The sequence below is a fragment of the Scyliorhinus torazame genome, chromosome 2 (assembly GCF_047496885.1).
Source record: "Scyliorhinus torazame isolate Kashiwa2021f chromosome 2, sScyTor2.1, whole genome shotgun sequence".
NCBI classification, from domain to species: domain Eukaryota; kingdom Metazoa; phylum Chordata; class Chondrichthyes; order Carcharhiniformes; family Scyliorhinidae; genus Scyliorhinus; species Scyliorhinus torazame.
Window position 1 is genome coordinate 308,091,421 of NC_092708.1, and position 144,179 is coordinate 308,235,599.

The following is a 144,179-nucleotide window of genomic DNA, read 5'->3' on the forward strand; positions in this document are numbered from 1 at the left end:
TTCAGCCAAGTCTAGAAATAGCTGCTCGTCAAACAACTAAATATATAAAACTTACACAGTTGTTATTTTTTGTTTAAACTCATAACTTACATCTTTCCTCTAGCTTATAGCAGTGACTTGACCAATCAGATGTCAGGCTGCCTGGTTTGGATTCTGGCAGTGCTTGGCGGTTGTCTGTCACTCACCATTTGCTGGTCATTCTCTATGGCGATGCCTGTACCACTCGGTGTCTACTTGTCGAGCGATCAGCATTCTCCACTCCTTTGGGCAGCATGGTAGCACAGTTGCTTCACAGTTCCAGGGTCCCAGGTTCGATTCCTGGCTTGGGTCACTGTCTGTGCGGAGTCTGCACATTCCCCCCGTGTTTGCGTGGGTTTCCTCCAGGTGCCCCGGTTTCCTCCCACAGTCCAAAGATGTGCAGGTGGATTGGCCATGCTAAGTTGCCTTTAGTGTCCAAAAAAGTCAGGTGGGGTTACTGGGTTACGGGGATAAAGTGATGATGTGGGCGTAGATAGGGTGATCTTTCCATGGGCCGGTGCAGACTCGATGGACCGAATGGCCTCCTTCTGCAAGGTAAATTCTATGATCTATATATAGTACCAAATATGGCTAAGAGATTGACTGTGAATTCAGCGGTATGTCTTGTGACTCATTCAAAAGAATCTATTTTCAAAACGCAGTGAACAATGGTCTAATCAAATAACCGTCCATCCAAAAATACTGTCAAAAAAAAGATTGATGAGCGTAATTCTGTTGATAATGTGTACATGAATCTCCAGAAGACTTTTAACAAAGTGCCACATAACAGACTTTTGGTCAAAGTTATAGCTCATGGAATAAAATGGACACTCGTGACATGGATGTAAAATTGACTGAGTGACAGGAAACAGAGTAGAAGTTAATTAATGCTTTACAGACTGGGGGAGGTGAGGCAATTCCCCTAGGGTCAGCTTTGGGGCCCATGGGCTTCCTGATATACAGGCTCCAATTCCAAAATTTAAGGGGGATACAATACTTGGAAGCAATAGGGGATAGTGTAGAACTTCAAGAGGACAGGTTCGTGCAATGCGTGGACACGTGGCAGACGAAATGTGATGCAGAGAATTGTGAAGTAATTCATTTTGACAGTAAGAATGTGGAGGGACATCATAAAATAAAACATACAATTCCAAACGGGGGAACGGAGAGATCTAGGGTATATGTGCATAAATCATTGAAGGTTCCAGGACAGGTTGAGAGAGCAGTTAAAACATTATACAGCATGCTAGTCTGTATTAATAGAGGCGTAGAGCATAAAAGAAAGAAGTTATATTAATGTTATATAGAACACTGATTTGGCCTCAACTGGAGTGTTGTGTACAGTTCCGGGAAACGCACATTAAGAAATATGTGATTGCATTAGAAAGACAACAGAAAAGATTCAAGAGAATAGTTCCAGGGATGAGGAACTTCAGTTATGATATTTAGATTTAGATTTATTGTCACGTGTACCGAGGTACAGTGAAAAGTATTGTTCTGCGTACAGTCCTGGCAGATCGTTCCATACATGAAAAAAAATAGGATATATGATAAATACACAAAGTAAATACATAGACATAGACATCGCGTGAAGTATACAAAGTATAGTTCTACAAGTGTAGAGAAGATGCATAGGTTATCATAGATTATCATAGAATTTACAGTGCAGAAGGAGGCCATTCGGCCCATCGAGTTTGCACCGGCTCTTGGAAAGAGCACCCTACCCAAGGTCAACACCGCCACCCTATCCCCATAACCCAGTAACCCCACCCAGCACTAAGGGCAATTTTGGACACTAAGGGCAATTTATCCTGGCCAATCCACCTAACCTTAGGGAGGTCTGTTTTTTTTAAATAGAATTTACAGACCATAAGCGAGTCATTCAGGAGTCTGGTGAGAGTGGGGAAGAAGCTGTTTTTGAATTTGTTGTTGTGTGTTCTCAGACTTTTGTATCTTCTGCCCAGTGGAAGAGGTTGGAAGAGACAATAGCCCGGATGTGAGGGGTCTTTGATTATGCTGCCTGCTTTTCCAAAGCAGCGAGAGGTGTAGGCAGAGTCAATGGATGGAAGGCAGGTTCGCAGGATGGACTGGGCTGTGTTCATGACTCTCTGTAGTTTGTTAAGGTCTTGGGCCAAGCAGTTGCCATACCAGGCTGTGATGCAGCCAGACAGGGTGTTTTCTGTGATGCATCTGTAAAAATTGGTAAGAGTCAAAGTGGACATGCCGAATTCCCTTAGTTTCCTGCGGCAGTATAGGTGCTTTTGTGCTTTCTTGGCTGCAATATTGGCATAGGTGGACCAGGTCAGATTGTTGGTGATGTGCATACCTCGGAATTTGAAGCTGTCAATCATCTCCACCTCGGCACCATTGATGCAGACAGGGGTGTGTACAACATTTCACTTCCTGAAGTCGATGGCCAGCTCCTTAGTTTTGCTGACATTGAGGGAGAGATTGGTGTCACTACACCATGCCACTAGATTCACTACCTCCCTCCTGTACTCTGACCTATTGTTGTTTGAGATCCGACCCACTACGGTGTCATCAGCAAACTTGTAGATGGAGTTGGAGCTGGATTTTGCCACACAGTCTTGTGTTATAAAGAGTACCCAAGGGCGCTAAATATGCAGCCTTGCAGGGCCCCGGTATTGAGGACTATCGTGGAGGAGGTGTCATTGTTTATCCTTACTGCTTGTGGTCTATAGGTCAGGATGTCGAGGATCCAGTTGCAGAGTGAGGAGCCAAGTCCAAGATTTTGGAGCTTGGCTGGGATTATGGTGTTGAAGGCAGAACTGTAATCAATGACTAGGAGTCTGATGTAGGAGTCCTTGTAGTTGAGATGCTCCAGAGATGTGTGAAGGGCCAGGGGGGTAGCGTCTGCTGTGGACCGGTTGTGGCGGTATTCAAATTGCAGTGGATCAAGGCATTCTGAAAGTATAGAGTTAATGTGTCTCATGACTAACCTCTCAATGCACTTCATAATGATAGATGTCAAGTCCACCGGGCAGTCATTGAGGCATGTTACCTGGCTCTTCTTTGGCACTAGTATCACAGTGGTCTTCTTGAAGCAGGTGGGAATCTCGGAATGGAGTAGGGAGAAGTTAAAGATGTCTGTGAACACACCGCCCAGTTGATCCGTGCAGAATTTGCGTGCACGACCAGGGACTCCGTCAGGACACATTGCTTTTCATGGTTTCACTTTCAGAAAGGCCGACCTGACTTCTGAGGTTGTGACGGCAGGTATGCGTCTGTCTGAGGCTGTTGAGTCAGTTAACAATGGTTTGTTAGCTTCTTCCTCAAAATGAGCATAGAATGCATTGAATTAATTGGGGAGGGATGTGATGTGGCTGGAGGTTCAACTCAGCTTTGCTTTGTAGCCCGTTATGTTGTTTAAGCCTTGCCACAACCAATGAGAGTCCATGTCGTAGTCTGTGACTCTAGCTTAGTCTGTATTGTCTCTTGGAATTCCTGATGGCTTTACAGAGGTTGTACCGAGAGTTCTTCTTATGTAGATGGATTGGAAAAGTTGGGACAGTTTCACTTTAAGAAGAGAAGTGTGTGAAGAGATTTGAAAGAGATGTGCCTGATATTGTGCTGCAGGCAGGTTCAATCAATGTGTTTGAGAGGGAATTAGATTGTTATCTAAAAAGAGGGATCATGCAGGGTTGAACGGAGAAGGTGGGGGAGTTCCTATAGAGAGCTGGAAAACATGGTGGCCTGAATGTCTTCCTTCTGTGCAGTAACATCTATGTGATTCTGTGAGCCACATATTTCACAGAATCATAGAATCGCTACAGTGCAGAAGGAGGCCATTTGACCCATTTGACCCATCAAGTCTGCACTGCACCTCCGAAAGAGCACGCTACCTAGACCCAAACCCCCGCCCTATCTTTGTAACCCTGCAACTGCACCTAAATTTTGGATACTTATGGGCAATTTAGCATGGCCAATCCACCTAACCTGCACATCTTTGGACTGTGGGAGGAAACCGGAGCACCAAGAGGAAGCCCACGCAGACACGGGAGAGTCCACACATTCATCCGATCATGGGTCCCTAGTGCTCTGAGGCAACAGTGCTAACTACAGTGCCACTGTGCTTCCCCGAATGGATTTAATGGATAACCTTTGTCCCCATGTATCCAGCCATCCAATTGAACTATTTCCAAAGTCCTGTGGCACCTGGCATGTTTGAAAATATAAATATCATGGTCATCCCCACACCCAGGGGTGGTGGGTGCAGTAGTTAGCACTGCTACCTCACGGCGCTGAGGTCCCAGATTCGATCCTGGACGCGGGTCATTGTCCATGTGGTGTTTGCACACTCTGCACGTGCCTGCGTGGGTCTCACCCCCACAACACAAAAGATGCGCAGCGTAGGTGAATTGGCCACGCTAATGTGCCCGTTTATTGGAAAAAAATCATAATTGAGTACTCTAAATTTTTGTTTTTTTAAATCACGGTCACCCCAGGATATTGGACAGACACATACAGGATCCCCAGAGAGCAACATATAAAAACTGCACATTAAAAGATTGAAATTGCTTCTGGTTGACAAATGCCACTGGCTGTTCTGTGGATATCCTGATGGACACACGCATGCAATCAATTTCCTCTTGCGCTTTAGGGAATTCTACAATGGCCCCAATGTTTCTTGATCTCTCGGCCTGGTTGCCGTTGTCAGTGATGGACATAATAATGTTGTTCAGTCTCCCGAACAATGCTTCAGTGACATGAAGTCTACAGCTAATTCTTGAAAGGATCAGGAGTAATCAGAATTCATTGCAACCATGACCTTCAGAGCCTCACACAACAGGATGACCACCCACACAAGTGGAGGTAATCTACCCTGTGTGCATGTCACAGATTAATGTGACCCATTCCCTGGAGACAGACAACTGCCTGAGACACTGACACTCAGATATGTGCAGATGATTTGAATCCTGACAGTATCCCCTTCCTTCAGGGCCAGCTCTTCTCCTTGGGCACAACTAGCTGCGGTCCAGCTCTGCATCCTTCTGGCTCTTCACCATCAGGTTGCTACTATCCATGGACAGTTGTCCTCTTCTTCCTCATCTTCCCCCTTTCATCCACGCTTGAGGAGCTTCCACAGGAGTGAACGATTCCCACGGCTCGTAATCTTTGAGACTTCTTGTTAGCCTGCCCTGTAACAGCCCCTCTTGCAAATAACCCCCCTCAAGCTGAACCCTCCTCTGAAGAATTGTGCACAAAGTGAACTCAGACCAATTCCCTCCGCCTCTCATTCACTTTTAGGTGCAGCCTCCAAATGTAAGACCATAAGACCATAAGACATAGGAGCGGAAGTAAGGCCATTCGGCCCATTGAGTCCACTCCACCATTCAATCATGGCTGATTTCAACTCCATTTACACTGTTATTCACTTCAGCCATTCAATCATGGCTGATTTCAACTCCATGTACACTGTTATTCATTTTAGCATTTCTGCTGTTGAGCTGGTCCTGCCATGATTCCCTCTCACTCGCTGTGGAGCCCATGTGACTTGCATAAAATTGCTGTCAACTGGTGAATTAATTGCCTCAAGTACTGTTAATTGGCCTTTATCGGAAGGCGGATTGTCTTCTGCCTTTGTGCCCTCTTCGCCTTCTGTTTTATTCCGAATGAGCACAATGATATCAGGATCCGGGCCCAACATCATAAGACATGATTTTCTCCTGTAGAGGAGGGACAACTGCCCGAATTGGCAAGCGTAAACTCTGCCAGTGATCTTTCCAACTCGACGCAGCAGATGACTTCAATCAGCTGTTGGCTGAGTGGTAGCACAATTGCCACTGAGTCAAAAGGTTGTAGGTTCGAGTTCCTTTCCTGATCTTGAAGAAATGATCTTGGCTGAATTGGCAATGCCTGACTGAGTTAGATTTGTTTCCTTTTGGATAAGATGTTAAACCATCTCAGGTGGATGTAAAAGATCCTGCGGCATTATTTGAGGAAGGGCAGACAGGTTCTCCCAGTGTGCTGGTGAAAACATATCCATCAGAGAGCTGAACTACAATAGTTTAACTGGTTGTTTATCTTATTGCTACTTGAGGAACTTTAGCAATACACAGCTTAGCTGCTGACTTTCCCGATAATGCAATGGTGACTGGATTTTAAAAAGTACTTAATCTACTGTAAAGCACCTTGAGTTACTTGGAGATCATGAAAGGTACAAGATAAATACAAGTTATTTTTCCTTTTAGCAAAGGTGCAAGCAGTGCTCACGAATTTCTAGAGCCTGAACAATGTAGTGAGGAGATACCGAGTTGCGGTGTGGGATTCTCATGAAAACCCAATTTAAACCTGAAAGGTTGGTGGGATAAATGACTGCTTCACTGAAATTGTATAAATGCAGATATGGAAAAGCTGCTACCGGAAGGAAAAAGTACAACAAACAAATAATCGTAGAATTTACAGTGCAGTAGGAGGCCATTAGGCCCATCGAGTCTGCACCGGCCCTTGGAAAGAGCACCCTGATGTGTTAAGTAAGTTGGTTCAACGTTGACTGCAACTGGATGCAGTGAAACTAGAAACAGACTTCTGACACAAGAGATGGTCCAACACTGTTTTATTGAACTTCCTGATTGCTGTACATAGTCTGCTGTGAGTTGACACTCTATCAATCCAACTGATAACCTCCTACTGGCTTGACCAGACTAACTCTCTACCTCATGGTGATTGTGCTCACTAGCTTGTGCACTCTTACTATCTCAGTCGCTGTGTCCTGTAGAGAGAGGGAGAGTCTTAATGCCCTGTGTGCTTTATAGTGGTGGTGTCCTGTCTGGTGATTGGTTGTTATGTGTTGTGTGTGTTCATTGGTTATCCTGTGTGTCAATCACTGCCTGTCTGCATCTCATTATATGCATGAGTGGATATTATGACACACCCAACCTAAGCCCACACCGCCACCCTATTAATGTACCCCAATAACCCCACCTTACATTTTTGGACACAAAGGGCAATTTAACATGGCCAATGCACCTAATCTTTGGACAGTGGGAGGAAACCGGAGCACCCGGAGGAAACACACGCAGACACAGGGCGAACGTGCAGACTCTGCACAGACAGTGACCCAGCAGGGAATCGAACCTGGGACCCTGGAGCTGTGAAGCAACTGTGCTAACCACTGTACTACCATGCCACTGGTCGCATGGAGCCATAAGCATTTCTGAAAATCCTGTAACTACAGCTGCAGACTATTTAAAATGCATTCCTGCTCTTTTTACAACCCATAGTGACCTGGACACCTACTTTATACGTGTGAGAATGTCAGCTAATACGGATGAGATGGAAATGATGGAAAGCAGTAGGACGAGAGGGTCCCATCAATAACGTTGGACCTTCGCTCATTTTTCTTTTTGATTTGCAGCCCTTTGATTTGTGTTGGTAAAACAGATGACCCTGATTGAACAATCTGGGCTGGACATTTCATTTTGTTATAAACGTTTTTAAATCTACTATTGTGAGTATTGAAGATGTGCAAATTGTACCATTTCTACCAATCATTCATACATCATGGTTCAGCGCTTTCTATTACGGAAATAGCTCAGAGATCTTTTGCAGGCACTGTTTATGAAAGGTGAAACGGAACAAAGGTATCGTACCCTGACCAACATAAAACAGATAGCATTTTGCTTTAATGACACAAGCTATTGCTGTGAATGAACAAAGCAATATGTTACCAGAACTTTGTAATAGTAAAAGGTCCTTTGGTAAAATGCAAGATACATTTGCTTGTATTACCATAAGGTTTGCAATGTCAGGGCATCTTAAAGTTCTCTGTAGCCAATCAGATGCCTTGGAAATGTAGTCACTGTTGTGATGTAGGAAAATTTACAACCAATTTGAACACAGCAAGGACCCATGAACAGCAACATGATAAATGACTGGATAATCTCTTTTAGTGATGTCGCAATGTTCACCAAGATACTGGGAACAAAGCCCTTTGTTCTTTGTTGATAAACATCATGGGTTCTTTTACATTTAACTGAGAATACACTCATCGAAAAAACAACTTATTGGACCTCAGCCATCATAAGAAATTAAGAAATAGGTGCAGGAGTAGGCAATTCAGCCCCTCGAGCTTGCTCCGCCATTCATTAAGATCAGGGCGGGATTCTCTGTTGGCTGATTTTGGAATCGGGAAATGCAATTGGGCGGAGATACGGTTCCGACGCCGAAACCACGGCGGGTGTCAATCTCACGCCAAAACGCAATTCTCCTCACCTCAACAGCGGAGTCAATGCATTCCAGAATGCATATACAGTAAACACCGTGAGCATGTCATTAGCGGGCCGACCCGGCATTCTCCGGAGCCTCCATGGTTCTCTGCTCCAGTGGACCAAATTCCCGATGGCGCGGTTCACTTGTGCTTTTAAAAATTGTGATACCGGTATCGTGGCTGATGAGGGATAGAGAGGAGTTAGGACAAGGAGAGGGATGACTGTGGGCTGCCAGACCAGACACTGGCCAGGCTGGCTGGGGTGGGGGTGAGCCCTGCCAGGGCCGGAGGGGTGGGGGTTTTTGCCACCTGCAAGGCAGCCATCTTGTTGCGCACCCCACTGACCACTCCCCTTGGCCCCTGGTTCTGCAGAGTGGCACTGGCTGTGTAGGTGCATTAGAGGGTGTGTAGTTTATTCCTGCAGTGCAGGCCGGTCCGGATGGTGTTGCTGGGGGCGTTACCGCCTCTGCCACATGCGCCCAGGCACGGGGTACAGGCTGGACTGTCTCTCCTCCACCGCGTCCAGGAGGGTCTTGAACCTCGCATCTGTGTACCTTGGTGACGTGTGTCTAGCTGCCATCTTGTTGGCTGGGGTGGTGTGTGTGGGGAGTGAAGTGTGCATATGTGGCTGCAGCTTCTCAGCCTCCTGAGTGTCAATCCTGAATCTGACAAATCCGGCACTGTTTCTCATTTGAATCCATTGTGTTCCATGTGGCGCCAGTGTTAGCCCCATGACAGTCGCTCATCGGTCCAGGTGTGGCACCAATTTTGCTGTCGTGGAAGTCCTGCCCCGTTGTCAACACACAGGAATAGAGAATCCAGTGGCATGGCTGATCTCCTCTTGGCCTCAACTCCACTTTCCTGCCCGTTCTCCATAGCCCTTCAACACGTTACTGTCGTGATATCTACATTAGCATATCATGGTGCAATCACACACACACACTGATGGACAGGTAGTTGGACCAACCAACACACACACATCGCAGCCAATCACCAGTGAGAGCACTCGCATTATAAAACAGGGAACACCACAGTTCCCGCTCATTCCACCAGGAGATAGCTCAGAGCACAGAGCTCACAGCGTGCCACTCAGACATACACCATGTGCTGAGTGCCTCACCAAGATAGTGAAAGGGCTGTGTCCACAGGTTAGCTGGTGAAGCACGAACATCAGCCAGCAGTTATTAGTTATAATAGTACAAGACAATAAAACAGAGTTGTACCATCTATAACCGTGTTGGTTCATTTGTGTATCGGAACACCCAACACGACAGTTACTAATTAAAAATCTGTCTATCCCCTCCTTCAATTTACACAATATCTCGGCATCCACCGCACTCTGGGGTAGCGAATTTCACAGATTCATGATCATTTGAGAGAAGTAACTTCTGTTTTAAATCTCCCCCTTATTCTAAAACTATGAGCTCTCGTTCTTGCTTACTCCACAAGAGGAAGCATCTGCTCAGTGTCTACTTTGCCAATACCTTTTATCATCTTATATACCTCAATTAGATCTCCTCTCATTCATCTAAACTCGAGAGCATGGGCCTAAACTTCTCAATCTCTCTTCAGAAGACAAACCCCTCATAGAACCATAGAATTCATACAGTACAGGCGGAGGCTATTCAGCCCATAGAGTCTGCACTGACCTATAGAATGACCCCACTCCCCTGCCCTGTTCCGATAACGCCTAAACCCCACCTAAACTACACGGCTGGGATTCTCTGACCCCGCGGCAGGTCGGAAAATCAGCGAGGGGATGGGTGGGTGCGAGAATTGGCCTGCCGCCAATTCTCAGGCGCCCGCAGGATTGCCGCCGCGCTGGTCGGGGGTCGTTGTAAGCAGCCCCTCTGTCGATTCTCCAGGCCTTGACGGGCTGAGTGCCTGCTGAGTTTGGTCAAGTCCCGCCGCCGTAGGGTACGTATGGTCCTACCCGGCAGCTCCTAGGAGTTCTGCCTGCGTAGGCCGTCTAGGTGGGGGGCAGGGAGGATCCGACCCCGGCTGGGGGCCTCCACGGTGGCTTGGCCCATGATCGGGGCCTAACCGATCGGCGGGCGGGCTAGTCAGTGGGGAGCCTATGTTCCTCCACGCTGGGCCCCTGCAGAGCTCCGCCATATTGCCCGGAGGCCGGCGTGGAGACAGGAATCATGCCGGCCATGGCACGCATGAGTGGTCTCACACTGGCTGTGGCGCGCTGGCTTTTGGGCGCCAGAGCAGCGGACACCACTCTGGCGCCCTACTAGCCACCTAGGAAGGTGTGAATACCTGACACTTGAGGCCCGTCGACGCCGGAGTGTCTCACGCTGCTTTACACGCTGGCGTCAGAACTTGACCGCGGGATTGGAGAATCCCGGTCCACATCTTTGGACGCCCAGGGGCATGTTAGCATGCACATCTGTGGACTGTGGGAGGAAAACGGAGCACGTGGTGGAAACCCACGCTGACACGGAGAGATCATGCAAACTCCACACAGACAGTCACCCAAGGCTGGAATTGAACCTGGGACCCTGGTACTGTGAGGCAGCAGTGCTAACCACAGTGCCACCCTTCTCTGGAATCAATCTAGTGAACTTCCTCTGAGCTGTCTCTAATGCAAATACATCCCTCCTCAAATAAAGGGACTAAAACTGTACTCAGTGCTCCAGATGCGGTCTTGCCTGGGAAAGGGAGTGGTGTAGTGTTATTCTCGCTGGACGAGTAATCCAAAGACCCAGGGTAATGCCCTGGGGACTTGGGTTGGAATCCCACCATGGTAGATGGTAAAATTTTAATTTAATAAAATAAAATCTGGAGTTAAAAGTCTAATGATGACCATGAAAACATTTTTGATTGTTGTAAAAAACCATCTGGTTCATTGATGTTCTTTGAGAAAGGTAATAAGTTATCCTTATCCTTATCTTTATCCTGGTCTGGCTTACATGTGACTCCAATTTCCCAACGACAGATCTATATTTTCCTACTTTCTGCCCCACTCACGTTTTGAATTCGGACGTTACATTAGCATTTTTCCAAACCACTGGAACCGTTCCTGCGTCCAGGAAATTTTGCCATGGGACCAACATTCACTTTAGCCACTCTCTTCCCTTTTATATATTTACAGAAGATTTTGCTATCCTTTTTTATATTTTGCACTAGTTTTCTTTCCTGAATTTCCTTTGTTCTTTTTATTACTTCTATCATAACTATGTTGATCTTTAAAAGTTTCCCAATCTTCAAGCCTGCCACTGGCCTTTGCGATATCGTATGCCTTTTCTTTTGTTTTTTAAGTTATCTTTAACTTCCTTGCTTAGCCATGCATGTTTTTTCCCCTCTTACAACATTGCTTCCTCTCTGGGATATATTTTAGCTGGGAGGAAATGAATGTCTCCTTAAACAATTGCCACTGTTCATCAACTGTCCTACTGTTTAGTCTTCCTGCCCAGTTTAGTCTTCCTCATGCTGACATAATTACCTTTGTTTGACACCAGAATGCTAGTGTGTGGAACTTTACCCTCAAACTGAATTTGAAATATGTACTTCAATCAAGTCACCCCTCACTCTTCTAAACTCCAGTGGAATGAATGAACATATGAATAAATTAATGAACGCAGAGATTTTGGTCCTGAAATGGGGACACTACCACTGTGCTGACTACGACAGACTGAGCTATTGTCGCACATTTGTTTCACTTGAGCAATCTTTGTTTCTCAAATATATCCTTGTCTCACGAACAATGGATATGGAGGTGGGATTGAATCCTGAAACTAAAAGATTTTTAAAAACTACCTCCATTTTTAGCACACATCCAGAATACTGATTCCCGGAGATGACTGGAAAATCTAAATAACCTATTCCTATCTTGTTGTAAGTGGTCAAACACTGCCGAAAATATTAATTACAATGTTTTTTGCAGTCTTATTAAAATTATAACTCTATGATTTTATCTAATTCTGTCAATTGTGCCATATACTAGTTTAATTAAAGAGCAGGTGCAATGGTAGTGATGGGCTCTCATTCCTTTTGCTCATTTTGGTGTGAAGAGATTTTCTTTCAATTACAATGCGAGCCCATCACTAGCATTGCATCACTGCTCTTTAATTAAGCTAGTATGTTGCACAATTGGCAGGTTTAGATAAGATCATAGCTATTACCCTGCTCATCTTGGTTCTCGACTCAACTCATGTGCTGCTCATGCTTTTGTTCCCTCCAGTCTTGACAGTTCCACTCCTCTTCTGACTGGCATCCCACCTCTCTCCCTCTTTACATTTCAAAAGGGTGTGGAGGAGCAGAGTGATTGGGGGTGCTTTGTCAACCTTTGAAGGTGACAGAATGAGCGAGTGGTTCGCAAAGCATATGAGGTCTTGAACTTCTTAAATAGAGGCATTAAGTACATAAACAGGGAAGTAAACCTGACCCTTTCAAACGCTTTGTTTAGGCTCCGATTCCCAGGTCACCACACTTTACAGGATCATTGAGTGTTCTTGAATGGTTCCAGGAATGGGGGATTTTGGTTGGAATTTAATCAGACATATGGCATGGACAGAAGGGCGATTGTGGAAAAAGTCATGGAGAAATAGATAGCGACCACACTTGGTCCAACTACTGAGTTCCTGAATTATAATGGCAAGTTTGGAATCATCTATGAAAACAATATTATGGCCATGAACACAACAACTCCTTTCTGGGAATGAGGAATCCCCTCGATTGTTTCTCGGTTGGTCAAATCTGTTGTAAGGCACATCAGCGAGGTATGAATGCTTAATGAGGGGATCATGTGGTGGGGGACCAGAGAATAATATTTAAAATTTTACAATGCATTAAAATGAAGCTCTTGCCCTTTCTGGGCGTGAACCTCATGACATCGCCGGCGGGGGAATCAGGAAACATGGAGGCGGATTCTCCGTCCACTGATGCCGGAATTGCGAAACTTGATTTGGCTGAGAATCACGCGTGACAGAATGCCATGTTCCGGTGCCTCAATAGTGGCGTCAATGCATTCTACTTCGCACGTTCGGTAATCGCCATTGGCATAATCTTAACGTGCCTAATCCAGTATTCTCTGGGGCCTCCGCGATGCTCCGCCCGGAGGAATTACCGATGGTGAGGTTCACATGTGGTTTTAAAAATCGGGAAACAGGTGCCATGGCTGATGAGGGACAGAGAGGATGCAGAGGCGCGACCGTGGGCTGCTGGCCCTGCTGCTTGCTGGGCTGGCTGGGGGGGATGACGGGTGGGGGTGTGACCAGGGGATGGACCTTGGGATCGTGGTGACTGGCTGTATGGGCGCCCCCACCCCACCATCCCTGCACTCCAACCATTGGCCTCCATTCCACCACCACTGCACTCCATTCCCACCCTCCACCCCACCACACCACACCCGCACTTCACCCACCTCCTCTCCGCCGCACTGACTCCCCCACCCTAACTGGGCACCACCCGCTGGGGGCCTTCAAGCGCACCGCCCAAGGGCAACTCCCACAGGAGTCCCTAGAGGAGGATGCCGGATAGGGCCGCAGAGCATAATGCTGACATGGATAGAGCCAGCCACCTGTACCCCTTTTGGCAGGGACGTGTGCCTGTCAGCAGGGGCGGGCACGGGGGCCGTTGACCCCATGGTGCTGGGCACCGACAAGGCCAGGGGTGCGGTGCAGAGGGTAGAGTGTCAGGGGGAATTGCCGGCAGCTAGTGGTGGACATGGGGATGGGGAAGGAGGGAGGGGGCCGGAGGAGGGCCGAAGGGGGCATGGTCTGCAGTGCAGACTGGGGCCACCGTGTAGCCTGGTGGACCTGGTTGGACACAGGGGTGTGCACCATGCTAACATGTCTGCCTTTCACCCCGGCAGGCAATGGCTATCGGAAGCCAACCAGGAATGGTGGCCATCATCCTGGCCGCTGCAGCCCTGGGGATGGACTGAGGCTGCACGCGCAGGAGCTGCTCGAGGGGGACTCTGCAGCGGCGGAGCATTCCCCAGAGGAACAGGAGACAGCCAGTGAGGATGGAGAGCCAACACCCAAAGGCCAAGGAGGAGGTGAGAAAGAGGCACTGCATCAGGCCTCGTGTGTACAGGCAGCGCCAGACCTGCCAGAAAAGGCCTGCTGTCAAAGACTTTGGCTGAGCATGGGGATCGGACAGTATATCTGTAGGACTAAGGTGCACCTGACACCGCGGGGACATGGAGGTGGACACCCGGTCCCGGTGACTGTCAAGGTGACTGTCACCCTGAACATTTACAACATGGGGTCCTTAAATACGCCAAGTGGGGACCTGTCTGGGAGATCACAGATCACAGTGCGCAGATGCATCCGCCCCTTCACTGAGGCACTATATGTCCAATCGGCACAGTACATCAAATTAAATTTGGACCAAGACCACCAGGATGCCGGGGCAACTGGGTTCGCCGTCATCGCCGGGATCCCCTAGGTACAGGGAATGATTGACGGGATGCATGTCGCTCTACGAGCACTGGTTCCATGACGGGCCGGTCTTCACAAACTGAAAGGGGTTCCACTCGATGAATGTGCAGTTGGTCTGTGACCATGAGCTGCGCACCATGCACGTCTGCAACCGATACCCGGACACTGTGCATGATATCTTCATGCTGGCACACTTGATGGTACCTGACACATTTGTGATGCGCCCCCCGGCTGGGGGGTTGGCTCCTGGGTGACAGGGGTTATCCGTTGTGGTCATGGTTGATGACGCCTATCTGGATGCCACAGAGACCCGCTACAACGACACCCATGCAGTGACCAGGGGCATGACCGAGCGATGCTTCGGCCTCCTGAAGATGAGGTTCAGGTGCCTAGAACGCTCTGGAGGAGCCTTCCACATGACGCTGAGAGGGCTGCCACATTGTGGCAGCAGAGGGGCGACATGCTGGAGGAGGAGGATGAACACCGGGCCTTGTCCGATGAGGAGGATGCGGGGGAGGGCGAGGATGGGCTGGAAATGGGCCTGGGCTTGCACAGGATGCCGCAGAGGGGCATCCTGTGCAATGTGCGCCAGTGCTGGTGTGCACGGGACATTCCTAATCGCTTCCAGTTTCACCAACTAGGGGCCTTGGCCAGCGGCACCCCGTCCCAATCCCACAATCACCCCCCCCCCACTTCCCCCTGGCCGACCATCGCTCCTCATGATTACCCGATGTGCACCATATTGTTGCACCCTTGCAGCCTCCTTCATGATTCCTACCTGTCACTACGGGGTGGGGGCCCTGGGTTGGCAGTAACCTCAGGTATGGTCCATGGGATGAAGGATGATGATGACCAGCTCTAGGAAGATCTCTGGTGCTCCATTTCGTCTCACTTTCCACCGTCCACCTGGGTGATCCCTGGATGCGAGCCGGCCATTCCATCACATGGCCTCATTGAACCCTTGGGGTGGAGGAGGTGGGGACGGCGGTGGTGGTGGTGGTGGGGGGGGGGGCGCGTTATGCAGGGTGTTGAGGATGACGTGGAGAGGAATAGGGGGAAGGAGCGGGGTACAGGGGCGGTGACCGTTGGCTGAACTTGGGTCCCTGGCCTGAGTCCACCCCCAATGTTTGCCCATCTGCACCCCCCCCCCCCCCCCAAGTCCTCCCGCTGCAGCAAGCCCAGCTCAACCCATTCTTAGACCCTTCTGACGGAGTACCCAGGCAGGTTGCACTGTTGTGAATATGTGTAGATTGTGAAATGGTGAACATTTTTGTCCAGTTTTGTGCCCTAGCCTCTAACATCATGCTGTGTGCTGCACCTGTGCCAGCTTAAGTGGTGTCCACGTATCTGGCCATACAGGCCCTAAGGCTACATCTAGATGCATCCGCAGACGGTACATCAGGAGTGGAAGCAGTCTGCTGCGGATCCCACCCTGTGACATGGGTCACCTTTGGAGGACATCCTTTGGAACGATCGGGCCTGGATGGGCCCTGCAGTCACTCAGGTGTCCGAGGTGGTGTGGTGCCACCCTGTTCTGACTGTTACCCATCAGATGCACGAGGGACAGGAACGGCGGTGTCCGAGACGCAATGGTGACTGGCACCTCCCTTGGGGTGCCCGATGGCCTCCGGGCTACACTTGGAGATGGGGTATGACCGTACCTAACCCTTGAGGCTCCAGCACCACTTGGCATTGCCAGTCCTGGAGGCTCACTCCCGTCTCAACCAGGGTCTCAGTGCTCACGGCTATGGAGCACAGGGAGTGTGCCACTACTCTCTGGGTCTGGGCCACCTCCCTCTAGGACGGTGCCAAGTTACCCAGTGACTGTGCCACCTCCCTCTGACTGCCTCAGGTCAGCTAGTACCCGGGGAATGCTGCTGGTGCCCTCAGCCATGACACGCTATGACTGGGCCAATCTCTGGAGCACCTCTGCAATGTCCAGGTGACCCTGGTACTTGGCTGTCAGTGATCGGGCAGCCCTGTACTCTGCCTCAGCCACTACCCACACAGATTTCCCCAGGCCTTGGACATGCTGATTCATGGCCGATACCTTCAGCCCCAAGGCCTCTAACGCACACATCACCCGTGCGGTGTTGGTCTTGGTGGCACGCATGGTCAGCATCGCCTCCTGCCCCTGCATGCAGTTGGCCTTCTCCAACTGCACCTGCAGGCGCTGGATGGTCGCTGACACCCCCTCATGCATCTCCATTATCGATGGGATCGTGCTTTCCAGAAGCCAGAGACAAGTGCGGACAGCAGCTCGTCCCAGGGGTGGGGCCACCCTCCGATCGTCCTCCCCCTCGGGGGCTCATACCTCCACCTGATGTACCGCTGCACATGTATGGTGTGCACCAGGTAGTGCCCCAGGATCCTCCTCACGAATGTGCCCAACCGAAGTGAGTGTCTCTGGGATGGTGGAGGGTGGTGGTGACAGCTGTGACGGGAAGTCAGTGTTGTCCTTAGATTGGTGCTCCAGGGGGACTCGGGCTGTGGTTTGGGGGCTTTGTCGCTGTCTGTTGCCTCGTCGTTGCTGGTATCCACTTGGGGTTGGGGCAGCGGACACCAGAAGAGCCCGCCTCGTTGCCAGATGATCCTGCAAAACACTGGACATGACGCATGATTGGATTGTGCATTGGAATGGTGAGTGGTGGTGTGGTGGGGGGAGCGGGGAGAGTGGTGTGGTAATGTTGAGGGGAGGTGTTGGGATGCTGTGAGAGTGGTGAGGGGGCGATGTGGGGATGGTAATGTGGGGTGGTGAGGGGGTGAGGGTGGTGGCGGTGTGTGGGTGGTACTGGGGTGGTGAGGGGTTGAGGGTGGGGTGGGGTGTGGCTTATGTGGGGGCGGTGTGTGGGTGGTGTTGGGGTGGTGAGGAGGTGGTGTTGGGGTGGTGAGGGGGTGGTGTTGGGGTGGTGAGGGGGTCATGTGGAGGTGGTAATGGTTGGTGTTGGTGTGGTGTTGGGGTGGTGTGGAGGTGGTGAGGGGGATGGTGATCTGGGGTGGTGTGTGGATGGTGTTGGGGTGGTGTTGGGATGCTGAGGGGTTGGTGAGGGGGTGGTGTTATGGTGGTGATGGGGGTGGTGAGGGGTTGGTAAGGGGGTGGTGTTGGGATGGTGTGGAGGTGGTGAGGGGGATGGTGAGGGGTTGGGGATGGGGTGGTGTTGGGGTGATGTGGAGGCAGTGAGGGGGTGGTGTGGGGATGGTGATGTGGGGATGGTGAAGGGTTGGTGTGGTGATGGTGGTGAGGGGGTGGTGTTAGTGTGCTGTGTGATTGGGAAGGGTTGGTGTGGGGATAGTGTTGGGGTGGTGAGGGGGTGATGTTGGGGTGGTGTGGGAGTGGTGACTGGGTGTTGTGGTGGTGGTGTGGAGGTGGTGACGAGGTGGTGAGGGGTAGTGAGGGGGTTGAGCCACAAGTGCCATGGGAAACCGCAACTCAGTGGGCCTCACTTACACCCGATGCAAACCTCTGACTCAGTGACTGCGTCTCTTTCCAAGTCCACCAACCAGATCCAGTGCCCACTGTGCCGCTGCGGTGAGGTGCCGCAGATCTGGTGGTCCACCTCAGGTCTTCTATCTTTCTTGGCGGTTATGCACTGCCTTCTCCTGGGGCGGGGAGGGGGATTGGCGGAGACAGAATGTAGGCAGTCGGATATATGCAGCACAAGGGGTGGGCAGCCGGCCGCCTCCATGGCCAGGGCACCCGGCTATGATGGCCGGTATGGGTGCTGTCATGTGATGCAGGGTGGGGAGCGTGCACACTGTCAGGTTGGGTGGGGGTTTGCGGGTGTGTGAGATGGGGGTTAGTGCCAGGGGCACAGTGCTGCCTACTCGCCCTAGCTGTCCTGAGGAGGTTCTGCTGCTTTTTGCATTACTGCTGTCTAGTCCTGGCGGTGAGGCTCACGGCGCTCACGGTCTCTACCACCTGCGCCCAGGCCCGGTGTATGGCGGCAGGTGACAGGCTTCTTCCCACCCCGGAGTATGGGGTAACCCACCTCTTCTCCAAGGCGTCCAGAAGGGTCTCCAGATCGGCGTCTGCAAACCGGGGTGCCACTATCCGTACTGCCATCTTGTTGGCTGGGATGAGTCAGTGTGCAGAGTGAAATGCTGATATGTGGCTGCAGCTTGTCAGCCTCTCGAGTGTCGATCCCGACCCTGACGAATCGGACACCGTTTGTAATTGGAATCGCTGGTGCTCCACGTGGCACAATACTCACCCATTAATGGTTCCTGAATTGCTCCAAGACTGGCACCAAATATACAGTCGTAGGAGTCCACCAATTCAGTCCCACCGTCAGTACTTAGTACGGAGAATCCCGCCCCCGATCTCTCCAGAGGGAATCGCATTTCCAGATTTTCATGGGATTTCCGGCTGGTACAGGCACAAAAGCATCCCCTTTCCAGTGACACTTCCTGAATGGAAACTAATCAAATGTACTTCTGACAGGAGGTCTGGTGAAAGTGGCCCGTGTTCAACTTGGAACAAATATGACAGTGTTTTATTAAGACCATAAATGGAAACTTTTAAGTATTTTCATTATGCGTGTTGATGGTTTCTTATGGGCTGGTATTGTGGAATTAAGAAATGTGTTATTAACAAGATTAAAATGGAATTTAAGATTGCAATAAGGCTTCAGGCACTTCCACTTATTTTGGTTTAGACATTAGACAGAATATGTCTGAAGTGGTTTTGAGTCAGCAATCCTGACATAGATAGTGTTACTCCAATCCCAGTTAATGATATTAGGCATTGCAGGGCAGTCGCAAATTTTGCTTTGTCAGTTGGATTGGTTCTGCATTTAAGAAGACCGAATGAGAGTTCAGATCGATTGGAATTAAGTACGACAGTGAAGCATCCTAAAGTCAAAGATGTTTTTCAGGCAGGGGTAGCACAGTGGCAAAGTGTTGCCTCACGGTGCCGAGGACCGGGGTTCAATCCTGGTCCTGGGTCACTTTCCGTGTGGAATTTGCACATTTTCCCTGTGTCTGCGTGGGTCTCGCCCCCACAACCCAAAGATGTTCAGGGTGGGTGGATTGGCCACGAGAATTGGAATTTTTTTTTAAAAAGATGTTTTGAGAGCAAATAAAACATTTTTAAAAATTAAATATGGAGAAATGAGTACTTAAGTTTGCATCTTTCGGTGACCCAATGAAAATGAAATAAGCATTTTTAATAAAGCTTCACATGTTAATTTCCTGATGGGTTTCATGAGCCATGTTAAATTTTTGGTGGGCAAAAATGGAAAAGGTTGCCCTTTATCCGGCGAAGCACAGAAAATAAAAAGCGTTGTTCAATATCTGTGGAAACACTGGCTGGGATTCCCGTTGCGAGTGGCTGGGATACTCGTTGCGAGTCCACCCTTCTACCGCTGTGAATGAGGATGGAGAAATTTGATGCACCGTTCACCGCTGCTGGCTTTCTCTACTCCCGCCATGTGTCAATGGGATTTCCCATTGAAGCCACCCCAGGCCAGGAAATCCATGGGTGGGGATTTTCTGGTAATTCACGCTGGCGGGATCTTATGGTCCTGGTGATAGCACACCCCTGCTGCAGGATTCGAGCCGGCAAGGGGTGCGTTCACCAGTAAATCCCACCGCTGGCCACTAATGAGCTGCCGCCCTCTGCTGCAGGACATGCCGCAGAGGGGGAGGAAAATCCCGCCCTATTTGTCAAACATTTTAAGGGAAATTCGATGCAAGTGGTGTACGGAAAACATTTTGCCCACTGAATGTTAAATGGACAACGTACATTCTCTAAAAATTGCAAGTGAAAAATGGATTGACCTTGCCACTGTGTAACAAATTTCATTCTTCATATATAGAATATGGAAAATCTTTTCTTCCTTTTTCAATCTACTTTGAAATACGGTTTGAGAGCATTAATTGTCAAGTTTTATTTAAAGAAACTAAAGGAGTCTATTAATTGTATAAACTAAGGGTAAGGATAAGCAGGTGGAGGACATTGATTGTTTTTAGCACTAAATAGAAGCACTCATTGACAATGGGTGTGTAGGGGGTGAGTAGGGTTAGGAGTTATACACCTGTAATGGTCCACTTTGTGGAAGAAACTAATCCCTGCCATAACTAACTGGTTTTCAAAATTTTTATGTGGTTCCGATTCACACTTCCCTACCTTTCCAGCCCGACAACCATCCGAGACCTCTGCACTCCTCCAATGCTGGCCTCATGATCATCTCTGATCACCATTGGTGGCATGTTTTCAGCTACCTAAGTACTAATTGCTTTAAATCACTATTAAACCTCGCCACATCTCTCTCTCGCTATAGACTTTCCTTAAAACGTATCTCTTTGCTTTTCCCGGTGCCTCTTTGTGTAGCCTGGTGTCAAATGTTGTTGGATAATGATCTGATGTGTGGGTTTTATTATTTTAAAGGAACTATTAAAATGCAAGTTGTTGTTGTTGAAATCCTCAATGATAGAAACAAAGAAAATAGAAGCAGGAGGAGTCCATTCAGCCCTACAAGCCCACTCCACCATTCATTATGATCATGGCTGATCATCCAACTCAAAAGTCTAATCCTGCTTTCCCCCATATCCTTTGATTCCCTTCGCCATAAGTGCTGTATGTAACTGCTTCGTGAAAACAGGCATTGTTTTGGCCTCAACTCCTTCCTGTGGTAACAAATTCCACAGGCTCATCACTCTCTGGGTGAAGAGATTTCTCCTCATCTCAGTCATAAATGGTCCACCTGGCATCCTCAGACTGTGACCCTTGGTTTTGGACACACCCACCTGTGGTGATGTGCATCACTGTAAATACATGTAAGCTAGCCAGACACTAGAGGGAGCACCAGAAACACCACACAAACACACTCAACCAATAGATAAGTTAGATAGCAGGCGACCAATGGACATTCACGATACACAAGGAGGTGACACGACCACAGGGGGGCATTACACCAACCCATATATAAAGGACACCGCACACATGATCTGCCCTTTGGCCAGTGGAGACAGTCAGTAAGGAGAGGCACAGGGTTGATTCAATATTACACCCACCACCTGGAAAACAGCAGCTGGTTGGTCAGTCTGGGTAGCTATAATAGGATTAGCAGTAGTGTCGAACTCAAGTTATAAAAGTGTACATAGTCTAAATAAACATGTTGAAGTTATCTACACGTCTGAACCTTCCTTTGACAAATGCAACACAAGGAAGCCGCTTATGTTACAAAGGCAACATAACAAAACACCACCATCGGGAACATCCTTCCTGCATCTACCTTGTCGAATCTTGTTAGAATTTTATAGGTTTCTATGAGATCCCCCCTCATTCTAAAAACTGCAAAGTATCCAATCCTAACCGATTTAATCTCTCCTCATCCGTCAGCATCACCATCCCAGGAATCAGTCTGGTAAACCTTCGCTGCACTCCCTCTAGAGCAAAATTTTGGATTTGTTTGTTTATTGTCACCTGTACCGAGGTACAGTGAAAAGTATTTTTCTGCAAGCAGTAAATACATGATCATTAAGTACATGAAAATAAAATGAAATAAAATGAAAATACATTTTAGGGCAACACAAGGTACAAAATGTAAATACATAGACACCAGCATTGGGTGAAGCATATAAGAGTGTTTTTGAGTCTGTTCGTGTGTGTTCTCAGATTTTGTATCTCCCGCCCAATGAAAGCAGTTGGGAGAGTGAGAAAACTGGGTGGCAGGGATCTCTGATTACGTTTCCCACTTTCCCCAGGCAGCAGGAGCTGTAGATGGAGTTGATGGATGGGAGGCAGGTTCGTGTGATGGACCTGGCTGTGTTTTCGACTCTCTGAAGTTTCTTGCGGTCTTGGGCCGAACTGTTGCCATTCCAGGCTGTGATGCAGCCAGATAGTATGCTTTCTATGGTGCATCTGTAAAAGTTGGTAAGAATTAATGTGGACATGCTGAATTTCCTTAGTTTCCTGAGGAAGTATAGGTGCTGTTGTGCTTTCTTGGTGGTAGCGTCGACGTGGGTGGACCAGGACAGATTTTTGGTAATGTGCACCCCTAGGAATTTGAACCTGTTAACCATCTCCACCCAGGCCCCATTGATGCTGACAGGGGTGTGTACAGTACTTTGCTTCCTGAAGTTAATGACCAGCTCTTTAGTTTTGCTGGCATTGAGGGAGAGATTGTTGTCGTTGTACCACTCCACTAGGTTCTCTATTTCCCTCCTGTACTCTGACTCATTGTTATTCAAGATCTGGCCCACTATAGTTGTGTCATCAGAAAATTTGTAGATGGAATTGGAACCAAATTTTGCCACGCAGTCGTGTGTGTACAGGGAGTAGAGTAGGGGGCAAAGTACGCAGTCTTGCGGGGCCCCAGTATTGAGGACTATTGTGGAGGAGGTGTTGTTGTTTATTCTTACAGATTGTGGTCTGTGGGTCAGAAAGTTGAGGATCCAGTTGTAGAGTGAGGAGCCAAGTCGTAGGTTTCAGAGCTTTGATATGTGCTTGGCTGGGATTATGATGTTGAAGGCAGAGCTGTAGTCAATAAATAGGAGTCTGATGTTGGAGTCCTTTTTGTTGAGATGCTCTGGGGATGAGTGTAGGGCCAGGGAGATGGCGTCTGCTGTTGACCGGTTGCGGCAGTATGCGAATTGCAGTGATCAAGGCGTTCTGGGAGTATGGAGTTGATGCGATTCATGACCAACATCTCGAAGCACTTCATTACGACTGAAATCTGGGCCACCGGATGGTAGTCATTGAGGCAGGTTGCCTGGCTCTTCTTTGGCACTGGAATGTCTGTGGTCTTCTTGAAGCAGGTGGAGACCTCGGAGCGGAGTAGGGTGAGATTGAAGATGTCCCCGAGCACATCTGCCTGCTGGTCCGCGCAGGCTCTGAGTGCACGACCAGAGATCCCATCCGGACCCGTCGCCTTCCGTGGTATTTTAAAAAAATTTTAGAATACCCAATTCAATTTTTCCAATTAAGGGGCAATTTTGTGTGGCCAATCCACCTACCCTGCATATTTTTGGTTTTGGGGGCGAAACCCACACAAACGCGGGGAGAATGTGCAAACTCCACACAGACAGTGACCCAGAGACGAGATCGAATTTGGGACCTCGGCGCCGTGAGGCAGCTATGCTAACTACTGCGCCACCGTGCTGCCCCCCAGGTATGGGTGTGCTATGGGCTGCTGAGGCACTCGAAAGCGGATCGATGGTTTCCTGCTCGAACCGAGCATAGAATCCACAGTTCATCGGGGAGGGTTACGCTGCTGCTGGCGATACTGCTCAGCTCGCTTTTAGCCCATTATGTTGTTTAGGCCTTGCCACAACCACCGAGAGTCTATAACGATAGTCTGTGACTCTAGCTTGGTCTGATATTCTCTCTTGGCACCCGCATGGCTTTGCGGAGGATGTACCTGGATTTCTTGTGTAGGTCAGGGTCGCCTTACTTGAATGCCTCTGGCTTGCCCTTCAGTAGGGAGTCAATCTCGCGATTGAGCCATGGTTTCTGGTTGGGGAACGTACGTACTGCTTTCTTTGGTATGCAGTCATCCACACATTTGCTTATGAAGTCTGTGACGGTGGTGGCATACTCATTTAAGTTGGTCGCTGAGTTCTTAAATATGGACCAGTCCACTGTCTCCAAGCAGTCACATGGGAGCTCCGTCGGGGGATGGAACGGTAGGCGCCCTTGATTTTTGAGTAGCAGTGGTCAAGAGTGTTGACACCCCTGGTGGGACAGGAGATGTGCTGCTGGAATTTTGGCAGTACACTCTTGAGGTTGGCCTTGTTGAAGTCTCCGGCCACGATGAACAAGGCCTCCGGATGTTCTGTTTCGTTGTTGTTTATAACTGTACAGTTCGTCCAGGGCCTTCTTCACTTCTGCCTGGGGTGGGATGTAGACCGCTGTGATAATGGCTGAAGTGAACTCATGTGGAAGATAGTATGGACGGCACTTCACGGTCAGGCATTTCAGGTCCAGTGAGCAGTAGGTCGCCAGGGTCGGCCCATCCAAGCACCAGGAGGAGTTGATGAGGAGACAAACCCCTCCATCCTTCGCTTTGCCTGACGTCGTGGTGCGGTCCACCCGATGAATTTAGATTGATGAATTAAACATCCTTCCTCAGATAAGGAGATCAAAATGTCACACAATATTCCAGGTGTGGCTTCTTGCAATGAAGGCCAGCATTTAATTTGCCTTCTTTACCGCATGCTGCACCTGCATGCTTACTTTCATGCTCCTAGATGTACAAGGGCACCTCGGTCTCATTGGATATTTCCCTCTCCTAATTTATGGCCATTCAGGCAAGTCTGCCTTCTCGTCTTCGCTGCCAAAGTGAATACCTTTGCATTTTTTAGATCACAGCCGGAAACACAACCAAAGTTGTAAATAGCAGGAGAAAAGGACACGGTTCATTTGGAAGTTCTTCGGTCTGCTTCATAATGTTTCTACATTCGGTGACATGTGTAACATCATCATTCCAGAGCTATCCAAAAGAGAACTGAATATTGATGCAATGCATTTTTCCAACTGCACCGTTTCAGTCATCAAGCAGAAGCAATGATATAATAAGCATTTTTAATGTAGAATTAGATAAATCCAAGCAATCACTTATATTCACCCTGAGAAACGCTAATCAATTTTAAGCGCAACATTTCATTATATTATCTCAAAGGGTTAGTCACCAGACATAATGACAGACTAAATTAAAATTTCCTTTTAAATTGTTTTGCTGCTATTGGATTGCATTCATTCAGAGCCAGCAGATAATTACCAGCAAAATAATTCATAACATTTTTCATTTCCGCGATAATTCGGAAAAATGTAAGAAATATACTTCATGGTATACTGCACATCATTAATTCACAGACCACTATTGCACCCTTATCTTGGAAAGCTGAGCGGGGCAAAATTAAGAACGCTTAAAAAGATCCTTATTTTTATTTATAGGCACTGAATCATTTTTGACACGAACATGCATTGATTTTCTATTCTTTCTGTGGCACTGAGAGATTCCACCCTGCTGAATAAGTCTCATTGGAAGTTTTGATTGTTTCAATGATGAGAAAAGCAAAATCAACAAATCCACCAAGTAAAAAACAACCAAATATTAGTCTCCTTTTTTAGCATCAGGGATTTGACTTTCAATCTGGGATTGAAAACCCCAATACATGAATAATTTCAAGTCCTGACCCAGCTTATAACCTGTGTCACTCATACGCACAGGATGAGATTCTGTGACCTCCCTGCGACCTACTTCTTGGAGGCAGGGGGCGCCCGCTGTTGGCCGATGGCGGGATCTTCTGGTCCTGCCACTGTCAATGGGATTTTCTATTGAATCCACCCAATGCTGCTGGGAACCGATAGTGGAATTGAGCCGTTGATCGGACTGCATGGTAGCACAGTGGTTAGCACCGTTGCTTCACAGCTCCAGGGTCCCAGGTTCGATTCCCATCTTGGGTCACTGTCTCTGCGGAGTCAGCATGTTCTCCCCATGTGTGCGTGGGTTTCCTCCGGGTGCTCCGGTTTCCTCCCACAGTCCAAAGATGCGCAGATTAGGTGGATTGGCCATGATAAATTGCCATTAGTGAAAAAAGGTTAGGTGGGGTTACTGGGATAGGGTGTGGAGGCGTGGGCTTAAGTGAGGTGCTCTTTCCAAGGGTCAGTGCAGACTCGATGGGCTGAATGGCCTCCTTCTGCACTGTAGATTCTATGATTCTATGATTCTATGATTATATGACCGGAAGGTCCTGTCGGCGTGAACCACTGTCAATCTCGCCCAATGTGTTCAACTGTCGACGTCCCTGTCGTGTTGGGTGTTCCGATTCACAAACGAACCAACACGGTTGAAGATGGTACAACTCTGTTTTATTATTCTGTACAATAATAACTATTAACTTCTGGCTGTGGTTCATACTTCACCAGCTAACCTGTGGACCCAGCCGTAGCACTATCTTAGTGAGGCACTCAGCACATGGTGTATGCCTGAGTGGCACGCTGTGAGCTCTGTGCTCTGAGCTATCTCCTGGTGGAATCAGCGGGAACTGTGGTGTTCCCCGTTTTATAGTGTGTGTGCTCTCACTGGTGATTGGCTGTGATGTTGCGTGTGTGATGATTGGTCCGTTGATCTGTCCATCAGTGTGTGTGTGTGTTTGCAACATGATATGTTTATATGAATATCATGACATCCCTCCTTTTCACAAGAATATGTGCCTATATGGTAATAAATATTGGTGTGTACTGAGTGCAGCCGAATATGTGTGTGCAATATCTACAACATGTACATGAGGCTAAACTATATACATAGGAAGGCGTCAGGTACAACAGAGCAACGGGGTTGTACCACGAACAGAACAAGTGCAATCATCAAATATCGAAAGAGAACTCCTGGAACGACAAGAAAGAAACACGTTAACATTATTGCACAACAATTCAGTGAGTCCAATGTGCAAACAGGCTCATAAGTCCAGTCTATTAGGTGGACGACGAATTCGGGTTGACCGTTAGGGTGGCACAACATTCATCGCCCGGATGAATGCTGTGCACTGGCATCGGCTGGTGGGTCCTACTTGGGGACATCCGGTTCCTGTCTATTACCGCAACGCGGAAGGGTTCCCAGTCGTCGGTATCACCGGTCTGTATGTCGTCAGGGTATGACTCGGTGTATGGGGGCTGAATGGCCCGCACGTCCCTGTGAGGCTGGCGGAATTGCGGAGAGTTGGCAGGTTGAGCTGCTCGACAGCAGGCAGCGTAGTGGCCCATCCTGCCACAGTGGAGGCATTGTCGCGTTTTGGCTGGACATGTGCGGATCCACAGTTGCTGCACGTCATGACGTCATGGCGTTCATTGCGCCACCGCGCATGCGCAGTGCAGTCCTGCGTAGAGCATGCCTGCGCATCCCGTCTCTCTGCGTCGACATCCCCTCTTTTGGCGCATACAAGCGCGGGAGGCCTCGGAAAGCGCGCAAAATGGCCGCCCTCGTCCGGGCCACGGGCCGGGAGGAACTCGATCGCCTGGAATTGGGAGTAACGGCTGGTCACGTTTTTGTGGAGGATGCAGGTTTCGATGGCGGTGGCTCGGGTGAGGCGCTTTATTTTGAGGAGCTGCTGGCATAAGGTGTCCGAGGTGACCCCAAAAACTATCTGATCCCGCATCATGGAGTCGGAGGTGGCCTCATAGCTGCAGGACTGCGCGAGGATATGGAGGTGTGTCAAATAAGATTGAAAAGGCTCATCCTTACCCTGCAGGCGCTGCTGGAAGAGGTACCTCTCGAAGCTCTCATTCACTTCCACGCTGAAGTGTTCCTCAAGTTTTAGAAGGACCGTCTTGTACTTCGTCTTGTCCTCGCCTTCCGCGAATGCCAAGGTGTTGTAGATGTGGATGGCGTGTTGCCCCGCTGTGGAGAGCAGGAGGGCGATCTTCCTGGTGTCCGATGCATTCTCCCTGTCTGTGGCTTCTAGGAAGAGCTGGAAGCATTGTTTAAACAGCTTCCAGTTGACGCCGCGATTTCCAGCGATTTGGAGCGGCTGCGGTGGGATGATGGTGTCCATGGCGCAGGATGGCGGATCTCTGAAGAGGTGCAGGTAGGTCTCACAGTCGCTGGTGAGTTTCCAGGCCTGGTATCATGTCGCGTTGGGTGTTCCGATACACAAACGAACCAACACGGTTGTAGATGGTACAACTCTGTTTTATTATTCTGTACAATAATAACCATTAACTTCTGGCTGTAGTTCATACTTCACCAGCTAACCTGTGGACCCAGCCCTAGCACTATCTTAGTGAGGCACTCAGCATATGGTGTATGCCTGAGTGGCACGCTGTGAGCTCTGTGCTCTGAGGTATCTCCTGGTGGAATGAGCGGGAACTGTGGTGTTCCCTGTTTTATAGTGCGTGTGCTCTCACTGATGATTGGCTGTGATGTCGTGTGTGTGTTGGTTAGTCCATCTGCCTGTACATCAGTGTGTGTGTGTGATATGCACCATATGTTAATGTGGATATCATGACAGTCCCAATTGGGTTGACAGAAAGCTTGATGCCCAATTATTGGTACTGAGAATTTCCAGGAGACAAAAGCTGCCCCCTGAGCATGTCCATCAGAGAGAGACTAATGATGGTGCCTGACATTCCTTGCAGGAGAAGTCAGCATCTCAGAGGCCCTATAAACTCGATACGCACAAAAGTGGCCAAACGGACAACTGTAAGGTACTCTGCTCGTTCGGGATCAAAATCCTCCATGACAGAACATTTTCATCATTAAAATATTTACTGCACTGATCCTGAAAGATGTACACTAATGTATACCATACTGTTTGAATATGGCAATTTACAAATTGAAAACCACCCTCTGGCCCTCCCAAGTCTGTGAACAGACATCTCAATGAGCTTAATGGACTGTTAAATGAAGGCAAGTGGGTTCGCGTATTCTCCCCACACACCATCACCCCTGCCTTCACTATGAAAACTCCAGCTGGTCCCAGAGGCATCAGGTCACTAACCTGCCATGCAGGAGAATTTCAAAGCGCACTCTCTCCTGTTCTCATTCCCATGGGCAATGGAAGACCTTGGCATAGTACTTATAAGATGAAAATTCTTACTTTGCTGAAGATTATTCAGTCAGCGTATAATTCAACTGTCCTCACATTATTTTGATTGGGCAGATTGTAGGGCTGGGCAGATTGCGGAGCTGTTCATTTTCCTGTGCGACAAAATAATCAACAGAGGATTGGCAACCAGTTTCACATCCCACCCGATTTCCTTGTTTGTTGAAAGATGGGGTGTAAAAATGGCTTAACCTCCTGTAATTCTTGCTTACAGCAAGCAGCATTAGATAGGGACTGTGGTAGTATGTATTGGGGGTCATGTGGGACTGGAAGCCCTAATGTCATTGGCTGACAGATCCCGGGTCCTGGTTGGCCATTGACCTCAAGCTCCGCCCTGAAGGCGGAGTATAAGAAGCCGGTGTCTTCCCCCGCAGGCCAGTTTACTATCGAGCTGCTGGGGAACAGACACGCTTAATAAAGCCTCATCGACTTCACTATATTCGTCTCATGGAGTCTTTGTGCGCTACAATTTATTAAGCGTGCCTAAAAAGGACTATGGAGCTCAGGATCATTCCAGAATGCCTGAGGATCAGCCCCCACGCAGTGAATGCGGCAGCAGCCTTCAAACACTGGCAGACTTGCTTCGAGGCCTACATCAGAACGACCACCGGCCGAGTCTCAGACGAACAAAAACTGCAGGTCCTGCACTCGAGGGTGAGCACGGAGATTTTCACCCTCATTGAAGACACCGACGATTTCCAGACGGCGTTCACAGCACTCAGTGAGGGAGCTCCGCGCGGCCCAAGCGCTCGCGGTCCTAGCGCTCCCTTGACCCCCCAGCACACCATGTGCGACCCGCCGCCGCCGCCATTTTGGGTCCCGACCACCACGAGGGGAGGAGGGGCGCCGTTGTGCAACCCGCAGACGCTGCCATTTTGGGTCCCGACCACCACAAGGGGAGGAGGGGCGCCGCCATCTTGGACCGCCCCCGACCTGTACGACGCATGGGGGCGGCCATTTTGTCCACCCCCGCCGCCATCTTGTGACCCCCCAGCCACGTGCGATGTATGGGGGCGGCCATTTTGTCCATCCCCAACGCCATCTTGGACGGCAACAACGGACCCCACCCCACTGCCACAACCACGGCTCGCTTCGGTTATGCTCGATCAGGCTCGGACCCGGACACTCCAGACGACGACGACAACGGTCCTAATTAACGGCCACGAGACGCCATGCCTAGTCGACTCCGGGAGCACGGAAAGCTTTATACACCCCGACACGGTAAGACGCTGTTCCTTGACCACCTATCCCAGCGCACAAAAGATTTGCCTAGCTGCAGGATCCCACTCCGTACAGATCCAGGGATTCTGCATAGTTACCCTAACGGTGCAGGGGAGGGAGTTCAAAAACTACAAACTTAACGTCCTTCCCCAACTCTGTGCCCCCACCTTGCTGGGATTAGATTTCCAATGTAATCTACAGAGCCTCACGTTTAAATTTGGCGGCCCCATACCCCCACTCACTATCTGCGGCCTCGCTACCCTCAAGGTGCAACCCCCGTCCTTGTTTGCGAACCTCACCCCGGATTGCAAATCCATCGCCACTAGGAGCAGATGGTACAGCGCCCAGGACCGGACCTTCATTCGGTCCGAAGTCCAGCGGCTACTAAAGGAGGGCATAATCCAGGACAGCAATAGTCCCTGGAGAGCGCAGGTGGTAGTAGTGAAGACAGGGGAGAAACAAAGGATGGTCATTGACTATAGCCAGACCATCAACAGGTACACACAACTAGACGCGTACCCTATCCCCCGCATATCCGACATGGTCAATCGGATTGCCCAGTATAAAGTCTTCTCCACCGTGGACCTCAAGTCCGCCTACCATCAGCTCCCCATCCGCCCAAGTGACCGCAAGTACACAACCTTCGAGGCAGACGGGCGATTATACCATTTCCTACGGGTCCCTTTTGGCGTCACAAACGGGGTCTCGGTCTTCCAACGGGAGATGGACCGGATGGTTGATCAACATGGGTTACGGGCCACGTTCCCGTATCTCGACAATGTAACCATCTGCGGCCACGATCAGCAGGACCACGACGCCAACCTCCAAAAATTCCTCCAGACCGCCAAAGCCTTGAACCTCACGTACAACGAGGACAAGTGCGTTTTTAGCACCGACCGGCTAGCCATTCTGGGCTACATAGTACGCAATGGGATAATAGGCCCCGACCTCGAACGTATGCGCGCACTCATGGAATTTCCCCTCCCGCACTGCCCAAAAGCCCTGAAACGCTGCCTGGGGTTCTTTTCGTACTACGCCCAGTGGGTCCCCCAGTACGCAGACAAGGCCCGCCCCTAATACAGACCACGACCTTCCCTCTGTCGACAGAGGCTTGCCAGGCCTTCAGCCGCATCAAAGCAGACATCGCAAAGGCCACGATGCGCGTCATCGACGAGTCCCTCCCCTTCCAGGTCGAGAGCGACACCTCCGACGTAGCTCTAGCGGCCGCCCTTAACCAAGCGGGCAGACCCGTGGCCTTTTTCTCCCGAACCCTCCACGCCTCAGAAATCCGCCACTCCTCAGTGGAAAAGGAAGCCCAAGCCGTAGTGGAAGCTGTGCGACACTGGAGGCATTACATGGCCGGCAGGAGATTCACTCTCCTCACTGACCAACGGTCGGTAGCTTTCATGTTCGATAATGCACAGCGGGGCAAAATTAAAAATGACAAGATCTTAAGGTGGAGGATCGAGCTCTCCACCTTCAACTATGAGATCTTGTACCGGCCCGGAAAGCTGAACGAGCCGTCCGATGCCCTATCCCGCGGCACATGTGCCAACGCACAAATTGACTGCCTCCAAACCCTCCACGAGGACCTCTGCCACCCGGGGGTCACTCGGTTTTACCACTTCATCAAGTCCCGCAAACTCCCATACTCTTTAGAAGAGGTCCGTACAGTCACAAGGGACTGCCACATCTGCGCGGAATGCAAGCCGCATTTTTTCAGGCATGATGGAGCGCACCTGATTAAGGCTTCCCGCCCCTTTGAACGCCTCAGTCTCGATTTCAAAGGGCCCCTCCCCTCCACCGACCGCAACGCATATTTTCTTAATGTAGTGGACGAATACTCCCGCTTCCCTTTTGCCATTCCCTGCTCCGACATGACCGCGGCCACAGTCATTAAAGCCCTGAACAGCATCTTCACACTGTTCGGTTACCCCACATACGTCCACAGCGACAGGGGATCCTCTTTCATGAGTGACGAGCTGCGCCAGTTCCTGCTCAGCAAGGGCATAGCCTCAAGCAGGACGACCAGCTATAACCCCCGGGGGAACGGGCAAGTAGAAAGGGAGAACGGCACGGTCTGGAAGGCCGTCCTACTGGCCCTACGGTCCAGGGATCTCCCAGTTTCACGGTGGCAGGAGGTCCTCCCGGACGCTCTCCATTCCATCCGGTCGTTATTATGAACAAGCACTAATCAAACGCATCACGAGCGTCTCCTTGTCTTCCCTAGGAGGTCCTCCTCTGGAACGTCGCTGCCGACCTGGCTGGCGGCCCCAGGACCCATCCTGCTCCGAAAGCATGTGCGGGCACATAAGGCGGACCCGTTGGTCGAAAGGGTTCACCTCCTCCACGCAAACCCCCAGTACGCCTACGCGGAGTACCCCGACAGCCGACAGGACACGGTCTCCCTGCGGGATCTGGCGCCCGCCGGCACCACGCACACCCCCCCGACACCATCAACCCAACCGCCCCCCTTCCTCCCACCGCCGCACCCCGCGACCACCGCCTTCCCAGGAGGATCAGTCCCCCTCCACTTTGCACCGACAGCTGAAACCGTACGGCTCCTGGAAGCGACAACACTGGTACAAGCACCACCACCACCGTCGGGGCCGAGGCGATCGACACGGACGACCAGACCGCCCGACCGACTCGTGGCGTCGATGTAAAACAAAGATGGACTGTTCAAAGAACATTTTGTTTTTTTCCTATACCCTCTGTAAATAGTTGCAACAGGACGAAACTGTCCAATACTGTACTACCATGTGAATGTTCTATCCTCCCAGGACCAGCCCTGTAAACCCTTAGCACCATATGAAGCATCACCCCGCCGGGTTCATTTTTGACAAGGGGTGAATGTGTTAGTATGTATTGGGGGTCATGTGGGACTGGAAGCCCTAATGTCATTGGCTGACAGATCCCGGGTCCTGGTTGGCCATTGACCTCAAGCTCTGCCCTGAAGGCAGAGTATAAGAAGCCGGTGTCTTCCCCCGCAGGCCAGTTTACTATCGAGCTGCTGGGGAACAGACACGCTTAATAAAGCCTCATCGACTTCACTATATTCGTCTCATGGAGTCTTTGTGCGTTACAGGGACACTTGCTTTTTTTAGCTGGAGCAGTTCAAGCTTGCATTTTGCCAAGTTCAGACATAGTCTGCAGTCAATTAGCATTTAACACATTTGCGGGATTTGGGCACACTGGCATTTATTGCTCATCCCTAGTTCCACTTGATAAGGTGGTGGTGAGCTGTCTACTTGAACCGTTACAGCCCCTGAGGTGTGGCACACCTGCGCTCAGAAATCAGCAGCCTCGGGCCTCCAGCACGACAGTCTGCGCAGGCTCCAGCGCGGCACTGTTTTGTCCCCTTGTGACGCAGCAGCCACGGGAACACCCATTGAGGGCAGCATTAAAACTGCAGATTTATGTTGAAGACAACAAGCAATATGTTTCACAACTGTTTTGAAGTTACGTAGAAGTGTTTTTAACAGGTTTTTTTGCTTGGTCTTTTATACAGGCATTGCTGTTATTGGTTCTTTTAAAGTAATTTTTAATTTTATTTTTTATGATTAAAGATGATTATTTGTAAGTCAACATCGGTTTGTCTATTTATTTAAATCTGTGGAACTATTTAAATCTGTACTATATTATTATATAACTTGAGGTGTGGCATGCTTAAAAGTGTTCGCAGAATTTAATTTAGATTACAGTCATGAGGGCGGGGTTCTTCGGCCACACCCGCCCAGTGACCGGAAATTCTCGCCTGAGGCCAATGGACCTTTATAGTCCGCGTCTCACCTGTGGTGATCTTGCGGCGGGCAGGGTGGAAGAATCCAGCCTGAAGATTTTTAAAGTGCCCCAGGGCTTTTTGGTGTGACTGCCCTTGTAGCATCTGGGGTGGGATTCTCCGTTGGCTGATGCCGAAATCGCGGCCCCCTCAAAAACAGCGTCATTGCGACGCACGGCAAGTGTAGTTGCAACCGCATTCGCATCTCACACGCGGGCCCACCCGCGATGCTCCGGCTTCGATGCCCCGAGTTCCTGACGGCGTGGTCCACGTGTGCTCTCAACAGTCGTGAACCTGGCATGGCGGCTGCGGAGCGAGAGAAAGGGCGTAAGGACAGTGTCCAGCACCGCCATACTTTGCCGACATTCGTACCGCTGGCCGGGGGGTGGCGCTTCTGCCAGGGATGATGGGGAGCAGTGGGGGGTGGTCAGGAGGTGGGCTGTGGGGTCAGGTTGGACAGGGTCATGGTCCAGCACAATCATTGCCATCGTTTCGGCCGCGATCGGTGTGTGTGTGTGGGGGGGTATAGTCTATGCACGGTTGCAGTTTGTCAGCCCTGCACATGTCCATCACGGACCCGGCGATTCCCATACCATATTCCGTGTGTTCTGCTGGTGTTCCACGTGCACCGGTGCAAGCCCCTCACCGCCGGTAGCGGAATTGGTGCAGGTGTGGTGCCGATTTTTCTGATGTGGAACTCCACGGATCCTCTGTTAGCATTAGCACATAGATTCAGGAATGGAGAATCCAACCCTGATATTTTTTTGATTTGTGTTTATAGAACCATAGAATCATTGCAGTGCAGAAGACAGCCATTCGGTCCATCGAGTCTGCACCAATGCTCCAAAAGAGCACCCTACTCAAGGCCCCTGCCCCGCCCTTTTCCAGAAGCAGCACTTAACATTTGGACACTAAGGGCAATTTAGCATGGCCGATCCACCTAACCTGCACATTTTTGCACTATGGGAGGAAATCGAAGCACCCAGAGGAAACTCATGCAGGGACGGGGAGAATGTGCGAACTCCACACAGTCACCTGAGATCCGAATTGAACACGGGTCCGTGGTGTTGCTAAGCAGCAGTGCTAACCTGTGTGCCACCGTGTTACCCGTCTTAATATGTTTCTGCCTTGTTTACTTCAATTATCTTATTCATTTATAATTATCTCATAATAAAATGTTGTGCTTTGATGTTTCAGTAAGACACTTGTAAAAGCTTTTAAAGTTTAATGGAAAGCATTTATGAACAAAATAATTTTATAAATACCAAACTTTGAAACTCACTAAAGCTATCAGCTGAACAATGACATTTTGCATAATAACAACTTCAACTTTTACAAATTTCTTGCTATAAAATATATTTTCTCACTAAAACACAATGGTCAATAAAATATACTTTTCCACATACACACAACAGTTCTGCCTATTTGTGAAGGGGAGCGGAGGAGAGGGATGGGCAGGAAGGGGAGGAAGGGGAGAAGGTAGAGAGGGACGGAATGAGATGAGGAGGGAGAGAGGGTTTAGTCATATCCATTACTAACTTTCCAAGCTCAAAGTCCAAAAGCAGCAGCTGCTGAAGCATTTTGGGATGTCCTTTGACTGTACACTCTTAAGGGTGGGTAATTGATTCGCTTTCTTGGCAGGCAGAGATGATGCCTAACTCTTCGCTCATGATCTGTGCACCTACATCAAAGCCTCCCAAGTAGTTCAAGAATTTTAGGAAGCCAAGCTATAAGTGTGATGCCCCAACGGAGGTAAAGTATGTCCACTGATTTTTAATCTGCACTGGATTCTGCAATACCTGGCAAACAGATAGTTCACATTAGCTTACGGGAGGCTTGCATATGTCAACTAAGACATTAAACTTTGTTAAAACATTTGAACTAACCACTGAGGCTTGTGAAGAGGACTATTGAATCGGGGATACTCTTAAACAACACAACTTAAAATACATTGTAAAATTAAAATGTACTTTAACTCTGAATCACCAAGGACAAGCATGCTAAAATTAGTGAAGAAGTCAAAAGCACCAGTATCGAGACCATGATCATCCAAAACCATCTCCGCTGGGCTCCCCATATGTTTAGGATGTCAGAGGCAATGTCTGGTACTTGTGTGAACTGGTCTTGTGTACCTTAAAGTGGAATTCCAGCCGAGACCAGTACCGATCATTTCCAAAGTTTTACTGCTGTTTTCTTCTGTTTCTATAGTGACAGAAATGGCTGTAGGTGCCTCTAGAAATGGTCCCATGTAACTGTGTCATGAAACTTTAAGCAGACAGGTTGTTTTGCAAGTCAATGTTTCTGAATCACCTTCACCACCTGCTGATTCTATAACCGTTTATCTTTACTTCCGACAGGTTTAGCCGAGCAATTAAAAAGACCCTGCTTTCCCTCCTCAACCCTTGAATTTCATAAATGTTGTGGTTGTTTTTTCAAATGTGAATGATCACTGAGATTGTCAGCCCTTTCTAGAACCCATACAGCTACCGGATATTAGTTGGGCAGGCTTCTTTGCAAAAGGGGGCAGGGAGATATAGTGACGTATATGTGGGAGAAACAGGGGCTAGGGGGTTGGGAAGATATGGGGGTGAGAGAGATGGGGGGAAGAGAGACATGGGGGAGGAGAGAAAGATTCGAGGGAGGGAGGGAAAGAGACACTGGGTAGGGAAGGAGGTGGTGATTTGCATCTCCAGGACAATATACCAGGATTGGCTTCTTCTTGGTTGCTGCTTACTGCATACCATCCCTACCTGTTGTGAGAAAGTGGGTCCTTGAACCCAAAATCTATCAATCCGGCCTCATGGGGGGAACTTCCAGTGAAGAAAAAGCACAGGAACTCCAAAGTTTTAACTTTTCTCCATCATACCATTGTCAATTGTGTTTTATGCCTCTGAAATGATGCAACGATAACACACAGGATTCTTAATGTGCTGGAGGAGTTTAAACTAATGCTTTTAAAATGTCTGCTCTCATGCTTCCAGCTACTTGATGATAGTTTAATGTATTTTTCTCAGTAGTTGCATCTAGGTTTATCTAATCAAACGCAGGGAGAGTTGGGGAGGGCACGGTGAGGAAGGGTGGTGGCATTTAATTTGGCGAGGGGTGGGGTTCCTGTCACCTTCCCACCTCTGCTCAATTAAGTTTAATGCTGGGAAAATTCATGGATGACCTTCCTGCTTCAAAGCTAATTGAGGTCCTTAAGTGAGCAATTAGTGCCCGCTTAATTTCCTCAACCCACTGCCCCTGCTGATATTCTACCAGCACCAGGATGGTGAGTCATCACGAAGAGAACCCAAAAACCAAAACCTTGTCAGGTTTGCTTGAGGGCTTCCAAGAAGGCTTGGGAAGGTCCCTCGTTCATAGACAGTCAGCATCGGGACCCAACATCGAGAAGTTGGGGGCCAACCCCCTTCCCTTAATTTAATAGATTTTAATGTTTAATGTTTAATAATCGCTTATTGTCACAAGCAGGCTTCAATGAAGTTACTGTGAAAAGCCCTTAGTCGCCACACTCCGGCATGTGCTCGGAGAGGCTGGTACAGGAATTGAACCCTCGCTGCTGGTCTTGTTCTGCATTATGTCATGTGAGAGTACCTTTAAGAAAAGGTTGTTTATAAATGGGTGCGGATATAAATATCTGTAGTGAGAGTACTTTTAAGAAATGGGTGTTTACTACTGCAGTGATGTCAGAGAGTGGGTGGAGATGGGCTGTCTGTCAGCTTTTTACTTTTGTTTTAGGCTGTTTGCTGCAGGGTGTGTTTTAGTTTCGTTTTCAGTGTTGGAGCTGAAGCCAGACAGCGCAGGTGTACTGTTGATCTCTCTGCCATGAAAATACTATCTCTTGATCATTTGGTTAATTCAGAATTATAACTGTTTTCAGCTTGTGCTTCTGTTAAAGGTTATGTTTTTTGTAAGTCTTCTGGATGTTAAAAGGACAGCATAAGCATTACTTAGTGTTGTACTCTTTGGGGTTTGTATTTGAATTAATCGTTGCTAAGATGTTCATTGTTTGTTTTAAAAGGGTTAACTTGAGTTCATAGAATAAACATTGTTTTGCTTTAAAAATACTTTTCCATTTCTGCTGTACCACACCTGTAGAGTGGGCCGTGTGCTCCCCATATCACAATCTATTAAAAGTTGTGGATAAGGTGAACTCCATGATACACTTTGGGGTTCTCTAAACTCTGGCCCATAACAAATTGGGGGCTCAAGTGTGGTATTCTAGTTTAAGTAGGGAATGTGTTGTAGACAATGGCTCTTTCAGAGGCTCTGATGTTTTTGGGGGTGGAGACGGTCACACGCAGTACCTTACGGACAGGGACTAAAAGCAGACTGTTAGATTTGGTGAAAACATTGCAGTTAACATTACCTGATAAAATGCGGAAAGATGAGGTAATTATGGCGGTGGCTAAGCATTTAACGTTGCCTAAGATACAGTTTAACTCATTGGAAATGGCAAAAATTCAGTTATAAATTAAACAAATGGAACATGAGAAAGAATGAAAACAGCTTGAATATGAGAGAGAGGAAAAAGAAAGAGAGAGAGAGAGGAAAAAGAAAGAGAGAGAGAGGAAAAAGAATAGGAGCGAGAAGAAAGGAGAAAGAAAAGAATAGCCCTGACAGAACAAAAAGAAAGAGAAAGGTAGATTCAGATCAGGAAAATAGATAAAGAGAGAGAGTTTGAACTTCAGAAAATGGCCTTGAAACATGACAGTCAGTTAAAATTGGCAGACGTAATGGGAAATGTACAGTTGGATGATAGTGATGAGGATAGTGAGAAAGAGCGTTAATGTCGAACGCTTCGTGGGAATCTATTTAAATATGTCCAAGCCTTGCCAAGGTTTGGCGAGAAGGAGGTAGAAGCCTTTTTCATTTCATTTGAGAAGGTGGCTAAACAAATGAAATGGCCACAGGATATGTGGGTATTACTGATTCAAACAAAGCATGTAGGTAGAACTAATGAAGTGTTTGCATCACTACCGGAGGAGGTATCTGGGACATATGAGGAGGTGAAAAAATCCATCTTTGGTGCATATGAACAGGTGCCTGAAGCCTACAGACAAAGGTTCAGAAGTTTAAGGAAAGAATTTGGTCAAACATTCATGGAGTTTGAAAGGCTCAAACAGAGTAATTTTGATAGGTGGATAAGGGCCTTGAAGCTCTCAGAGAAATTATACTTTTGGAGGAGTATAAAAAATCAATTCCTGATGTAGTGAGAACTCATGTGGAAGAACAGAGGGTGAAAACTGCGAGATTAGCAGCAGAAATGGCAGATGATTATGAATTAGTTCATAAATCAAAGCTTAGTTACCGACATCAGTTTCAGCCGGTGAAGGATAGAAACTGGGGACATGAGAAATACTCATGTGGTAAAGGTAAAGGTGATCAGATGGGAGATAATAAGGAGAGTGTACCTCAGATTATAAAAGAAATCCAGGAGAGTGGAAAAGAAATGAAAAGTTTCAAATGTTTTCACTGTAATGAACTAGGCCATGTAAAGTCACAGTGTTGGTGGTTGAAAAAAAGCACTGGGAAGGCTAATGTGGTAAAACAGGATAAGACAGTGGGTTTTTTTAAAGTGGTAAAGGAAAGCGCAAGGGAAGCGAAGGAGGTGCAAAAGATTGTACAGCCTGATCAAGAGGTGATTGATGAGAAGGTGTCAGATCTCTTAAAAGAATTTACTGGTGTGGGTAAAGTTTACTCATGTGTACCAGGAGCAGCTGGTAAAGAAGTCACAATTTTAAGAGATACGGGAGCTAGTCAATCTTTAATGGTAAGAGAAGAGGACTTATGTAGTTTGGGAAGAATATTGCCAGAAAAGGTGGTAATATCTGGAATTCAGGGTGAGAGGAGTAGTGTTCAATTATATAAGGTAAGGTTGGAAAGTCCAGTGAAGAGTGGTGAAGTGGTAGTAGGAGTAATAGAGAAGCTACCTTGTCCAGGAATACAGTTTGTCTTATGTGATGATACAGCTGGATTGCAGGTCGGAATGATGCCTACTGTGGTGGATAAGCCAGTGGAGAATCAGACAACTGAAATGTTGAAGGACGAATATCCTGGGATTTTTTCGGATTGTGTAGTAACATGGTCGCAAAGTCATAGGTTAAGACAAGAGGAGAAATCAAAGAGTGAAGATGAAGTTGAAGTGCAATTATCACAATTATCAAAAAGAACAAGAACAGATGGAGGATGAGGCGGATATTTTTAGTTCAGGAAAATTGGCAGAGTTACAACAGAAAGATGTCGAACTAAAACGGGTGTATCAGAAAGCATACACGGAAGAGGAATATGAGTGTATACCAGAGTGTTATTACCGTAAAAGTGATGCCTTGATAAGAAAATGGAGACCTTTACATATGCAGGCGGATGAAAAGTGGGCAGAAGTTCATCAAATAGTATTGCCAGTCGGATATAGAAAGGAAGTGTTGCGAGTTGCACATGAGGTACCAGTGGGAGGTCATTTAGGAATAAGGAAAACTCAAGCTAAAATCCAGAAACATTTTTATTGGCCTGGACTACATAAAGATGTAGTTGAATTTTGTCAATCATGTCACACATGTCAAGTGATAGGGACACCTCAAGCAGTGATAAAACCAGCGCCCTTCATACCCATTCCAGCATTTGAGGAACCTTTTACAAGGGTACTAATTGATTGCGTAGGACCGCTTCCTAAAACAAAAATTGGGAATCAATATTTTTGATGATAATGGATAATGGATCATCTACTAGGTTTCCAGAGGCCATTCCAGTACGTAATATTACAGCTAAAAAGATTGTGGAGGAGTACTTAAATTCTTTATCGGACTACCCACAGAAATACAATTGGATCAAGGATCAAATTTTATCTCGAGATTATTCAAAGAAGTTAGGGATAGTTTCGGAATAAAACAACTTAAATCAACTGCGAACCATCCAGAATCGCAGGGAGCGTTAGAAAGGTGGCATCAGACATTAAAGATAATGTTGAGGGTTTATTGTCAAGATTATCCAGAGGACTGGGATAAATGAATTCCATTTGTAATGTTTGCAATTAGGGATGCACGTAATGAGTCAACCAAATTCAGTCCTTTTGAACTAATTTTTGGTCATGAGGTAAGAGGACCACTTAAATTGATTAAGGAAAAATTGGTGAGTGAGAAATCGGAAATTAGGTTCTTGGATTACGCGTCAAATTTTAGGGAACAATTAAATTGAGCAGGTGAATTGGCTAGACAACATTTAAAAGTTGCACAAAATGTGATGGAACGGCTAGCAGACAAAAAATCCAAAGTTCGTAGTTTTGCCAGTGGAGATAAAGTTTTACTATTGTTACCAGTGGTAGGTGAACCTTTAAAAGCAAGGTTTTGTGGACCTTATCAGATTGAAAGGAAACTAAGTGAGGTGAATTATGTGGTAAAAATGCCGGATAGAAGGAAAACTCATCGAGTGTGTCGAATGGTCACACGGGATGTGAAACCAACAGTTATTGAGGAGTTTTCAATACCCTCAAGATGACGGGATTTTATACGATTTCTTGGCATGAGTGGATTTGATGGAACATTTGTGCAAAGGTTTTGTCGCGTGATTGCTCCACTGATGGACTTGCTGAAGAAACATTGAAAATTTCAGTGGACAGCGGACTTTCAACAGGCATTTGATGGCCTGAAAGCTGTGACAACCAATGATCCTGTGTTGGTGAATTGCAAGGGACTCTGCGATCAGATTGAACTAAAGTATCTGACTTTAAAGAGAAATGCTAAGGTGTAGAGAAATGGACGGATTGTGCAGAGAGACCTTCTTGTTCAAAGACACTGTCAATCGAGAAGGATTCCAGTTGGAGGAAGAAGAACAAAAATGGACTATATTATTGCACCTATTTGCGTGTGTTGTTTTTTTTAAACAAAAAAGTATATTTACTGTGCGCATTTCTTAAATGATAGTGAAAAGGTGAAAAATGAAACCATCTTGAAGTTGATGGTTTCTTTTTTTTTCTTGGCGGAGGTGTCATGTGAGAGTACCTTTAAGAAATGGGTGTTTATAAATGGGTGTGTATATAAGTAGCTGAAGTGAGAGTACCTTTAAGAAATGGGTGTTTAGTACTGCAGTGATGTCAGAGAGTGTGTGGAGCTGGGCTGTCTGTCAGCTTTTTACTTTCGTTTTAGGCTGTTTGCTGCAGGGTGCGTTTTAGTTTCGTTTTCAGTGTTGGAGCTGAAGCCAGACAGAGCAGGTGTTCTGTTGATCTCTCTGCCATGAAAAGACTATCTCTTGATCATTTGGTGAATTCAGAATTATAAATGTTTTCAGTAGTGACTATAACCTGATGTGCTTCTGTTAAAGGTTATGTTTTCTGTAAGTCTTCTGGAAGTTAAAAGGACAATGTAAGCATTACTTAGTGTTATACTCTTTGGGGGTTGGTACTCTTAATGGTTGCTAAGTTGTTCATTGTTTGTTTTAAAAAGGTTAACTTAAGTTCATAGAATAAACATTGTTTTGCTTTAAAAAATACTTTTCCATTTCTGCTCTACCACACCTGTAGAGTGGGTCGTGTGCTCCCCATACCACAATCTATTAAAAGTTGTGGGTCATGTGAACTCCATGGTACACTTGGGGTTCTCTAAACCCTGGCCCATAATAATTACAAGCCAGCTGTTTGGCCCACTGTTTTAAACCAGCCCCTTGCCTCCAAATTCCCTCTCTCCCTTCCAGTGAACCTCTCCCCCTTTCCAGTGAACCCCTCCTCAAGTCTCCCATTCTGCCTTCACTTACTAGTGTCCTGGGTTCCTTGGCGATCATGAACTTCTGGTGGGGTGCATTACTGCCAGTAGCCACCGCTCCTGGTGGCGCTGTCAAGTACTGGAGAGTCGCCAGTCCCTGATTAGCCAGCAGCTCGTGGGAGCAGGATTTCCACCATTGGAGAAAACCCCACATTAACCAGTTAAATGCCTGATGTTTTTATTCCAGTGCTCCTTCACTTCCGGTGGTGATATGGGCTCTTACCACTTCTCCAGCCTGTGGGTATAACCCCATCACTAACATTAAATTCTGCCCATTAATTCTTGTTTCTCTGACCACAGCGGCTTCCAGAAGTGCTGAGTATTTCCAGTATTTTCTGTTTTTATATCAGCAGATTTCCAACACATGCAGTCCTTGGCCATATATGTATGAGGTTGGCTTAATTCTTCCAGTTGGAACATTGTTAAATCGACATGGGGATTTGTGAACCACCTAACATAATCTTAACTCCTGAACAGTCACTTACATCTTTATCTCAAGCCAGTAGGTAAAGAAACACTTACAACAGATGGGATTTTTTGCATGTGTTGAACCGCTTTTAACAACCCACAGACTTCTCAATCAATAACACCAGATTTTGCTTAAGGACAAATCTGTGATCGATATACAGATTCTGTTCCCCATGCGTTGGTGGGAGGAACATGATCAATGATGTGCAAAGTCTAACCAGGGTGAGGAACTGCACTGGTCACCATGAGTGGTGATCTCATAAATGGATTAGAAACAAAGATCAATTCTTCTGCCTGAATTTATTTTCTGCCCATTGAAATACAATGCAACAATTTGCGTTAACATTTATTGGGATTCCCCGTCAGCAGGATCCTCTGCTCCGCTGGCAGCACACCCATGCCCATGGGTTTTCCAATGGCGTGACGTGGCAACAATGGGAAACCCCATTGGCCAGTTGAGGAAACGGAGAATCCCACTGCCGGCAGGAGAGCGCGCGCCACTGGGAAACGGGACTGGCCAGATGGAGAATCCCATGTCTTTCGGCCTGCTCTACGAATGAACAATAAGTGTAAGACATCGGAAGTGATGAATCTGCTTGGCAGAGAAAGATTATGTATTATGGCAACACCCAAAGCACCATCGTGAAGAGTAAGCGATCAATTTGAATCCTATATACCTGCTGAAAACTGAGTTGGTGGTTATATACCCATTCAAATCCCCACTATTTTGGGCCATTTTGTGATATTAACTTGCAGTGTGTTTGTTGTGAATCTTGTACCCATTTAAGGCAAGGCAAAATCGATTGCTATTATTAGAATACAGCTTATGAGGTTTGAATGGGTTTTGAACAGGAGAAGCCACTGAAACGTTCCTGCTCGGCAGAAGCAGAACTGTAGCTTATGTAAAGACAGAAGATGCCTTTCTTTCTCAATTTTTTCCTCAGTGCAGCCAAAGGAAATAGCAGTGATTCTCTGGGATCCACAAGGAACGCTATGTCATCCCCTCCTTCCATCCCGTGAGGTCTTCCCAAAACCCGTCCCCTGCTACTTTGCTGGTACCTAGAAGGCAACCCTTGATCCGCCTGATCTTCCCCTCTCAAAGCTCATCCAGGATGTAGGTGTACCCAATGCTATCTTGGGCCAAACTTCCTGAAAGGCATCCTTTGAGCCTGCCTAAAATGTGTGGACACTTACTTGATTAATACGAATACGGATCCTCCCTCCACTTGTTCAAAGACCAAAATACCATTTTCAACAGCTCCACCGTGCCATTTTTCAATTTTGCAATGGGCCCATAAAATATGGGTAGGAGCAATCAGAAAGTGTACATTTACCAGTGTGATGGAAAGGGATCACCAGTTGTTGTCAGGAAATGACTGTTCTGCTCATTTTAACCACTAAAAATGGAAATTGGTATGGGCTGGACCAGCTTTTAGGGCTAAACAGATGCAAAGCATAACAATTTAGGGATAATTGTAGCCTGTGCCTAATCTGTGAAGGCATTGACTCTACTGTTAAATTTGTGAGGCCCAATTCGGAAGGATACCTGTTATGGACCAGGGTTTAGAGAATCCCAAAGTGTGTCATGGAGTTCACCTAACCTACAACTTTTAATAGACTGTGGTATGGGGAGCATACGGCCCACTCTACAGGCGTGGTGCTGCAGAAATCGAAAAGTACTTTTTAAAGCAAAACAATGTTTATTGTACGAATTCAAGTTCACCTTTTTAAAACATACAGTGAACATCTTAGCAATGATTAATTGAAATACAACCCCCAAACAATACAACACAAAGTCATCCTTAATAAATTCTCAAACAACATCCAGAAGACAAAAGACCCTTTTAACACAGAGATCAGGTTTAAATTCTCAAATGAGAGCAGTTATCCCTTTGAAATCATCCAAATGAACACTCTTTAGCTTGTAGAGAGATCCATGCACATCTGCTGGCTTTTACTGCAGCTCTTCTCTCTGAAAACAAAACTAAAAACCTCAATCTATAGCAGCTTGCTCAAAAACAAAAGTAAAACAGACAGACAGCCCAGCTCCACCCACTCTCTAACATCACTGCAGTAATAAACACCCATTTCTTAAAGGTACGTCCACTACAGTTATTCTATAAAAAATACCCATTTCTTGAAGGTACTCTCACATGACATACCAAAAACAGATATGAGGCTTCTTTAATATGCTAATAAGAAATCCTTGCTAAAATTATTCAGTGATTAATACGGCAGGCAATGGTGCGCAAAAACCAATGAAAGGTTTGCTTCTGAATTTTATTTTTGAAACCATTCCTGATGTGGAAATAGAGGAAGAGAAACGTCCTCCTGACTGCAGAGACAATCGCTATCACCTCTTACTCACCCTAGCCCACTCTAGTTCTTCCCCTTCCTGCCTCCCGACCTAGGAATTAAGCAAGGACTGCAAACGGTCTGAGTCAGTGATCGTGCTTGTTAGGACGATTGCTCTCCTTCGCCATCTACTGCAAATAGTTCTGTTACATGGACAACAGGAGGTGGACAACAGTTAGCACCTGGAAGCATTGGGAAGTTGCAGATGAGTGGCTGCTCCATTGGACGCCAAGTTATTGATAAGAGTGTGTGAGGGAGAGAGTGTGTGAGGGAGAGAGTTCAAGTTTTGAGAGAAAAAAATAGGAATATGAACTTTCATGATGCTTCTTCTGACCTCGCCATTTGTCATGCTGTATGAGATCTTCCTATCCATGACTACAAGTGCCACCTTATTTGTCTTGTTGCATCTTGATATGATTCTAAGGTGGGCGACACTCAGCATTGAAACACTGCAGATAGATGAAGGGAGTGATTCAATTTTGTTTTAGTCTAACAAAGGTACGATTGGTTGGTAGAAGAGTCACTCCAGTGCTATCCTTGACCAAGAGAATGAAACAGACTTTAATAAAGGGCAACTATTTAAATCTAAATCTGTACAGTTGGTAACAGGACAGTTCTGATGAAGCATTGTATCTTACTTGAAATGCCAACTTACTTTTTCTGAGGGATCAAATACATTTTCAGTCTTTATTCTGAATTCCAACATTTTTTGCTTTTTTCATCTCTAGTGTGTGGAATTCAGGAGTGGGATTCTCTGCCGGCGGGATTCTCCATTTTGCCGGCGCCCGGGGGTTTTCCGACGGCGGGGGGCTGCCCCAGAATGGGAAACCTCATTGACCAGCTGGCGTAACGGAGAATCCCGCCGGCGGGACGGGGCAGAAATGTGGCGTGGCGGGGCAGAGAATCCAGTCCCATATCTCCAAAGACTATGGGCGGGGTTCTCCGTTGGCTGATGTCAAAATCAGGAAACGTGATTGGATGGAGAATAGGTTCCGATGCCAAAATCGCGGTGGGCACCAATTTTTTTTTCATAGAATTTACAGTGCAGAAGGAGGCCATTCGGCCCATCGAGTCTGCACCGGCTCTTGGAAAGAGCACCCTACCCAAGGTCAACACCGCCATCCTATCCCCATAACCCAGTAACCCCATCCAACACTAAGGGCAATTTTGGACACTAAGGGCAATTTATCATGGCCAATCCACCTAACCTGCACATCTTTGGACTATGGGAGGAAACCGGAGCACCCGGAGGAAACCCACGCAGACACGGGGAGGATGTGCAGACTCCGCACAGACAGTGACCCAAGCCGGAATCGAACCTGGGACCCTGGAGCTGTGAAGCAATTGTGCTATCCACAAGGCTACCGTGCTGCCCCTGTCGAGATGATGGAGAATTGCGATTTGACACCAAATCGCAATTCTCCGTCATCTCGACAGCGGCATTAATGCGTTCAGAACGCATATACAGTAAACACTGGTTGCATATCAGCAGAGGGCGACCCGATATTGTCCGGAGACTCCATGATTCTCCGCCTCTGAGTTCCCGATGGTACGGCTCAGTTGTGCTTTTGAAAATCATGAAACCGGTGCCGTGGCTGCTGAGAGGGGGGGGTGGGGGCGGGGGGGGGGGGGGGGGGGGTGGAAAGTGCCCAACATCGCCATAGTTTGCTGACAGTTGGACTGCTGGCCTGGGGGGCTTCTGCCAGTGCTGGGGGGATTAGTGGGGGGTGGGGTGGCAAGGAGGTGGGCTGTGGGGTCGGGGTGAACTGGCATGGAACACTATTGTTGCAGCCAGAGCAGCAGCCATGTAGCTGAGTTATGTGCTGACAGCCTATTGTGAACTTAGGGCCACAGGCCATATGGGTGTCCCCTGATGCCATCCCAGCAGTTGTTCTCTGGCCTCAGCCGACCCATCAGCTGTATGGTCACACTCCAGTACAACCAGTGCCATCTTGTTGGCTGGGATAGATTGCGTGGGGAGTGAAGTGTCTCAGGCATGGACTCGACGAATCCCGCATCGATTTTCATTGGAATCGATTGTGTTCCACATGGCGCCGGTGCTGGACACTTCACAGTGGCTGAATCGGTCTCGGTTCGACAGCGGTTTTTCTGTCCCAAATTCTCCAATTCAGCCCCAGCGTCAACACTTAGTCTCAGGAACAGAGGGCTTGATTCTCCGTTTTGGAGACTAAGTCCCCACGCCAGTGTGAAAACGGTGGTCTTTTACGCCAGGACAACTGGTGTAAAATGGCCACCGATTCCCCGCTTCTCTGGGGGCTGGCAGGGAGGCAGCGTAGAGCTCGCAGCTCTAGCTGATGATACGGCCCTCCGCAGTTCCGGTTCCGAGGCCGCGAATGCGCACGGCGGCAGCAGGCAGCGGCCATGCCGTGCACCATGGCAGACTCAGCCTGCAGACCTGGACCGCTAAAGTAATGCCCCGCAGTCACGATGTGAGGATCCCGAACGGTTGGGACCATGACAGTCCCACGCCGTTGGGAACTCGGTCGGTTGGAGATAGAGCATCGCGGGTGGGCCTCAGGCAATGGCCTGAGGTGGGGGATAATCGGTGCGGCGTATTCCTAGAGTGAGCCGCTTTTCAGGGGGCGGAGAATTCAAAATCCAGCGCCGCTCCCGATTTTGGCGCCAAAACGATTTGCCACTCTATCGCCCAATGCGATTTTCGCGACGGGCAGTGGAGAATCCAGTCCAGAGAATCCAGCCCTATATGTTTTTGTTTTAACTGGGGGCAGAGAATGGGCGTTCGCGTGGGAATCGTCCATGGAGAATCGTGCACGCGGTCTACTTGGCCTGGGTAGGGGGCCATTGACAGAGGCCCCCCCTTTGGTTCACCGAGGGTAACTGGCCGAGTTTCCAATGGCAAGGTTCTAACCACGTTTCGGCTGTCGGGAACCTCATGTGGTGGCTGCGAACTCAGTCTGCGGCCGCCCTGGTTGGGGGGGGGGGGGGGGGGGGGGGGAAATCCTTCACCGGCGGAGGCCCTCATGGATGGCCAGGCAAGCAATCGGGCGGCACCAATCCGCGGGCGCACACGATCTCGGGGGGACCTACTTCTTCCATCTCGGTCCGCGGTGCGTGTCCGCCATGTTGCATGGGGCGGCCGCGACAGGCCACTACCGTGCGCATGCGCTGTCTCCCGACTGTCATAATATACATCAGTATATTATGGTGCAGACACACACACACACACACACTGATGGACATGCAGTGGGACCAATCAGCATACACAACACCGCAGCCAATCACCAGTGAGAGCACACGCACTATAAAGACAGGGGACAGGAGAGTTCCCGCTCATTCTAGTAGCAGCCAGCTCGGAGCACAGAGCTCACCGCCTGCAACACAGACATTCACCATGTGCTGAGTGCATCACCTGGTTAGGACTAGGAAAGGGTCAACAGTTAAAGCTGGTATTGCATTTACCCACAGTTCAAGTATGTTAATATAGTTAACCTTATAATAAAATAGAGTTGCACCACTTCCAGTGTTGGTGGCCTGTTTGTGATCCAGAACACCCAACACATCACCGACCAGAAGTGCGGGGCCCCGTATCCACAGCCAGAGCTGCGAGAAGCACTCAGGGGCCCTGCAATCCCCTTGCAGGTAGGAGAAAAGACATTTTGACGCTGGTGTGGGGACATAGCCCCATTTTGGGAGAATCTAGCCCATTGAATCATTTGGACACTTTCCTGAGATTTTCTAAAGTTCACTTTGGTCTGTGAGCATGATGTTTTCCCCAAGAAGTCATACAACCAGTAAGACAACTGATGAGAGAAGAGATGTTTTTTACTTGAGAGTTAAAATGAAAAACTGCTATTAGCAGGCTGTGGGCTCCTGCTATTTGACTGTAAACACCAGGCCTGGGAGAAGTTCTCTCTGAAAATGTTATTTGTGAAATCAGTGAGAATGTGTGTGTGCCTTGGAAGTAAACTGAGAAGGAAGACTGTTTCTCTCTCTTCCTTTCTCTCCCTCTGTAATGCTTGCAGTCCAGAATGGAATGTTGACCTTCAACCAGCAAATTTTCATCTCAGCATAACTCATCTGTATGGAAAGTTGGCAAAGCTATGACTATCCATTTTACAGTGTTCCCTGATGCCAACTTCTGCAGAGATTTTTTTTCATGTCCTTAGTTTTGTTTTTTGTCTGTGTGTGCGTGTTGGGATTTTTCAAAAAAGGGAGATAAATCATTACACTTCCAGAGTGCAGTTTTCAAATTGTTTTAAACAATAAGTTTTGTTTCATTATAAATTAATTATTCTGAGTTTATTGAAAAAAGACTGGTGAGTCTTTTTTATTCTGAGTGTTGATGTAGTGAAGGTAAGTAATTTTGGTGAGTGAATTAAACATTTACATGATTGCTGTGACATGCAGCATATTGGGGCTAGAGAATCTGCACACTCCTCCCATCACCGTCGTTTTACTAGTATTACAACATTCCATTGATTTCTAATTTAAGAATAATGGAGGAAACAAAAAATCCTCCATTTACATAGAACATACAGTGCAGAAGGAGGCCATCCGGCCCATCGAGTCTGAACCAACCCACTTAAGCCCTCACTTCCACCCTATCCCGTAACCCAATAACCCCTCCTAGCTTTTTTTGGTCACTCAGGGCAATTTATCATGGCCAATCCACCTAACCTGCACGTCTTTGGACTGTGGGAGGAAACCGGAGCACCCGGAGGAAACCCTCGCAGACACAGGGAGAACGTGCAGACTCCGCACAGACAGTGACCCAGCAGGGAATTGAACCTAGGACCCTGGTGCTGGGAAGCCACAGTGCTAATCACTTGTGCTGCCGTGCTGCCCATTTATTATCCATCAGCAAGTTGCCCGATTTTATTTAGTTTCAGAGTCACCCGCTGAGCAGCTTTAAAATGATGGTTTAAATCAGGACAGTGTATATTCATCACATATAACTCACATTTAGTTATTTTGTGCATCCAGATTGCAATCTTCAATCAAAAACAATAGAAGTTTGAAACAGATAAAACATACAACTCAAGAACAAAGTTTGTCCTGTATTCAGAATAGAGCCTCATTGCTTTCAACAGAAGAAAAAATAAGTGGTTCAGACAACTCTGAAGTAAATCAGAAAAATAAACTTCACGTGTTACAATTCTAATGATATTGCTTAATTTACAGTGATGATCAAGAACAGTTCTGAAAGCTAAAACCAACCGTTTTTAAATGGCTATTGATTGTATTGGGATTAGAATTTATGTGATGTTTCAAAGGAACCTTGCTTCATCTGTCCTTGATAAAAAGTGATGAAGTGATGTTACCTCAGTCTTCATTCTTTATCAAAGTCAATTGCCTTCTGTTCCCTTTATAAATTGTCCGTGGAGAAAAGAAGCAGTGTTACTGTAAAATAACGTGTGCATTAATAAAGGTCAAAAGCCAACATGCATTTTAAAGAAATAATGTAGCACATCTCACTTCAAAAAAAATTAATTTCGAATAAGCAATTATTTCTTTTCCAATTAAGGGGCAATTTAATGTGGCCAATCCACCTAACCTGCACATCTTTGGGTTGTGGGGGTGACACCCACGCAGACACAGGGAGAATGTGCAAACTCCACACGGACAGTGACCCAGGGATTCAAACGCAGGTCTTCACTCTTGAGGTATATTCAATGTGACAGTGGGGCTCACGATTAAAACAAATATCCATAAAGGTAAGAATATATATGTTTTTAGGATGCCTTACCAATACTTCTAAGTGTCATTTTGGGCAAGTTGGGTGGGGTGTTTCTCGTCGGCATTTCAGTAAGATTCACACCGCTATTCAACCACACCTCGGGCGCGATTTGACGGAAGTGTTTTGTCATTTCAGACATGTTTGGTTGGGAATTTCCCAACGCTGTGTCATTGAGTTCACCACCACTATAACCACACTTAGGGCGTGATTCTCCGGCCTCGTTTCGCTATTGGTCGAGCAGAACGAGGCCAGTGAATAGCTGGAGAGAACCGTGCCAGGCGCCAAACAGTTTGCGGTGCAATCTGCCCATTTCCGTAGGCGAAATCGGGATCTCTCCAAAGCATGGCGAGAAACCAATTATCACCACTTAAGCCCTATTTCCATAAAATTAACAGGAGCCACCAGCCTGGTTGAGGGGCTTTGTGTCTGTGAGGCCTTCAATCCATCTTTAAATATTGTGAAGACCCATAACGGGGTATCCTGCAGCCTGTCTGTCCCACCAAACACTACCAGGCAGAACCTTGCTGTGACTTCAATACTGAAAGTCAATTTCATGCCCTTTGACTATGACCAGCCTTTAGCTTCACAGCTGAAGGCTATTGCAAAAGAGAAATTAGTCTTGTTAGTTATGAGAGCACTTCACAGCTGCAGGTTGTGTTTGCTGCTTGCTAATGCTTATGGCTGCAAATGCCTGGAAGCTGCTGCTGCTGTTTCTTTCCTTTTCTGTAGTAAGAAAGAAGGAAAAAATTTTCTAAGATACCTGGGCCCTGAAACATCGGGTCAGAGGGATGTATGGATCCAGAAGGCAATCCGGCTTGAAGCAAGAAGACACCGTGGGAACTGTTGCGTGACATTGATCTGAACGGGCCACCTGATGATGTTGTTGAAGAAATGCTTTTGCAGATTGCTGATGCTTTTGTTGCTGGTGCGGTGAGTGCTGCATGTATCTGGCACATCACTGTGGGTTAAACACATTAGAAGTCAATGCTGTTCAACTGCACTTTGAGCGCCAGTGGAATATGTGGATGCCATCGGGCAACACAGTGGTGCAGTGGTTAGCATTGCTGCCTCACGGCGCCGAGGTCCCAGGTTTGATTCCGGCTCTGGGTCACTGTCCGTGTGGAGTTTGCACATTCTCCCCGTGTTTGCGTGGGTTTCGCCCCCACAACCCAAAAGATGTGCAGGTTAGGTGGATTGGCCATGCTAAATTGCCCCATAATTGGAAAAAAATGAATTGGGCACTCTAAATTTAAAAAAAAAAGAATATGTGGATGCCAGGATTTGGTTCCGGTGAAATTGGGCATGTGGGAGGGCCTGCACAGTTGCAGGTCCTGGAGGGAGAATGGCACTGATACGTGGAACTAGTCACACATTGATGGACAGATCATTTCTACGACAAAGTTCTGGGCATGACAACACATTCTCAGGCTTATCCTCCATTTGTGTTGAGGAACCTGCGAGAATGATACCTTTTTTGGGGAACATGAACTGATATAGCTTTTTATTGGTACCAATATGAAAACGGTGACATTTCCTTGCATTGAATGGTTAGTGTGAAATGTTGAATGTTATTGAGTTGATTTTCAAATCTTTATTACTGGTGACCATTTTATAAACAAAATGTTCTCAACTTTTAAGTGCCTCCTCCAGGGTGCCTGTGCCATGCCTCAGAGGATGATTAGTGCATTGCATTTCAAGGAAACTTTGAAGCCTGAACAGTGCGCCTGTGCGAGATCCAGTGTGGTGGTCTGCTGTGCCCTCCACAACCTGGCATAGCAGCAGGCCACATGCTGGAGGAGGAGAAGCCAGACCAGGAAGAGCTGGTGGAAGAGCCTGGGGAGGAGCTGAATGAGGGACCAGAGGATGGAGGACAGGCGGCGGCAAAGGCACCAACATGCCCAGAGGACCAACGGAGGCCTTCACCCTCACCAAATTTTCATAAGCAAGGCCATATCCGTCAACTCAACCCCCCTATTTCTCTATTTGCCGTGACGATATGCAGAAGCATTGATGTGAATAATAATGTATACAACCTCCAACCAGCAGGTGGAAGTGGAGAATTATCATGTGACTGTACTTCAAGGACTCTGGAGATAGTCGTGACAGTGGGTAATCATATTTGCAGTGGCTCTAGGGTAATTTAATATAGTTAGTAGTTTTTTGATATATTTCTCATAGTTATCTAATCCACGCATTAAAAAAAAAATAAACATTTAACTCGTCAAGAACTAGACATCATATTGTGCATGATTCCTACTGGCCAAGCCACCAGAACATAACATGGTACCAGGATTTAAGATCTAACAAGATACCAAGATTGGTTTTGAAAATCCGCACAGGCACAGATAGGTGAGAAGAAAAAAGAAAAAATGTTTCTACTAACCACGTAAAGTACTGGCAAATCTAACTCAACGTACTGCTAGCTTCGAAGTCCAGGATGGAAGGTCTGAAGGCACCACACCAGCTTTGATTCACTGTTAATGTGGATACGAATTGGCACATCTTTAAACAGCAATTCACACTCAACGTTGCAGCTCTAGGTCTGCAGGCACAGCCTGATGAACGGAGAATAGTGTTGCTGTTCAATATAGCAGGTCCACAGGCGATAGTAATTTTCAATACCTTTGTTTTTTAAAAATAAATTTAGAGTACCCAATTCAGTTTTCGAATTAAGGGGCAATTTAGCGTGGCCAATCCACCTACCCTGCACACCTTTGGGTTGTGGGGGCGAAACCTACGCAAACATGGGGAGAATGTGCAAATTCCACATGGACAGTGACCCAGAGCCGGGATCAAGCCTGTGACCTCAGTGCCGTGATGCAGCAGTGCTAACCACTGTGCCATACTGCTGTCCCAATACCTTCATTTTCGATAGCGAAGCGAATAGCAAAAAATTTGACGAAGTTGTGAAGCAATTTGATCGGCACTACAAAACAAAAAAAAAATGAAACGTTCAAGCGCTATATTTTTTGCACGCATACCCAGCAGGCAGGTGAATCATTTGATCGTCTGTTATCCGACTTGTAATTGAAGGCTCAGTCATGTAATTTTGTGAATTTGCAAGCGTCCATGATCAAATCGTGTTCGGGATTAGCAATTACAAGGTTCGGGAGAGAATATTGAGCAAGATCGAACTCCAGCTCGACAATGCCATTAAAATTTGCCATGCCCAGTAGGCTGTATAGGTCTGAACCCCCTACGGGACCGGAGGGGATGAGGCACTTCTTGGGGGGGCTGAATTTCCCAAAGGTGAACGGGGAGCTGGTAGAAGGGCTGGGGGCCCCGATCGGATTGAAAGAGATAGTGGAGGGTCTGAAGGCCATGCAGGCAGGTAAAGTCCCGGGGCCAGACGGGTACCCAGAGGAATTTTATAAAATGTTCTCGGGGATATTGGGGCCAGTGTTGTTGAGGATATTCAATGAGGCAAGGGAAAGAGGGGTGCTGCCCCCGACGATGTCACAGGCCACAATTTTGCTGATTCTGAAGCGGGACATGAACCCGGAGCTGTGTGGGTCCTACAGGCCGATATCCCTGTTGAATGCGGATGCCACACTGCTGGCCAAAATTTTGTCCTCCAGAATTGTGGATTGTGTTCCGGACGTTATTGGGGAGGACCAGACGGGGTTTGTTAAGGATAGGCAGTTGGTGGCCAATGTAAGAAGGTTATTAAATGTGATCATGATGCCCCCGGAAGGTAGGGAGGTGGAGGTAGTGATCGTAATGGATGTAGAAAAGGCTTTTGATCGGGTGGAATGCGATTATCTGTGGGAGGTACTGGGACGGTTCGGATTTGGGCCGGGCTTTATTGACTGGGTCAGACTCCTGTGGCAAGCGTACGGACGAATAGAACAACATCGGACTATTTTAGACTGCACCGGGGGACGAGACAGGGATGCCCCCTCTCCCCACTGTTGTTCACGCTAGCTATAGAACCGTTGGCAATTGTTCTGAGAGCCTCAAGGGGCTGGGTGGGGGGTGGGATGGGGGGGGGGGGGGGGAGCACAGTGTCTCGCTCTATGCAGACAGCCTGCTCCAGTATGTATCAGACCAAGAAGAGGGTATGGAAGAAATCATGAGGATTCCAGGGGAATTTGGCCGGTTTTCGGGGTATAAGCTAAATATGGGGAAAAGTGAGATGTTTGCGGTCCAGGCGAAGGGAGAGGAGAGGCGATTGGGGGAGCTGCCGTTTAGATTAGGAGGGGGTACCTCGGCATTCAGGTGGCGCAGGATTGGGACCGGCTGCATAAATTAGATCTGGCCCGGCTAGTAGACCAAATGAAGGACGATTTCCGGAGATGGGATGTGCTCCCGTTGTCATTAGCTGGGAGGGTGCAGGCGGTGAAGATGACGGTCCTCCTGCGATTCCTGTTCGTGTTTCAATGTCTCCTCATCTTTATTCCGCGGTCCTTTTTTAAACGGGTCAACAAAGTGATCTCTGGCTTTTTATTGGGCGGGCAACACCCCGCGGGTAAGGAAGGTAAACTTGATTGAGGTCGGCGAGAGGGCGGACTGGCGCTGCCAAATTTTAGTAACTATTACTGGGCGGCGAATATAGCCATGATCAGGAAGTGGGTGGTGGGGGAGGGGTCAGCATGGGAGCGTATGGAGGCGGCTTCATGCAAGGGCACCAGTTTGGGGGCATTGGTAACTGCGCCTCTGCCGTTCCCGCCGGCACAGTACTCCACCAGCCCCGTGGTGGGGGCGGCCCTGAGAGTCTGGGGGCAATGGAGGAGACATGTGGGAGCAGAGGGAGCATCGGTCTGGTCCCCAATCAGTAATAATCATCGGTTTGTCTCGGGAAGCATGGATGGGGGATCCAGATATGGCGGAGAGCAGGGATTGAGAGGATGGGGGGATATGTTTATAGAGGGGAGCTTTCTAAGTATGAGGGCGCTGGAGGAGAAGCTTGGGTTGGCGAGGAGAAATTAATTTAGGTATCTGCAGGTGCGGGACTTTCTACGTAAACAGGTGTCAACCTGCCCGCTCCTACCTCTAAGGGGGATTCAGGACAGGGTAGTTTCCAGAGGGTGGGTAGGAGAAGGAACATCTCAGACATTTACAAGGAACTTATGGGGTCAGAGGAGACGCAGACCGAGGAGCTGAAGCGCAAGTGGGAGGAGGAGAGATAGAGGATGGTCTGTGGGCGGACGCGTTGAGTAGAGTCAACGCGTCCGCAACATGTGCCAGGCTCAGCCTGATACAATTCAAGGTCGTTCACTGGGCTCACATGACAGTGGCCCGGATGAGCAGATTCTTTGGGGTGGAAGACAGGTGTGCAAAATGTGCGGGAGGACCGGCAAACCTTGTCCACATGTTGTGGGCATGTCCGAAGCTTAGGGGATTTTGGCAGGGGTTTGAAGATGTCATGTCCACGGTGTTAAAAACAAGGGTGGCGCTGAGTGCAGAGGTGGCGATTTTCAGGGTGTCGGAAGACCTGGGAATCCAGGAGAGAAAGAGGCAGACGTTCTGGCCTTTGCTTCCCTGGTAGCCCAGAGACGGATACTATTAGCTTGGAGGGACTCAAAGCCCCCGAAGTCGGAGACCTGGCTATCGGACGTGGCTAGCTTTCTCTGTTTGGAGAAAATCAAGTTCGCCTTGAGAGGGTCACTGTTAGGGCTCGCCCGGAGGTGGCAACCGTTGGTCGACTTCTTCGCAGAAAATTCATCGTCAGCAGAAGATGGGGGGGGGGGGGGGGGGTAGTTTAGTTTAGAGTAGGGGGTTAATAAAGGTGGGACCTGTAATGGAGGGAGACGGCTTTTGCACTATGTTTATAGTTTCATGTAGATTGTTTATAGTGTTGTTGTTATAATACCAAAAAATACCTCAATAAAATGTTTATTAAAAAAAAAAAATTGCCATGCCAGTGAGCTATCTGCGCAGCAGATTAGTACTCCAACCGAAAGCATTTTGGCTCGACGATTGGTGAGGCAGCCAATGCCATTCGTGTTGTAATACACCTTAAGGCAAAACCGTGTCTCAGCTGCGGTGGATATTTTAAGCGACCGATCGAAGCCTCCATTTATGCAAGCGATGCGGCAACAAGCAATTGCAAAAGCAGCATTCAGCATTTGGAAAAATCTGCTCCAAATGCAAAGACAAAAATCAATTTGCTGAACAATACTTTACCAATAAAAAAGCGGAGCTTCCAAAATCAAACAACATAATGGATGAGATTAATCTTGAAGACACCGGGCAAGATTCTCCGTTGTCTGACGTCAATTTCGTGATTGGCAATCGGGTGGAGAATCCCTTTTTACGACCGAATTAAGGGCGGCGCCTGTTTTCGGATGTTCGGCCCCTACAAAATGGTGTCATCGGGGAGTACGCTGCAAGCTGTTGGGACGGTCTCAGGATGTCACCTGAAGGCCTCCTGCCTTGCTCCGCCCAGATGGGCCAAGTTCACAACGACGCAGATCACTTGTGCTGACAGTTTGCGTCAACCTCGCGTGGCAGCTGCGGACTGTGTCCTGTGCCTCCACCGTCGGCAGGGGGTGGAGCCGTGCCGTTGGCCGGGGCAGCTTCGGTGATGGCTGGGGGACTGGTAAGGGGTGGTCTGGGGGTGGCGAGGGGGGGTCCAGGAGGGCACTAGCTGGCAGGTTGGGTCCTCGCGCAGCCTGCGCCATGTCGTACGGCGCGACCGCTGCAGGTCGCCACTGTGCGTATGCACGGCCACGGACCCGGCCATTCTGTTGCTGTTTTTGACGCAGGATCTGGGAGTTTTATCCAGCACCGCAGGTAGCCCCTCACAGGTCCTGGAATCAGTGAGGGTTCGGCGCTGATTTTGACGCAAAATCGGACAATCCAGCCCACATTCTCCATAGACATGGGGCTGGATTCTCCATTTCTGAGGCTAAGTGCCGGCACCAGCGGAGAATCTGTGGTGTTTTATGACGGGTAAATCGGCGTGAAACCCTCACCAATTCTGGTACCGCTGACGGGTTAGTACCGGTGCCGCGTGAAACACCTGTGGAACGCGCGTAAAACGGGCTGAGAATCACCGGGACCCGGGCCGCACATGCGCAGGGCTGACAATCTGCAGCCGCGCACACCGACACCCCCACACACACACCGGCCGCGCTGGAAAACATGGTGCCGGCCATGCTGGACCGCGTACCCACCCATCCTGATTCTACAGCCCAACTCCTGGCCACCCCCCACCTTGCAGAAGCCCCCCCCCCCCCCCCAGCCAGTGGCAAGGATCTCGGCGGAGTGTGGTGGTGCTGGACACTGTCTGCAGCCGGCACACCAGGCTCCACACGCTAGGACCACATGTGGCTTTCGCCATTGGGAACTTGGCCCATCAGAGGCGGAGCATCACGGGTGGGCCTGCTGGCGCTCCGGCGGGGTTGCAACTGCGTGTGGCGCACCTCCCGATGACACCGATTTGGAGGGGCGGAGAATCGCCAACCAGCATCAAACCGGTGCGTGCCCCAATTTCAGCATCGGGAGCCATTCTCCGCTCAACTGATGTTCTCAATTTCGGCGTTGGGCTACGGAGAATCCCACCCATGATTTCTATTGAAGACAAGAATAGTCAAGGCATGCAAGCAGAAAAAGCTTTCAAGCCAATTTGCAGTAACAGCAATGCGAATGAAAGTGTTCAAAAAGATAACTGGACAGTTCTTCTGATGATTAATTAAATACTAATTAATTTCAAATTCGACACGGGAACGAAGGCCAATCTTATCAATTTGTCAGATTTGAACAAAATGACAAATAAACCACAAGTTTTAAATATAGCAGCATTGCTGAAGGATTGCATCAGAAAAATAATTAATATTCTGGGAGCAGGTGAGCTTGATGTCAGCGTGAAGAACAAGATTCATACAGTGAAGTTTTCCATTGTAGAGGCAGAGTGTGAATCATTACTGGGAGTGGAAGCATGTGAAGCACCAAAGTTCGTTAAAAGAGTCTACGGTGCAGACTGTGCTGTTACCAGGCAAGTGCATCAGTGGATTCAATCCTGAAAGAATTTCCTGAAATATTTCATGACTTTGGCACTTCACCGTTCACTTATCGAATCCAGTTAAAAGAGAATACGCAACCAGTCACACACACACCAAGGCAAGTACCAGCTCCATTGAAGGAACAACTAAAAATGAGCTAGAGAGAATGACGACTTTGGGAGCGATGAAACAAATTGAATCATCAATGGATTGGGTGAACTCTATGGTCTGCGTTAAGAAAATAAATAATGACCTAAGAATCTGTATGGATCCCAAAGATCTCAATTTAAACATCAAAAGAGAGCATTATCCTATTCCGATGAGAGAAGAAATCACATGTGAGATGTTAGGAGCAACATGTTTTAGCAAACTAGATGCATCACAACTCAAGTTGGATAAGGAAAGCACAAAGTTGTGCACCTTTAAAACTCCATTCGGGCAATACTGTTTTCTCAGAATGCCATTTGGGATTATTTCAGCATCGGAAATTTTCCATAGGGCAATGGAACACATTGCAGAAGGAATTCCAGGCATCAGAGTATACGTTGACAATATTATCGTTTGGGGCTCAACAAGAGAAGAGCACGACGAAAGGCTTATCAAAGTGCTGAAGAGCATCAAAAAGAATGGCTTGAAGTTGAATAAAACCAAATGCCAGTTTGGTATCGACAATATCTCATTCTTGGGAGATCAACTTTCTGAAAAAGGTATACAACCTGATCAAGGAAATAAAAAGGCGATCTTGAACATGCCACATCCAACTGCCAAAAAAGGAGGCCTCAGGATGCTAGGTATGATGAATTTTGTTGGAAATGTATTCCTAATCTCGCAGAAAAAACTTCATGCTTGAGAGAAAACCATCAAGAAAGATACTACTTTCCAATGGTTTAACAGACATGAACAAGAATGACAAGCATTACAGGAAGCATTGACAACAGCTCCAGTGTTGACATTTTTTGACCCTACAAAGAAGACAAAAATATCGAGAGATGAATCGAAAGATGGGTTGGGAGTAGTGTTATTGCATCAAGCCAATGATTAAAATTGGCTTCCAATTGCCGATGATTCTAGGTCAATGTCTGCCGCAGAGCGCAGGTATGCTCAAATAGAAAAGAATGCTTGGGCTTAATAAATAGATGAACCAAATTCCATGACTATGTATATGACCTACCGACGTTCTTAATGGAAACTGATCACAGACCACTTGTGGCGATAGTAAAGAAATCTCTGAATGAGATGTCACCAAGGATACAACGTATGATGATGAAGTTACAAAGATACAATTTCAATCTCATCTACATACCCAGGCAAACATCTTGTAGGTGCTGATGCACTATGGACATGAGAAAGGTACACCAGATGCACGAGGATGTGCAAGTCCATGTGAATCTTGTAATAGCATCCCTTTGAATATCTGATGACAAGCCAAAACTAATCAGAGATGAAACAATCAAAGATGAAATCTTACAAAAGATACTGAAATATTTCAACAATGGATGGCCAAAGAGATCCTATTTCAAATATTATAACATGAGAGCAGAGCTAAGTGATGCCAATGGTTTTTTGCTTAGGCAAAATAGAATTGTAATACCGCAATCTTTACAGTCAATGATTCTAAAAAAGATTCTCAAGGGCACTTGGGCATAGAAAATTGTAAGTGAAGAGCAAGGGAAACAGTATATTGTCCAAGCATCAATCAAGGCCTTCAAGTCATGAAAGAAAACTGTGCAACTTGTCAGATGCTGAAAAAAGTATACACATTGTGAAGCAGCTACTCAGAAAAGCTATGGGCACCCAGGAAGATCCATATCTTGTGTTACTTAGTGAAAGAGGAGCATCACTAATTAATGGACATTCACCATCACATTTGTCGGTTTCTGAGAATAACGTTGCTATGCATTCCAAAGGAACCAAAGAATCCAAAACTTGTGAGGATACTCATTCATCTAAAAAGGAGGCAGAAGAGGTATTATGACAAATCCACAAGAAGGCTACAACCATTACTAAAAGATGACACAGTCAGAGCGGAAGATCCTGATGGAAACGGATGGTTGATGTGTGCTGAGGTACTGCAACAGTCAGATCCTCAGTCATATATAATCATCACCGATGGCGGGACAGTCTTAAGGAGAAACTGGAGAACTTTGCTGAAGATCCAGCAACCTTTTTTTATGCAATCACAAGATGATATTGTAAGCAATCCAAGGATAGTTGAACAAGAGACACCTCAGCATACAGAGCCATATCAAAGTGAAAATGCACAAAACAAAAAAAAAACAGCATAAATCATCTTTAACAACAAATGAAAATCAAGCAAATTCACAAGTTCAACCAATGCTTAGAAGGTCGACAAGACATAGAAGAAAGACATAGAAGAAAGCCGGACAGATTGAATTTGTGATCAACTGTAAACATGTGAATGATCAAAAGTATTATGCATATCATGTGTGTTGTATAGTAAACGAAAATTCATGTATGTAAATAGTTTACATTTCCAAAGGAAAGAGGATGTGATGATATGCATAATCAATCATGTAAATAGTAATGTATGCAATCTCCAACCAGCAGGTGGCAGTGGAGAACTACTACATGACTCTGAACTTCGAGGAGTCTGGAGATAGTCGTGATAGTGGACAGTCATATTTGCAGTAGCTCTAGGATAATTTATTATAGTTCGGAGTTTTTTGATACATTTCTCATAGTTATCTGTTTAATAATAAACATTAAACTAGTCAAGAACAAGATGTTCTATTGTACATAATTCCTACCTGCCAAGCACCAGAACGTAACACTTCCCCAGTCCTCCCTCTCCAAAATCCCCCTATTTCCCTCCTTCCCCTGCATTTCCTTCCTTCCACCAATTCCCCGCCCCATGTCCCTCCACCCCACTATTCCCTCCTTCCCCCATCCTCCTCCCCATTTCCCTCCTTGCCCCCCATTTCCCTCCTTCCCCCAATTCCCCCTCCCCCATTTTCTCCCTTCCCCCAACATCCCCATTTCCTCCCTTCCCCCTCCAATGAATCACATCCCTCCCCAATCCCCCCCCCCCCGCAATCACACCACCCCTCCCCGACCACCCTGTTGTACCCTCCAAAGGTATGTGTAACATCACTTCAGGGTGATGTGTTGGCACTGTCAGTGGGTCAACATGCAAGGCAGGAGAGTGATGATAACTCACAGAGAGGAACGATCTGGTGCTCCTCTGTTTCTGCAAAAGTCTGGCTCCTGTCTTTCTGCTTACAGAGCGCTCACACCCATCCTATGAGCAGGGTCTGCATTGGGGGCATTTCAGCTTGGACCACTGTGACGAAAGGTGGGTGGGCCTGTGGGAGGGAGTGGAGGATAACACAACTGGGGGTGCAACTGGGACATGATGTTGAGGCCCTCAGGCATAGTCATCACAGACTGAGACGTGCTTTGGCACAACCACTCAAGACGTGGGCGTCACGCTTTAGGTTTTCCACTGTGGTCGCCGTGTGGCACTGTTAGTGCCACACATTGTCGGCAACATCTCCTGAGACCAAAGCCTTTGGAAATCCTCGAATAATGTACCCGACGTCCAACCACCCCCCCCCCCCCCCCCCCCGAATGTAAAGACTTTGGCCTATCATCTGCATCTGGGAGAACCTTGACCAGAGGCTTGGCATCTGACTGGGACCCAGCTGATTCCTGGGATCCAGCAGAGCTCTGACTGTTGGCTCCCATGGATGTTGCTGCCTCCACCTGATGTGCATCAGCAACTGTGTGGTGGTCATCAGAATGTGCTCCAGAAGCCTAACCACTAATATTACCCACTGAGGTATGTGTCTCTGCACCGGTGAAAGCAGGGGGTGAGAGCTGTGATGCATCAATAGTAGTCACCTCGGACCTCTCCTCAAAGGTGGTCTCTTGGGTGGCAGCGGGGGGAACAATCCCGGATGACTCAGTCTCATCAGATGGAGATCCTGGAGTGAATGGACATATGAGCCGGGATCCTCCCCTAACCGGCGGGGCGGGCCGTACCGGTGGCGAGAAGTGGCATGAACCACTCCGGCGTCGGACCGCCGGAAGGTGCGGAATCCTCCGCACCTTCAGGGGCTAGGCCGGCTCCGGCGAGGTTGGCGCTGCGCCAACCGGTGGCAAAGGGCTTGACGCCGCACCAAGCAACGCTGAAGGGCCCCGCTGACTGGCGCGAGTTGGCACACACGTGGGAGCGCCAGCGTGTGCTGGCATGATCCCAGCGCAAGCGCAGGGGAGTTCTTCTCCGCGCCGGCCATGGTTGACGTTTACAGCGACCGGCAGGCAGGTAAAGAGTGCCCCCACGGCACAGACCCGCCCGCGGATCGGTGAGCCCCGATCGCGGGCCAGACCACCGTGGGGGCACCCCTCGGGCCAGATCCCCCCACATCTCCCGCGGAGGATTCCGCAGTCCGCCTGCAGAACCAGGTCCCGCTGGTAAGGACCTTGTTTGATTTACGCCGGCGGGCCTGGCCGAAAACTGGCGGCCACTTGGCCCATCACAGAGTGGAGGATCGCCGGGGGGGGGCCACTGCCAATGGACCCTGACTGGCGCAACGCGATTCCCGCCCCCGCTGAAAAACCAGTGCCGGAGAATCCGTCAGCCAGCGTCAGGGCAGCGGGGCGGGATTCACGCCGCCCCCCGGCGATTCTCCGGCCTGGCAGGGGGTCGGAGAATCCCGCCCATGGTCAGTGAGAGGGAAGGATCATTTTGTCTGACATGAACTATTCACTTGAGACAGGTCAACTGGGCGAAGGGGAAGTGGATCCTCACCTCTGTGGCACAGGCCAACCTTGCTGTTGGCAATTTCTCTCTCCTGGGTCAACCCCGTGATCTTCAGGGCCCATTCCTCAGAGGGTTTCAGGAGTCGGATCTCTGGGACACCATCCCCTTCTTTGGCCATTTGCCGCTGAGTATGGGCTATCTTCTCCTGTGGAGACAAAGAGAGGGCATTGTGAGCCACACACTTGATGGGTCAAGGGGGTCTACAGCAGTAGGCATGTGTGGGCACCACACCTGGACATGAAGGGGTGATGCTGGTAGATGCCAGGGGATTCTGCGGAACAAGCATGAAGATCCCATGTGGCGAGTTGTCAGTCAGTGATCTGCGGAGGAGGGTGAGGGGTGACGGGGCGGGGGGGGGCTAGCGATGTAGGGGGTTGGGAGTTTGAGGTGTGGCAGGAAGAACTGATGCGAGGAGAGAGGTGATGACTTACCTTTGCAGCTCAGTGGAGGTCATTGGTCTTCTTCTGACATTACACGGCGGTCCTCCTCTCATGCTGCCCGAACTGACAGCCGCCGACGCTGCCTCCTAGACATCATTGCTGATGTTGCTGCTAGGCCTCCAACCCCCTTGGGATAACAGGATTCCCCTGCCTCTCATTCACAACACTGAGACTCCTGGCCAGGTCAGCATCCCCAAAGCAAGGAGCAGGTCTGCGTCGCCATACTTGTGTGTTGACTGGGAGTGAGTGATGAGGGAGCGTTTAAAAGCAGCTCCCTCTTGCTAGCAGCTAGAAGCTGTGGTGCAACTCCTGCGAATCATACAGCGAGGCAGCCAGTAATGACAAGAAACTCGTGGAGGTTAATTTTTGGCACTTATGTGCGGTTGAGTACGGGCCGTAATCTTGCCAACGCAGCCGTCGAGGAACACCCCGCCAAACGTGAGAAAAATGACACTTAGAAATGTTTTCATTGAATTGCACCCCCTATCTTCAGTCCAGTTGAAAAATGATACAAAACTGGAAGTTTGTGCAGTTACACTGGCAAAACTATGAGATTGCAACAGACTTAATTCAGAAGCCTGAAATGATCAGAGTAGCTACTCTTCATTCCCTCTTGGGGAGGGATCACTGCAAAGAGTATGCCACCCTACATCCGCAAATGAACAAGGAAAAGAGACATAGATTTGGAAGGCCTGGGACGAACATTTTGAATGCTAACCGACTTACGTATTCAACATTCGAATTAGGAATGAAAATGAGACTATTGAATAGGACACCGTGGCAGTAACACAGCTAGCAAAATCACACTAATTTGGACAGCGAAAGGATGATCAGATTAAAGATAGATTGGTCCGAGGCGTGAGAGACCCGCCGGTGAGCGAAAGTACACTTAAAGATGAGAAGTTCACGCGAATGAACATGAGAGACATGTGGAATTTGTGAAATGTCAGCTGAAGCATATGTATAACAGAGGAAACCAGGAGATACATTAAGCGGAGAGACAATCCAAGCTAAGAGAGCTGAGAAATCATCGACAAAGGGTAGGATGCAAATACTGTGGAGGACGACCGTGTGCAGGAAAAGGAGGACTGTCAAACATGGGGAAAGCAGTGTTTTGACCGCAAGAAGCAAGATCACACAAGTGTTTGGCCAGATCAAATCAAAACAAGCTTGTACTGGTGGCCACTGAAGAGATTTCAGCAGACGAGTGATGATGAACTGTGCATGATACAGCAGGTTTGTTCAGCCAAGTCCATGGATGACAAATTGGTTGTCACGGTTACCATGAGAAACATTGTGGGAAAGTATCAAGCAAACAAGAAATGTCAGATAGACAATGGTGCATCATACAACATAATGACGTTCACAGATGAGATAGGCGCCAAAGATGAAACCATCAAAATCAAAAGTTAGACTGAGGCTGCATGATAGCACAGCCATCATACTGAGAGGCCAAATTGGCCCGACAGCCCAAGGCAATGACATGAAGGAAGACTTCAAGTTCTAGATCATAGATGCGAGGCAATGACCACTCATCTCAGCTGGAGCAAGTCTATAGCTTGGACTGGTGACTCTGAATGTGGCTACAGAGAAAGCGCGGAAAAATATCCCAGAGAGAGGGAAACAAAAGATTTCAGCGAGAGGGTGATGGAACACCCCAGAGAGAGGGAGACAATATTCAAATAAACCACAACATGGTTATCAATCAAATCAGTGGAATAAAATGCGTAAACCAAAAGTAAATGTTCTGCAGGGAAATGGTAAGCTATGCAGGAAGGGTTTAAGGGCAAGATTCCAGCTGAGTCTATACCTTTGAAAACACAGGATGAACTGAAGCTTTCAATGAACCAAGCTCTGTGAGATCTGACCAAATAAATTTCAGGGACAACGCCAAGGTACCAGGAGGAACAAAAGACACATAATTCCACAGTTGGCAACTCAAAGCATGAGTTGAAAAAACTCAACTGCAGGCCTATGCATTCAACTTGTGAAGTTACTCCTTCACAACCATCAGCGAGAAGAGATCTAATCAGCTCTACTGAATACAAACTACCATCAATCCGAGAGATTCCCAACAATCAAAATGGAACAACAACTATCACCAAAGTAACAAGGGCCTCAGGAATGACACTCTCCAGATGAAGAACATCAGCCAAAAGAAAAGCCAATGTTAACACGCATTCCTTCCATTAAGAGACCTTCATGGTTTAAAGACTTTAATATACAATGTATGTCCATAGACTGACTAGTAGACCAAACAGCTGTCAATGCAGAGAACAGTGGGTAGATCATGGGTAACACTGGCAATTCACAGTCATACGGGATCACGCATGCAAATGTGTCTTTTGTTTGCTGTTTATCATAGAGTATTATCATAGAATTTACAGTGCAGAAGGAGGCCATTTGGCCCATCGAGTCTGCACCGGCCCTTGGAAACTGCACCCTATTTAAGCCCTATCCCCGTAACCCAGAACCCACCCTAACCTTTTGGATATTATGGGGCAATTGATCATGGCCAATCTACCTACCCAGTACATCTTTGGACTGTGGGAGGAAACCCGAGCACCCGGAGGAAACCCGCGCAGGCACAAGGAGACAGTGCAAACTCCACACAGACAATCACCCGAGCCGGAATTGAACCCGGGACCCTGGAGCTGTGAGGCAGCAGTGCTAATCACTGTGCCACCGTCCCGCCGTTTATTTAAATATGAGAAAGGGGATGTTTGGGTTTAATATCGGTTCAATAAAGCCTCTCATAGAAACACAAATAAGTACAGCAGTTCATATATTTTCAGCATTCACCAACGGCATCACTACCGGTACCTTTGTTACATTTTTAACCAGACTCTGTAACCTGAGGCTGGTAACTATGGATTAAAGATGCATCAGGAAAGATCACTGTATATGCACAATGACACACCAAGATTTTAGTATTTTGATTGCCAAATTTTCATGCCTGGAGAATGTGTCTGCTTGCCTGTAAATACACTCAAAGAAAAGTTCTTAAAATACACCTAAGTCCTTTTTATACCCAGCTTCACATTGCACTCTGGTCATATACCACCCAACACCAAGCAATAATGCACTGTGAAAGACTCTCAGAGTGCACCTCACACTGTTTGACTTTACAATGTTCCAGCAGAGAATCTGACTCCAGGGTTCTTCTGCTGTATTTGTGTTGATTCCCACAAGAGACCACATTGTGCTAAAACAGCAGTATAATCAAATCCCAGAATAGCGGGGCATAAAACAAAATGAGAACTGAACAGCCGTCTTTCCTGCCTTCATTGAGTATCAACAAATGATGGCTCGGCCTTGCTGTGAGAAGATTCAAGGACACAAATTTCCATTCCAACCTCAAAGGAAATGTTCCGAAAAAAAACTTTATACTTAACAACAAATGGAGAAATTCAGAAGGTGTTCATTAACTGACCAAATTGGACAACATCACTTAATAATATCCTCCAATTTCTGAATCACAGAACCGGGGAAGATGATGATGAGCAGTTACAATGCATATTATATTTCAGGCATCGTATGCTCCAAGTGGGGAAGAATTTATTCCAATATAAACACACCAATTCAATGAATAGGTTTTTGAAATAACTGGCAGCAGGATTTGAAATTGTTGTCCTTTTTTATTGGTAGCTATGTTTTAAAGTGCATTAATGTTTTATGCAATGCTATGCAGCATTATCTCCGAGAATGACTAGTTAAAATGGGAACATGGGCAGTCTAGTATTTTCCTGGCTATTAGTTGTGGCGAATCAACTTGAAAAGACTATTGTCTACCTGTGCCATATTACAGCTAAATGCCTACTATCAGTTCTGGAGATCAAGGAATAGATCGTTCACTTACCTTTACTTACAAGGAATGGTACATGTTGTGGAAGAATTGTAGAATAGAGAAAGCAAGCCTCAAAGAGGGGTGAATTAAATTATTAAAAAATATAGATTGATAGAGTAAATGCTACTTAATACACTGTGCTCTAGGTATTGAGTAGGATATATATGTATTTTTGATAGGCGAGGTGTAGTAGTTGAAGTCAAAAAGCTCACAGCAGTGAAACTGCCAAACTAATATAATTTACATTTATTCAATATTTAACATGTTTCTTTGGAGAAAACGGGTCCATTTGTCATTTTAGAGCTATTTGACATTTCTGCAGTCAGGTCCATTTGTCATTTTAGAGCTATTTGACTTTTCTGCAGTCAACCATGCAAGCTACATTTAGGAATTTGGAGGGTTAATTCAATTGTAATGGAGTTGGTTAGCTCAATTAGCTAGATGGCTGGCACATGGTTCATGATGGTGCCAACAGCACGGGGGTTGATTCCCGTTCTAGCTGAGGTAGGCTTGGGCCTTGCCATCTCACCATGTGTCTGGAGAGGGGAAGACAATGGCAAACCATCAATGTCGACAACTGCCAAGCAAACAGCTCAAGGTAGAAAATCTGCCTTCAGGCAGAGCACACATGGACTGAATGAACTTCAGTGGTATCCTTGCATAAAGTGGAGATAGGGTTATATCAGGACATGATAGAACCAGAAAAGATGACTCATAAAATACCAGAATCCAAATATTGATTCACTTCACAGCATAATAATCTATTAAGTAACATAACTATGGTATTGATTAACTGGCTAATAATCATTCAAGGTCACTAAATAAAAATAAATCTGTCATGGAAAATGCAATCCTATCTTTTACTTGGTAATAATTTATTACAATTTCATTTAAGAAATAAATAATGTTGTAAAAGAATCCATCATTATTAATTTTTCATGATAATATTTCTGATTGAAAGAATAGGTTACTGGTCACGATGGTGTTTTCTGAAATCTTGTTGTGGGATCTTGGGTGGAATTTCCCCCCAAAATATGGCAAAGTGTAATTTTCAGCGAGAAAATCAATACGATTCCCGTTGGCTGTGGCGCTGCGTTCCTGATCAAAATCTTCAGGCACTTCAAAATGGTTTTTTTCCCACTTGAAAAGCACGGGGCCTGTGGCGCGAAGCTGCTGATTTGCCCACCTCAGAGGTCATCTAAGCACTGGACTCAAGAGGGCACTGCATTTAAATGGCTCCACAGCACATGATCTGATTCAAGCCAGGAAGATGGTGGCAAGGAAACTAGCTTCTCGATTTACAGAGGGGGCCCTCACCCATATGGTGGCTGCCGTGGAGGAGAGGCTTGTGTAGGCGGGGGGCCCTCCAGCAAGGTAACGAATCCTGCCTGGGAGGTGGCAGCTGTAGCCTGATGAAGAGCATGGGAGTTCAGTGTCGGAAGAAGATGAATGACCTAGTAATGGCAGCTCCAAGTCTTCTCTTGTTACACCACTCTTCCATCAGCCCTGGAATGTCACGTGGAACCCACAAGCTGCCACCTCGGAGACTCTGAGTATCCAACCTCCCAGCAAAACCCTAAACCAACCCTCACCTTTCCCCTCCCCCCCTCCGGTTTTCCTCATCATTACCCCTTCCTGCTTAGCTTACATTATCCCCTTTTGTGTCCCTGCAGGAGAAGATAGCCCACAACTGGAGAGAGAGTGAAAGAGAAAAATGGTGGTGGAACACCTTAGCTGAGGATCCTGACTCCATTCAAGGAGAGAGTCATGGAGCTCACAGGAGCGGGCCTGCACTGAGCTATCACGTGCTCCATCCACCATCACAGAGACACACAACTTGATGGGTGAAATTAGCAGGCAGTTTTGTGGGTTACTTTAGGTTGAATATCACAGTGCTTCTGATGAACATCAGGTTGGGGCAGGAACGTTCCAGGGATCGGAAAGTCGGAGGTCTTCTGGATCCCAGGACACAACTGTGAACCGGCCAGATGTCGTGCCTCTGGACGCGTTCATCCCTCAGTTACTTGAGATGCAAAGGCAGAGCCGGGAATACCTGGAAGGGTTGTCAGTGACATTCCTGCGACTGCAAGGAAGACTGAATGGAGAAGTGCCAAAGACTCCAATCGCAGGAAATGTTGCTAGCGATGCATGGCATCCACGTTAACACTGAAAGGGTGGCGACCGCAGTTTAAAGCCAGGGGCAAAACGTCAGATGCATGACTGGAGAACTGCATGGCATGGTTCAGATCCTGAGGACTATGGTTGAGGGGTTCACCATAGTATAGACAAGGGCGGGCCTCCCGGACTGGCAGCACCAGATGGCATTGGGGCTTCTATAGCTGCCCCTCCATCCCATGGAGTAACCCAGGGGCCCAAGAGCACGCGGAGTGAAGAGGAACTGGAGCAACCCCAATTGGGGCATACCAGCTATGTTGCCGATTTCCGCAGCACTCGCATCCTGATGGGCCTAGTCCAGGTCGAAATTAATATCGCCAATGCCTTTGCATAGAGTCACAGATGCATTTGTGGGCGGATGACTGCGATCTGCCACGCAGGTCACCCATTGAGACCGAGAACAATCCCGTGGCATAGAGATTAAGGGCTGCCGTCACCTTCATGGCCACAAGGAGCAGGTGCCCTTCATCTCCATGTGGCACCACGTTAGTAAGAATGTCACACAGGTGCTGCCCTGTCTCCCTGTTGAGGCAGATTCTCCTGCGGCACATGTTGACTGACAGCTCCATGAGGGACAGCCAAGTCCTGTAAACCCTCGGTGTCCTTCTCCATCTTCAAGCCCTCAGGTTGACTCGTGCTGTGTCCTGCCCTGGAGCCTGCCCTGTGGCCCCCTGGGTTCTCCAAGGGTGCAGCCGTTCATTCCTGCTGGAACCTGTGCTTCTTCAGCGCTGTTATGAGCAGAATTTCTAGTTCCACTGGCTCCATCCCAAGGTCTCTCGGAATGCTGTGAGGGATAAGAGACAGACACAGAGAGGAGAGATAGTCAGGTTGGTATCCCAGCCGGTGACCTTCACACCCTCCCCTCACCCTTTGTCCTCTTGGTCCTGGAAGCAACCTTTCCTACACTGGCAGCTAGCGATCCCTTAAATGTCTGGTGTCCTTCCAACTTCATCGCTTGACCGACCCAGGTCAATGCCCTCACCCCTTCATAGTCACCTGTGGTCTCCTGTCTGGTGTCCCCCTCTCTTAATATGTCCATCACTGCGGGATTCTGACTGTTTTTATGATCACCCATCCCTCATGGGCAGGATCAACTCAACGCTTATTTATACCTTGATGGATCCTCTATACAGGCACCAGGGACCGGCAATTGTGCTCACACGTCCCCTCTTAATCTCCTGCACCCAACCTTTCATCCTTGAAACCTGGGTTTTTACCGATATCCTTGACTTGAGAGTGTTGACAGCTGTCATTGTTAAGGGTTAACTCATGATGGTCAATTAGTTTGATGAGCAAAGGTCTCAGGAATGTTAGAGGGCACAATTACTTTCTGAATCAGGGACAGGCAGGACTAAGAGACAGTGTTTTTACTCGGTCTGCATCATTCCGAGATCTCATTCCTGTCAGGCCCTGACAGTTAAGACTCCTGTGCAGCCTCTCCATCATTTTGAAATGCTTGCAGGTTTCAAGACATCTAACACTAGCTGCGACCCACATAATAAGGATGCCCCTACTCTTCAACAACCTTGAGCTAAGGTGCCATCGCAGAGCTTTCCTCACTGCGAGTCGTCATCACCCTCATGCACTGACTGATCAGCAGGCACAAGGGGCGGGATTCTCCCACAACTGGCCGGATGGCCTGACGCTGGCACCAAGAGCGGCACGAACCACTCCGGCGTCGGGCCGACCGGAAGGTGCGGAATACTCGTGTGGTTCCGCGCATGTACAGACTGGCTGGCGTGTTTCCTGTGCACGCGCAGAGTGGTTCTTCTCTGTGCCGGCCATGGCGGAGCCCTACAGAGTCCGGCATGGAAGGAAAGAGTGCCCCCACGGCACAGGCCCGCCCGCAGATCGGTGGGCCCGATCGCGGGCCAGGCCCCTGGGGCCGGATCCCCCAGCACCCCCCCCGCCCCCCCCCCCCCCCACCCCCCCCCCCCCCCCCCCCCCCCCCCCGAGGACTCACCTAACCGGCCTACAAGCCGGGCCCAGCCATGATGGACCATGTCCATTTCACGCCGGCGGGACAGGCCAGGAATCGACGGCCGCTCGGCCTATTGGGGCCCGGAGAATTGCTGGGAAGTCCTCTGGCAACGGCCCCCGACCAGCGCGGTGTAAACCCCGCCCCCTTCGAAAAACGGTGCCGGAGAATACGGCAGCCCGGTGGGGGGTCGGAGAATCCCGCCCAAGGCCTCCCCAGGACCAGCATCCATCCCAGGTTTACTGAGACCCTCTTTCCGTGGTCATGGAGAGTTTTACAAGGTCCATTTAACTATTCAGATCTGGATCTCTCCTTCACTGGGCGAGATCCAGATCGGCTGAGCGGAGCGAGTCAGGTGACTTGCGATCGCCCTGGCGCATGGCGCGGAACCCGATTTGGAGCTCGCACACAATTCACCCGTTGTGCCCAGACCTGTGCCAGATGCAATGGGTTCGTTGAATCCCGTCCTTGCTCATGTCAACAGAGAGGCCTGGGAACATTTGATGAAAAATCTCGCCGGCAGGCGCAAATCCCATTTGTGGCCTTTTGCGATATTTTGCGGCAATGACGGGATTTGCGTCCACAGCTAATGGGCCCGCTAAATTCCGTCCAATCTCTCTACCCATCCAATCTGTTAAAATGTCATAGTACCTGAAGTGTTGGGGGGCCGGGAGGAACTCGATCGTCTGGACCCGTTCGGCCTCGTGGGGCGCCTGCCTCGCCGATCCGGCCGCGTAGGACCCCTGCCGCGCCGATTTGGCCGCCTGAAATTGGCCATAGCGGCTAGTCATGTTTTCGTGCAGGACACAGGCTTCGATTGCGGAGGCTAAGGTGGGGCCTTTTATTTTTAAAAGCTGCTGGCGTAGGGTGCCCGAGGTGACCCTAAAAACGATCTGGTCCCGAATCATGGAATCTGAGGTGGTGTCGTAACCGCAGGACTGCGCGAGGATGCGGAGATGCACAAGGAATGACTGAAAGGGCTCATCCTTACCTTGCAGGCGCTGCTGGAAGAGATACCACTCAAAGCTCTCGTTGACCTCGACATTGAAGTGTTGGTCGAGCTTGCAAAGGACCGTCTTGTATTTGGTTTTGGCCTCGCCTTCTGCGAACACCAGGGAGTTGTAGACATGGATGGCGTGTTGACCTGCGGTAGTGAGGAGGATGGCGATCTTTCTGGTGTCCGAGGCGCTCTCCTTTTCGCTGTCTTCTGCAGGATGGCAGATTCCGGCGGATGTGTGGGTAGGTATCAAATCACTCCTGGTACTATGAAGTGTTGGGTACTCTGATACACAGACGAACCAACATGGTTGCGAATGGTACAACGCAGTTTTATTTCAATCATCTATTTACATGGTAAACTGTTGTACTCAGCACATGGTGGATGTCTGAGTGACTGGCAATGAGCTCTGTGCCCTGAGCCATCTCCTGCTCGAGTGCCCAGGGAGTGTCGTGTTCCCTGTTTTGTACTGTGTATGCTCTTGCCTGTGATTGGCTGTCGTGTTGTGTGTGTTGATTGTCCGTTGATCTGTCCATCAGTATGTATGTATATATGTGCTATGATGTTTACCTGAATATCATGATATCCCCCATTTTTTTACAAGATCATGTGCCTACGTGGTTATAAATAGAGATGTGTACTGAGTGTAGCTGAATGTGTGTGTGTGCAATATCTACAGCATGTCCATGGGGCGTAACTATATACAAGGGGCGATGTCGGGTGTGTGACATAACAACGGGTTGTACCATAAGCAAAGAACGGGGAAATGTTGAACGATAAAACAAATTCCTGTAACGGTAAGAACATAAACATATTAACACAGTGGTTGAATGAGTTCAATGTATAAACAGTCTCATAAGTCCAGTCTAGTAGGTGGGCGACGAATTCGGGTTGACCGCCTCAAGGGTAGGTCTGGAACCACCGGCTGAGGAACGGGCCTGGCCACGGGAGACGACGGAAGGAGCATGGTAGCAGGCAGCTCCATGAAGTCGATATCAGGAACAACAGGACTGGACGGTGTCGGTGTAAGGTCTCGTAGCAAACAATGACCATTCCTGGCTGGCGAAACAGGGCCCATTGTCCTGCATGACAGTCATCGGAATGCCGTGGCGAGCGAAGGTGTCTTTGCTGGCCCTTATGACAGCGGACGATGTCAAATCGTGCAGGCGTATGACCTCTGGATAGTTGGAGAAGTAGTCAACGACGATGACATAGTCCCTGCCAAGCGCATGAAAGAGGTCCACACCCACCTTCGGCCAGGGGGACATCACCAGCTCATGGGGCGGAGGTTGCGCCGGTTGAAACCTTTGGCAGGTGGGGCAGTTGAGCACCATATTGGCAATATTATCACTGATGCCCGGCCAGTATACCGCCTCTCGAGCCCTCCGTCTGCACTTCTCGACCCCCAGGTGGCCTTCGTGTAGTTGGTCGAGAACCAGCTCGTGCATGCTGTGCGGAATCACAATCCGGTCCATGTTCAGAAGGATACCATCAATGACGGCCAAGCCACCTCGGACATTGTAGAACTGCGGGCACTGCCCTTTTAGCCACCCTCCCGTCATGTGGCGCATCACACGTTGTAGAAGGTGGTCAGCCGCAGTCTCTCGGTGAATACGGGTTAGACTGGAGTCGTCAGCTGTCAGATTTGCCGATGTGAAGGCCACCTGTGCCTTGAACTGACATACGAACCCCTCCGAATCTGGCGGCGTGCTCATTGCTCTCGATAGGGCATCTGCAACGATAAGATCGTTCCTCGGGGTGTAGACCAGTTGGAAGTCATACCTCCTAAGTTTAAGTAGGGTGAGCTGGAGGCGAGGTGTCATCTCGTTCAGGTCCTTGTTTATGATGCTGACCAGGGGGCGGTGGTCAGTTTCAACAGAAAACCGGGGAAGATCATACACATAGTCATGGAACTTGTCTAAACCGGTTAGCTAGCCCAGACACTCCTTTTCGATCTGCGCGTAGCGCTGCTCTGTGGGGGTCATGGCCCGCGAGGCATAGGCGCAGTGTCATCCCACTGCAGGAGCACTGCTCCAATGCCGGATTGGCTGGCATCAGTCGATATTTTAGTGGCACGAGACGTGTCAAAAAACGCCAATACCGGTGCTGTGGTGAGCTTGAGTTTGAGCTCCTCCCATTCCTGCTGGTGTGTGTAGCCACTGGAACTCCATGAACTTTTTGACGAGGTGGCGCAGAGCTGTCGTGTGGGAGGCAAGGTTGGGAATGAACTTCCCCAGGAAGTTGACCATGCCTAGGAAGCGTAGCGCTGCTTTCTTGTCTGCCGGCTGCGGCATGGCTGTGATGGCGCTCACCTTGTCTGCATCCGGACAGATCCCTGACCGGGAAATGTGGTCCCCCAGGAACTTCAGTTCGGTTTGGCCGAAAGAACACATGGTTCGGTTGAGGCGCAGGCCGTTTTCATGTATGCGCGCAAAGACGCGCTGGAGACGATAGATGTGCTCCTGTGGTGTGGTGGACCAGATGATGACGTCGTCCATGTAGACGCGCACCCCTTCGATGCCTTCCATCATCTGCTCCATGATCCTATGAAAGACCTCGGATGCTGAGATGATGCCAAAAGTCATTCGGTTGTAGCAGAACCTGCCGAAAGGGGTGTTGAAGGTGCACAGCTTTGGGCTGGACGGATCTAGTTGGGATCTGCCAAAAACCCTTCGAGGCACCAGTTTCGTAAATATTTTTGCCTGGGCCATTTCGCTCGTGATCTCTTCCCGTTTGGGTATGGGGTAATGTTCCCTCATAATATTGTTGTTAGGTCTTTTGGATCAATACAGATCCGGAGCTCGCGGAGGGCTTCTTGACACACACCATGGAGCTGACCCACGGCATGGGCTCCGTGACCCAGGATAGCACCCCTTGGTCCTGGAGATCCTGCAGCTGCTGCTTGAGGCAGTCTTTGAGTGGCGCAGGGACCCTGCGAGGTGCGTGAATGACCGGGTTGGGGTCCGGTTTGAGCCGAATTCTGTCGGTGTATGGCAGTGTTCCCATGCCCTCGAATGCCTCCTGGTTGTGGGTGAGGAGCGATTGGAGCTGTGCGCTGAACTCTGCATCCGGGAAGTCAGATGTGCCGTCTGGAGAGAGAGAGTGGACTCGGTGGACGAGGTGGAGAGCCTTGCATGCCTGTGCGCCTAGCAGGGAGTCCTTCGACGAGCTGACTACCTCGAACGAGAGTGTGGCCGTGTGTGTGTTGTGTGTCACCTGGAGCTGGCAGGATCCCATAGCCGGGATAATGTTCCCGTTGTAGTCGACCATCCTGCAACGGGACGCCGAATTGGTGGTCTGACCTTCATGGCGTAGAAGACTGACCATGCTATGAGGTTGGCAGAGGCGCCAGTGTCCTGGCGGAATGTTATCGGTGATCGGTTGACCCTCAGGGTGGCACACCATTCATCACCCGGATGACATTCGGTTCCCATCAATGACCGCAACACGGAAGGTGTCTCGGTCATCTGTGTCACTGGTCTGGATGTCGTCTGGGCACGATTCGTAATAAGGAGGCTGAATGGTCCGCACGTCCCTGCGAGGTTGTCGGAGTTGGGGAAGATTGACAGGTTGAGCTGCTCGACAGTAAGCAGCGTAGTGGCCCACCTTGCCACTGGTATAGGCATTGTCGGGTTCTTGCGGGACATTGCCGCTTTAAATGTGCAGCTCCACAGTTGCCGCACGTCGTGACGTCATGGCGTTCATTGCGCCACTGCGCATGCGCAGTTCAGAATGCGTCGAGCGCGCCTGCGCATCACGTTCCTCAGTGTTGCCGTATGTTTTGGCGCGCACACGCGCGGGAGGCCTCGAAAAGCACGCGAAATGCCCACCCTCGTCCGGGCCGCGGGCCGGGAGGAACTCAATCGCCTGGACCCGTTCGGCCTCGTGGGGCGCCTGCCTCGCCGATCCGGCCGCGTAGGACCCCTGCCGCGCCGATTCGGCCGCCTGAAATTGGGCATAGCGGCTAGTCATGTTTTCGTGCAGGACACAGGCTTCGATTGCGGAGGCTAAGGTGGGGCCTTTTATTTTTAAAAGCTGCTGGCGTAGGGTACCCGAGGTGACCCTAAAAACGATCTGGTCCCGAATCATGGAATCTGAGGTGGTGTCGTAACCACAGGACTGCGCGAGGATGCGGAGATGCGCAAGGAATGACTGAAAGGGCTCATCCTTACCTTGCAGGCGTTGCTGGAAGAGATACCTCTCGAAGCTCTCGTTGACCTCGATGTTGAAGAGTTGGTCGAGCTTGCGAAGGACCGTCTTGTATTTGGTTTTGGCCTCGCCTTCCGCGAACACCAGGGAGTTGTAGACATGGATGGCGTGTTGACCTGTGGTAGTGAGGAGGATGGCGGTCTTTCTGGTGTCCGAGGCGCTCTCCTTTTCGCTGTCTTCCAGAAAGAGCTGGAAGTGATGTTTGAACAGCTTCCAATTGACGCCGAGGTTTCCAGCGACTTGCAATGGCTGCCGTGTGTTGACGGTGTCCATGGCGCAGGATGGCAGATTCTGGCGGATGTGTGGGTAGGTATCAAATCACTCCTGGTACTATGAAGTGTTGGGTACTCTGTTACACAGATGAACCAACACGGTTGAGAATGGTACAACGCAGTTTTATTTCAATCATCTATTTACATGGTAAACTGTTGTACTCAGCACATGGTGGATGTCTGAGTGACTGGCAATGAGCTCTGTGCCCTGAGCCATCTCCTGCTCGAGTGCCCAGGGAGTGTCGTGTTCCCTGTTTTGTACTGTGTATGCTCTTGCCTGTGATTGGCTGTCGTGTTGTGTGTGTTGATTGGTCCGTTGATCTGTCCATTAGTATGTATGTATATATGTGCTATGATGTTTACCTGAATATCATGACAGTACCCATGTTCTATGGGAGGTAATGTTATTAATAACAAGTGAACATTATAGTTCAAGTAGAAACAAGCTAAGACATTAATAATAGTGACGTGGTTTATCATGAGTGAAATTTCATAATTTATATTTTACACTGAAAATATTCAGCGATTTTTCAAAAAGAATTAAGAACACATTCTATTAACATACAAAGTGGATTCATTGAAAAATCACAGTAATCTGCATGAAAAGCTTTCAGCATGATAAATACCGACCTATCCCATATCGTTTACAGAGGTGGAGGTAGGTGAAATGTAAAAGTGCTCTGCTAACAAATATATCATGATCCAATTCTCCTTGTAAAATTATATTTATTTTACTTAAGATCAAAATCATGCTAATTAGTATATGTCAGTGAACCAGGTGCTAGGAACATACATCACTTTATTGAAAGACTTATAATGAATGTTCTACTGTTTTACATGCTGGAATGGGGGACCCGCAGATGATTAACTATGAGATGTAGCTTAATATTTTAACATGCACAAGGTCTCCTATTCCAATATGAAGCATGCTGGAACATTCATTATTTTTGTGACCTTCATCTTCATTTTTATTACAGTGAACTTTGTTTTGTCCCCAATCATAACTCACATATTCAGAGCCACAAGAGAGAGAGGAAAGTTTCACACATCAGCCTTTCTTGTTTTTGCTCACTGACTTTCCCCCTCTTCACCACTCCATGCACGTTTAAACTTGTGAATGCCCTCTGTCTGGCTAGTGCAACACTATGGCATTGATGTGTGGTGCCATAATAATTGCAACACCAACACACTGAGCCACACTTTACAAAAACGTGACAGCAGAGAGTGCCAAACTGTTGCTGTTGGCATTTATAGTAGATGTTCAATAGCCATTCATTGAACATCAAATTTATCCCGACACACCAAACAGCACTAATTACTAACAAACACTTTACAATTGTACATATTATTCCTTCCACAAGCATGGTGTGAAAGTAGAGTATTCAACTATTTCATGTGATAATTAGCTTTTTTTTAACTGTTAAAAATAATGTTGAGATAAGACTTTATGTGTCCTTTCTCCGTGAATGTGTTGAAAATGTTATTCCTATGGATTAAAATGAAACAAATGAAATGGACAAATCCAGATTTAATTATTTTTTTAAAAAAGTAACGTGACACTTAGATTGTTTGAATTTCTATCTGAGTGGTGTGTTTGCATGCTAAACAGTAGAAGGATATAAAGAAAGTCGAACAGTATTTTTTACAGCTTGACTGGTGAGCAGGGATCTAGCCTCAATTTTGTTCCTTCCTAATCCATTCACTTTTAAGTATTTTACATATTGGCAGATACAGATCCCCAAACAATGCAGTATTAAAGTAGTTCCCATCTCTATAATTCAATAAATTATGCTTGAAAAATAACTTTAGAATAATATAATATTCAACATTCTGCATATCCACTGAGTAAAGTCAAATTAACACATTCATTGCAGTCAATGGGTGTGTAAAACTATGAAGGTTGGTAAAACAGGTGCCCCCCTAATAAATTAGTTTCTTATCTATTCATGGTGCTTTAATGTTCTGTTTAACATATGGTACATGAGGTTTATTGCTGAGAAAGTATGCCTAGGTGGGAAGATTGCCCACAAATGATTTCACTAATTATTGCTGCAGACTTCACCCAAAATCCCTCAGAGATTTCAATTTTCTATGGCCAGGAGTCCTTCACTGTGTTGAAATGCAAACGTGTAATCTGAACACCACATCATGACATGTGATTGCTTCAAATATTACCATTTACATATAATGCAATTACAGGAGCAATGGAGCACTAAAGCTGTCAAGTTTCCGAAAGCTTTAGTAAAACAGATGACCAGCCATCGTTCGCTTAATTCTAGGCGCCATTTCTGTATGCAACTTAACATTATCAAAGTGCACTTTTTATTTTAAGATGTGTGGAGTGGATTCTTGGTCAGTTGTCATGGGAACAGCCCTGTGTTTACTTGGTGTTTGTTCCCATCTTTCTTTCTCCCTCACCCGTGGGTGGGAAGTCATGTTTGTGCGCATTCCAAGCAAACGGCAGCCTTCAAGTACCTCACCCGATGGGATCGGAAACAGTTGTACTGACAGGGTTAGTTGACCATGCAGTGTATGACAGAAAACAGATCCTCACTTCACCCGATGCCGGTCTGCACACAGCTACATTCGTTTGACATTCATCATGAACAATGGAACCCAGATTGTACCACCTCACACTGCATACGTTTTCAACCATGAATGGCACACTTTGTGGATTGACCCTGTCACCTTCCTCTGCAGTTCCATCCCAGAGTTAGCTGCGAGTGTTTTAAAAGAAGATCTTGACTTAGTTCTGTGCTTGCCACGTGAAATAGAACATCATCACGAAAATACCAATGGCACGATTTCAGGTCGTACAACAGCTGAAGAATATTGCCTTCTTAAGAATCTAAATATCTCCTTGCTTTTTACACAAATAGTTTTCAGGGTTTTTATTTCAATGCAGGTGGTCAGACTCTGTTGCACCACCAGTTGACACTCATATTAAAATCCTGTTGGAATAAAATAATTTATAATACTATTGCGTAAACTGTCAAAATGAACTTTTATACACAAGGAAGATCTTTTTCCTGACCTCTAAAGGATACATTAGTCTGCCAGCTGAGACTAAAGCTGGCAGGGGTTCACAGAGAATTGACAGCTCTAATTTCACCACCCAATTTTCTGTTTACGGAACAATAGTTCAAACTCTTTTTGGAAACTCACTTTTGAGTCTCAAAGTAGTCAGCCACTTTTATTTGGTTTGAAGTTGGCAAGTCAGTGGAAAATATAAAGTAGCGCAGTGTTTCATCGGCTGCTGATTCACTATGAACCTATTTCAATCTGTTGGCATAGACTAATAACAGCCCCCAGTTGTTAATGGTGCTCTCACTGTGGCAAAAGATTGAACATATCCATGGTTAGGATAAAATTCATAATCCAAAAGTCTGATTTACTTACAATAGTTGTACAGTGGTGAATACTTAGCTGCAGGTTTTAACTGAACCCATCAGACAAAACATACTTACAGTTGGCAGTCAAAACAGAATGATGAAACAGTATCACAATTTTGGTTGCTTGTGGGGTGATAGATGTTGTAAAATGAGGGGAATTTACTCCAGCGGAATTTCTGCTAGTTTACCTCAATAGATCCTGTCAAATAGTTGACAGCAGGGTGAATAGAGTCAGTGTTGCCTATTTGGCTACACGTACTAAGATGCTCCAACTATTTCTGCAGGCTTTGGCGAACCTGAAAAACTTCCTTAAAATCATCTCACAGAGTCCACGGAATGGTTACAGTGTAAAAGAAGGTCCTTTTTGTTAAGTAATGGGTTAAGAGACATTGCAATTAGTTGTCTCATTTATGCTAAGTATCCATTAATTGACACTGATATGTAAAGGGGCTTCAGGTGGCCTCTGTTGGGTGGTGTGTTGTTAAGAGTTTTGTGCAGAGGCTGTGGAAGTGAAATAAATGGTGTTTGGTGAAAAGGAACAAGAACTTTAGACTCTTCATATCACAGCAACTAAAACGGCTAACAATTGGTAGCAGAGGATGATTGCCGTGTAAATGTGAAGGGTTGAAAGATACAACTTCTCCAGATCAAACCAAGGAGTGAGTGAGAAAAGAAAAAGAAAAAGATGATATATGGCTGAACCGAGGATAAAGATGGCTGAATATGACTATCCTCCCTTATTTTCTGAAAGGGAATCGTACGACCAATGGAGAAGTGCAGTAGTTATGTGGACTATGGTAACTGCTTTGGGAAAGAGAAAACAAGGTATGGCATTGGCTCTTTCTCTACCATATGGCAGTAAAATCCAAAACAAAGTGCGTATGAAGCCTGGTCGGATTTTGATAAGTTCCGGAAAATGGAGGATATCTCCATGGAAGACTATATAATGGAATTTGGCAGACTAGATAAAAGGCTGCAGAAACACAATCTGGAATTTCCACAGTCTGTGTTGGCCTTTAAATTACTTGACTGTGCTAGAGTGAGCAACATGGATAGGCTCCTGGTTTTGACAGGAGTTCAGTTTACTGATAAGGATACCTTATTCGAACAGATGACAAAAGCTTTACAAAAGTTTCTGGGGAAACATTTGATTCCGATGGCTCTGATGACCTAAATAGGCCAGCCTGCAATAAGGCAGAATATAGAAGATACACTAGTAACAGGATGGCGAAATCGTATGGCTACGAACAGGGCTCAAGACTATAGACGGAGACCGAGACAAGGAAATTATGAAGACAGAAACCCAGTTAGAACCTACAATAAGAAGATGAACCCCAGAAATGCACGGGGCATGATAAATCGATGTTTTCAATATGACTCTCAATACCATTATGCTTTCAACTGTCCAACTCGTTATGATAGAGTGTTTGAAGCGACACATGATATGGAAGAGTCAGAAGAGGAAAAAGATAGTGACAAGAAAGAAGGCATTGTCCTATTGACAAACCATTTTACGCCGGTAATGAGGGTGTTTGTTCCAGAATCCTTAAACTGTGCCGTATTGGACAGTGGCTGCACATCTACTGTGTGTGGAATTGATTGGTTAAAATGTTACCTGGCTTCTTTGAATGCTGAAAATCGTAACAAGGTTAAGGAATTTGAAAGTTCCACAAGTTTCAGGTTTGGGGATGATAATACTCTGAAGAGGCTGAAAAGAGTGGTGATCCCTTGCAATATTGCCGGAGTGAATCATTTCATTAGCACGGATGTTGTATCAAGTGAGATACCTTTGCTTCTGAGCAGACCGTCGATGAAGAAAGCATACATGAAACTGGATATGGAACAGGATCAGGCAACAGTTGTTAGAAAGACGGTGGACTTACAATTTACACAGTCGGGACACTATTGTGTCGGGACATTACTGACAAATAATTTTTCAAGTAGAGTGGTTAAGGATGTGTTAATGGCAGTTGAAAATGGGACTTTAGTTGATAAAAAGCTTGTGGTATTAAAACTGCATAGGCAATTTGCACATCCGTCTCCTCGGAGGCTGAAAATGTTATTAAAGGATGCAGGGGTAAGGGATGACGACTATACTAAACTGATAGAACAGGTTAGTGACCACTGTGAAGTTTGTAGGAAGTACAGATGGACACAGCACGACCGGTAGTATCCCTTCCTTTGGCCAGGGATTTTAACGACATTGTGGCCATGGACCTTAAGATTTGGGATAAAGCAAATAATATATTTATTTTGCATTTTGTAGGTTTAGCAACCAGATTTAGTCAATCAACGATTGTACAAAGTGAAGAAAAGAGAGTAATTCTGGATCAAATTGTGGAAAAATGGATAGGGACAGGAATGGGTGCACTGGCAAAATTCCTTACAGACAATGGGAGAGAATTTTCTAATGACGAGTTTAGGGATATATGTGAAAACATGAATATCAGAGTTATGAATACGGCTGCAGAAAGCCCATTTAGTAATGGTGTCTGTGAAAGAAATCATGCTGTCATCGATGACATGCTTCGGAAAATTTTGGCAGATCAACCAAATTGCAGGCTAAATTCAGCTTTAGCATGGGCAGTACATGCAAAGAATTCATTGCAGATGGTTGGGGGCTGTAGTCCTTATCAATTAGTGTTTGGTAAAAATCCTAAAATTCCGTCCATTTTGGATGACCAGCCTCCGGCTTGGGAGGGGACTACAATTAGCTCTGGTTTTGCTGAACATTTAAATGCATTACATAGCAGTAGAAAAGCTTTTTTGGAAGCCGAAGTCTCTGAAAGGACTCGCAGAGCTTTAAGACATAACGTACGGCCATCAGATGCCGTTTTTCAGCAAGGAGGTATGGTATACTATAAGAGAGACAATTCTAATGAATGGAAAGGCCCATGGAAGATCATAGGCATAGATGGCAAAACAATTATTTTGCAACATGGTAATCAAACTGTTAGGGTACATTCATTAAGGATAATGGGTACATATTACAAATTTTCAAATTTAGACAGAGCAGACAGACATGACGAGGAACCAGAGTCATCTGGTACGCATGTGTAACAGAACTATGAGGACCAATTAAATGATATAGACAGGGTTTCTGTGGAGAAACACAACACTTCTGGTGAATTAGAACAGGCCATTTTTCCGAAAGGGCAACTGCCAAACGTTGGTACAAAAGTGACATACTTGCCTGAAGGGTCTAGTCAATGGAAGGATGCAGCTGTTATTAGTAGAGCAGGGAAGGCCACTGGAAAGTATAAACATTGGTTGAATGTACAGCATTCAGGGGAAGGAGTCAAGACAATGGATTGGGAAAACAAAGTTCAAAAATGGAGGACACAGAAACACAGTGCCAGTTCAGATAGTACATCGGATAGTGAACAGGTCCACAGGAAAAGGTTGAGAACAATTGAAAGGACATCCCACAGCAGAAGGGAAAGATCAAGCAGTAGCAGTACAGAATGAGATACCAGGCGGGAGAGGGGACGTAGTTTGTCAAGATCTCGGAACATGAGTAAGACTACGAATACTAATAGGAGTAGAAGCCCACATGCACATGAGATTTTGATGGCTTCAAATAAATTAGATGAAAAAGTTATTAAAGAAGCTAAACAGCAAGAATTGCATAGTTGGAGTGAATTTGGGGTATACACGGAAGTACCGGATAGGGGACAAAGAGCTCTATCCCACAGATGGATTTGCACGGAAAAGGTTCTTCCGGATGGAACTTATAAGGCAAAGGCCAGGCTTGTGGCAAGGGGATTTGAAGAAAACGTAGAAGATCAGGATTAAAGGGTAGATTCACCTACAGCAGGAAAGGTTATTTTACAGATCTTCTTGGCTCTCTTAGCCACAAAGGCATGGGAATGCAAATCTATAGAAATAAAAGCTGCCTTTTTGCAGGGGCATCAGCTCCAGAGAGACATTTTTCTCCGTCCTCCTAAAGAAGCAGCTAACACAGAAGGGGTACTCTGGAAGTTGAACAAATGTGTATATGGATTAAATGATGCATCTAGAGTCTGGTATTTCTCGGTAAGGTCAGTTTTGTTAAAGTTAGGCTGTTGCCAGTTGAAAGCAGATCCTGCAATGTTTTACTGGCACTATAAAGGAAATCTTTTTGGCATTTTTATGATGGATGTTGATGATTTTTTGTGGGGTGGGACTAGTGATTTTGAAGCTATTGTAATCTCTGGTTTGAGGAAAGAATTCAGGGTTGGAAGTCAGGCTTCCGGTGCATTTAAATATATTGGACTGGAAATTGGACAGACTAAGTTAGGGGCAACTTTACGTCAGCAATCTTATTTGGAAAGCATCAGCCCAATAGCAATTAGTCATGGCCGAGTTTCACAAAAAGACGCAATGGTTTCAAAGATAGAAAAAGAGCAACTGCGAAGTTTAATTGGGCAACTGAACTGGTTAGGTAGACAGACTAGACCGGACGTGAGTTTTGATGTCTTAGAGTTGAGTACAAAAATGAATGATCCCAAAGTGGAAGACATAATAAGAGCAAATAAAGCATTGGCCAAACTAAAAATGCAGGAGTGTGTTTTGAAGTTCCCGGTTTTTGGTGACCTTGAGCAATTGAAACTCATAGTTTATAGTGATGCGTCCTACGCAAATTTATGTGATGGGGTTTCAAGCGCAGGAGGTTTTATAATATTCCTTTTGGGGAACAATGGTAAATGTTGCCCGATTGTGTGGGAAACAAAGAAAATAAGGAGAGTGGTAAAAAGCACTTTGGCTGCTGAGACATTAAGCCTTGTAGAGGCGGTGGCTATGGCCTTTTATATAAGTATGATATTGACAGAAATTTTGGGATTAGGGGATTTGGGTAATATACCTATTGACTGTCACATTGACAATAATCCCTGTGGGAAAATGTGCACTCTACAAAAAGTGTCAATGAAAAGAGGTTACGGATAGACATCGCAAGTTTGAAGCAGATGTTGGACAGAGGGGAAATAAGAAAAATTAAACGGGTCGACAGGAGCTATCAACTGTCAGACTGTTTTACGAAAAGAGGGGCGAGTTCACAGAAACTTTTGGGCACTTGTTTCTGTTACTTTTTTTTTCTCGTCCAAAAAAAAGGGGGGGGGAATCATGTGTGTGTTTTTGAGTTTCTTGAAATTTTGTTTTCACCTAATTATTTTTTTTCTCCAAGGAAGGGGAGACTGTTAAGTAATGGGTGAAGAGACATTGCAATTAGTTGTCTCATTTATGTTAAGTATCCATTAATTGACACTGATATGTAAAGGGGCTTCAGGTGGCCTCTGTTGGGTGGTGTGCTGTTAAGAGTTTTGTGCAGAGGCTATGGAAGTGAAATAAATGGTGTTTGGTGAAAAAGAACAAGAACTTTAGACTCTTCATATCAGAGCAACTAAAACGGCTAACACTTTTGAGTCTCCAGCTCTCCGCAAGCACAACTTTGCTCATTTCACTCACCAGACATTTCCCCATAGCCCTGCCAGTTGTTTAAAAATCTTCAGGTGTTTAACCATTTCCTTTTTAAGAGCCACAAATGGAGCTGCCTCCATCACACTCTTGGGCAGTGTAGTCCGGATGCTAAACCACTTATTGCATAAAACAGTGTTTTCTCAAGTGGCCTTTGGCTCTGTTGCCAACCATCTTAAATCGCTGGTTCAAGGCAATGACCACCTCCAACAAGTGAGAAACTAACCATTTCCCTTTCAATAGCTTTAACATTGCTGAATCCCCCACTGCCAGCATCCTAGTGTCACCATCGACCAAAAGCTGAACTGGACCAACTATATAAATGCTGTGGCTGCAAAGACAAGTCAATAGTAATGAACTCTGAGGTGAATAATGCCTCTCCTACCTGCCCAAAACTAGCTGTCTCACTCAAAATACAGATTTATTAAAAAGTGATCCCTACCACAATGGGTGGGATTCACATTGCAATGTTTCGCTAGATCATGTTAGATCGAGCGAGGCATGGCAAGCCGGGTCGATCCTGGAGGCGGGATGCCTTTCGGGCATAATGCATCCGGTAGATCTCACTCTCTATCACCATTCCTTCACTGTCACTGGATCAAAATCCTTCCTTTCTCACTGCGGCTTCACCTGCACTTAAGAGACTGCAACGATATAAGAAGCAGCTCTTTACCAAGGGTAATTAGTGCTCGGCAACAAATGCTGGCCTCGCCGTCAACACCACATCCCATGAAAGAATAGATAAAGATGAACACCTCCAGAAGAGGAAACACTTTCACTCTATTTATACTGCTAGCTCCCTCATGATTTTAGACTAGTGGTGTACCACAAGGATCTGTTTCGGGGCCACTGCTGTTTGTAATTTTTATAAATGACCTGGAGGAGGGCGTAGAAGGATGGGTGAGTAAATTTGCAGATGACACTAAAGTCAGTGGAGTTGTGGACAGTGCGGAAGGGTGTTACAAGTTACAGAGGGACATAGATAAGCTGCAGCGCTGGGCTGAGAGGTGGCAAATGGAGTTTAATGCAGAAAAGTGTGAGGTGATTCATTTTGGAAGGAATAACAGGAAGACAGAGTACTGGGCTAATGGTAAGATTCTTAGCAGTGTGGATGAGCAGAGAGATCTCGGTGTCCATGTACATAGATCCCTGAAAGTTGCCACCCAGGTTGAGAGGGTTGTTAAGAAGGCGTAAGGTGTGTTAGCTTTTATTGGCAGAGGGATTGAGTTTCGGAGCCATGAGGTCATGTTGCAGCTGTACAAAACTCTGGTGCGGCTGCATTTGGAGTATTGCGTGCAATTCTGGTCGCCGCATTATAGGAAGGATGTGGAAGCATTGGAAAGGGTGCAGAGGAGATTTACCAGAATGTTGTCTGGTATGGCGGGAAGATCTTATGAGGAAAGGCTGAGGGACTTGAGTCTGTTTTCATTAGAGAGAAGAAGGTTAAGAGGTGACTTAATTGAGGCATACAAGATGATCAGAGGATTGGATAGGGTGGAAGGAGAGAGCCTTTTCCTCGGATGGTGATGTCTAGCACGAGGGGACATAGCTTTAAATTGAGGGGAGATAGATATAGGACAGATGTCAGAGGTAGGTTCTTTACTCAGAGAGTAATAAGTGTGTGGAATGCCCTGCCTGCAACAGTAGTGGACTCGCCAACACTAAGGGCATTCAAATGGTCATTGGATAGACATATGGACGATAAGGGAATAGTGTCGATGGGCTTTAGAGTGGTTTCACATGTCAGCGCAACATCGAGGGCCGAAGGGCCTGTACTGCGCTGTAATGTTCTATATTCTATGTTCTAATCTCCGTTAATCCTTCTATTCTCAAGAAAACAACTCACCTTCTTCAATCCACCCTCATAACTGAAGTCTCTCATCCAAGGAACGATTCTCATCGACCTTTTCTGTACCTTTCCTGAAGTGCGGTGCCCACGATTGAACATGATACACCAGTTGAGACAAACAGTTTTGTTTTAAATCAAATTTCATCGGAACTGCCTTATTTTTGTTCTCAAAATGCAAATTCATCTTGATTACAGCACCACCGTACTCCAGGACATCAAAGGCATTGTCACTTGTCTGTAAATTCGTTCTGGTCAAACAATTCTTCATTCCTGAGAGCTGATCAGCAGTGGAGTGGAAGATATTTAAACAATTTTATGTTTTGAGTTAAGCCTCCCATTGCTTGATTGAAGGCTGCGCCTTATGCCTGTAAATATTTGGAGAAAATAGTACCTACATAACCAGACATTTTTGACTCAATTCTCCTTGGAAGTTGTAATCAGATTCCTATGAAAGGCATAGGAGATTGATTTGTGTAATTAAACAGTATCTCGCCAGTTTCAGATGGAAGATCCACTAAAAGTCTTGATACTGATTCAGATAGAAATATTGTGGTTCAAGGTCCTCACCAGACTTTCAATGCTATTCACTGTTTTTTTGATTAGGCAATGGGTGACTGGCCGTTGTAAGAGTTCCCTGCCTGACATTTACAGCTGAGGTTTGGGAGTAATTCTGCAAGTAAGATTTAAAAAAAAAAAAATTTAGAGTACCCAATTAATTTTTTCCAATTAAGGGGCAATTTAGCTTGTTCAATCCACCCACCTTGCGCATCTTTGGGTTGTGCGGGCAAAACCCACGCAACCACGGGGAGAATGTGCAAACTCCACACGGACAGTGACCCAGAGCCTGGATCGAACCCGGGACCTCGGCTGCGTGAGACTGCAGTGCTAACCACTGCGCCACCGTGCTGCCCTCTGCAAATAAGATTTAACTGAAAAATAGAGTGTCAAACTTGACTTGGTGGAGCCACCTCGGAGTCAGATTTCTAGGTTTTGAGTCCCATTCCATAGTCATAATCTAGGCGGATCCTGAGTGCTGTACTATAATGGGTTACCTCTTTCAGATAGGATAGTAATCCAAGACTTTATCAGCCCTTTCAAATACATGTATGAGATGCCATGGCGGTATTTGTGAGACATTAGGGGAGTGGTGTGCGAGCCAATATTATCTCTCAGCCAACAACATAGAAAATATGGGTAGGATGTTCTGCGCCACCAACTGTGTGTTCCGCGGTGGCGATGGTGGTCCGCTATTGGCCGTCCGTGGGATCTTTTGGACCCGCCATTGTCAACAGGGTTTCCTATTGAATGCGTCCCTCTCTGCCGGGAAACGTCACTTCCCTTCACACTGGAATAGATCACAAATACCCTGCTCTGTAACCAACAGCAATGCTCATAAACATCTTGCTATGGTTGACGGCTCGTGGATCACATCAAAAGCAGTTAAGTATTTTTTGCAGAGGTAAAGAAGAAATGAGATCACTTGTCTTTGCTGTGGTCCATGAGTGGTCAATCATAGCTAGATGTTTATAAGTGAAATTAAACAATCCAGACAGCTGGCTGTGTGTAAGCTGTCAATCACAGCCTAGTAAAACCAATTCCCATAGATATGAATGGAAGGTTTGTAGATCAAAGGTCTGAGGGGATTTAAACCCAGCTGACTGTTTTTCTCTTTCTGCAATTTAGAGGTGATGCTTCCTCCGCCTGAGCCAGCAAGTGTTGCACAGGTGAGCTTTAATGCAGTGTTTTTGTACTGACTGTGTCTGGAATTCTCCCTAGCTTCCAGGCAGGGTCTCTGTAATGGGGGGGGGCGGGAGGTCCTCTGGGGGAGGTCTCTCTTATGGATGGCCCAATGGTGAGTTTGCTCTTATGGGGGTTGTCTCTGGTGGGTGGCTAGCTACTAGGGTGTTCACTGGTGAGGGTATCTCTTATGGAGATTTCTAGTGGGGTCTCTCTAATGGGGGTGGTGGGGTAATTGGGTCACCATTGTACTGTGTGTGTGTGTGTGTGTGGGGGGGGGGGGGGGGGGGTGATCCAGCAAATCTAGTGCTGGAGGTAGGGCGAGGTGGCTGGAATAGTGTTGGGGGGCAAGGGCTCGCTGCCAGACCTCACTATCAGGCCGCTTTCTCAAAATAGTGGCCTGATAGCAGGATTTGTGAGGGAATCCCTCGCAATCCCCGCCATGCATATATTTGTATGATAAGGGAAGGGATAATGAATTGCCCCTGGGCACCGCTCCCAGCTCGAGTGCATATCAGAGGCGATTCATCTCCAGCGGGAGAACATGGGCTGGATTCACCATTTTTGAGACTAAGTGCAGAGGAACTGTGGCGCTTTATGACATAAAAATCATTGCCGACCTCTCACTGATCCTGCGACTGGTGAGGGGCTAGCAGCCGCGCCGAATAAAACTCCCGGCTCCCACGAAATAAACGCCTGGAGAATGGCTGGGTCCATGGCTGCGCATGCACACGATGATGACCTGCTGTAGTTGCGCCGTACAACATGGCGCCGGACATGCGTGGACCAAAGCTACCAGTAGTGCCCCCCTGGCCACCCCCTGGCCACCCGCCACCAATTTCCCAAGACCTCGCAGAAGCTTTCCTGTCCAGCAGAATGACTCCTGCCAACTGTGGCGGCGCTGGACAGCCGTCATGTCAGGTTCCACACCGCTGAAACCACACGTCAACCGCGTGGTTGGGAACTTGGCCCATTGGAGGTGGAGCATCGGGAAAGGTCCTTCAGGTGACGCGCTAACGCCGTCCCAATGGCGTACGGCGCGCGACGTGATGTATGCTATTTCTGAGGGGGCGGAGGATACAAAACCTGTGTCAAACAGGCTGATATCAGTGCCAGAAGGGAGTCTCTGCCAAATCGCCGATTCCGAAATCAGCGTCGAGGAACGATGAATTCCACCCTCTCCCAAATGGAAAATTCAGCCCATTATATAATGCAACTCAGATCTTACTTTGTTCACACTCGAAGCAGGTCTGAAATCTGTGCCAAACAGAATGAGAACTGTTTTATACCATAAGGTAAAAATTGCCGTCCCAGGCTGCCAACCAATAATTGTGGGAAGCATAAACGCCAAATTTCAGTTTGTTATTCAAGTCAGTGACTATTCAATGCCATTGTATCTCAAATTATTTTTATGGTGGTAAGTTGCTGATTTTGAAAGCCGAAGTTTGGAGGCCAAATTATCAACAGGAATCTTTTAACAGTCCACATGGTAAAGAGCAGCTCAGAGTTGTGAAATGCAAGATTATCCATGTAATTTCTCACGCAGTGAGCTACTAAGCCCAATGGCTGACTCACTGCAGGCGGGCTGCTGTGCACTTTATGTAACCAACTCAAAAGCCACTCTGTAGACAAAATGTTTGTTCTGCCAGTTGGTGATTTTTGAAGGTTCTGAGACCTTAATTGCTATCGGAACGAACTGGCAAAATGTTCAGTCATGAGATTACTTTAATAAGATAAAGTCAGAACAAGTTTATTAAATTTTCAGGCAAATTACAGCAATAAAGTCAGACAGTGACGTACAGTTGAAAGTGGGCGACATGCTTTGCATGTTACGACTGGACGGGGAGTGCACAATGACTTCTCTTCTTGTCGCTTTTAGTCTACTGGCTCTCCTCTGTTTTTTTTCTCACTCTCTCCCTGTCTCATCTGCTCTGCTTTTGTCTTGCTTTCTAAATTTCTTCACAATGCAAATCATATTGGGAGACCCACTTTTATTAGAACTCTTCTCCAATTAATGCCTCCCTTTTCCCAATCATCTTCAACCCCATAGTGCCCATGCTTTTCATGACCAACCAGGAAATTTTTGTGCGGCTGTTGCAAACCTTACATATTTACATAATGTCCTTTGTACTTACAACTGTACCTCAAGGCTTTTATATCCCATGTTTTCTCATCTTGTGGAGAGAGACATCTACATTCCATTCATGCACTACGCAGTTTCTCAGACTGCTTTCAACGTCTCAGCTTTTTGTTACAAAAGGAGCAAAACCTGACATTAAATCCCAGAATCCCTCTGTATCCCTGGCATATTTTCTGTGTGGCACACTACTTCTAAGATTTCCCAACTTACGATGTTACCAAGGTAAGTCCCTAATGAAGTTAGGTTTTGATAATTAATACTCTGCTTCACAACCAAATAATTTCTAAATGGTGAAAGATTGATGCGGTCTATTAACAACTGAAATGCACATAAATGCACATAAATTCAAATACAAAAACAGGTAAACAGGGAAAAAGTTCTTATGTAAATTAACTGAGGGTCAATCATAAAACTTGGGAGAGGTTTTCAGGCACCCAGCATCCATAAGGAGCCTACTGCTGAGATACGAGATCATCCACCTGTTTCAGGCAATGGTATTGCATGTTACACCTCAGGGTTGAATAAACTTGGTTTGTTCCCACTGGAACGAAAGAGGTTAAGGGGCAAGCTGATAGAGGTCCACAAAATTATGAGGGGCATTATCAGAGTGGATAGTCAGAGACTTTTTCCCAGGGTAGAGGAGTCAATTACTAGGGGGCATAGGTTTAAGGTGCGAGGGGCAAGGTTTAGAGATGTACGAGGCAAGTTTTTTACACAGAGGGTAGTGGGTGCCTGGAACTGGCTGCCGGAGGAGGTGGTGGAAGCAGGGACGATAGTGACTTTTAAGGGGAACCTTGACAAATACATGAATAGGATGGGAATAGAGGGATACAGACCCCGGAAGTGTAGAAGATTTTAGTTTAGATGAGCAGCATGGTCGGCGCAGGCTTGGAGGGCCAAAGGGCCTGATCCTGTGCTGTACTTTTCTTTGTTCTTTGGATATGCAGAGATGACAGACCATGGGCAGGTTTCTCCGTCCCGTCGAGCCAGATTTCTGGTTCAGCACACCGTCGGGATTTTCTTTTTCGCCGACTTATCAATGGGGTTTCCCATTGTGGGGAAGCCCCACGCCGTCAGGAAGCCCCCAGGCTTGGGCAAAACGGAGCATCTCGACGGCAGAGAATTCAGCTCCATATTCTAAATGTGCGGTGGTTTCATTGAACACTTTAAAGTCTTTGAGCACAAGCTTCCCGGTTACTTTTCAGTTTTGTAGCCATCTGGGATGGCCACTCACAAAGGGAAATATGGCCACTTGCAAAGAATCAAGGGAAATATGGCCAATGCAGGATCCAGACGAACTCAGAGCTTAAGTATATATTTGCCACTAGAGAACCAGACACTATCAAAACCCCCAGCCGATTTACATTCTAATGGCCCATTTCCCCAGGACTTGTATTCAGGTATCAGGAGATCCAGACACATCGGCGCCACTCCCTTCACCCAGGAAGCCCAAACAGCCAAGGTCAATGACTGCTCAGGCCATGCCCAGCTATCAAGGCACCCGCCGTTTTATTGCCTCAAATCAAAGGCAGTAATCGAAGCCTGCCGAATTATTGGGTCCAAAGCTAAGGACCGCCCAAAAGAGCCCAAAACCCACAAAGGATAAAGAGAGACACTGCCATGTGTTTGATCTCTTTTGGCCCTGGCAGACCGGCACTCTTCGGCCCGGCCTATACCTGATGCCAACTGCAGCACCACGACCAGAAGCAAGTTCAAGATCAATGACCGCTACCAAACGAATGAGCCCAGGAGAACCGAAGTGACTTCTCCAGACCCAGCCACTCCAGATCCGAACAAAGGCCTCGTTCCTCTGCCAAAGCCGGTGCCTGAAGTTAAGTACAGGTTGTTGTAGTGTTAGGTGTAATTTAGCTCGTAGTGTTTGGATGTTGCATGTGTGAGTTAACCCTGTGTGTAAATAAACTATTATTGAACTTGAACTAACTGACTGGTTGTTGGGTCTTTGATCGATATCCAGTTGAACCTTGTGGAGGTATCATTTGATACCTGGCGACTCTGAAAGCAATATCCTCATTAATAACGGTCAGATTAATATCTGACTAAAGTAGATACCCCAGACATTGGCAACATTATTGGTGACGCTGGTGGGATAATATTCCACCCATTAAAAGAGCAACATTATTGGCGTCTCCAGTGCGAATTGGCAACAGTTTGCTTTCTCAGTAATCACACCCAGGGTTAACAACAGAACCGAGAACAGTTAACAGATACTCAAATCAAACACGATCAACTGCAAAATTAAATATGATGGGGGAGGAAGCGGCATTTGAGCACACGCTATCGGTTCCCAGCATCATCGACATGGGCCATCGGCAAGGTTTACAACAGGTTTTGAAAAGCTAAATTCAGTCGAGAGGACCCCCCCCATACATGGCTGTGCGCCCCCAGGCATAGTGCCAACCTGGCAGTGCCAATCTGTGCCAAGGGGAAATGACAGGGGGCAGTGCAGGGGAGAGTCCTCTGGGGAGCCAGATGTGGGAAGCGGGGGTTGGCAGGGTGGGTATTCCTCTTATGTGTGGTGAATGGGAGAATGCTGAGTTCATTGAGGGGGGAATTTGCAGGCACAGAGGGAGGGGGCAGTGAGGGGGAAACTTGGAGGCATGGGAGGAATTGGGCACGGGGTAGGGGAATGTTGGTGATACGTCCATGGTGGTGGTGCAGGGGGAGAGACCCCTGGTGATTGTATGGGGCGGAATGCTGATGATGCCTCCATGGTGGGGGTTGGGGGGGGTTCGGTTGGGGGTGGGTGGAGTTGATCTTCATTTCTGATCAGTGTGCCCTTTAAAGATGGCGCCCCAGCTCTATCAGGCCCTACCCCTCCAGAGTGGTGCTACAAATCACGCCCACTCATTTCTATTACTCAGAGATGTTCAAGATCTGGAGTGAAAACTGGTCTGTGCAACTGGAGAGCGACACAGGCGTTTTCAGTCTGAGACTGACATCACGAAAAGTGTGGTAAGATGCCACCCTACATCTTTTCCCCAGTTAAACCAAATCTAAATCTTGGTTTGAATGAAACCATCATCAACAGCAAACATATGTACATTGAGTCATTTTGGAGAGTTCAGCGTGTCCAATTTCTCCAAGGACAAGAAATCTTTGACATATGAAGGTTGTTGATGATGGCGCTGAGATGCACAAGATACCTCTTCATTAACCTGAGGAAGGAGCAGCGCTCTGAAAGCTAGTGACATCGAGACAAACCTGTTGGACTTTAACCTGGTGTTGTAAAACTTCTTACTGTTTTAAATGGGACAGTTTAAGCAAGGTGGCAGTGGAGCAGAAAAACAGAGAAACCACAGGATGCCTTAATTAGAATCATAGAGTGGTAAAGCACAGACAGATGCTATTCAGTCCACTGAATCTATGCTAGCCCTCTGCAAGATTCACTCCCTAACCCTTTCCACAAAGCCGTGCAATATTTTAATTCCTTTCTGGAGCTTATACCCAATTTCCCTTTTTAAAGTCAGAATTGAATCTGCCGTCACCATACTTTTAGTACAAAGTCTTACAACACCAGGTTAAAGTCTAACAGGTTTGTTTCGATGTCACTAGCTTTCAGAGCGCTGCTCCTTCCTCAGGTGAAGCGCTCCGAAAGCTAGTGACATCGAAACAAACCTGTTGGACTTCAACCTGGTGTTGTAAGACTTTGTACTGTGCTCACCCCAGTCCAACGCCGGCATCTCCACATTACCATACTTTTAGGAAGTGTATTCCAGACCCTGACCACTCGCTGCATACAAAAGGTTTTTCCTCAAGACACTTCTGTTTCATTTGGTAATCACTTTAACTGTGTATGTTTTGGTTCTTGACCATCCTTCCAATGGAAGCAGTTCCTCTCTGTTTCCTCTCTCCAGAACCCTCATGACTTTGAGCATCTCTGTCAAATCTCCTTTAAACCTTCTCTTTCAGGAAACAATCCTGGTTTTCCAATTTTTCGACATGACTGAAATCCTTCATCACTGGAACCCTGCTTCTCAACCTTTTCTTGAATTATTATCCGAAAAGAACTTTGGGGAGAAGGCACTGGAATGACACTGAATAAATGACTCCTAACGAGCACTGGCAGAGACACAACAGGCCAGGTGGTCTGGTGCTGTGCAATACCAATTCTGTGATTTTACTATTTATACTCCAAGGATTATAAACCGTGGGTTAATTATTTAGGAATGAGATGAAGAGAAGATGATTCACTCAAGAGGATTGCGAATCTTTGGAATTCTCTACCCAAGAGGATTGCGGATGCTCCATCATTAAAGTATATTCAAGACTTCCGGGTGCGGCGATGACCAGCTAGGTCGCACGTTTTGGCAGCTCCCGGTGGAACGGACTTTTGGGCTCTTAATAAGAGCCCCAACGGCAATTTTAACGGCTAAAAGCACTGTGCGGTATACCAGAAGGGAATCCCCCCTGGATACGGATGGAAAAAGGAGAGGAAAGTGGCCGGATTGCGGTGGATCCTTTAGAGCAGCGGCAAGGAAGGCAAGCAAAAACCAAGATGGCGTCGGAAGGTGGCAGTTTAATATGGGGCCCTGAACAACACGAGTTTTTGAAACGCTGCGTGGAAGAGCTTAAAAAGGAGATGAAAAAGGAGCTGTTGGCCCCGATATTACACGCGATTGAAGGGCTAAAAGATGAGCAAAAGACCCAGGAGCAGGAGCTTCGGGTCGTGGAGGCAAAGGCTGCCGAGAACGAGGACGATATACAGGGCCTGGTGGTGAAGACGGAGATCCACGAGGCACACCATAAACGATGTGTGGAAAGGCTGGAGGTGCTGGAGAATAATGCGAGGAGGAAGAATTTAAGGATTCTTGGTCTTCCTGAAGGTGCAGAAGGGACGGACGTCGGGGCATATGTGAGCACGATGCTGCACCCATTAATGGGAGCGGAGGCCCCGACGGGTCCGTTGGAGGTGGAGGGAGCATACCGAGTGATGGCGCGAGGACCGAGAGCAGGAGAAATTCCCAGAGCCATAGTGGTGAGATTCCTCCGTTTTAAGGACAGAGAGATGGTCCTCAGATGGGCAAAGAAAACTCGGAGCAGTAGGTGGGAGAACGCAGTGATCCGCGTATATCAAGACTGGAGTGCGGAGGTGGCGAGAAGGAGGGCGAGCTTTAATCGGGCCAAGGCGGTGCTTCATAAAAAGAAGATTAAATTTGGAATGCTGCAGCCGGCAAGACAGTGGGTCACATATCAAGGGAAGCACCACTACTTTGAAACGGCGGATGAGGCATGGACATTTATTGTTGAAGAGAAATTGGAATAAGCGGGTTATTAAAAAAGAACGTTTGAGACAAAGTGGTGGGGCGAATATGGGGGGCGAAGAGGGGGGGGAAAAAGGGGGGAGAGATGATTTTTATGTTGTTAATTCTGCGACCCGGTAACTTTTCTCTCTTCCACAGGTTGTGGGGGAGGGAGGAAGGGAGGTGGAGGAGCTGGGGGCGTTGGCCATTGGGGCGGGGCCAAAAGGGAAGCGCGGGCTTTGTTCCCGCGCTATGATAATTATGGCGGGAATAGGGAAGCAGGAAGGAGGGGGCGTCGCACGGTGCGAGCCGAGGTCACGGGGGGAAGCCGAGGTCGACCAGAGTTTGCTGACTTCTGGGAGCAACATGGGGGGTGTAACTACGCTAGTGGGGGATCTAGCGGGGGGGGGTGAGAGGGGGGATTTACTGGGTTGCTGCTGCTGGGGAGAAGGGGGAGCTGGTATGGGGTGGGGTGGGCGGGGCGGGAGGGCACCGCCTGGGGGGGGGACACAGCTGCGTGGGAACCGGGTGAGGAGCTGGATAAAAGGGGATGGCTAATCGACAAGGGGGGGGGGTAAAGAGCCCCCCAACCCGGCTGATCACGTGGAATGTGAGAGGGCTGAACGGGCCGATAAAGAGGGCACGGGTACTCGCACACCTTAAGAAACTTAAGGCAGATGTGGTTATGTTACAGGAGACGCATTTGAAACTGATAGACCAGGTTAGACTACGCAAAGGATGGGTGGGGCACGTGTTTCATTCGGGGCTAGATGCAAAAAACAGGGGGGTGGCTATACTAGTGGGGAAGCGGGTAATGTTTGAGGCAAAGACCATAGTGGCGGATAGTGGGGGCAGATACGTGATGGTGAGTGGCAAATTACAGGGGGAGGCGGTGGTCTTAGTGAATGTATATGCCCCGAACTGGGATGATACCAACTTTATGAGGCGCATGTTAGAACGTATCCCGGACCTAGAGGTGGGTAAGTTGGTAATGGGTGGAGATTTTAACACGGTGCTAGAACCAGGGCTGGACCGATCGAGGTCCAGGACTGGAAGGAGGCCGGCAGCAGCCAAGATGCTTAAAGACTTTATGGAGCAGATGGGAGGAGGAGACCCATGGAGATTTAGCAGACCTAGGAGTAATGAGTTTTCGTTTTTCTCCTATGTCCACAAAGTTTATTCGCGAATAGACTTTTTTGTTTTGGGAAGGGCGTTGATCCCGAAGGTGAGGGGGACGGAGTATACGGCTATAGCTATTTCGGATCACGCTCCACACTGGGTGGACTTGGAGATAGGGGAGGAAAAAGAACGGCGTCCACCCTGGAGAATGGACATGGGACTAATGGCGGATGAGGGGGTGTGTCTAAGGGTGAGGGGGTGTATTGGAAAGTACTTGGAACTCAATGATAATGGGGAGGTCCAGGTGGGAGTGGTCTGGGAGGCGCTGAAGGCAGTGGTTAGAGGGGACCTGATATCAATCAGGGCACATAAAGGAAAGCAGGAGAGTAGGGTACGGGAGCGGTTGCTGCAAGAACTTCTGAGGGTGGACAGGCAATATGCGGAGGCACCGGAGGAGGGACTGTACAGGGAAAGGCAAAGGCTACACGTAGAATTTGATTTGCTGATAACGGGTACTGCAGAGGCACAGTGGAGGAAGGCACAGGGTGTACAGTACGAATATGGGGAGAAGGCGAGCAGGTTGCTGGCCCACCAATTGAGGAAAAGGGGAGCAGCGAGGGAAATAGGGGGAGTGAGGGATGAGGAGGGAGAGTTGGAGCGGGGAGCGGAGAGAGTGAATGGAGTGTTCAAGGCATTCTATGAAAGATTATATGAAGCTCAGCCCCCGGATGGGAAGGAGCGAATGAGGTGTTTTCTGGACCAGCTGGAATTTCCTAAGGTGGAGGAGCAGGAGATGGTGGGACTGGGAGCACAGATCGAAATGGAGGAAGTAGTGAAAGGAATTAGGAGCATGCAGGCGGGGAAAGCCCCGGGACCGGATGGATTCCCAGTTGAATTTTACAGGAAATATGTGGACTTGCTCGCCCCGCTACTGATGAGAACCTTTAACGAGGCGAGGGAAAGGGGACAGCTGCCCCCGACTATGTCAGAGGCAACGATATAGCTTCTCCTAAAGAAGGAAAAAGACCCGCTGCAATGCGGGTCCTATAGGCCTATTTCCCTCCTGAACGTAGACGCTAAGATTCTGGCCAAGGTAATGGCAATGAGGATAGAGGATTGTGTCACGGGGGTGGTCCATGAGGACCAAACTGGGTTTGTGAAGGGGAGACAGCTGAATACGAATATACGGAGGCTGCTAGGGGTAATGATGATGCCCCCACCAGAGGGGGAAGCGGAGATAGTGGTGGCGATGGATGCCGAGAAAGCATTTGATAGAGTGGAGTGGGATTATTTGTGGGAGGTGTTGAGGAGATTTGGCTTTGGAGACGAGTATATTAGATGGGTACAGCTGCTGTCTCGGGCCCCGATGGCGAGCGTGGTCATGAATGGACGGGGGTCTGCGTATTTTCGGCTCCATAGAGGGACGAGGCAGAGATGTCCTCTGTCCCCATTATTGTTTGCACTGGCGATTGAGCCCCTGGCAATAGCATTGAGGGGTTCCAGGAAGTGGAGGGGAGTACTCAGGGGAGGAGAAGAACACCGGGTATCTCTGTATGCGGACGATTTGTTGTTGTATGTGGCGGACCCGGCGGAGGGGATGCCAGAGATAATGCGGATACTTGGGGAGTTTGGAGAATTTTCAGGATACAAATTGAACATGGGGAAAAGTGAGTTGTTTGTGGCGCATCCAGGGGAGCAGAGCAGAGAAATAGAGGACTTACCGCTGAGGAAGGTAACAAGGGACTTTCGCTACTTGGGGATCCAGATAGCCAAGAATTGGTTAAATAGGTTAAATTTAACGCGGTTGGTGGAACAGATGGAGGAGGACTTCAAGAAATGGGACATGGTATCCCTGTCACTGGCAGGGAGGGTGCAGGCGGTTAAAATGGTGGTCCTCCCGAGATTCCTCTTTGTGTTTCAGTGCCTCCCGGTGGTGATCACGAAGGCTTTTTTCAAAAGGATTGAGAAGAGTCTCATGAGTTTTGTGTGGGCCGGGAAGACCCCGAGAGTGAGGAAGGGATTTTTGCAGCGTAGTAGGGATAGGGGGGGGGCTGGCACTACCGAGCCTAAGTGAGTACTACTGGGCCGCCAATATCTCAATGGTATGTAAGTGGATGGGAGAAGAGGAGGGAGCGGCGTGGAAGAGATTGGAGAGGGCGTCCTGTAAAGGAACCAGCCTACAAGCTATGGCGACGGCGCCGTTGCCGTTCTCACCGAAGAAATACACCACAAGCCCGGTGGTGGTGGCTACTCTGAAAATTTGGGGGCAGTGGAGACGGCATAGGGGAATGACGGGAGCCTCGGTGTGGTCCCCGATAAGAAATAACCATAGGCTTGCTCCGGGGAGAATGGATGGGGGATTTGGAACATGGCAAAGAGCAGGAGTAACACAATTGAGAGATCTGTTTGTAGATGGGACGTTTGCAAGTCTGGGAGCGCTGACCGAAAAATATGGGTTGCCCCAAGGGAATGCATTCCGGTATATGCAACTGAGGGCTTTTGCGAGGCAACAAGTGAGGGAATTCCCGCAGCTCCCGACGCAGGAGGTACAGGACAGAGTGATCTCAAAGACATGGGTGGGGGACGGTAAGGTATCAGACATATATAGGGAAATGAGGGACGAGGGGGAGATTATGGTAGATGAGCTGAAAGGGAAATGGGAAGAAGAGCTGGGGGAGGAGATTGAGGAGGGGCTGTGGGCTGATGCCCTAAGTAGGGTAAACTTATCGTCCTCGTGTGCCAGGCTAAGCCTGATACAATTTAAGGTGTTACACAGGGCGCATATGACTGGAGCATGGCTCAGTAAATTTTTTGGAGTAGAGGATAGGTGTGCGAGATGCTCGAGAAGCCCAGCGAATCACACCCACATGTTCTGGTCATGTCCGGCACTACAGGGGTTTTGGGTGGGGGTGACAAAGGTGCTTTCGAAGGTGGTGGGGGTCCGGGTCGAACCAAGCTGGGGGTTGGCTATATTCGGGGTTGCAGAAGAGCCGGGAGTGCAGGAGGCGAAAGAGGCTGATGTTTTGGCTTTTGCATCCCTAGTAGCCCGGCGCAGGATACTGTTGATGTGGAAGGAAGCCAAGCCCCCGGGTGTGGAGACCTGGATAAATGACATGGCAGGGTTTATAAAGCTGGAACGGATTAAGTTCATCCTAAGGGGATCGGCTCAAGGGTTCACCAGGCGGTGGCAACCGTTCGTCGAATACCTCACAGAATTACCTGGGATTCATGTCACATTACATTCATCCCCCACCATCTGGCCTGCGAAATCCTACCAACTGTCCTGGCTTGAGACAATTCACACCTCTTTAACCTGGGGTTACCCCATCTCTGGATCTGTAAAGATTTAATCACCTGCTAATGCTCGCATTCCTAGCATTGTTTGGCATCTTTGAATTTGTCTATATATGTGTTTCTGGAACAGACCTCTTCATTCACCTGAGGAAGGAGCTGCGCTCCGAAAGCTAGTGACATCGAAACAAACCTGTTGGATTTTAGCCTGGTGTTGTAAGACTTCGTACTGACCTCACAGAAAGATAGAGGGAATGGAAAAGAAGAAGACAGCAGCAGCAACCCGGGGGGCGGGGGGGGGGGGGGGGGGGGGGGGGGGAGGAGGAACCAGAAGGACTCTCAGGGATGTTAGTGTATAAGTATAATATGTATAGGTTGTTGTTATAGGTAATTGTATACTGGACTGCTGAATTGTATTTTTGGAGAGTATTTATTTGGGACAAGGCAGTTGCCATTTAGTTTTGTTTTTTAATTTTGATGTTGTTTATATATTATTTATTTCTTGTTTAAAAAACTGGCCATTGTTATTTATATTGTTATATTACTGTGTAAAAGATACACAATGTACTGTTATGGTTGGCCAAAAATTTTAAATAAAATATATTTATTAAAAAAAAGTATATTCAAGGTTGTGAGAAATTTTGATCTATCAGGGAATGAAAATGTAAGGATAAGCAGACAGAAACATGTAACTGAGGCAGAAGATTAACCATGATCATGTTAAATGGCGAAATAGGCTTGACCGGCCAAATGCTCTACTCCAACTCCTTCTTTATGTTCTGTTCCTGAAACCCTTTAAGATCTGCATCCTTCAGTCCATTTTACCTCTCCTCATTCTTACTGCAAAATGCATCACTTCCCACTTATCTGCATTAAATTGCATCTGGTATGTGTCCGCAGATTTCAACTGTTTGCCTTTAATCTTTTAAGTATGTCACTATCCATCATAAATTTCCAGATATGATCAAACGCTAGCAAAAATCTCAAAATTGTGCCCTCTCCAATCAAGACACAGTCATTAAAATATATATACCAAGAAAATCTAAGCTGCTTTCAAACCCTGGGGACTCCAATGTACCTTCCTCTAATCCCCCCAAAAAAGCATTTTCAGGTATTTCTATCTAGCTCTGTCGCTAAAGCTGGAGTCACAATAGCAGGTGCTACTGCTATTACTGTCACTCTGTTTCCCGTCAATCTGTTTCCTGTCACTCAGTCATCTTGTCATTTCATATTCATGCTGCTAATAACCCATTTATTCCAAAGGCTTTAATTGTGTTGACAAGCCTGGTATTGGAGCATTATCAGTTGGAAGCCCACATACACCATATCAATTGCATTACCTTCAAAAACCCTGGGAGGGATTCTCCAATTGGGAGACTATTTTGAGGCTATGTCCAGAGGAAGTGCCTAGTTCTATGACAAAAAAATCGTCGAGGTCGCAGCACCGGCCCTGCGGCCGGTGAGGAGCTAGCAGCCGTGTCATGTAAAACACACGCAGCGAGATTCTCCGACTCCCCCGCCGGGTCCGAGAATCCCCGGGGGGCAGTGCGAATCCCGCTCAGCCATCCCAACGCTGGCTGCCGTATTCTCCGGTGCCGGTTTTCGGGCAGCAGCCCCCCGCGGCAATTCTCTGGGTCCTGATGGGCCGAATGGCTGTCCGTTTTTGGCCAGTCCTGCCGGTGTGGGTTAGGCGTGGTCCCACACGGCGGGACCTGGCAGGTAAGTTGGCGGGGGCGGTCCTCGGGGGGGAGGGGGGCGCAGGGGGATCCGACCACAGGAGGGGGCCCCACGGTGGCCTGGCCCGTGATCGGGGCCTACCGATCTGCGGGCGGGCCTGTGCCGTGAGGGCACTCCTTCCTTCCGCGCCAGGCCCTGTACGGCTCCGCCATGGCCGGCGCATAGAAAACGACCCCCTGCTCATGTGGCAGAATACGCCGGCCGGTCTACGCATGCGCGGAACCACGCCGGCGGTTCCGCGCATGCGCGAGATCACGCCGGCCCTTTGGCGCATGCGTGAACTCGCGCAGTCCCTTCGGCGGCAGTTGGAGCGGCGCCAACCCCTCTGCCGTCCACCTAGCCCCCGGAAGTGCGGAGAATTTTCGGGGGCTGTTGACGCTGGAGAGGTTGCCGCCGGTTCTACCGCCGGCGTGGGGATTCAGTCCCCGGAAAGGAGAATCCCGCCCGTGGTCTTCACAAAATAAACAGCCGGAGAATCTCCGGGTCCGTGGCCGTGCATGCACACGGAGACGACCTGCAGCGATTGCGCTGTATAGCATGACGTTGGCCGCGCATGGAACCGACCTGCCAGATATTGCTCCCCTGGTTACTCCTTGGACACCCGTAGACCGCCCCCCACCAGTCCCCCCTAGCCCTCGTTGAAGCCCCCCCTCCTCCCCCACACCGGCTAGCAGCACGGCTCCATCCCCGACTGTGGCGACGCTGGACACTATCCGTAGCCGCCATGCCGCGTTCATGAAAACTGAGAGCACAAGTGAACCGCGCCGTCATCATAGAATCATAGAATTTTCATAGAATTTACAGTGCAGAAGGAGGCCATTGGGCCCGTCGAGTCTGCACCGGCTCTTGGAAAGAGCATTCTACCCAAGGTCAACAGCTCCACCCTATCCTCATAACCCAGTAACCCCACCCAACACTAAGGGCAATTTTGGACACTAAGGGCAATTTATCATGGCCAATCCACCTAATCTGCACATCTTTAGACTGTGGGAGGAAACCGGAGCACCCGGAGGAAACCCACGCACACACGGGGAGGATGTGCAGACTCCGCACAGACAGTGACCCAAGCTTGAATCGAACCTGGGACCTTGGAGCTGTGAAGCAAGTGTGCTATCCACAATGCTACCGTGCTGCCCCTGTCGTGAACTCAGCCCATCGGGGGCAGAGCATCGGGGAGGGCCTTCACGTAACGTCCTGAGGCCTTCCCAGCCCAAAGGCGTGCAGCGTACTCCTCATTGACTCCATTTTGGAGCATCTAAAAACAGGCGCCGCCCCTGATTCAGTTGTAAACAGAGATTCTCCGCCTGATCGCTGATTACGATATCAGCATCGGGCAATGGAGAATCCCGCCCTATGTTCTCCCCGCCGGAGCTGAATTGCAGTAAGTTTTATCCCCATCTTGGGGTCGTTAAAAGGAATGCAATTCAGTGTTCCACGTCATGCATATTTATGCATGGTGTGTAATAGGAGGGATTGCTAGTGAATCCACTATTGGGCCACCATCTTGAACGGTCTGCATGATAGCGAGGTCCTGCAACCATCTACCACCCCCTCGTACCGCAAATCAGCCCCTATGCCCCACTGTAAACCAGCCCCGCCCCTCTACCCCACACACAGTGGCCCCCCACCCCTGGAATTCCTGGGTGCCACCCCGTACCTCCAAGTACAGGGGTGACCCAACCCAACCCACATTGACCACATTAAACAGAGGTAAGTGTAGTGTAATTGCATGCTTGAGAGATTGGAATGCATTTAGTGCTTGGAATGCACTGTGGGGCTCCCCTATATAGGCATCCCTGTGGGGAGTTCTCTTATTGTAGGGGTTCCTGTGAGGGGGTCCTTCTAATTTAGGGATCCCTGGGGGGGAATTCCTCCTATGAAATGAAAATCGCTTATTGTCACGAGTAGGCTGCAATGAAGTTACTGTGAAAAGCCCCTAGTCGCCTGTTCGGGGAGGCTGGTACGGGAATTATTACAGCCTATTACAGGGTTCCTGGGGGGGTGGGAGGTCCCTCTGTTACTGGGATCCCTGGGGGTGGTCCCATTATTACAGAGGTCCCTGTGAGGGTGTGTGTGTGGGGGAAGCTCTGGTAGTGAAGGTGTGGGCAGTTAGTGCATTGTTTCATGGGTGTGGGGGGGGAGGGGAGTTGGGTGACCCTCAGATGGTCTCTACCAGTGTGTCCCTGCTGTGGTGGACCTCACAGTGGGCCAAGGGGGCAATTAAACCCAAAGTGATCCGTGCCACGTGAATCTGGCCATGGGTACTGATGAATCACGGAAGGCTGGATCATAGGGTACCAGGCCCGCTAAATAGATGCAAATGTGTCATTAAGACCAATTTTAATTTATTTATATCCACCCACTGATGCACATCGTGGATCTCGATCACGCCGCCAATGGGAGTTGGAGCATTGCATTAGGGTCGGTTCCCACCGCCGATCCCAATTTTCCTCTGATGCCTGATTCTCCGTCCCATCGGGAATGAATTCCGGGCATCCCAGAACAGACAATCCCGTCTACTCTTATCTCATCAAAATACTTAATCAAGTAAGATAAATGATTTGCTTTTAACAAATCAGTGATGGCTTTGTTAATTAATCCACACTTTTAGAATTTTGAACCATATTATAATTTCTGAACCAATTAGAGTCAGAGAGGTCTACAGCAAAAAAATGGCCCTGTTACATTTTGGTGCTTGGCCGGTAGGAATGACGCACAGCAGAACATTTAGTTCTTGATGAGTTAAAGTAGTTTATTATAATATAAATGCGGGGTAAAGATAATTATAAGAAATATATTACAAACTACTAATACTGATAAATTATACTAGAGTTACTGCAAGCATGACTATCCACTAACACGACTATCCCCCAACTCCTCGAGGTACAGAGTTACATGGTAGATTTACACAGCCACCTGCTGGTTGGAGGTCCTTCACAACATTATATACATGATTCCTTGTGCATATTATTACAGGCCCTTCAGCCCATTGCATCTGTGCCAGTCAAAAACAACCACCTAACCATTCTAATCCCATTTTCCAGCACTTAGCCCATAGCCATGTATGCATTGGCATCGCAAGTGCACATCTAAATACTTCTTAAATGTGATAAGAGTTTCTGCATCCACCACCCTTTCAGGAAGCGAGTTCCAAAATCCCACCACCCTCTGAGTTTAGAAGGTTTTTCTCACATCCCGCTAAACCTCCTGCTCTTTACCTTAAATCTATGCCCCCTGGTTATTGATCCCTCCACCAAGGGAAAATGTTTCTTCCTGTCTACTCTATCTATGCCCCTCATAGTTTTATACATGTCAATCATGACCCCCCATCAGTCTCCTCTGCTCCAAGAAAAACAATCCCAGTCTTTCCAAACTCTCTTCATAGCTAAAACTCTGCAGCCAAGACAACATTCTGGTAAATCTCCTCTGTACCCTTTCCACTGCTATCACTTCCCTCCTACGGTGTGGATTCTAGAACTGCACACAATACTCTGTCTGTGGCCTAACCAACATTTTATACTGTTCCAGAATAACCTCCCTGCTCTTAAACTCTATGCCTCGGCTAATAAAATCAAGTATACTATATGTCTTCTTATCCACCTGCCTTGCAACCTCAAGGGACCGGTGTACATGAACAGCAAGGTCCCTTTCATCCTCAGTACCTCCCATGTCCTGCTGTTCATCATGTATTCCCTTGCTTGTTTGTCCTGTCCAATTGTAAAAATTCTTACCACAGAGCAAAACTGAGTGACCTCTAATTGCCAAACTTATTATTGCACTTCGTTTTTGAACTAAGGTGCAGCATCTGCAATTCTCCTGTCCTCTAACACCACCCATGTGTCTGAGGAGTGTTATATTCTAGAAAGTCAGTTATTGAAGGATATAACTGGAGCCTGCCATTATACACTGCCAAACGAGTTTAATTACAGAATTACACATTGCACATTTCCTCCGGTTCCTAACCCAACAACCAAAGTTTTTGGCTGTCTCAATTTATGGGGCACAAGTAAATCCCCAATTAAGGCCCAACAACCATATACAATCCCACCCAATTAAGAAGGAAAATTGGAAGATTATGGCCAGTAACGATTTTCAACCTCATCCTCAGATGCATCCCATCCAATCTCAGTGACTTATCAAACCTAATCACAAACCACCTGTCCAGTACCTCCACTTCATAATTTTTTATGATCTCATCTAGTATCGCAACAACTTCGGGCGCGATCTGGTAGCCGCGCTGCACCGGATGCGAATCCGAGCGAGCCAGTTAGTTCGTGGGAGAGTCCAAAAGCTGGAGGTGCGCTAGGCGCAGATTGGTTTCTGATCTAACGGGCCCGCTTCCATTTACGAGATCAGGAACCTGCCGCAGTGTGGCGAGAAAATAGCAATTACCATTAGGTCGAACTCCATCCCATTATTAATAATAATAATAATTTTTATAATTGTGACAAGTAGGCTTACACCAACACTGAAATGAAGTTACTGTGAAAGGCCCCTAGTCGTCACACTCTGGTGCCTGTTCGGGTACACTGAGGAGAATTCAGAACGTCCAATTCACCGAACAGTTCCCGTACCAGCCTCCCCGAACAGGCGCCGGAATGTGGCGACTAGGGGCTTTTCACAGTAACTTCATTTGAAGCCTACTTGTGACAATAAGCGATTTTCATTTTCATTTCATTCTTTCAGGGCTTGGGGGAGGAAACTGGAACCACCAGAGGAAACCCACGCAGATAAGGGGAGGACGTGCAGCCGCACAGAGAGTGACGCAAGCAGGAATCGAACTCATGTCCCTGGCACTGTGAAGCAACAGTGCTAACCACTGTGTTACCATGCTGCCCGGGAAACGGCTCTATCTAATGGCCTCCCGTGATGTAACCGGCTCCCCAGCGAGCAGAGACGCCAATGCTATTTAGCACCCCATTTAAAAACTTGAAGCTGGAGAAATGGCTGGTGTGGAGAATGGAGGAGGTGAGTAGCATCTTCATAAACGAGTCAGCCTGATGTCACTGGAGCCTCCATCCGACTTCTCGTGGGGGGGTTCGAGCCCGGCCGGAGGTGTCGGCCACCACGGGTGGGGAGTCGCCCCTGGGCTGGGGGTGGGGGTGCAGGGGGGTTCAGAGCCCGCGGGTCCGACATACCAACTCCCGGATCATGTACATCCCAACTGGACGGTGGCCTCAGCTTCTGCCTGTCTGTCCCATCGAACACCCCCAGGACAGAGCCCCGTCCGTGGTAATATGGTGAAGGTCACTTTAACCCCCACTGACCTTGGCGGCCTGTGGTTGAAGGCTATTGCTGATAGGGAATTGGCAATGTTAGTAATGTGAGCACAACATAGCTGCCAAGTGGATACGTATGGGTAGACATGCCGTGTCGCAGGCAAGTGTTACTGCCTAGTATCTCAACCAGACTGTGAGGCCTGGACACTTTGCCTGAAGACTGGAGGCTGCACAATCACAGGGGTAGCACCCAACATACATACACCCGAGAGCTGGGCTGCAGCACTGGGGACACACTGTAGCCATCTGGGATGGCCACGTTCCGATTACAAAATGGACACTTGCAAAGAATGCAGGGAAAATTGGACAATGCTAAGAAACAAGCAGGTGTTAAACGCTCAGACAGGACAGAAGCTACCAAACGATTTACATACTAATGAGCCATCTCCGGGGACAAAAGGGAAACATTTAGATACACAATGTTCAGACAGACTCCCCGGTACCGGCCAGAAGAAGCTAAGACAAAGCAGACTGACAGTCACCAGGACACACCCAGCGATCAGGGAACCATCCCTCTATTGGAGGAAAATCGATACCGATGATTGGGAAAGACCCAATTAGTGGAGACCAAGTTCAAGGCCCGCCCAAAAGAGCGTGAAGCCCTTTTGAGTATAAAAGGTATCCCCCAAGGGAGAACGTTCTCCTTTGGCTTTGGCTCTCACCGAAGAGAGAGACCTGCCTAGCAGCTGCATCAGACCAAGTAAGTCCCAAGTCAACGCACGCTACGAGATAGACACTCCTAGTTGCTACCCTGTAAACAACTCAACCCAGCAGCCTCAGAACCGAGCAACGGCCAATGTTCCTCTGTCTGAGTGGGCGCCCAAAGTTAAGTATAGGCTTTGGTAATAGTGGTAGTTTAGTTTGTAGAGTTTATGCATGAGTAGATTTGACAATGTGTAAATAAATGAGCATTGCTTTTGAACTTACTAACTGGTGTATCGATCCATTGATCAGTATTCGGTTCTGAACCTTGTGGCGGTGTCGAAAGATACCTGGCGACTCTTGAGCAAACGTGATTAAATAGAGCCAAATTAAGAACCAACTAAAAGTTAGCAACAACACCCGCTCCTAGAGGCTGGATGTGTGTATCGGGGAGAGTGGGGTACCTGGGCCCGGTCCCAGTTCCGTTCCCGGTGGGACTTTGGGGTCCAAGGCACGGTGCCGAGGGCCCGTGCTGTGGCCAGCAGTCCAGCTGCAGGACAGGGTCTCACTGTATAATAGGTCAATGGATGGCACCCTGCGAGATGGCAGGGAATGTAATGGTGGAGGACACTTAGTGGGATAGAGAGTAATGTGGTGGAGGCCATAACTGATTGTCAGTCTCACACCATCTCCAATTCCTTACAGCTGTCATAGTAAGATGATATTGTGGACCCCGCAGCACCTGCAGTCACGTTGGAGGTCCAGGCAGCCAGACGCCAGAAAAGGTGTTGGCAGCAGTGTTAGCAGAGGTTCGAGTTGGCGGGGGCCCGCCATAAACCCGGAGGACCGGCCACCCATCAGGCCAGGGAGGGATCCAGAGGAGCAGGCCAGCGATGGCCCAAAATGTACAGGCGTCACTGGTCGTTTGAAGAGATGTTGGACAGCATGTGCCACAGAAGGCTCCGTCTCAAGAAGGGGATGGTGCGGCATCTGTGCCATGTCTTTGTGGACTTGGCACCACGTGGAGAAGGAGGACACCCTTTCCTGATGTCCATCAAGGTCACCACAGCACTGAATTTTTATGCCACGGGTTCATACCTGAGCTCAAGCGGGGACTTTTGTGCCATTTTCCAACCAACAACCCACAAGTGCATCCGTGAAGTTAGGGATGCCCTGCTTGCCTTTGCAGCTGACTATATAAACTTCGACCAGGACCATGCCCACCAAGATGCTGGCCAGCAGGACTTTCTGACATCGCCAGGATGCCAGGGGGGTAATAGATGGTGTGCATGTCACTTGGCGCACACCAGGCAGTCCGGGAGTACTCTACGGCAACAGGAAAGGGTTCTACTCCCTGAACGTCCAACTGGCCTCACATGTCTCAGGTGTAAAGTGTTTTAATGGTGTAAAATCATACCCTAACTGTCCCTGGTTGGTGATGGTGCGGCCCTTCATTCCCCCTCAATCTTCTTAACCTTTGGTGCTCTGCCACTATATATTGGTGTACCAATGATGGGTGTGTCCAGAACCAGGGGTCACAGTCTGAGGATTCAGGGTAAACCATTTCAGGCAGAGATAAGGAGACATTTTTTCACCCAAAGAGTGGTGAGCCTGTGGAATTCATTACCACAGGAAGGTGGCAGAGATAAGTGGTTCCAAGCTTTTGAAATTCAGACAAGCATTCAGATAGGCTCAGCTGTAATGAGTCAGTAAATCTAAAAATGCAGTCTATTGAAACTGCAAAAAAAGATAACTTTTTTAAAGCTGTGGATATTGTTTAATTTCTATTTCAAAGCAGATTGCCTGCAATTCAATGGAGTGGACCAGTATGCACAAACAAACATGGACACATCCTTCCTGGACATCTTTCCTGGTGCATATTGAAGGGCGCCCCCAGATCAAGGGGCAGCACGGTAGCATTGTGGATAGCACAATTGCTTCACAGCTCCAGGGTCCCAGGTTCGATTCCGGCTTGGGTCACTGTCTGTGCGGAGTCTGCACATCCTCCCGTGTGTGCGTGGGTTTCCTCCCACAGTCCAAAGATGTGCAGGTTAGGTGGATTGGCCATGATAAATTGCCCCTAGTGTCCAAAGTTGCCCTTAGTGTTGGGTGGGGTTACTGTGTTATGGGGATAGGGTGGAGGTGTTGACCTTGGGTAGGGTGCTCTTTCCAAGAGCCGGTGCAGACTTGATGGACCGAATGGCCTCCTTCTGCACTGTAAATTCTATGATAATCTATCGATGATAATCTGTCCATGGTGGCCTGAGGCCTGACGCAAATTTGCCTTTGGCCTCATTTTAAAGATCCTGAGAAGTCGTGGATGTCAAATGGGCCACAACTTCCCAGGATCTTTTAAATGAGGCCAAAGGCAAATCTGATTCAGGCTTCAGGCCACCATGGTGAATGGATGTGTTGCTCTGCCAACTTTTGTCCGTTTTCAGTGAGGACGGGCTTTTAAATCCATTCTCCTGTAAACTTAGAATTGATATTACATTAAAACTTCTCCATCAGCATTGCAATGAATTATTTATTTGACATTATCTTGCTGAGCAGCCATACAGGCCATAGTAGGATTCGCATTCACCCATTCAAATTGAATGTTCCACATTTTCTGCGATTGAAACTCTGCCAGTTATGTGTAGTCTTTGATAGAACATTGCAAGGCTAGGGTTTAGCCTGGTAATACCCTGCTGTTTCTGTTGATAATCTGCTAAATGACATACATTTTTAGTGTTCCCCGCTGCTTTGAGCAATTTAGACAAGTACCTATACAAAAAGTGATCATTACTTTCGCTATTTACAGATTTTTAGCTATGCTGTACACATAAGATCACAGCAAAGGAACACTATTGCTTTGTTGGCTGGAATCTCATTGTAGCATCAAGTGTGTCAACGGGGGACCAAAAGTCTGCGGGATTCTGTGCGCAGGCAGGATGCAAGCGCAGGGTACTCATAGATGAGGTTCACAGCCAATCATGCGGTCAGGACATCTACAATCCCGCCAACAACTTATGGGTTCTCAGATTTGGGCTCCAGGTTTAAAGGGCACTTGGAGGCATTTATTCCCTGTACTCCAGCAGCATCAGTAAGGCTGTGTGAGAACCTTCTGATCTTTCTCTGCAACCTGCCCCAGTCTTGGGTCATCTCAACTGCAACCAACATCGTTTTATCCCCTGCACCCTACCTCCCACCCCCACCCCACTGACCCCAAGATAACCTCAACTGCTGCTAGTATCTGTTCATCTTCCCTTCCCCCAGATAACCTAATTGCTACTACTATCTGTTCAGCTTCACTGCCCTCCTACTCCCCTTCTACTCCCCCTTCCCAATTAACTACAACTATTGCTACTGAGTGCAATTCTGGAATGATATCCCAGGGCAGACAAGTGTCCCATGATTTAGCGATGCCTCCCTGCAGGTTCTTCTCCAGTCTATCCGGGAATGATAGGAGGTCCTGTTTCCCAGTGAAGGCAGCTGAACGGTTGCCTGCTGACTTGGGAACTTTTGACCAATGGTGAGCTCTATACCTTGCATCGGCCACCCCCCTGGTCTCTACCCAGTCCACCGTGGACAGCTCTGTTTTCGACTTATGCTCCATAAACCACTTTGTGTTGTCACAGCTATATCCCTGGATACTCCCACACTGACCTGGAGCTTAAATCCATCACCCTGCCACCTCCTGAAGTCACCTTTTGCCTACCCTCTATCAGTCCTGACCATCAATCCATCAACTTTGACCTGCCCTCTTTCACCCTTGGCTCTCAGGACCTCACCATTGACCTTTCCACTATAACTCTGGATTTCTCCACAATCAAGCTGCCCCCACTGTCTGTACATATTAAGCTTCCCTGTCTTAGTCTACCTTCCTCCTTCTGTCTCAGATGTTGTCTCAGAGATCCCCCATGCTCCATCTTCTCCCCCTCGAGCACCCCTGCATCAATCCCCCTTGCACAGCCAGCAATCTAGCTCCCTCCCTCCTTGATCCCCTTGCACAACAATGTATCCTTTCCTGTGGTCCAACAAAGATCTCATATGAGCTCCTGTCAAATCCAAACTCATAAGAAAATTATCTCGCCTGCTACACAACCACTTAACCAGTCACGAATTTGAAGGCACACGTTTCTCATTCACTGCAGAGTTAATTGCAAAGGCACCATGCGGGATTCTCTGATCCTGAGGCTGTGTTGACGCCGTCATAAATGCCGTCGCGTTTTACGACGGCATCAACAGGCCCCCAGGAGCAACGATCCTGTGCCTCACAGGTGGCCAGCACGGCACTGGAGCGACACACGCAGCTCCAGCTGTCGATACCGGCATCAGAACCACGCCGCGGGTCTGCGCATGCGCGCTACGGCTGGCACGAATTCACGCATGCGGGCTAGTTGCCTTCCACGCGCTGGCCCTGACGCAACATGGCGAAGAGCTACAGTGGCCCGGCGCGGAGAAACATAGGACCCCAGGAGAAGCTGGCCCGCCGATCGGTAGGCCCCAGTAACAATACTCCCTTAATGGAAATACAACTCAAATACCCCCCCCCCCCCACCCCCACTAACAGCCAACAATGACCAATTCCTTAAAGTACACTACGAACGGGCGCCATCTACGGTAATCCCCTCACAGTGAACTTGACCTTCCCAAGGCACAAAAACTCCATCAAGTCACCTAGCCACGTTGAGGCACCAGGTATAGTCCCATGCCTCTAACTCAGCAGAATCCACCGACAAGCAATCAATGAGGCGAATACCAGGGCAGCCATCCCCGCACCTGTCCATACCTCCGGCTGGTCCGGCACCCCGAATATAGCTACTAATGGACAGGGCTCGAAATCAACTTTATGATTGCCGATATGGTGCTGAAGAAAGACCCTCAAAAATCCACCAGTTTGAGACAGGACCAGAGCATGTGCAAGTGGTTCCCAGGCCCTATCAACATAGAACATAGAACATACAGTGCAGAAGGAGGCCATTCAGCCCATTGAGTCTGCACAGACCCACTTAAGCCCTCACTTTCATCCTATCCCTGTAACCCAATAACCGCCCCTCCTAACCTTTTTGGATACTAAGGGCAATTTATCATGGCCAATTCACCTAACCTGTACGTCTTTGGATTGTGAGAGGAAACCAGAGCACCTGGAGGAAACCCACGCAGACACGGGGAGAACGTGCAGACTCCGCACAGACAGTGACCCAGCGGGGAATCGAACCTGGGACCCTGGCGCTGTGAAGCCACAGTACTATCCACTTGTGCTACCGTGCTGCCCACCGCTCACTATCAAACACGCTCACACCTATCTTCAACCCCTGCAAAAAATTGACTTATCCTGGCCTTGGTGAGGTGTGGCCTAAACACTATCTTGAGCTGGATCAATCTCAAACGCACACAGGATGTCGTAGCGTTCACCCTGCAGAGGGACTCAATCCACATTCCTCCTCCAAAATAGGCCGCAGCTCCTCCTCCCACCTGTTTCTTCACCTCTTCCACCGAAACCTGCTTTTATCGCAAGATCCATCCATATATTCCAGACGCGTTGCCCTTTTCCAATCCCGGTCAGGGGAGTATCCACTTCAATAAAGTAGACTGTGGTGTTATCGGGAATGATGGAAATGTCCGCCAGTCAAAGTCTCGTACCTGAATGTAGCTGAACGTAACCCTTTGCGCAGTCCAAAGATGTGCAGGTTAGGTGGATTGGCCATGCTAAATTACCCTGTGATTTCCAAAAGGTTAGGTGGGGTTACTGGGCTAAGGGCATAGGATGGAGGTGTGGGCTTAAGTAGGGTGCTCTGAGGGCAGCACGGTGACACAGTGGATACCACTGCTGCCTCACGGCGCTGAAATGCCAGGTTCGATCCTGGCTCTGGGTCACTGTCCGTGTGGAGTTTGCACATTCTCCCTGTGTTTGCATGGGTTTCGCCCCCACAACCCAAAGATGTGCAGGGTAGGCAGATTGGCCATGCTAAATTGCCTCTTAATTGGAAAAAAATGAATTGGGTACACCAAATTTATAAAACAAAAAGTAGGGTGCTCTTTCCGAGGGCCTGTGTAGACCCGATAGGCCGAATGGCCTCCTTCTGCACTGTAAATTCTATGATACTATGATTCTATGATTCTATGACCTCGACCATCCACACCCAAGTAACTTCCTGGTTCCCACATCAGCCCAACACCTTCTCTGCATTGTTCTATCATTGTTGCCCAATGATAGAACATCAAATTCAGCAGCACCAGACCCCCCGCCTGCCTATCCCTCTGTAGGACCGCCCTCCGAATCCGAGGAGTTCTCCCCGCCCATGTGAAACCCGTTATGAACTGTTCCATCCTCCCAAAAAAGGCTTAGGTAGAAAAACTGTGAAATATAAACAAGAATCGTGGCAAGATATTAATCTTAATGGATTGAACCTGGTCCGCCGGGACAACAGAAGGCTGTCCCACCTCTGTAGATCTGTTCTGGCCCTGCTCGCCAGGCTAGTGTAATTCAATTTGCGAAGGCACGCCCAATCCTCAGCCACTTGAACCCCCAGGTACCAGAAACTAGTTTCAGCCAACCCTCCTCCCAAAATACTAACCACAAAGTACTCGCTCTTCCCAAATTTTAATTTGTACCCCGAGAAGGAGCCAATCCTCTTCAATATACCTAGAATATCTCCATAACTGGCCCTGGATCCCTTACACACAGCAAGGGGTTATCCGCATAGAGGGACAGCCTATGTTCTACCTCGCCCCTCACAACTCCTCTCCACTTGTCCGAGGCCCTCAAAACAATAGCCAGTGTCTCAATCACCAACGCAAACAAATGAGGAGACATAGGACACTAGATCCAGCCAACCCAGTCCCCCATGCAGCCTAAATGATCCCGAACTCATGGTGTTGGAGCTTCGTATAACAGCCACACCCACGACACAAACCCAGGACATAGTCCAAACCCCTCCAGAACTGTGAAAAGATAGTTCCACTCAACCCCATCAAACACTTTTTCTACATCCAGAGATACAGTCCCAGGGCCAGTGTAACAGTTACGTTGAGTAACTGCCTCACATTGGACGACAGTTTCCTGCACTTCACAAAGCCAGTCTGACCTTCTCCCCACTACCTCCGGGGGACAGGGCTCTAACCTCTAGCTTCCACATTGAGCAGCGAAATTGGGCCTTCTATGGGCCTTCTGTGGGGTTCTTATCCTTCTTCACTACGAGGGAGATGGTGCCTGCCCCAATGACTCCAGGAAGGAAGCCCACGGCAGTGAATTGTTAAACATTCCCAACACCAATGGGGTTAACTGATCTACTTATAAGCTTCTTATAAAATTCTACCATGAACCCATCTGGCCTCGGCGCCTTTCCTGTCTGCATCTTTCTGAAAGCCATGTGAACCTCCTCCAACCCCAGCGGCACCTCCAACTCCTCCTGCAAATCCTCCCACACCTGGGGGAACTACAAACCCTCCAAGAACTGTGCCATCCTCTGCTCGCCTGCTGGCGTCTCGAACGTATAAAGCCCCTCATAGAAGGTCCAAATCGTCCCGTTCACCAGTTCTGCCCAGCGAACAACCTTTCCCATTCCCCCAACTTACAAACAAATAAGCACACCCATTGCACCCCACTCAACCGGGCCCAACGAGTCACAACCTTTCCCCCCACTCCACTTCACTAGCCACCCCCTCTAGTACCCCCCAAAAACAACAACCACCCAATCCCTCCTGACCCACTCCCCCCACCAACCTGTTCGAGCACCAACAACATTAACAAGCTTCTCTCCCCTCAAGAAAAACACCAATCCATCCTTTTTACAGCCCCACCCTCCAAAAAAACAAAAAGAGGCATAAGTACACTGCACAAACACCCCGCTTCATGCACAGAGTTTTAAACAGTCCTCCTCGGACCAGTCCCAGCTTCTTTTCTTTGATGAAGGCCTCCGCCAGCTTTGACGCATCGAAGAATTAATCCTTCGAGTCCATGGTAACCCAAAGTCGCAATCGGTACACCATCCCAAATTGCACCCCCTTGCTGTAATTCACCGCCTTTGCCTTGTTGTAGGCCGCACTCCTCTTCGCCAGCTCAGTTCCAATGTTCCGATATATCTGCACCGTGTGCTCATCCAGGTCAATATTCCAACTCTTTTACGCCACCTCCAAGACCCTCTTCTTCCTTTGGTAGCTGTAAAGCGGATAATCACCGCCCTCGGTGGCTCTGTTGGCCTTGGCTTTTGCCGAAGCCCCCGATGAGCTCCATTCAACACCGGAGGAGAGAGCACTCCATCCCCTCCCACCAGCCGAGAGAGCATCCCTAAAAAATACTTGGTCGGCTTCGAGCCCTCCACTCCCTCCAGCAGCCCCACCAACCGTCTCGACATGTTCTCAAGATCATCCACTTTTAACCTCAGCCCTTTGTTTTCCGCCACGAGCAGCATGTCCGCTTCCAACGAGGTGAACTGCCCCATATGCTGTGACAAGGCCTCCTCCAAACCCTTCAACATCTCACCTTGCGCTTTCACCACATTCGAGGTCTTTTACAAGTTGTTCGTGAATCATGCCTAGAGCCTCCTCAACAGTGGGTTTAAATGATTTCTTTATCTCCTTGCTCGAACTGCTTATCCATCTGTTGCCAAATTTTTCCTGCTCCTGCGCCATCATCACAGCTAATGTGTCTAATGTAAGGGGTGCAGCGGCCATTTTCCCATCTTCCCTCTTCTTTTGATAGACTACCCTCCTGAGCTTTCTTCGCATTGGGCTTCTTCGCCGACGTTTTTGACATGTCTCCTCTGGGCATGTTTAGAAAGTCCACCGGACCAACTTAACTGGGTTTGGATGCCAAAGGGCGGCATGGTAGCACAGTGGTTAGCACTGTTGCTTCACAGTGCCAGGGTCCCAGGTTGTGACAATACAGATTATTTTTTGAACGTCCTCTGAAAAAAACAGGTAAAAGAGATCAAAAACAAAGACTTTGCGGGGAGCCACATTTTGTGCATCTTGCTCTTACAGGACGTCACCAGAGGTCCTGAGATATCATACCTACACTCTAACTTTTTACTTACCAGAAAGATTTACTTCTTATTGCACCATAGAGGTGTGCCACAGAGGAAAATTAGGCAGGGATAAATATTTTCAAATATAAAAACAATAAATGGTGAAAATATTCAGCAGGTCAGGCAATATCCATGGTGAGAAACAGAGGCTGGGATTTTCTGATCGTGCTCGTAGTGGAAAACATCGCCGGCGGAACGGAAAATTTGGAGAGGCGGCCATTGGCCTTCGTGGCGTGACCGGAAAGTCCCAGCCAGAGTTAATGTGGTGAATTCTCCACCGGCGGTATTCTCCGTTCTGCTGGTAGTGCCCCCGTGCCCATGGGTTTCCCGACAGTGCGGGGTGGCCACAATGGGAAATCCCATTGGCCGCTGGTGGAGGGACGGGGAACGGAGAATCCCGCTGCCGGTGAGGGCATGCCGCTGAGGAATACACAGCTGATGGATCAAGCCCAATGTCTCAGGTTGAGATAACTAATGGTTTTGATGAAACATCATCTCGCCAACTCTGTTTTCTATCTCCACAGATGCTTTCTGACCTGTTGAGTATTTCCAGCATTTTTTTGTTCTTATTTCAGACTTCCAGCATCTGTAGCATTTTGCATTTGATGATCGATTTCAGGACTGCATAAGAAATGACAATTTCCCTCCACAATAATTAAGTGGACTGGAAACTGGCACATGATCATCCTGACTTGATTTTCCTCAACAAGCTGTACTTACGCACGGAAATGGAAAAACCTGTGCCATTGTATGTAAAGTTAGTAAAACAAGCAAAGAGAAAAATCAGCAAGGGAGCCACTCAATCAGTTCCCTGCCAATCGTCATCACTTCAGCACAGGTACTTGTCTAAATTGCTCAAAGCAGCAGGGAACACTAAGATATAAGTAATTGAACAGACTATCGAGAAAAACAGCAGGATAGCACAGTGCTAAATACCAGCCTTGCAATGTTCTATCAAAGACATGTTTTCAATCACTTCAAAGATTTAATGGCAGACTTTGAATGCAGCCATCACAATATGAATGGGTATCAGAGGGTAACAGTGACGGACTAATTTTACATGACATATTCTGTGTCATTATTGCCATAGCAATGCCGAGGAATAGGAACACCAGCACAGTATAGGGAGTAAGCATCGCTATGGCATGCCGAAAATAATGAAAAATTTTAAAGGGCCTCCTGTAATAATGTACAAGTTAGCCTTGTCTCCAGGAATGGGCGCCACTCTGTAAAAAAAATACCCGAGGCCTGCAGCTCTTGTCTTTCTTCCTCCTGCAGATGGGCTCCTGGCACAGGTGAGAATTCCATTTGAATACTGCTCAGAAAATTCAAACGAGGCAAACCTTAGGAAATACCCAGGGGTCGGTGTTAGGGAAGCTGGGCATCTCTAAAGACAGAATGGGCCATGTCATCTTTATTTATGAAAAGGTAAGGTTGATATTTTGCAAAGGATTTCTATTGATTATTGCACACATTGTCATTTTCTTTAAGCATATTGGTGGGGCAGCATGGTGGCGCAGTGGTTAGCATTGCTGCTTCACGGCGCCGAGGTCCCAGGTTTATTCTGGCTCTGGGTCAATGTCCGTGTGGAGTTTGCACATTCTCCCTGTGTTTGCTTGGGTTTTGCCCCCGCAACCCAAAGATATGCAGGGTAGGTAGATTGGCCACGCTAAATTGCCCCTTATTTAGAAAAAATGAATTGGGTACTCTAAATTTTTAAAAAAGCATATTGGCTCCTTTGCTTCATCTTTGGGGTATTTATTTGCAGCATCCAAATAATAGGCAATGGATCTCTGTCCTTCACTAATAAACAGGGAGATTCAATTGTCTTATTGTTTTGTGCAGGAATGAAATACTACTGTAAGTATTCATAACCGGCAAACATGCAGGATAAAACTTATACATCAATACGAATAAATAATTGTAAGCTATCTCCGAAGGAATAAAGCAAATTGATGTAGCTTTAACGTTGTTTTAAGCAATACACTAAATAACGCATAAAGAAAAGACATGCATTTATCACATTTCTCAGAGATGCCCTAAAGAGCTTCACATCCTGTGATCTACTTTCAACTTGGGGTCACTGTTATTGTGCAGCCAATATTTTTTTTTCATTTAAAAAAATAAATTTAGAGTATCCAATTATTTTTCTTTCCCAATTAAAGGGCAATTTAGCATGGCCAATCCACCTAATCTGTACATTTTTGGGTTGTGGGGGCGAAACCCACGCAAACACGGGGAGAATGTGCAAACTACACACGGACAGTGACCCAGAGCCGGGATCGAACCTGGGACCTCAGCGCTGTGAGGCACCCTTTGTGCAGCCAATATAACAGGCACATTTTCACAAAACATATTTTTATTAATTATGTTTTAAAAGAATTGTATCGCAACGGAATCTAGAAATGCTAGAAATCAACATTCATCTTGAAATTAAATCTCATTTTGAAAACCTTAATTAAACAGCCTGGAAAACCAATCAACTGCCCTGGAAATATGCCAAGTAATTTTGTGTGGCAGGGCAAAGGTGAAAACTGATGATCATTTCCTTGAATCTATTCATGCTGCATGTTGAAACAAGCCCAGACAATTCCATAGTTGGTTCGATGATAATCATCATCCTAATTTGGTCATTGTAACATCCAAAAAAAGAGTAGGGTTTGGGTGGGAAGTAAAAATATTAAAAATTTCAAACATGACCCCAACACACCTTCAACAGAGGCAGGATGAGGTTCCCAGATATCAAGGCGGCCGTTGAACACTTGAAGGGACTATGCATGCCTCCAATTTCAAAACGTTTCTATTTTTAATTATTATTTTTCCTGAGCTTTGCAAAGCGCCACAGCTTAAGGGAGGCGATTATGCTGAATCCATAAGATAAATGCCTTTAAAGCATCATTTAAGCGCGAGGAGGACCATTGGTGTTTCCTCGAGGGCTAAGCTAATCTTGGAACTATCCACCCCAATTTACTTCCATTACCTTCGTTCATCAACACCCGCCCCGGCCCTGCATGATCTATCCCTTGTGAAATGTCAGCCTATCCCCTGTTTCTGTTTTTTAAATAAATTTAGTGTACCCAATTCAATTTTTCTAATTAAGGGGCAATTTAGCGTGGCCAATCGCCCCTCCCTGCGTATCTTTGGGTGTGGGGGCAAAAGCAAACGAACACGGAAAGAATGTGCAAACTCCACCCGGCAGTGACCAAGAGCAGGATTGAACCTGGGACCTCGGCGCCGTAAGGCAGCAGTGCTAACCACTGCACCACCGTGTTGCCCACCTATCCCCGTTTCACCAACACCCACCAAATATGTTCCATCTGTCATGAAATTCATATAAACATATCATGGTGCAAACGCACACACACACTGATGGACAGATCAACGGACCAATCAACACACACGCAACATCACAGCCAATCACCAGTGAGAGCACACGCACTATAAAACAGGGAACACCACAGTTCCCGCTCATTCCAGCAGGAGATAGCTCAGAGCACAGAGCTCACAGCGTGCCACTCAGACATACACCATGTGCTGACTGCCTCTCTAAGATAGTGCAAGGGCTGGGTCCACAGGTTAATTGGTAAAGTACAAACCACAGCCAGAAGTATACAGTAGATGTTATCAAGAATAATAAAACAGAGTTGTACCATCTACAACCGTGTTCGTTTGTTTGTATAGCGGAACACCCAACACGACATAGTACCAGGATTGGAAACCAGCAACTATGAGACCTACCTGCACATCTTCAGCGATCCGCCATCCTGCGCCATGGACACCATCAGTCCGCCGCAGCCGTTCCAAGTCGCTGGAAACCTCAGCGTCAACTGGAAGCTGTTTAAACAGCTCTTCCAGCTCTTCCTAGAAGCCACAGACAGGGAGAATGCATCGGACACCAGGAAGATCACCCTCCTCCTCTCCACGGCAGGGCAACACGCCATCCACATCGACAACTCCCTGGCATTCGCGGAAGCCGAGGACAAGACGAAGTACAAGACGGTCCTTCTAAAACTTGAGCAAAACTTCAGCGTCGAAGTGAATGAGAGCTTCGAGAGGTACCTCTTCCAGCAGCGCCTGCAGGGTAAGGATGAGCCTTTTCAATCTTTTTTGACACACCTCCGTATCCTCACGCAGTCCTGCGGTTATGAGGCCACCTCCGATTCCATGATTCGGGACCAGATAGTTTTTTGGGTCACCTCGGGCACCCTACGCCAGCAGCTCCTCAAAATAAAGAGCCTCACCATAGCCACCGCCATCGAACCCTGCGACCTCCACGAAAACGCGTCCTGCCGGTACTCCCAATTCCAGGCGGCCGAATTGGTACGGCAGGGATCCCACGAGGCCGAGCGGGTCCACTCCATCGAGTTCCTCCCGGCCCGCGACCCGGATGAGGGCGGCCATTTTGTGCGCTCTCCGTGGCCTCACGCGCTTGTACGCGTCAAAAGAGACGTTGCCGCAGAGGGACGTGACGCGCAGGCGTGCTCTACGCAGGACCGAACTGCGCATGCGCGGTGGCGCAACGAACGACATGACGTCACGACGTGCGGCAACTGTGGATCCGCACATTTAAAGCGGCAATGTCCAGCAAAAAATCGACAATGCCTCCGCTGTGGCAAGATGGGCCACTACGCTGCCTGCTGTCGAGCAGCTCAACCTGCCAACTCTCCCCAATTCCGCCAGCTTCGCAGGGACGTGCGGGCCATTCAGCCTCCATACACCGAGTCATACCCTGACGACATACAGACCAGTGATTCCGACGACCGGGAAGCCTTCCGCGTTGCGGTAATTGACAGAAATCGGATGTCCCCAGTGGGACCCACCAGCCGATGCCAGTGCACAGCGTCAATCTGGGTGATGAATGGTGTGCCACCCTAACGGTCAATCGATCACCAATCACATTCCATTTAGACACTGGTGCCTCCGCCAATCTCATTGCATGGTCAGCCTTCTCGCCTTGTAGGTCAAACCACCGATTCGGCCATTCCGCTGTCAGTTGGTTGATTACAACGGTAATGTTATCCCGGCCATGGGATCCTGCCAGCTCGAGGTTACACACAATTCATACACAACCACACTGTCCTTTGAGATAGTTGGATCCTCGAAGAACTCCCTGCTAGGCGCACGGGTGTGCAAGGTTCTCCACCTCGTTCAGCGGGTACACACTCTATCTCCAGAAGGCACGTCCGATTTCCCAAATGCAGACTTTAGGGCACAGCTCCACTCGCTCCTCGCCCACAACCAGGAGGTTTTCGAGGGCATGGGCACACTGCCCTACACTTACAGAATACGGCTCAAACCGGACACCACCCCGGTCATTCACGCACCTCGTAGAGTCCCAGCACCACTCAAGGACCGCCTCAAGCAGCAGCTGCAGGATCTCCAGGACCAAGGAGTGCTTTCCCGGGTCACGGAGCCCACGCCATGGGTCAGCTCCATGGTGTGCGTAAAAAAGCCCTCAGGCGAACTCCGGATCTGCATCGACCCGAAAGACCTGAACAATAACATCATGAGGGAACACTACCCATACCCAAACGGGAAGAGATCACGAGCGAAATGGCTCGGGCTAACATTTTTACAAAGCTTGATGCCTTAAAGGGTTTTTGGCAGATTCAACTGTATCAGTCCAGCAGGAAGCTGTGCACCTGCAACACTCCCTTTGGCAGGTTCTGCTACAATAGGATGCCGTTTGGCGTCATCTCGGCATCCGAGGTGTTTCATCGAATCATGGAACAGATGATGGAGGGCATCGAAGGGGTGCGCGTCTATGTTGACAACGTCATCATCTGGTCCACCACACCACAGGAGCACATCAGTCGTCTCCAGCGCGTCTTTGCTCGGATACAAGAACACGGCCTGCGCCTCAACCGAGCCAAGTGTTCTTTTGGCCAAACTGAGCTAAAGTTTCTGGGGGACCACATATCCCGGCCAGGGGTGCTTCCGGATGCAGACAAAGTGACAGCCATTACAGCCATGCCGCAGCCGGCAGACAATAAGGCAGTGCTATGCTTTCTCGGGATGGTCAACTTCCTGGGGAAGTTAATTCCCAACCTTGCCTCCCACACAACGGCTCTTCGCCACCTGGTGAAGAAGACTACGGAGTTCCAGTGGCTGCCCGCACACCAGAAGGAATGGGAGGAGCTCAAGATCAAGCTCACCACAGCCCCGGTATTGGCGTTCTTCGACATTACTCGAGATACAAAGATCTCGACTGATGCCAGCCAGTCCGGCATTGGGGCGGTACTCCTGCAACGGGACGACACTGCATTATGGGCCCCGGTCACCTATGCCTCGCGGGCCATGACCCCCACAGAACAGCGCCATGCGCAGATTGAGAAGGAGTGCCTGGGTTTGTTAACCGGCATAGATAAATTCCACGACTATGTGTATGGTCTCCCTCAGTTCACCGTGGAAACCCACCATCGCCCCCTGGTCGGCATCATACAAAAGGACCTTAATGAGAAGACCCCTCGCCTCCAGCGCATTCTGATCAAGCTCCGGAGGTACGAATTCCAACTGGTCTACACCCCGGGAAAGGACCTCATCATTGCGGATGCCCTGTCCAGAGCAGTGAGCACACCGCCCGAATGGGGGGGGGTTTCGTCTGTCAGGTCGAAGCGCATGTGGCCTTCACATCAGCCAATCTGCCAGCTAATGGTGCAAGTTTGGCCCGTATTCACCGGAAGACTGCGGCTGACCCCCTTCTACAACGTGTGATGCGCCACATGATGGAAGGGTGGCTGAAAGCATAGTGCCCACAATTCTACAATGTCCGGGACGACTTGGCCGTCATTGACGGTGTCCTCCTAAAGTTGGACCGGATTGTGATTCCACACAGCATGCACAGGCTGGTACTCGAACAATTACACGAAGGCCATCTCGGGGTCGAGAAGTGCAGGCGGAGGGCCCGAGAAGCTGTGTACTGGCCGGGCATCAGCGACGACATCGCCAACATGGTGCTCAACTGCCCCACCTGCCAAAGGTTTCAGCCGGCGCAACCCCCTGAGACGCTTCAGCCCGTGAGTTGGTAACGTCCCCCTGGGCGAAGGTGGATGTGGACCTTTTTCATGCGCTCGGCAGGGACTAGGTCATCATAATTGACTATTTTTCAAATTATCCGGAGGTCATACGCCTGCACGATTTGACATCATCAGCTGTCATCAGGGCATGCAAGGAAACCTTTGCTCGCCATGGCATTCCGCTTACCGTCATGTTGGACAATGGGCCCTGTTTTGCGAGCCAGAATGGTCTTCTTTTGCCGCTTCGTATGGCTTCACACACGTGACGTCCAGCCCTCTGCATCCCCAGTCAAATGGCAAGGCGGAAAAGGGCGTCCATATCGTGAAGCGGCTCCTCTGCAAGCCTGCTGATGCCGGATCTGACTCCTGTTTAGCCCTGCTGGCCTATCGCTCGGCCCCACTGTCCACAGGCCTCTCGCCAGCCCAGCTTTTGATGGGTCGCGCCCTCAGGACCACTGTACCGTCCATTCATGTTCCTAAACCCGACCATGCTCCAGTACTGCAAAGGATGCGACAGCAGTGTGCTCAGCAGAAGGTGGCACATGACACTCGGGCAACTGATCTTCCTGCCATGGCGCCTGGGGACAACGTCCGCATACACGTACCAGAGGGTGGCTGGTCGGCAACTGCCGTAGTTCTCCGCCGCGTGGCTCCCCGCTCGTTCCTGGTTCGCATGCCTGATGGCTCCAATCGCCGGTGTAATCGGCGGGCCCTTCGGCTGCTTCCATGCTCGCTACGTGATCATGCACCGGTGCCACGCCCTCCTGTTGTCCCTGATGTCGACTTCGTGGAGCTTCCTGCCACTATGCCTATTCGTCTATCACCCGTGGCCAGGCCCATTCCTCAGCCGGTGGATCCTGACCCACCCTTGAGGCGGTCAACCCAAATTCGTCACCCACCTACTAGGCTGGACTTATGAGCCTGTTTGAACATTGGACTCACTAAAGTGTCATGCCACAATGTTAATGTGTTTCTCTTTTTGTCGTTCCAGGAGTTCTCTTTCGATATTTGATGATTGCACTTGTTTTGTTTATGGTACAACCTCATTGCTATGTTGCACCTGACACCTTCCTATGTATATAGTTTAGCCTCATGTACATGTTGTAGATATTGCACACACATATTCGGCTGCACTCAGTACACACCAATATTTATTACCATATAGGCACATATTCTTGTGAAAAGGAGGGATGTCATGATATTCATATAAACATATCATGTTGCAAACACACACACACTGATGGACAGATCAACGGACCAATCATCACACACGCAACATCACAGCCAATCACCAGTGAGAGCACACACACTATAAAACGGGGAACACCACAGTTCCCGCTGATTCCACCAGGAGACAGCACAGGGCACAGAGCTCACAGCGTGCCACTCAGACCTACACCATGTGCTGGGTGCCTCTCTAAGATAGTGCAAGGGCTGGGTCCACAGGTTAACTGGTAAAGTACGAACCACAGCCAGAAGTATACAATAGATGTTATCAAGAATAATAAAACAGAGTTGTACCATCTACAACCGTGTTGGTTCATTTGTATAGCGGAACACCCAAAACGACACCATCCAGCACAGCCTCCGCTGTGATCTCACCCACCGCCGACCTCAACCTCGCCACTGCATGCACCTGTGCTGCAGTTTTACATGTCTGACAGGCACAGCTGAGCAGGAAAGCAGGGGAAAAAAACCTATTCACACATGCCCTGGGGTTAAAACTCATGGGTTGGGATTCTACGGTCTGCCAGCCGTGTTTTCCTGGGTGACGCGCACTCTCCAGCAGCTGGATTCTCCATTCCCGCTATTTGCCAATGGGATTTCCCATTGTGGTCACCCCACGCTGCCGGGAAATCCGTGGGTATTGGTGCTCTGCCGGTGCAACGGAGAATCCCGTTGGCGGAGAATCCAGCCCGTGGTGTTCTGTGGGTTTCCTGACTGTACCTCCAAGCCTCAAAGCCAGGGAATATGAGGGCGTCGGGCTGGGGAGGTGGAGTAAAAGGCCTTGCTTCTTGTGTCTGGGTCCTGCAGTTGTTGGGGAAGGGGGTTTCTGCACAGCGATAATGGAAGCGAGATTGTTCTAGAGGGGTGGGGTTGGTACTGTCCATGGCAGAGCCCTGGCACTTGAACTAAGGGTACTGGGCATCAGAGTGAACAGTCACAGAGAGAGGCAAGAGTGGGATGTGGTACGGTGGCAGCTCTTGGGTAACAATTGGGTCGCTGAAAGTTTCATCAGGCTGGGGGGGATGCAGGAACCAGATGAAGCAGGCGGCTCGGATAACGGGAGGGGTTGGGCAAAGGGACAGTATTGGGTGTAGGCTCAGAAGGGGGAGAAGGCATGTGGAGGGTGATGGCTATAGGTGCCAGGCTAACAGGGCGAGGTTCAAAGGTCAGAACAGGAAGAGTAATATTGGGTTATACTGGGTTGATCAAAACTGATGGGGAAGTTGTCCCATCTTCTTTTGCTTAGACACTGTTGCACTGCACCCATGGCTAGAGCACTGGAGGAAAGGTCTGAGCACATATCTGGCAGCCACGGTGTGTTCTTCAGGACCTGGGTCTCCAAGATGGCCACCACCCTTTCGGTGGAGGAGGCCAAGTGCTTCCTTGTTCGATCTGTGGCACGTGACAGAAAGTGACGTGACTCCAGTCTGCTGCATGGCCTCTGGCAGCTCTGTCTGATGTTCCCTTGTCTGTCTCTGCATTGCCATGATGTCTCTTATAGCTAATCCAGAGGCTAGTCATTTGCATGGGGCTCAGCATGGGCCTGGTCTCCAGCAGTCCTCTCAGTGTCAGAGACCTGTCACTGCCTTCGCCACCTGTGGACCCTGTGTCAGTGATGTGCTTACCAGATTGTGACCACAGGCCTATCCTAGAATGTGCACCCACTGAGGTGAATGTATTTTCACTGGCGGAAGATGCAGGGAAAGCCCGTGACGATGCAGCCTCTTTGGCTTCATTCTCAGGGGTGGGTTGGGCTGGTTTGTGATTGGTCACCCATTTTTCTTGCTGGTCCCTGGGATGATTTAGTGAATGCCTAAGCAGCTTGGTGACTTCCTGTGCAAAAGGGGTGAGGGCTCAAATGTCTGAAATGCCTCCTCTAGTTTTGGCCCAGTTACTCCTGTTGTGAGTGTTCTTGTCCTTCTTGTCTTGAAGGACAGAAGAAGTAATTGTCATCCCAATGACTGCCTTCGTAGTTTAAGAGCATGTATGCTGTGCCCTCCCCAGTAAGTGATTAACAAGCAGGATATCCAGATAAAATGTTGAGAGTATGAAGGGGCTGCCACCCACTCAATGCACATGTCCCATCAGCTGCTGAGTCCTGCAACCCCAAACTCCCGACTGACATCCCTGGGCGCTCTCACATTTAGACTGCCTGATGCCCTTTTCAGTGAGTAGACTATTCCACTTATCCTGCCAGAGCAATTGTACACCCTTTTCTTTGACTGCTGGCCATTTCCTTTGTGGGCTCCAGAGGCACTAACCTTGCTGTCACCTCCTCCCAGGCTCTTGTGATCAGATAGGAGGGCCTCCTGCTGCCTTTGCTGGGAAACAGCACCTCCAGCCTTTCCTGGATGGCCTGGCAGGGAACCTGCAGTGAAACTTTGCTGCGCTACGAGGCCACGCGTTGTCTGCTCTGTGACATTCTGGTTGACGCGGAATCCAGAGCTTTTGGCTTGCAGTGAGCGAAAGGCTGTCCAGGTGCCATTTAAATAAGGTGCCCAGACCTTCGGCCCTATGAGGAAACAATGGGGACACTGACTTCCTGCCTTCTCACACCACAAGAATCACTAAACCCCTCACCGATATGTGTGTCATGAGCTGAATAAATATATTTATCTATTGCATTATTTCCAATTAAAAGGCGTATTTGATGCTGAATCATCCTCCTTGTATAGAGGTACATAAGTAATGCCAAAATGACAAGACAGTGACAATGCCAGTACTCAGAAACGGAAGCATACATCTATCTCCCTGATATACCTCAGCACTTTTTGCATTATGAGATTCACACAGCTAACAGCAATGTCACTGCACTCCTCCAATTACATTGACAGAGTAACCACTGGTATCCAGATTATAGTGAGATTCCTGAACTTTTCCCTTGACAGCTTAACTGAACAAATTTGAATGAATGCATGGCTAGGGGAAGATGGGAAGGAAATGGAGGGATATTGCTAACACAATTATGAAGTAAAAATAGAGAACCAAACACGGAATTCGAGCACAAAACTAAATATTATTTCCTGTCCTCTCAAAATGATTGGCTCATTATGGTGACAATATGGATTGCAGCAGATTTGTGCCAATGGTGGCGAAGTTAGTCTTGGACACCAGTGCAAAATGATACGACATCGAAAAAGCAGCTTGTTTCGCGCCCAAAATTCCATTAACTTTACAATTAAACAAAACATGGCTGAAGATAGACAAAGAGCAAATTTTTTTAATTGGTGAAAGAGTCAATTTACTAAGCTGACAAATGGATTTGGCAGAACTGGGCTGGAAACAGCGATTTGAAGGTAAATCAGTATTGGAGCAGCGAGAGGCATGGAAAGAGGGAGTACAAGACGATTTTAGCAAATGTGCTTAAATAAAGAAAATGAATGTGATTCACAAACCTAGGCCCTGTGAATATAAAACAAGGTACATAGGTGTTATAACTCGACTCCGGAGGCCATGGGGTCTGCAACCTCAGACCCTGTGGAGTCACCTGATTACGATCCCCCTCGATGAGGAGACAGTGTCACCCCCTTAAGCCAGGGGCCTCTGGGACATTAATACCCCAACCCAAGTGCAAGCCGAGTGTGAGAGACCCTTTGGAGAGTAGGTAGTGTAATATAGTAGGTGAAATAAATCTGAGTTTTTCTTACAGTCATCGCGTCTGTGTGGTTGCTGGCCTGGATCTTTACACTGGCAACGAGGGTAAAGTGGAGATGCAGGAGACCCCACTTCCTCCGGACTGGGCCCATCTCAACTGGGCCTCAGGAGGTATCCATCCAGGCTGTGGGTATGCCACTAATCAGAACGTTAGAAGCGTTTGACGCCATTACAAGTGACTGGACCCAATATATCAAACAAATGCGCTACTTCTTTTCGCTCAACAACATTGACGGCAAAGAAAGACAAATGGTGGCCCTGTATATGATGCTCAGAGACCGGTTGGTCTGTGGCATCCGCGCTGCGGTGACCCAAGAACGCTTGCTGGGGGAAACGCATCTCAAATTTGAAGAAGTCAACTGAGATGGCCTTGTCCTGGGAGGGTGCAGAGTGCGGTGTCCAGGGGCTTCATGGAGTGTCTGTCCTCAGCCTAGGGTGCCAAGCTGGACGTGGAGCGCCCACTCTCCTTGCTGTAGTTCAGGACTCCCACCATTGGGAACACACTCCTCAAGGCAAGACCAGCATCAGCATTTTCCCGGCGAGAAACGCTGGCACTCCCCCACCTGGGAAACTCCTGGCCTGTGATATGGATGCACCCGGAGAAACCATTGAAATGGATGTCAGTGGGGAAGCCAGCCCATCGCAATACCCCCGATGGCTGTCCCAGGGAATGAGCCCATTTCATGGAAGACCAGACGGAGGGTGCCCACCACCTCTATTGTTTTTTTGTTTATAAATTTAGAGTACCCAATTTTTTTTCCAATTAAGAGGCAATTTAGCGTGGCCAATCCACCTACCCTGCACATCTTTGGGTCGTGAGGGTGAAACCCACGCAGACACGGGGAGAACGCTGAAACTCCAAATGGACAGTGACCCAGAGCCGGGATTCGAACCCGGGCCCTCAGCGCCGTAGGCAGCAGTGCTACCCACTGCGCCACTGTGCTGCCCCACCACCCACCTCTATTGTATCTTGACATCACGGGTGGCGGCCATCCAGGTGGGCATCCAGATCAATGGGTTCCCTATCCAGATGGAGCTCAATACCAGTGCCATGCAGGCAGCAAGGTGGCACAGAGGTTAGCATTGCAGCCTCACGGCGCCGATGTCCCATGTTCGATCCCGGCTCTGGGTCACTGTCCGTGTGGAGTTTGCAAATTCTCCCCTTGTATGCTTGGCTTTCACCCCCACCACCCAAAGATGTGGAGGGTAGGTCAATTGGCCACACAAAATTGCCCCTTAATTGGAAAAAATGAATTGGGTACTCCAAATTTTTTTAAAAAGAGAATACCAGTGCCATGGTCTCAGTAATTGGCTGCACTTCCAACCGAGTCCGCTGGGGCATCCGCAGCTTGGTCTTGCAGGATACCAACATACAGCTGACAACATACACCGGGTAGCCCATGAAGATTGTGGGCACCTCAGAAGTCCCCGTGGCATTCGGGGCACAGTCAGCAAACCTACTACTAGTGGTAGTAAAATGTTCAGGTCCCAGCTTGTTAGGGTGGGATTGGCTGAAGCGCCTCCGGCTGGATTGACAACAGGTCTGCCGCATATACTCCGATGGGTCGGACACAGTGTTGGCTTGCTTTCCAGGCATCTTTCAAGATGGACCAGGTACCATCCGAGGGGCCTCCAACAGGAATTTGGTGGACCCCAAGGTCCAGCCACGGTATTTTCGTACCCGTCCCATCCCTTATGCATTGAAGTCTAAGATGGATGCAGAATTGGACAACCGACAGCAATTAGGAATCATCCACCCAGTAACGTTTGTGGATTGGGCTGTGCCGGTTGTGCCAGTCATGAAGCCTGACAGATCCATCCGTCTCTGTGGGGATTATAAATTGACGATAAATCAGGTGTCCCGTTTGGGCTGTTATCCGGTGCCCAGGATTAAGGACCTACATTCACGGCTCAGTGTAGGGTGTACCTTCACCAAGCTTGGCAAGAGTCATTCTTACCTACAATTATTTTGGACCCAGCCTCATGGAAGTAGATGACCATCAATACACACAGGGGTCTGTACGAGTACACCAGGTTGCCTTTTGGAGTCTCCTCTGCATGTGCCATTTTGCAGCTAGTAATGGAGAATATTCTTCCAGGATTGCCGCGAGTAATGATTTACCTGCACAATGTCTTTGTCACCGGTTCATACGACCGGAAACATTTGAAGAACCTAGAGGACATACTATGTCGTTTTGTGCCAGTCGGGTCCACCTATGGTGTAAAAAGTGTGCATTTCACACAAAACAAAGTGGTCTACTTAGGTTACAGGGTGGACCGGAATGGCTTGGACCCAGTGGGCAACAAGGTATAAGCTTTCTGGAAAGTCCCCGTGCCAAAAGATCCTACGGAATTTCTTGGGCCTAATCAACTATTATGGCAAATTCATTCCAAATTTGGCGTCAGGGTTGGCCCCACTGTATCTGTTACTGAAGAAGGGCCAACAATGGTTTGGGAACACGCCGCTACATATGGTTTTCAACGAGGTGAGGTCGTGGCTCTCATCTTCACATCTGCTGACTCATTTTGACCTGGCCAAGCCGTTATTGTTAACCTGCGATGCCTTGCCTTAGGTCATCAGGGCCGTTTTGGTGCACCAAATGGATGAAGGAACGGAACCGGCCATTGCATTTTCCTCACACACCCTGGCAGTGGCAGAGCAGAAACACGCAAAATCGAAAATGAAGGTTTGGAGTTGGTCTTCGGGGTGAAACGATTCAACCAGTGCGTCTATGGGCAAAGGTTTACAGCTTATAAAGACAGCACTCTCCTATTGGGGTTGTTTAAGGTGGATAAGGCAATCCCCCACTGTGGCGTCCACCCGGATTCAACACAGGGCGCTGTTCCTGGTGGCGTATGAATACGGTGTGGAACACTGTCCAGGAACAAAGATTCCCCACGTAGACACCTTCAGCCGACTCCCGTTGCCCACCAATGTGCCAATACCTGTTACGTCAGATGAGGTAATTGCAGCCTTGCATTTTATGGACTCCTTGCCAGATACGGAGGCCCAGGTAAAGGCATGGACACAGATGCATCCATTGACGGCCAGGGCCCACCACATAGTGCTGTACAGGGCCCAGCATCGTGCTCTCCCAGAGGCTCTGTACGCATTCACCATGAAGGTGACCAAACTCAGCATGGTAGATGCCATCTTGCTGTGGGGATCCTGAGTGGTCGTGCCCGAGTGGGGCCATGGGGCAATCCTACAAGACCATCGCAGAGGACACGCGGGTGTCTCCAAAATGAAGATGTCGGTCCGGAGTTATGTATCGTGGCTTGGAATAGACACAGATATCAAGACTTTACTAAAACAACTACCCCTGCAGCTCCACTCCACCCTCGGGTGTGGCCAGTCCGACCATGGTCCTGCCCCCACGTGGATTTCACAGGATCCTTTCAAGGAGCCATGCATCTAATAATTGTAGATACCCACTTGAAATGACTGGATGTCCACCGAATGACCACAATGACATCACGGGTCACTACTGAGCAGCTCAGACAAACTTTTATTGTTCGCGAGCTTCCCGAAGTGTCGTAACGGACAATGGTACAATTTTTAGGAGTGCGGAATTCGCTGACTTTCTGAAACAAAACAGGATCCACCATGTATGGACGGCACCTTACCATCCATCATCCAACAGATTGACCAAGCGGGCAGTGCAGACATTTAAGCTTAGCATGCAAAAACAGACCTTCGGTTCCCCGGAGACCCATCTGGCTTGTTTCCATTTTATTACCGGACCACACCACTGGAATGGCGCCCTCAGTGTTGTTAATTTCATCGGCTGCGCATGTGATTGAGCCTCGTCCTGCCAGACATCGGGGAAAAGGTCTGCCACCGGCAGGAACACACTGAAACACGACGATCCAGACCCATCAGGAAATTAGTGGCGGGCGACGTGGTCTACGTCTGAAATGTCACCGACAGGGTGCTGTGAATCCCAGGGAAAGTGGTGAAGCGATCAGGTCTGGTCTCGTACTCCGTATCAATACAAGGTGAAGAATCGAACAGGCACGTGGACCACCTCTGCAGCTGAGCCTTACAGGTTCTCGAGGACAGATCAAAGACTCCACTGCTTCCTCCGGAGCAGCCACCTGTAATACCCAGTGAGGCGGATAAGCCGATCAGTTTGGAGATGCGGGTGGTTGACTCATCCGACCCATAATCAGACATGGAGTCTTTGCCAATAGCAGTCAAAACGGGTCCGGTAGCCACCGCTGAGCCCAGCACAGGCATTCGGCCCGCAAACATCGTTCCCCAGTTCGTTATATCCCTCCGGACCCAGAGCAGTGGGCGTTAGAGAGACACCCCCGAGCAAATCCGGTGAAGGATTTCCCCCCTCCATCTGTTGAGATGGAAGACATATCGGACTTAGGGGGAAAGCATGTTATAACCTCAGAGTCCCTGTGGCCTCACCTGAGTATGATCTCCCTAGATTAGGGGCGGAGCCACCACTTTAAGCCAGGGGCCTCTGGGACATATTAATACCCCGGCCCAAGTGTGGGCTGGGTGGGGGAGACCCTTTGGGGAGCAGGAGGTGTAATATAATCGGTGAAATTAATTTGGGGATTTCTTACAGTCATCACTGCCGTGTAGCCCCTAGTTTGGAACTTTACAAAAGGCCCCACAAAGAAAGCTTCTGTCAAGAAAGGAGGCCAGGCAGAGAGGAACAGAAAGCCTGATGATAGAAAGTGCAGAAATGAAATTAAAAAGGAAAGTAGCAAACCAAAGAGTGGTCGTAAAAATATTGACAAGAAAAGTGAGGAAATATCATTGTTTTATACATAAATAAAGAGTAAGCGGATAACTAAGGAAAGAGTAAAAACAATGAGATCAAAAAGTAACTTGTGTGCCGAGGTGAATGATGTGCGCATAACTCTTAACATTTGTTTTCACAAAAGAGACAGACAAAGCAGGCATCATAATTAAGGAGGAGTGTGAAATAACGTATCCCAGGCTTGTAAAGGAAAGAAGGGAAGAAATTATTAAATAAGTTTGGACGAAAGTTCATCTCAACCTGAAAAGTTTAGCTGGTTTTTTCAAACTCCTCCCTCCTCACAGGGTATGTTGGAAGAGGGGCAAATAAAATATGAGGGGTAACAAATCCCCCACCTTGCTACCCATAGCTGAGATGTCCCCCATTGTACAAAATCGGCAGCCCACCCTACATTTTAAGATAAATAATTAATGGTCAATTGAGCTTCTTACCAAGTCAATTGATCCAAATTAGTTGCTGCCCACGTTATAATGTGTCGTGTGCAGGCACACAAGGTTGGGCAAGTAATTTCTTTTAGGTAAACTGCTAAAAAAGCAGGGAGGAAGCATGTCCTTTGGTTGGTACTTATGCATATCGGGAGGAGGCTCCGCCCCCCCCCCCCCCCCCAAAGTGATACCCCTCTTAGTTCTTCCCTGCCACACCTCCAGAAGTCCCCTCTCCACACTCTGTCATCCCTCTCCCACACTTCCTTTCCTATCCAAAACCTCAGACCTACTTCTCTTTGGTGGCCATGTCCTCCTCATCCATGGGCCTGTTTGCTCTAATGAGTTCTGGAGCTGCTGGAGCGGCTGGCAAAGCTGATTGACCAACAGCTCTCTAGCTGTGACTTCATCCCATTGGTGACCTCATGCATCAGTTGCTGAAGGTAAGTGCACAGGTACAGCAGGCAGTAAAGAAGGAAAATTAGATGTTGGCATTCAGAGTGAGAGAATTTGAGGATAGAAATAGAGATGTTTTACTGTAAATGTATAGGGCATTGGTGAGGCCACACCTGGAGTATTATGTGCAGTTTTGGTGTCCTTACCTGAGGAAGGATGTTCCTGCTCTGGAGGGAGTGCAGTAAAGGTTTACCCGGCTGATTCCTGGGATGGCGGGATTGTCATATATTGTCGGATTGTAGTCACTGGGATTTAGAAGAGTAAGAGGGGACCTCATAGAAAATTATAAAATTCTAACAGTATTAGACTGGGTAGATTCAGACAGAACGTTCCCAATGGTGGGGGAGTCCAGAACTACGGGTTGTAATTTGTGGATAAGGGGTAAACCATTCAGGGCTGATGTGATGAGAAGTTTCATCACGCAGAGAGTGGTGAATCTGTGCAATTCACGACCACAAAAAGTAGCTGAGTAGCTTTGTGTGGTTTCAAGGAGGAAGTAGATATAGATCTTGGGGCTAAAGGCATCAAGGGATATGACGGGAAGGCGGGATTCAGGGTATTGAATTTGATGATCAGCAATGGTCATAATAAATGAGCAGGCTCGAAAGGCAGAATGGCCGACTCCTGTTTCTATTTTCTATACATGCTTCTATGTATGTCATTTGCTGTTCATAATATAGACCAATGATTAAGACTTACATGTCGGGCGAATAATTAAGAAGTTTAGACAGGATCAAAAATCGTCCGTGTCGATGATAGTGAGGTGGAAAGCTGTAGATTGGAGTTAAGATTTGAATGGAATCATCAGATGGATCAAAACGTGGCAAATTTAATCTGAAAAAGTGTGAGTTTTTGGAAGAACAAATAAGGCATGAGAACAAACAATAAATGGCAGGATTGTGTGTGTGTCTGCAAATCTCTGAACATAACAGGGCAGGTAGATAACATGGATGAGAAGGCATTCGAGACACTTTCCTTTATTAGGTGAGGTCTGGAGTATAAAAGAAGGGAAATTACCCTGTAACCATATGAAACACTAGTTAGGTCACAGCTAGAGTCTTGCATACAATTCTGGTCACTGCATTACAGGAAGTGATCACATGAGAGAAGGTGCAGAAAGGATTGACAAGGATTTGGATTGGTTTATTATCACGTGTACCGAGGTACAGTGGAAAGCTCAACAGATCATTATGTACGTGAAAATAAAATAAAATAAAAAGACAATACATAATAGGGCAACACAAGGTACACAATGTCAATACATAAACACCAGCATCGGGATTGCTAGGAATGGAGAATTTTAGCTTTGTGAAATGATTGGAAGAGACTGAGGGGAGATTTAATTGAAGTTTATGAAATTCTGAGTGATCTACAAGGAGTGGCTTGGGAAGACCTATTTCATTTAGCAAGGCTAATAACCGGAATGCATAGATTTAAAATAATTGCTGGAAGGATTATTTGGAAGTTTGAGCAATTCTTTCACCCAGAGGATGGTGGGGATCTAGAATTCAGCCCCTTGAATAGGTGATAGAGGCAGAAGCCCTCATTGGGTTTAAAACCCCAATATATCTGAGGTGCTGTAAAACTACAGTTCTACAAACCAAGAGCTAGAAGGTGGGATTAGACCGGATAACGTTATCGGCTGGGCAACAGTAGAGGCGACCCTCCATTGGCCAGCGGCAGGATTTTCTGGTCCCGCCGTCGTCAACGAGGTTTCCCGTTGAATTCACCAGAAGATCCTGCCAACGGGAATGGCCAGAAATTTCCGACCTATGTTTCTATTTAATGTAAGCATTGCGAGCTTATGGAAATTATGAAGTGCGCTGTAAATGTGAAGGACAGCTTACAGGAAATGAAGCTTCCAATGGAAAAGAAGATGAAGGAACAAAAGAGATTTCTTATCTTTTCATCTTTTCAAAATTAACAACATTAATAAATAAACCACTGTGGAAACTAACGTCTTTTGATCTACAAGTTTATCAGTGGATTGTTATTTCAAGGGAAGCTAATTATAATGCATTTATACAGCATATCTATCAGTCAGCAGAAAAGTGATTAGAGCCTTATTAATATGATTGCTATTAAACTGACTGGATCATATGGCACTAGCATCTAAAGAGCTTGTTTTTGTTCATTTTATGTTCTATGTGGGACTGAAAGAAAGCACTTTACAGTAATAAATTGATTATAAAAACCCAGAAGACTTACTAGAACTGATAAAATGCTTTAAGTTCTGGGAATTTCATTTTCTTCTTATTTTTACTATGACACTCTCCTGAGAGACTTTGTTGTTATATATTATATGTTGTCAAGAAAACACAACAAAATATTACTGCTAACGTAATAAAACATTAATAAAACTTAAGCACCATAACATAGTAAACACAAAATGTACTGCAGAATTTAACTGATCAGATATACTGTGATGAAAGTAAGAAATTGGTGCATATAATTCTATTATAGGTATCTGGTCAAGTAATGGTTTTAAAAGCCTAGGTAATGCTTTGTATGCATCTACTGCAGTGATATATTTGTTTAAATCCTGGTTTCAAAGACAGCCAGACTTTGTGACTGCAAAATGTGCAATTAAGATATAAAGGTGAGATCATCATTCTTTCAACCCATGCTTATGTTTACAAGGAGAGGCTTAATGGGATCTTGTTATGGTTTTTGGGGCTTAGATAATTTAAGACATATTTGAACTTCAGTAATTATGTCATGGGATTTGAGTGGGATAAAGATGATGAAATAATAGGAGCCAGGTCTGTGGCAGTCAGCTTTTGAGTTAGTTCCTGGAAGCTGTGAGCTGAAAAACAGCTTCCGCAGAAGGATGTCATAGATTCATAGAATCCCTACAATGCAGAAGGACGCCAGTCGGCCCATCGAGTCTGCACTGACCTTCTGAAAGAGCACCCTACCTAGGCCACTCTCCCCGCCCTATCCCCGTAACCCCACCCAACCTGCACATCTTGGATACTATGGGGCAATTTAACATGACCAATCCACCAAACCTGCACATCTTTGGACTGTGGGAGGGAATAGGAGCACCAGGAGGAGACCCACATAGACACTGGGAAAATGTAGAAACTCGACTCCATCCAGAATTAATCTGACAGACAAGGTTCTGTAGGTTATTTACTGAAAGTATCTTTCTCTCTTCAAGCATCTTTCATAAGAACTCTTTACACAAAATGGCCAAATATTGGGGTTCCTGTCTGGTATCCTAGAAAATGTTGTTTTCCAGTCCAGGATCATAGTAATACTCTCACAAGCTGTTAGTCCTGACTAAATGGTCAGTCTTTGAGCTTGAAGCCCAGTTCCAGAGATGCGAGCAGATAATCTGGATTGACACTCCAGTACGCTGGGAGTGCTGCACTCTGCACTGTTGGCTCTGCTCCCTTTTGGATGAGTCAAACCAAGGCCATGACTGCTCTGTTAAATATAAAGGACCCTACAACAGGAGATTCTTCTGGTGTACTGGCCAATGTTTATCCCTCCAAACAGTAATAAAATGGATCATCTAGTCACTTCCTTCATTGCTATTTTGAGTGGGACCTTTCCTGCACAACATGGTTGGTTTATGGTTGGAGGTCAATTTATGAGACAAATTGGCTCAACATTAATTAATTAGCTGTGAAGCATTCGGAGGAGTCTGGAGCTTGTGAAAGTTGCGATATAAATGCAAGTTCTTTTTTACTTCTGACTTTTAAAGAATAATATTAATTAACCTTTTTAATCCTAATTTAATGCGACCCAAATAGGAAGTATGGATAATGTTGCTTTAAGTAGCATTTCTTAATACCATAAGTGGAATATATTTTGAACTTTGAGTGCATTTGTATTCTTCTGCAATATTGTATACCCTGACTCCAGATTTCGCACAGATAATCAGAGAAAATTAAGACACGTGAAGCTTCACTAAACAAACTTTTGGGGCTGAATAGAAACCATTCCCATAAGTTCCTGAAGTTTGAACAACAGCAGAATTTCCTGAGCTTCTGCCTTTCCATCTGAACTAATAACGGGTGGTAGCTAATCGGACCTGTTGATTCACCTCACTGGCTTGATACGGCAGCAATACGAGGCAATCAATGGAAAGTGATTATTGCATCTCTGCACATTTGCTTTTTTATGTAGAAAGATAATATAGGTAGCAATAACTACAAGGGGAAGTCATCACACTATCCATTCTAGAGAAAGGGTTTGCTTCAGTCTTGTTCAACCATTCACAGATGCCATTATGAGTATAGTTTCTCAAAGCATAGAGCAGCTTCAGGGAAGGTTGATCAATCATTGATCTAATCACAATCCTTTGAATATAATTTTTTAAAGGTGCTTTATAATATTCTGTATCATGTATATTAACTTGAAGCAGAAATTCTGTTCATTGTTGGCTCTGTAGAATCTCCTGTGCTGATCTAATTAAATCAACAGACTAATTTTATACCTAACACTAAGTCAGCAGTTCTGTACATCTATATTGGAAACCAAATAGCTGACATGGGGTTCATTGCTCTGTCATGCATATTCATATTTTCCGACGATATAGCTAGAATTTAAAGTAAGTTTAAATTGTTTTGTGCACTGTACAGAGAGCGAGAATGGAATTGCATGGTGTGCTCCCAAATATATATGCAACAAAGTGCTAACTGGATCTCCCTGAGTGATCTACATCACCTTAGCAAAATGGTAAAGTTGGTTGAGTTAAAAGTTTTAAATTTGGCAAAAGCAAGCTGATCAGAAAATGATGGGGACAAAGTTCATCCTCACTGGGATTCAAATCATCCATCCAGTGATGACGGATATTTCATGCTGACCATTTTGTGCATTGCCAATGTTGAATGTGATGATTCTGTGCTTTTGCAGGAGCAAAGGTACGGCAGTCATGCTCCTAGAATGGTGGGGTGTAACTTACTCCCCATTCCCAATAATGAAGCTATCTTCTCAAGTGCCTATTGCTTGGTGGCCCAAATGTCCACTTGAGGCAGATAGAATTCTGTTTGGAGATGTAATATCGTCAGTGTTTTCCGACTCAAGCTGGCAAAGTGTGCACTCAGCACGCCCCACGTGATTTCAGCTGGCAGTGCAGCTGCAGAGGACTCAAGAAGATTGCATTGTTTATATTTTAACCAGAAGCAACTTTTCAACTTTAAAATTTCAAAAGGCCTGCCCCCTTGGTCTTTCAGTCCTCATCCCTTGCTGGAAAATCTCCCGAGGCTTTACACTCAGGTCACCAATATACAATTGCATGGGATATGGGTTGAAATAATGATACAGGTTGGCAGTAGAGCCTCACATGGTGACAGATATGCAAACTACATTCTTGCAGTTGGCATGCAGCCACTGACTTGTGAGATAAATGAGCTTGTCATGTAACCAAAACTGCATCTGTGTCACAGGAAAAGAGGCAAAGAAAAAAAAAAGTTCACAAGAGACGGCACGGTGGCACAATGATTAGCACTGCTGCCTCACAGTGGCAGGGGCCCAAGTTCAATTCTGGCCTGTCTGTGTGGAGTTTGCATGTTCTCCCCGTGTCTGCGTGGGTTTCCTCTGGTGCTCCAGTTTCTTCCTGCAGTCCAAAGATGTGCAGGTAAGGTGGATTGACCATGCTAAATTATCCCTTAGTGTCCAAAAGGTAAAGTGAGGATACAGAGATGGTGGGAGGCATGGGCCCTCGGTGGGGGCTGCGGGAGGGGGGGGGGGTGCTCTGTTAGAGGGTTGGTTGATGCAGCCTCAAGGGGCCGAATGGCCTCCTTCTGAAATTCTCCACTGTAGGAATTCTATTTGATTCTGAGATGAGGGGCGTCATTCTCCGACCCCCCGCCGGGTCGGAGAATGGCCGTTGGCCGCCGTGAATCCCGCCCCCGCCCCCGCCGAAGTCTCCGCTCCCGGAGATTGGGCGGGGGCGGGAATCCAGCCGCGCCGGTTGGCGGGACCCCCCGCTGGATTCTCCGGCCCGTATGGGCCGAAGTCCCGCCCAGGAATTGCCTGTCCCGCCGACGTAAATCAAACCTGGTATTTACCGGCGGGACCAGGCAGCGTGGGCGGGCTCCGGGGTCCTGGGGGGGGGCGCGGGGCGATCTGACCCCGGGGGGTGCCCCCACGGTGGCCTGGCCCGCGATCGGGGCCCACCGATCCGCGGGCGGGCCTGTGCCGTGGGGGCACTCTTTCCCTTCCGCCTCCGCTACGGCCTCCACCATGGCGGAGGCGGAAGAGACTCTCCCCACTGCGCATGCGCGGGAAACTTTCAGCGGCCGCTGACGCTCCCGCGCATGCGCGGGGAAACTGACAGCGGCCGCTGACGCTCCCGCGCATGCGCCGCATTTCCGCGCTAGCTGGCGGGGCAACAAACGCCATTTCCGCCAGCTGGCGGGGCGGAAATCCCTCCGGCGTCGGCCTAGCCCCTCAATGTTGGGGCTAGGCCGCCAAAGATGCGGAGACTTCCGCACCTTTTTGCCGGCGCGATGCCCGTCTGATTTGCGCCGGCTTTGGCGCCAGTCGGCGGGCATCCCGCCGTTGGGGGAGAATTTCGCCCGAGATGTGGCAAATACATGTGGTTGTTTTTTAAATTTATCCTTTGGATGTAGCCATTGCTGACAAGTCTGGCCTTTAGTGTCCATCACTAGTTGGCCTTGAAAAGGAGGTGAACCCTTTTCTTGAATCACCGCCTGGTACATGTAGTGAAGCTCCTTCCACAATGCGATTAAATCAGAAATTTCCAGGGTTTCTCAAAGGGAAGAGGCAAACAATATCATAGAGTGTCCAGCTGTTGAAGGGTTTATCAATAGAGAGCTTGGTCAGAAGATGATACAAACAGGTTCGTACGCAGATGGAACTTTTCTGAATTTAATACTTCAAGCAGAGAACATGTGCTGTCAGCTAACCAATGTCGACTGCACTCTGGAAACTTCACTGTAGCTGACTGTCAGTGATTATATATAAATTTCTGTCAATCTGTACTCCATCCAGAAGAAATTACTGAGCAGGTAGACATGGAGGAGGAGGTAATCTCGCTTTCTGACTTTTGTCCTTACTCGAGTCTATCATTCAAAATGTCATTCACCCCATCAGTTCCAAATGTCACTTCAGACTTGCGACAGGGACTGCGAACTACACAATGAATTGTTAGCGAGGAGAAAAGTGAGATGAGGAAAGAGGAAAATAAAATCCCTGATCAAAGAGTCCAGAGGTGCAAACTTGGCTGAGGGATTTCAGGCCCTAAACAACTTGGGCGCGATTCTCTGAAATGGAGACAGAGTGTTCGCGCCGTCGTGAACGCCATCGAGGTTCACGACGGCGCGAAACAGCCCCTATCCCGACCGATTCAGGGCCCGAAAATGGGCTAGGAGCGGCGCCGCGTCATTTACGCGCGCCAGGCCTTGGCGCCGTGTAAAGGCGGCGCCGCATACATGACGCGGCCGGTGCCGCAAAACTGGCGTCACCCGCGCATGCGTGGTTGCCGTCCGCCCCGCAAGAAGATGTCAGACAGATCTTGCGGGGCTGCGGAAGAAAGGAGGTCTGCCTTCAGAGAGGCCAGCCCGACGATCGGTGGGCACCGATCGTGGGCCAGACCCCAT